The sequence below is a fragment of the Homalodisca vitripennis genome, chromosome X (genome assembly GCF_021130785.1).
Source record: "Homalodisca vitripennis isolate AUS2020 chromosome X, UT_GWSS_2.1, whole genome shotgun sequence".
Classification (NCBI taxonomy): domain Eukaryota; kingdom Metazoa; phylum Arthropoda; class Insecta; order Hemiptera; family Cicadellidae; genus Homalodisca; species Homalodisca vitripennis.
Window position 1 is genome coordinate 57645025 of NC_060215.1, and position 144179 is coordinate 57789203.

At 34.0% G+C, this 144179-nt stretch overlaps 2 protein-coding genes across 3 annotated transcripts; one reads left to right on the plus strand and one right to left on the minus strand.

Annotated features, from left to right (window-relative positions):
* Positions 1-14160: 14160 nt before the first annotated feature.
* Positions 14161-100587, minus strand: LOC124369033. Of its 2 annotated transcripts, none has more exons than XM_046826712.1 (18): positions 100463-100587; positions 93180-93292; positions 85877-86130; positions 83513-83608; positions 80455-80648; positions 71128-71349; positions 65768-66095; positions 58635-58796; positions 56138-56345; positions 53494-53691; positions 52955-53051; positions 50144-50303; positions 38372-38556; positions 37175-37328; positions 30275-30402; positions 25679-25941; positions 23117-23191; positions 14161-15319 (listed from the first exon to the last, which is right to left on the minus strand). In XM_046826712.1, the coding sequence occupies exons 3-18, from the start codon at positions 86037-86039 to the stop codon at positions 15181-15183; spliced, it is 2772 nt and encodes a 923-aa protein (XP_046682668.1). In that variant the 5' UTR covers positions 86040-86130; positions 93180-93292; positions 100463-100587; the 3' UTR covers positions 14161-15180. The 2 variants fall into 2 exon arrangements, with proteins under 2 accessions (XP_046682668.1, XP_046682669.1); XM_046826713.1 differs by having other exon boundaries at positions 93180-93286; positions 100463-100523.
* On the plus strand, positions 89372-89884 carry LOC124369455 (extensin-like). Its single transcript, XM_046827462.1, has one exon. It carries the CDS (start codon positions 89372-89374, stop codon positions 89882-89884), a length of 513 nt encoding a protein of 170 aa, XP_046683418.1.
* Positions 100588-144179: the final 43592 nt, after the last annotated feature.

Sequence of the window (144179 nt, forward strand, 5' to 3'; positions counted from 1 at the left end):
AGTAACGTTACGTATAGATGTAAAATCGATCAAAGATTGAGAGCGGTAATGAGATATCAAAATTGGTTTATATTTTTCATGGTTTATTTAAGTTCATGTTTACTAGTCCAGTCCAGCACATTTTTTGACGTGACAACGTCTTAAATTAGGTTGCGGCTCGGAGTCACTCATGAAAAAGTGTAACGCCCGGTAACGTTACGATGCCCGTCCAGTGGGTCCGCCGCACGGGATCGCCGCCGCATTTGAAAAGTGTGTGCTGATTCAATTAGTTGACTATTTTGAAAACAATAAACTACTTGACATTGATCAACATGGATACAGGAAAAATAGATCCACATTAACAGCATTAAGAAATTATATTGAACACATTTTAGAGAACTTAGATGAGGGATACAACATTGTTGGCGCCTTCCTAGATTTGACCAAAGCATTTGACAGTGTTGATCATAAAATATTACTAGAAAAATTAAAAAGCTATGGTATCATTGGTAAAGAACTTAGCTGGATTAAGTCGTACTTGGAAGGCCGTCAACAGTTTGTTAATGTTAAGTATTTAAATAAAAATAATCAGCATGATGTTAGGTCTCATACAAAAAATGTGACCTACTCTGTCCCACAGGGGTCAATATTAGGCCCTTTCCTGTTTTTGTGCTACTTGGGGGGTTTACCTAATTATCTGTATGATATAATTGATAATAGTAAAATTTGTTTGTATGCGGATGATATAAGCTTGTGCATTGCCGATATGGAATTAGGTACAACTAAAAAGAAATGTAACGAATCAGTTTCATTGTTAAAAAGTTATTTAAATAACAGAAATCTTTTACTCAATGATAATAATAAAACTACTTTTATACAGTTTACTTGCAAAAATGTTGAATCAAACAAAATTAATATGAAAAACCTGGATAAAGAAACTAAATTTTTAGAGCTACATTTAGATAGTACACTTAATTGGAACATTCATGTAGTACAAAGAATATGTAACAAATTAGGTTCAGGAATTTTTGCACTAAGAAGGCTAGCACCTTTTTGTAATAAACAAACCTTGAAATCAGTGTACTATGCCATGGTTCATTCACATATCGCATACGGGATTGAAGTGTATGGGGGAACAAGTGCTGTAAACCTGAATAAAATTTTACGTCTACAAAAGGAGGCAATTAGGGTGATTCTAAAACTCAAAAAAGATGAGTCATGTAAGTTACATTTTAAAGAGCTCGAGTTTATGACTGTATACAGCCTCTATATATATAGAACAGTATTATATGTTAAAAATAATGAGACTAAATTACCACGACAACTACATGTTCATGATTATAATACTAGGAACAAAAATAACTTTGTAATAAAACAACATAATAAAGAAAAATTTAAGCAAAGCCCAACTTATATGGGAATCAAGTTTATGGGGAACCTGCCAGGTAGCATCAGGAATGAAAACAATAGTGTTAGATTCAGAAATAAATTAAAACAGTTTTTAATTGATTTGTCATGTTATAACTTTGAAGAGTTTTACTCCCAGAGCCTTGTATTTTGATTTTGATTTCTGAAGTCTAGTGGAATTAATTATAATTTGGTAATAAAATTAATTTAAATAATATTAAACCTATTTTTAACTATGTTAAGATTTTTAAAATAATTGACATTAAAAGGATTGTATGTATGTACAACTAATATAACATCACCTTAAATATTTATTTATTAAGAATGACGCATTCATGTACATTTTATGTATGTCTTGAATAAAGATATTATTGATTGATTGATTGATTGATTGATCCGCACGGGATAAAGCAGATAACTGTGGGTCCGCCGCACGGGATAAAGCAGATAACAATGTTTATTCGTGAAAATGTGGAGTGCTTAGATTCGTCATTTACAACAACTACAACAATAAAGGTAAATAATTGTACACTGATATTTCATTATCGTAAACTATGATTGATTGATTGATTAATTGTTAGATTGACACAAAAGTTGAGAAACTGAGTTTATAGGTTATGTCATACTATTGACAAATGTTGATAGTGTTAAGTAAATTATTAGTTTAAATCACTCTGCAATCAATCGTAATTCAGTCGATTGAGAAGAAACAGCGCGTATTGCTAGTCAAACATTTAAAATAACAAATTATAACCTCTAACCTGTCATAACAGTGCGACCAAACAAACGAACTAAACCGACCAATCACCACGCGCGGAGTTAGAATTTAACTGTGTTTAGCAAGAATTTCAAATTCCAATTTTAGTAAATGTTTTATTCAACTTTACCATTTACAATAAAAAATTTTAATTAATTTCAAATTATGTACAATGTTTTAGTAAACAAAATATATTTCTATAGTTAAAATTTGTGCAATTCTTATTTTCATTCAATTCCTTGTTCCTATTGTGCAATTTAATAATATTCATATCAATAAATATTCTACCGAGAAAAAGACGTTGTCACGTAAAATCTTTGCCCGTAAAACCGACTTTACAGGCAACCATAATTTTTTTTATATCAGAGTTGATCATGGTAATGCCATTATCGATTATGTGTGTTTTAACATGGACATGTATCTGGAGGTCATCAGCATACATGTGGGACTTGCAGTGTACCAGTACCGTGCCCAAGTCATTAACTTACAACACAAACAAGAGAGGACCAAGTATGGAACCCTGATGAACACCACATTCAACACTCAGCCAGTCGTATGTTACGTCACCTCTGCCTGTACACACTGCCTTCTGTCAGACAGATAAGACCTCAGCCATTGCAGGACATTTTCTGAAAAAACCAATGATTCTCAATTTAGCCAATAGTAGTTTACACAATCAAAAGCCTTTGAGAAATCAAAAAGTGTCAGTAACGTGCTTAGTTTTTGGACCATTTTTTTTGCGAATCGTATATGATGAACGACTTTCAGTACTATGTCCTGTTCGACATCCTGATTGTAAATCATTTAGAATCTTATTTTGTGTTAAATAATCAGTAATCTGGTAGTGCACAATTTTTTCGAGACCTTTGGATAGAGCTGGCAGAATACTAATTGTTCTGAAGTCTTGGCAAGATGTGGGAACTGAGGTCTTGCTTAATGGGCGGACAATAGCAGACTTACAAAGTGAAGGAAAAATACACTGTCATAGTGATATGTTGAAAATGTATGTGATTAATGGGAGAGTTACAAAAACAATGTTTGTTATTAATTGAATTTTTATACCGTCAGACCCTTCAGCAATACGGCGAATGGCATTTAAAACATTTGATTGTATTACAGGTTTGAAAGTAAATTTTTCATATTCGTGCTGATTGATAGGCATATTTAGAAGTTCTTTAGCTTGGTTTGTATTGACAGTCTGACAACATGGAACAAAACTGTCATTAAGATCATTTAAGGGTAATTGGATCACAGGAAAAGCGCAGTTTTTGACTAAGTTTCCTAACATTGCTCCACAAATCGCTAGATATCTGTTTCTTTTCAAACAGTTTATGCGTGTATCTCAATCTGGAATTTCGTAGGGAATCATGTTGAGCCATCAAGCTAAGAATTTCACTTGTGATCTAAGGCACTGGGCGCCACTTGGTTATGCGTTTGGTAACAACTGGTGCGACCCAGCAGGGATCACTTCTGGCTGGTTTATACCTACCAGTTGAACCCACCACTGGGCACAGCAAAAACCGATGTGCCACTTCAATCTGGGCAACCTTATGGATGTCCAGTAGCGGCACATCACTAACCGCAAATATTGAGATTCTGGGGTTCATGGGTTGATAGGTCTAGTCTACTGTGGAAGATGACTGTTGGAGTTGGTGTGGTTTGTTCCCTTACCTCAGAGGTTCTTGTTATCCTCAACAAGGGTGTGCCACCCCCTGCCTACTTTGACTGGAGAGGCTGGTTCAGAGCTGGCCTCCCCTTCTTCCGGGATGACTTTGAGATGTAGTGCCCTAATTCTTCCTCATGGATCTTGATAGGAGGCGGCCCCTACTCCCTAACCTTACCCATCCTGAATATCCTATCACTCCGGAAGCAGCGCAAAGGCTCTTACAGGACTAAGAGCAATTTATAAGCTTCTTGTCCAAAGAGAGAGAGAGAGAAAAAAAACAACTGGTGCATGTTTATAGTATAGCCCTAGAATGGTGGTGTTAAATGATTCAACCATGTCATCGATCATCAACAGATTGCAATGTCTGTAGATTCTGCCATGGGGTTGAATACACATCATACATAAAACAGGCTTTGTCCATTTTTTTTTAAAACTTTGTATTTAATAAATGTTACTTTTAGCTTTGGAACTTTGACCTTGATAACACAGTACACAAGACTGTGATGTGAAACCGCTTGAATTGGAAGCTGCCATAGATGCGTCACGTCAGAGGGGTCAGTAACAACTAGAAGATCCAGAAAGGTATCTGACTCAGCAGTGTGATGTGTTGGGCTAGTGGCAGTCATGTTAGTGGAGTCGAACATTAGGATCAGTTGCCTAATATTATAATCTGTCATTTTCAGTAAGTTTGTGTTAAAGTCACCCATGATAAAGACTCAACTGTATCCCGGCAAGTGATGTAAGAGAGCATTTTCAAAGTCTATCAGATGACCTATTCTGGGAGGCTAATAGCACACATCGATCAATAGGACATCCGATACAGATAAACTAATTTCAATGAACATGAACTCAGGCCTGGCCGAGTATTCAGAGGGAGATGCAGCCAATAGCCTACACCTCAGACCCTCTGTGATATAAACTGCAACACCACCACCAATTTTTAGAATTCTGTCATTAGTGACTGTCTAGATCAACAAGCTTTATTTACTTAGCCTTACCATACCTGGTCTCACTGTACGTTTGTCATTTACACAAGTACTGTCAAGGAACATATCTTTGGGCTGAATGAGTTAACTGATTTGAATACTATTTTGGACTTTTTGTAAGGAGTTCAGTCATAACCTAGCCACCAATGTAGACGGAACTAATCAGTGAATGTGCTTGAAAAATTTCCTGCCTGAATACTTGCCCTTTACTGCAAGTAGTGTTTCTATTATATACTTAATTAATTATTTTTATTTCATATTTTTGTGAACAGTGTTTTGAGCATGCATTTAAAATGCTCGGTAAATGTGGGAAATGTGACACATGACACACCGACAAACACCAGCGGAACTCACGACAGTATCAAATGTGACAAGTGCGGCAAAGTACTGCACCTCCAGTGTTCTGACTTGCGATACATCCACCGAACTGTCAAGAAGAACCACTTTTCACTGTGGTAAGTGCAGGTTTACTGGAACTCCCTGTCACCAGTAACAGCGATTCCAAAAATATATTTGTCAGCAATAATGTATTGAAAGCAATCAGTAATATAAGAGAGGATTTTAATGAGAAACTAGACAGTAAATTAGGCAACTGGAATCGCAGATAAATGAGAAAATCAGTAGTATTCAAGGAACAATTAATAACTTGGGTTAGTCAAACGAGCTAGCGTTAGAATTAGTAAAAATTTTAAATGAAGAATTGAGGGAAAATGAGAAGTGCTTGACAACGGGTTGAAGTCTCTTAACAAGGTCGACACATTTAAATCCCAGATGTTTGATGTACAACAGTACAGTAGATTACATATCCTGGAAATAGCGGGTGTCCCCTAACATACAGTGAAGACGTTTAGAGTGTCCTGGAAGTTGTTTCCAGAGTGATATGCCATGGTGCCAAGAAGACATATCTGTCACACAACGTGTACTCCATAACAAGTAGGATCAACTCCCTTCTCCCTGTATAGTCATCCTACCAGAGCAGAGTGGATGGAGGTAGCCAAAAGTAAGAAAGCTCTGGATGCCATACATCTCAGCTCAAGATTCGAAACGTCACCGGTGTACGTTAATGACTCTGTACACCAATTCATTACGGTACTCAACCAGGCCAAGAAGATGGTGAGAGAGCAATTGGCGTACGCCTGGGTGAAGGAGGGCAAACAACTGGTTATGACAGAAACAGACGGACTGGTGAAAGTGTGAGGGATGTGGACGACCTGTTGTCAAGAACTCGACAATGCCCCAGCACAACAAGGAAAACCTGAAATCAGCACGAATACTAACTTCATTGTAATGTATAAAACAGCCTAAGTTATAATTTTCTTATATTTTTATGCTGTCCTATATATTATTTTTACGTATACCTAGGATGGTAAATCGAAAAAGTACTCCTTATTTGATTATGATTTAATTTACCATATAAGGATCATATTTTACTTTAATTAACGCACAGTAGAGCAGATTGAAATATGTTACTTAAAATTTACAGGATATGGTACATAAATCAATGTATTTTATAATCAATGTACAACATAGTAGGATGACTAATTTGTGGAAAAGAAGAAGGTTTTTTTCTAACATTACGTGTGCTTTTGTTATGTATTATCGTTTTTCATGTTGTCATCAATATTATAAAGATTTATTTAATTGCTACTCCCATTAGATGTTAAGCTAATATTATTTTTTTATATAATCTTATGTAAAGATCGTACTCATATATGCACACAAATATGGGAATGTACTTAAAAGAAGAGTGGATCTTAAATGAAAGAAAGTAAAAACAGATATATTTATGGCTAAAATTTGGAAAGTTGACTTTAATATTAGCAGAGTTCTGATACGAAACAACAATTATTATATGCTTATTCTTAATTTGGTCATATCCACATTACTTTCACTGTAACTCCATTATTTGTTAACGTATTTAAATACATGTGTAGATCTGCATGTCCCATGTTTGTAAGGGGTTTAAGCTGTCTGTGGATACACAGTGGCAAGCAGACAAACTTTTAGCTATATTTTTATTTAGATTTACCTTAGACACTAACACTAAGTTCACAACATATTTTCAGCATTGTATCAGTTCTATGCAGAGTTCATAACAAATAATATGAATAAATTAAAAATTTAATTTGAATTAGTTTGTTCTAAAGGAAAAACTGATCTACAGGGCCGCATTTACAAATTCGGCGCCCCTAGGCCTACAGACCAAAGAGCGCCCCCCCCCCCCAGAGGACTCTGATTACACTGACGTAGAAATCCAGTAAATTTCTTAATTACGTAATTTTGATGAAAGATAATTACAATAGTATATATATATATATATATATACTATTGTATATATATATATATTGTATATATATATATATATATATATATATATATATATAGGAGTGTTTTGAATAAATAAAAGCAATGAACCAATGAATGAGTCAACGTCGCACCCCGGACCTAGTTGACCTTGGCCACCCGCCCCGCCGAGCGCCAACACCACCCGCCGCCGCAACTTTTTTCTTTTGTGTACTTTAAAATTTATGCGCCCCCTAAAATTTTGCGCCCTAGGCCTGGGCCTAGTGGGCCTATAGGCAAATGCGGCACTGCTGATCTATTGAATTGGATATATTATTTTAATGCACAGAAAGAATTAGTCACAAGTATGAGAAAACACTGTTAAAGGGTTATTATATATAAAAATAAATTATACTTTGGACAATACTTTATTTTTTTTACTTTAGGCCAGAAACCATTCATCTTGTCCTTATAAAAATATAATCTGCAGTTGACTTTGTGAGGTTCAAAATTGCAACAGTACCAAAAGAACTAAAATCCACCCACCCTGTCAAAAATGGTGTCAATAGTAACTTCAAAAATAGAAATAAAATCATCATATTGTTCATACTACCTTTAATCCTTTATCACTGAATAAAATACTTTGGTAGCAATTTATACTTTAAAATATTTTGTGTGTGTTCAATCCTTAGAGTTTGGAGTTGAACTTGTGTGATTGTCCTCTAAGCTTGGAGGACCACTATGCATGGCCATACATGTTCTATCTGACAGAAGCTTTATGACCTTGTCCTTTCCCTAATCTCGCCCGGGCCATTCGGTCTTGGCTGTTTTGGCCATTGAGCTCCTAAGGCCACTACGTGTGGCCCACTGTATTCTCCAGTTCGATCCTCATCCAGTTGTGGCTGCAAAGTGCTGCAATCTCTCGGCCAAATAAATAACTAAATTTATATCTCTCTACTTGCAGCACATACCATATTAAATATCATATAGAATTGTGTTTTTATCCAAGTGTGTTTTTTTCACTGTAGATGCTATAATGTATCCAAACAATTAATTAAAATACTAATACAATTGGTGGAGATGAACGTCAAAACATGGAAACGAGTTTAAATTCTGTTGATACTAGAAACTGATTGTATTTTTACTCTGCAAATAAAAATCTTTTAAAACAGGTCAACCTCCAACTTAAATTATGTATTACTTGGTTCCTTTAAAAGCAAGTAATAAATAACCAATCAAAGTTTATCGAATTGTTTGAGAATTTTATTTAAATCTGTCATTTTAAAGAGCTGAAGGTCAAATATGCCATTTAAATCAGAGTCGAAGTGACATATGGTTACGCAAGTGCCAAGTGGTGATGCAGAACTCAACCGTGCCACTAGTAATGGCTTGCCAAGTTGAGAGGACAACCACCTGTAATTCCACTAGAGTTGAGTGATAGATAAGTATGGGCTACACTTAATGGCCTGCAGAGTGCAAAGTTTTAAATTGTTATTGGGAAGTGAGTGGTGTTATAAAAATGCAAATTATAAATCAAACTTGCAGAACTTAAATTAATTTTGGACAGACAAATCTATTTGTAATTCCACAGCCAAATTTAACCACGACTGGAACTTGCAACCAGAACATAGATCTCTTATCATACATAGATGGAACAAGAATTACTGGAGGATTATTAATACTAAACATCCAGTTTGAAAACATTAAAAACTGTTTTATTATACAAAATATAAATTACAATACTGAAAGTAGAAGTAACAGTCTTCATATTATTATTAGTATTGTACATGTTTGTTGTCTTAAGTATAACAAAACTAAAAATAAGGCAGAGCTGAAACTGGCACTAAGCGTAAGATACACTTGACATTTGTTCAGAGGTTCAATTTATTAAAACACAATTCAATTTAACACAGGTCAATAATAAAACAATAGAAACAAAGAAATTAAAAAACAATAAAACAAAGAATTTAACTTTTTGGCTCAAGATGGTGTTTTTGCTAGCTGCTTGACAGTAGTCTTACTTACTTTTGTGATCAGTGCTTGTAGAGACTCTTGTGGTTATTGCCTTACAGCTGATCGTGAGTCTTTTTATTTATCATTGTAACTCACCGTGAATCTCACATATAATCTGTATTAACTCACATAACCTTCCTCATCAATCCAACTTTCTGATCATTTTGTAGGCAGGTTTTCAAGTTTTGACTCGAAGGCCAGTTCTTGCTGAACTTCTTCCTGGCCACAGCCTTTGTGATATACTGTACGCAACCTGTATACTATATCTACTCAGCATGTCTGCGACCTGCCGTTTTTGTGGTAACTCTACTCTTACTTGGTTTTGTTTGTGAATTGACTGTCTAGCTCCCTCTAACCAGCCTCTCAATGTTCTCTCCTCGAAAATGGATGCTGTCCTCTCCAGACTTGATGAGCTTCTGGGAAAAATAAATGAAATCTATGCCATTTCCGCAGATGTGTCTGCTATAAAAAACGAGGTGTCGACTATTAAATCCGGGCTTTCTGCCCTTGAACCTAGAGTTGAAAAGGTCGAAGGCTGGCTATCATCCATGGAAAACCAGTTAGATTCGACTGCTCCAAATGACTCAACTGATCTTGAATCTATTATTGCTGAACTCAATGAGCGAACTCGCTGTTCAAAGTACGTAATGGTCTTCAATTTGGTGGAATCTGATTCTGGCGATACTAATTGCAAAAAAGGTCATGATCTTGATTTGGTTAATAGGCTATTTACTTCACTTCTTCCTTCTTATACTCCTTCGAAAGTTAAGACTTTCCGTGTAGGCAAGAAGCAGACTGGAAAGTTTAGACCACTTAAGGTTATTTTAACTAATCCTTCTGATGTCTCAAACATCATGAGTAATTTCTCATCTGATCATGCTTCTCAGATTGATCCAAAATTTTGACATTTAGTAATAAGACAATTTAGTAGGGAACCTTCAACTCGACTAGAATTGACAATTCGGGTCTACTAATGTCTCAAGACAGCCAGCCACTCGTACGACCTCACCTACCTACCTATTGCTCTTTTGTAAATTCATCTAGAATAGAGTTTTTTGAATTCTGGAATCTTGTCGCATGGTAATTTCTTCGTTTAAATTATTTAAATACTGCAAATAAATGTGAATTAAAACATTCACAAGGCCTGCAAGACAAAAATAAAAGAATTACGACAAACAAAAATTACTGTTGTGTGTAAAAGATATGGTATTTCTTCTAAAGCCACATAAAAATCTAACGTTTTTACATAAGACTGTCTTAAAACCCCTTCATCAAAAAGATATACTCAAATAAAGTATATTAAAATCCATTAACTGCGTTTGTAAATAATGCGACTAAACTTCCTGTACTAGTAATTATGGAACTGCTAGAACTAGTCGCTCGATATAATTATTTCAAACTAGAGGGTGAAATTTACCGTCAAGATGAGAGAATATAAATGGGTTCTCCAATGTCTCCTATTTTCACTATATATTTCTGGAACAAAAATCCTTTGCTTCAGCTTAGTTCAAACCGAGGATTTGGAGGAGGTATGTGGATAATACCATTGTTGTTTTTCGTCATGTAGAGACTAAATTAAATGATCACAGTAATTCACATCAATAGTGTTTCTCCTTCCATCCACCTCACAGTGGAAGTGGAAGTCCAAAACAAGCTTCCTATTTTGTGTGTGTGTATTAATCGATTGCGTGTAACATTTGTTACATAGGCAATTTAAAATTTATTTATTAAATATTTATGGGAGAAAATATATTAGAATTTAATCAGACATGTCAAAGTATAGGTAAATTAAATTATGTAATTTCTCAAGAAAGGGTCTTCGGATTAGCGGATGTAGGATAATACAGCGATATAGCAGGTTTTTCTGGTAGTCTATTTTGTTAACGTGATTACAATAGGGGTATTTTGAAGATTACTTTGTTCTCTCTGAACTTGTGATTGGATAGTAGGAGGCCAATCAAAGGCTTGGTATTTAGTTACCTGGTTTACTGGAAGGGGAGTGCGATTCTCGGCGTCTTTGGAGTTTTTTTTGCGGTAATTCAGTTGGTGGTTTTCGTCTGATTAGTACCTTTACACACCTGCGAGGGATTTTGAGTGTTGTATAAGTTTTTATACAAAAATGTAGATAAGAAGATTTGAATTCACTTTGTAATTAACGCAAGTTTTCAAAAGAGTATATGTCGTTGCAAGTTTATTTTCAACGGTCAACACCAATTTACATTTAACATACCCACTTACATCGTAACATATCATTCCAGATGGCAGAAGAAAAATGGAATACATTAAGTATTAACAGTGAGTGCAAACACATTATAAATTAAAAAATTCAAATTTGTAATAAATTATATAAACTAAATAACAATAATTACAACAATAAAAAAACTATGCAAATGATAACAAGAAACAAGAACTTAGAAAATTAAAATCTTGTGTTGGTGGGACAAGATGCTTATCTCCTACTTTAGTGAATTTCACTCTCACTTGCTATATGCTGCAATGCTCTGGGGAAATAGTAAGGGTGCTAGCCAGGTTTTCACATGGCAAAGAAAGGCAGTGAGAATTTTAGCCAATTTAGCTTTATCAGGATGATTGTAAGCAATGTTTTATTGATTTTAATATAATGACAGTTCCTTCCATTTTTATATTTCAAAATTCAATACATATAAAGAAAAACCAAAATGAATTTGTTTGTTTTAATGAGGTCCATGACTATTATACTCGAAGGGCACAGGATATTATTATACCTTCTTCCAGGCTACAGAAGACTATAGCTAGTCATAGACATTTGCAAATTAAGTGTTTTAACAAACTACCACAAGAGTTCAGAAGTTTAGAACTTCAACCAAATTCATGTAAATTGTCACGTTGGCTTATAAGTAAGGCTTTTTATTCACTTGAGGAATTTTTTACCACAAATATTAATCTACCCTAGAATAGGTGGATGTGTGGCAGTTTCTCTCTGAAGATGGCTTTTTCTGTTTGGACTGACCTGAATCTATTGTAGTATTCTTTTCATCTTTTGTATAAGCACTTAAATGTGTCTGGATGGTAGAGGCCTTTGGGCAGTGTGGACTGTACCTTAATCTTACACTTGATCATGTTTAGACTAATTATATTATGTATTTAAAATTAACATAATATATAGTATGTATGTTTTGTATAGTGTAATGTATTATACATTTTATTTCTTGACGTTGTCTATAGCAATGTAAAATTGACAAATGACAATAAATAAATAAAAATGAAAACCCTAAAAGTTCCTATTCATAGAAGCAGTTTTCTTGAATGACACCTCCTTATCATTGGCATTAAACTTTTTAATGTACTGCCCAAAACCCTCAAAATGGAAAGTAACCTGATATCCTATGAAAGGAGAGTTAAAAAATTCTTTTAAACAGCTACCCCTACAGTATAAAGGAGTTTTTAAGCAGTGTTAAGAATTAAAAGGTAAGGGCCATTTGCTACAAAATATGCTTCTTAAACAAAACAAAATTAGTTTACTTGTAAATTATTTTAAGGTTATATTTAATTTAACGTTATTATAGTTTTTTTTTTTATTGGATGTAAATAAAGATATTTGAGTTCTGCTCAATAATTGTAAATTTTTGCACTTTGGACATTTCACATATATAATAGCAAAATGTTAACAATGAACACGTTAAAACCCGGATCAGAAGACACTTGCAATATACACCAATAATTGAGAAGTATTAATGTTTTGGTTAATAGAACAAGCAAAACTGGTATTCAAGTTCGGTTTAATGTAACATTAAGTAAACTATGAAAAAATAAAAATTAAACTAATATCATTTCCTTATTAGTTTCCAAAGTTTTTTACCAGTATAAAAACCCTGATTCATTGTTAACTCCATCTGTGTTAACTATGATTCAACAAAATTCCTGTAGCAACTTACTAATTATGGGAAGCTAACATTTAATGGGTGGATTAAAAAACAATAAAACAAAGAACAAACTGGCTTTATTGTATGAAATACAGGACAGTTCCGAGACAAAACTTCCATAAAAGTACAAAATGCCTTATAAACTACTACATAGTAAGAAATTTGTTTTTTTTTTTACAGGGCAGTCTTTTACTTGTACCATAAAACTAACAGATGATTTTTAATAAGAGGATAAGTGATTACATACTTTTTAGTACACGCATATAATGAGAGGTATTTAACCCTCGATTTTGTCCTGATTTTCAATGTTTCAAACATTTTTAAAAATAACTTCTAAAACATACTTAATCTACATAGTGTACAAACTATTGTATATGTAATTACAGAAACAATTACTAAAATTCAGATACTTCTCTTTAAAGCACATTTCATGAAGTGACAAATAAAAATAGTTTTGCTACTTGGTAAAATAACAACAATGTATGAAATGTTATGTAGAGTAAAAATACGTTTCTTACTTTTTAAAAGTTGTATTTTCTGCAAAGTTATGTTTAAAAATAAGTAAAAGTGGGAACAAAATGCAAGAGTGTATATGTACAGTGTGAGTTAAAAGTATGGATACACTCTATTTAGTTTTTGATGGATAGAAATGGAGGGATGGAAATCGGTACACCTTTCTAGGAAATAGAAGTGAACTTTTTTTAGTTATTGTAACAACTTTGTACACTTCCCCAAAATTAAAAAAACAATTTTTATTGTGAATACACAGTACTATAAAAAAAATTATTACTTTACCAAACCACTATAACTATGGAATATGTTGTCAAATAAGTTTAAAAAAGGAAGAAACTGTCTGGGAAGAATTTTTAAGCTTGTTTTGTTTTTTTTTTACTGGCTTTCCTGTTGTCACATTGTTCTTGAAATTTATTATTAAAAATATTATTACATAATTTAGTTTAATAAAGTAATAATTTCTTAATAGTACTGTGTATTCACAATAAAAAATTGCTTAGATTTTGGTTAGTACTTTCAAAATTAAAATAATTACAGACCTTTCAAATGAGGTTTTACCTAATGGGTCTTTAAATTTAAACATTTTAAGCCCCCCCCCCCCCAAATCCCATTTTGGGGAAATGGGCAAAGTTGTAACAATGGCTAAAAAGTTCACTTCTATTTCCTAGAAAGGTGTCCCGAGTTCCATCCTTCCAAGCTTTACCCATAAAAAACTAAATAGAGTGTATCCACACTTTTAACTCACACTGTATATATACAACCTTTCATTTTGTTTTCCCTTTTACTTATTTTTAAACATAACTTTTCATACATTGTTGCTATTTTGTATAGAACTTTATGTTTCAAGGATTGGAATCGATCCTCTTCTTCAGATATAAAATATGTTGGTGTTTTGTTTTGACACCTGAAGAAGAGAACAGATTCAAATCATCGAAAAGTAGTGTTTAATTTTTGTAACAATCATGGTGAAAGTTTGATTCTGTTAACCTTTCAAAAAGCACAGAGTAAAAAGTTCACCAAAACATGAATATTTGGTGGTATGAAGTATTGTTTGTAGCCTTAATCGCTATTAGATGTTAATATAAAACTTTGTTGGCACATTGTTGTGTAACAGAACTATTACAATCTGACTTTTGTAAGTTGAGAACAAAACACTGTATATTGATAACAAACACTGTATATTGATAACATACATACAATATTTAATTATAACTAAAAGAGAAATTACTTATTGTAGAGGACATTTACCTCTATCAAAGCTTGTGTGAGAAGGCTTGGCTTCTTACAAGTATTTGTTTAATATTTTACATATTTATATTTCTATATACTGTATATGTTTGGTATACATTTAACAATGCGTGGTAACTAGGTTGCTGCCAAAGTTTTATTAACCCATTAGCATGCTATGATGAGTATTAACCGTGGGAAAAAAGAGGTACTGCACTCATGCTGTTACGGGGATGGTCATACAATTAAACTCTGATTACATAGTTGTGCTGTTGTTTGCTAAATAGCAGTGCTGAACAGGCTCTGAACTCTTTCTATTTATATCTGTATATAAATTTCATAACTATATTTCTTATAAAACTCAAGCTATTGCAATTTGTTTATAAAACAAACTAAACCAAGAAAAACATATTTCTATGTACAAATTAGCATGCCACTGGGTTAAAATTACAAACTTTCTGAATTTTGACTGGATAGTGAAAGATCTGGTTCTGAGGTCACTGCCTGTTGAAGATCCGGTTCTGATTTCACCTCCTGTTGAAAATCCGGTTCTGAAGTCACCTGCTGTTGATCAGAGCCACTCGGTCTAAAAAAAAATAAATTTTAATTTTAAGTTTTTGCAGTTTAATTTTAATTAGCTGGAAAGCTAAGTTAAATTTACTAAAACCTGTTGTCATAATGGTATTAAAAAGACCGAAGTGTTCAAACCACCCCACAGGCTGTACTAAAATATCTTGCCCATATGCATTACTGCTCCCACATACCAATGAAAATAATTTGTGTAACAAAAGAACACTTAAAATATTTTCTTCGTAATTGTTCCATAGCAATGGTGAATATTCTACTTTGTTAGAAGGCTTTATTATTATAAGAGCTAACAGTTTTATAACTGAATGATAATTTATTATTTTTATTCTTTCATAGAAAAAGTTATACCGATAGCTCACTTGTTAACCCTTGTAGTCATTTCCTTTATATATATATATATATATATATATATATATATATATACACACACGAAGGCAAATCAAATATAAACGGTAATTTTGCTGTTGACTGTACCAAACAAGTTCGGACGTGATGCGGCTGTGGGCGATTGTCGTTTTGCTTAATAGGAGTTAGGGGAACTGCTTGCTTCACACTAGCTTATTGAAGGTGATCGCCAGTTAACTGTTCAAGAAATCTCGTCGGAAATTGGTATCAGCTACGGGAGTGTTAAGTCTGCAATAACAGACCACCTCGACTTCAGAAAAATTAGTGCTCGGTGGGTTCCGAGGTTGTTGACCGGATATCAAAAACAGGTCAGGTTGGAGATTGCTGCGAGACTTCTGCAATGATTTCAAGAAGAAGGTGAAGATTTTTTGAGGCGCATCGTCACATGTGATGAGACGTGGGCCCACCATTACACTCCCGAATCGAAAATGGCAAGTAAGAAGTGGCGAAGGAAGGATGAAGGCTGCCCTGTGAAAGCCAAAACTCGTCTCTCAGCCGGAAAAGTTCTTGCAACAATTTTTGTTGACTCAAGGGGAGTTCTACTCATTGATTTTCTTCACGATCAACGAACAGTGAATGCGGCTTACTACTGCCAGGTGCTACAGTCAGCAAAAACCAGTTACCGGAACAAAAGACAAGGTGTGCCCATTAGAGATGTCATCCTTCTCCATGACAACGCAAGGCCTCACACCGCATTGTTGACAAGGGATAAATTGGAAGAAATGGGCTGGGAAACTCTCGAACACCCTCCTTACAGTCCAGACCTGTCCCCTTGTGACTATTTTTTGTTTGCGCCCCTGAAAGAATCACTTGGAGGAAAACGATTTGAAAACAATGAAGACGTTGAAAAGCTTGTGCGCGATTGGTTAACAACTCGCCCTCAATCTTTTTATGAACAGGGAATATTCAAGCTTCCAAATCGGTGGCAGAAGTGTGTAGATAATGCAGGAGACTACATTGAAAAATGTTGAAGGTATAGTTTCTGTATAATATTATTCAATAAATATAATTTTGAAAATTACTGTTTATATTTGATTTGCCTACGTATGTATATATATATTAATGGTTGGATAAACTTAACCTTAGATATATTGCATGCATAATATTTACTAATCTGTTTCTTAAGTATAAAATATAAATTAATTATTAGATTAGTTTGGTTTATACTTTAGTTTTTATTTCAAATACTCCATTAGCTGCCTGCACTGGCTGTAGAAAGGATGATGTAGAACCAGGTGACTGCTCCACATTAGCTGAGCCAATTTAAACAAACCTCTCTATATTGTAATGTGTCACTTGACATCACCTGATCGGTACAGTGTCCCTGATGCACTCCTAGCCTTCATTCCAAGATGTGGATATGCATGTGGTAAACCTCAACCTTATTGTTCATTGGTGCTGGCCATATATCTCTTAAAACTTTTAATTGTACTTGTCTTTAAATGCATTCTATGATGTAACTCTCATATAAGGGGTGGGCTGGTTCCCCTTCATCCGCTTTAGATTTTATGGAGTTCATCTTTTGTGACTCTGGACAAATGTGGTTTTCCGGTCTAACTACTTGTGCCCCCAAATGCCAGTGACTCTTAGTGTGAACTGTGTTTATACTCCATCTGTAAATGTGCTTATAGACAGTGTGTCGTCCGTGTGGCAATCTTTTGGGAGCTGATTCTTAAATATCTACATTATACAATATTTCTTGCCTGAGCCGGATTTAGTTCTTTAATCATATTCATTTAATTTCTAATATAGTCCATTAACTTTGCTCATCAACTTTTTCTCTGTAATTTGTATTGTAAAATTACGTAACTTCATTTGTAAGATAGGCTACCATTTTACTTTACATTGCAAATAAATTGATGAATTGTATCCACCATCTTGTGGTCATAGTTAATTTTGTCATTAGAGATAGTGCGGGTTTTACTCTGGAAGAATTAAGTCTGAAACTCCTTTACCCCTCACTGATTAGTAGATGCAGACGGTTAAGCTATTTTAAATTTGACCTGCCCCAGCACATTCCATTATCGGACTGGTTTGTTTATGTCTTCAAATGTCTCTCTTTGTGCATTGCAACTCACCTATTGAAAATATTCCGCAATAAATTGATATGTTGTTCCTTTTGCCTTAAAAATGTTAACTTTTAATATGGTCTCTTACATTTTAGGTATTAACAAGACTAACTCGAACCTCTATTAAAAGGTAGTGATTGCTTATTAATTCTCATTTTATTTCATTCCATTTTTGCACTAAATACTAATCATTTATCAAATGTAAACAACATCTCTATTTTGGTAGCATTTCAAAAGCAAATCAATTTAATTGAATACTTATCTGCATTAGTCATAATAAATATATTTAGGTTCAGTATTTACAGCTGACCGACTTAATTTCTAAAGGGTTAACTTGTATTGTTCTCCATTTGTTTATATTGTTCTATATTCAAACCAGTACTGCATTCTAATAGACTATAATATTTTCTTTTAAGCATAGATTTTGTTCTTTAACCCTGGATCCATCAAACGACTAGTGACTAATAACTTAAAAACGTTTCTGCAATATTAAGCAGCTAGTCACTAGTCATTTTACAAGTCATCTTTTTAATCAAACTTTTGCTATCGAAAATCAGATTTAAGTAGGACAAACTGTATATCAGATTACTTGGTATATTTCACAGTTTAATTTGATGTATTATTTTTTTGAATAATGTGTAATAAGTACGCACTGAAATTAAAAGTTGCAATACAAATGTTGGTTTGCCGTTTCTGCTCGCCCAATTGACGGAGTGCAAAATAACGGGATCTTATACTTTTGACATGGGAAATTTCGTTCAGGAAAAAAATTTAACTACTTCAGTGCAAGAGCATCTGCTTCAAACATCTGTTTATTACTCTCTGATCTGAAGAAAGAAATCTATCCAAAACACGGTTAGTGACCATTTATATAATGTCAAATGACTAGTTTTTTGTTATTTTTTATTTGATTATAGAGTTGTGATTGTATTAAATGGCATCAAGCTTTTCGTTGTGAAATTTGCCACTATGTGGTTTATAATAGTGAAGTTTCAAAATATAATAACCATATTTAAATATATATATATATATATATATATATATATATATATATATATATATGTGTGTATACCTTAATACCTGCCTCACCTGACGAAGAGGATAGATTCCAATCCTCGAAACATTGTGTTATACCTTTTATAACTTATAACAATGGTAAATGTCCGAAATCTTGTTATCCTTTCATATTGAAAATGTCTAAACATGTTTGAATGTAAATTTTTGTAAAAACACTAACGTTTAATATTGTAATAAAAATAAAATAGTTTGTAGAAAAATAGAATTTCTGTTATGTTTTGCATTAAAACTTTTGGGAGACATTTTGTATACTTTAAGAAACAAAACATTTTCTATTTTATTAAAGCTTTTCTAAGTTTGTTTAGTTTACTTTTCTTTTTTTTATTTGTAATGCCAAACAAATCCTAAGTTGAAACAAAGCACAACTAGCAAAATTGTGCCGGACATTACAGAAATTTCAAGTCAGATCCAGATTTAAAAGGTATAAATACATGTCACTGCTCTGTGATTATTATAAATCAAATAGATTATTGCAATATTTACATCTCTCCGGTTGGTTTCAAATATATGCAAACTGTATTCGATCTTTATAGTAAAGGGTTGCATTAGCTAATAAATACTAAACTAAAACTGTACTAATGTTTGTTGTTTATAATAACCTACCTCTTCTTGGAGATATTGTTACTTTAGATAGCTGATTTTATTTACTATTGTTTAAATTGTCTTGTTTACAATTATTCATGTGTGTAAAGGGTTAGTACATGACTGCAAGTGTTTTATTTCTCTAATAGTATTTAATTAACTCTGTATGCTTAACCACATACAAGATAAAAACTTGTTTATTTAAGCTGTACTTCTATATATAGTTTTGATTATTCAATATAAAACCGGTTTACTCTTTTGTACTCTAAAAGATTAAAGCCCACTTAACTAGTTCACGCTTATTAATATTGCAAGCGTAGTTGGTTCAATTATAAGAGTTGTCTCTTATTGTCACTGAAGTCTACTACTTAGGCCAATTAACTATTTGTTGTGTTGAGGCATACCTAATTATGCCAAACCCACATTGAAAATAATTTTTATCTTTATTAGCCTATTAATTAGGCATTTATTACTCTTTTTGGGATTTCACACCTGAACAGGTAGTGTTAAAGGAAAAAAAAAACAAATTATACTGGAAATTCAACAAACCTTTTTTTATTCAGTTAATCAAGAGATCTGTATAAATAAGTTCGAGACAAATAAACTTGTATTGTACTTTATGTAAGAATGGTTACTATCACAGAACTAAAGCATCTCACTAAAACTAGATTCTAGCCATTATTCTGTGCAAGGCAAAACTGAAAATCATTCTTCAAGTCTCTTTTCTAGACAAAACCTCAACTCATTCCTATACCTCGAGCGATCCTCTCGCAGGTTGATTGTACTAGACCATTAGAAATTTTAATCACCAATTGTTGAAAAAGCATGGAAACCCAAGCATCAAAAATTGAAACTAAACGGATTTTTACTCGCTGAGTTTGAGTAGTAAGCAGTGACAAATATAAAACAAAAATGTTTAACTACAAAAAAATGTTTAAAAAGAGCTTTAATATGCTTTAAAAGCTAAGGCTGATCACAAAACACAATTTTGTTAAAGCATTCATTACATAATCATTGTATAGATATTTTATTACAGGTTATGAGTTCATTTTCATATTTGACTATTCCTATAAATGGTTTGTCATACCTTAACTTATTAAAGAAAATATCTTTTGTTTTAATTTTCTGTTATTACACACTTGCTCCAGTTTTTACTGTATATTTAACACATTAGCATGCCATGGCAAACGGTCTCGCTATGAAACTGACTAAGTAGTTTACTGTAGTCTGCTTGATAGCAGTATTGAAAAGACTATAAACTTCTCATAATCCTATCCATCATATATTTTATGGTTTCAGGTAAAAAAAACTGCATAAAATATTATTTCTTATTTTATTGCAGCCAGTTGATGTTTGTTGTTTTTTTGACGACCATGAACAGAGAACTCTCACAGCTTCAGTCGGTATAGTGTATAATAGCATGTTTCCATACCAATTTACTGTATTTCTATAAAAACACTTTGGTTTTTATAAAATACTCATAATGGTTTTTTTAATTTTACCATATTGATTATAATTTTAAAATTATTTAAAATTTCACTTTAAAAATATGAATAAAGTATAAATACACACTTTGTTCGCCTCAACAAGACCTTTAAAATGATGTACAACATTATGCATGCTGCTATTTAACAATTTTGACTTATATGGATTTTGAATTTTTCAAACTTTGAGTTGGGGAGTCAACAACAAAATACTCTTAAAAGTTATCATGTGGCATAACAGAATGAAGCTGAGTTTCTTGTGAGCAAGAAATCCGAATCAAAATAAACAAAACTCAATGTAGTAACTCAATAAACTCATAATGTAATTCTGTCTTATTTTTTGTATGTGTTGATTTAATTAAGCATTAATTTTTTAAACTTTGTGTCTGTTTATTATTAACCTATTTTACATTATTTTCTTCGGAATTAAATCCTCTAAAAGTTTTGCTTAAAAAGTTTCTGTGTTTATATTACCCATTTAATGAAGTTAATATACTTGAAATCTAAACAAAAATGTTTTTCGAGACAGAATTTTGCATATTTTGTCTGATATTTCAGAAATGGGTGGTCTTACAGGTCTGGGATGTATTCTATTCAATTTTAAATAAATTGCAATAAATTTAACAACTTTCTATAAAACATCATTTCCGTCCTTTCCTTGAAAATCGGGAGAAATCTCTCGCTAGCCGTAGCTCGCTAACAAAGCATTACCAACATATGTTTATATGAACTTTTTTCATTATTTTGATGAGAGGAAACCACCCGAGAAGATTTTTGGGTTACTCGTGGGACACCCTGTATACCACACAATTGGAAAAATCAAACTAAAGTTTACATCAGATGAAATAAAAATTTAAATATATATTGAACATTATGATTTCACATTTCAAATTAATTATGCATAATAATAAAAGAAAGTTATACATTACTGATTTATCACAACGTCAACACACAAACTAAACAATACATAACTCAGACATACATGGTGTTCTTGCATCGGATGATGCAATAACCTACAAAATGATTACTTTCGTAACATCTTTTGTCATGATGACTGTTGACCAACGATGATTACAAAGCTAGTCAATCTAGAGTATATCTTAGACTTTTGTTTAGTATAAATAGCATTACTAAAAACTTACTTATATTGTATGTAAAAATAAAATAATATTTGTCTCATTCAGATTGCTAAAATGGGTCATTTATGTTTTATATACACAAAGGAAAGAAAGTTTAGAATCTTATATTTTCATTGATATATGGATAATGTTTGGATTCAATATAGTCTATAGTCAACATAAAGTCATGAGCTAAAGGAAAATAGTACTGGATAGTCTGAAATAAGATAACTGCCACCTCACAAACAAGGAAAATATGTTGGAAATCCGATGATTGCTACTTGATTGCCTGTTAATGAAATTACCAAAATTAAATAATTAAAATTTTACTAACGTGGAAAGAAACAAAAATGAGTTATGGCTACATTTTGAGATTTGTAATATGATCTCTAAGTAAGGTGAATACGCTATTAATCAGCTCCTCTCCACAGTCATTATCTAAATTTGAAGTAGACCGAAGACTTTACTACAAGTAAAATGAGCTTACTTGGTGCCTTTCTATGGAGAGAATACAGGTTATAATACCCATTAAAAGATCGTATAACACCTCTTCTTTTGAATATACCACCAAATTTTAATTTGTTAAAATGAACTAAAACAAGCCTTTTAGCGATGCCAATATACTGTTAAAACAAACTTTTATACACATATAAATATACATATATTTTAAATTGCTCATTAATTATTTGGTTAATGAAAGTTAATATTGAAAAGATCTTATCTCGTAAAAATATGGACAACCATCTAATGTGAGACAAAGGAAATAATTACAGAGTGGCATCTTGTGTATGATGCTGCAATCAAGTCTCTCTATCACACACACACTCACATGCATGCACACACACAAGCTGAAGGCGGGTCTTAGAAGCTATATTTAACACTTAAAGGAAATTTCCTGAACCACCACCCCCTGGCCGCATAGGCCGGCAGGTTGTCAGCAAGCTCAGTGGATGTTGAAAGTTTGGACTATGTTATTTTTAATTAAAAAGATGCAAGATCTATACATTTACATAAGTTTAAAAGAGGTAAAATTTAAATGATCACATATTCTTTTACTCACCTTATGACCAGTTCTTCCAGATTTAGTTCCGGTTGTATTGGATGTAATGACAGGGAAGGCACATTCAATTTCTTCCTAAAAAAAGAGTCCTTCATATAAGTGGCCTAGGAAATTATGTAGTTAGCGGTATATGTGAGCAATTTAGTGATGATTCATTGCTACCACCTATTTTTGAGCTACTTTGTTTATATCACAGTGTCTTTCAATGTGTCGACATAACAATGTGTATACATAATTTTCCTATCTATGGTATTTATAAAATACACGTATCCAATTCAGAAAAATAAAGAGAACAAAAAATTACTAACACATAGCGCTAATGTGGGGAAAACTGCAGTTTTTCATTGAGGGTCAGCGGTGTGTGCACTAACTTTTGGTAAGAGACGATTTTCTTGGTACACCATGTCTTTTTGGTACAACAACAAAAATAAACCAAAAAAAAAAACCACCTGAACCTTACTTTTTAACTTTGTTCAACCTTTTGGAGAAAAACAAGCCTTAGAACACCACGCTATTAACCCTTAGCACGCAGTAGACGGAATAATCCGCGATGTTGTTAGGTCTTATAACACCAAAGACGAAATAATCCGCCGATCGATAAAAATACATTTTATTACTGTTTTTGAAGTTTATAAGCTCAATATACTAAAATGATACTAAAATACTATTTTTCAACTTGGTCACCATACAAATTTAGGCACTTATCATAGTGGTAAACTAGTTTTTAAATTTCAGCGGTATAAGATTCTGCCACCTAAGACTTCAACCAGATAGTCACACCCTACCGCAGTTCCACGTCATCATCAAAGCAATGAGTCACAAGCCAGGTCTTCATTGCTGGAAACAGTTTATAGTCGCTGAGTGCAAGGCCCGGACTGTAAGGTGGATGTGGAAAGACCTCTCACTTAAAAATACTATATTTTCCATAAGTGTCAAAAAATGTCAATGAAGCAGCCATATGCCGATTTTTATGGGTTTTGTTATGATTTTCAGTAACCATATTGCACAAAATTTATGGTAACTTAACTTCTGCGTAACACATTTCTTGAAATTTGAGGAAAAATAAGTGAGAGTTTTGTTATTGTGAATTGAGGGTCTATTTTAATCTTCTCATCAACTTTAGAGACAATGCTTGGCTGTCCACTTTGTTTGTCATCATGCACAATAGTTCGGCCCTTATTAAACCTAATGCACGCCTGACGCACTCCACGTTCAGTAATCACATCGCTCCTATTAACTTGACAGAGGTGGCGATAAATCTCAATCGGTTTATTGGGGTTAGCCAACAAAAACAGTATAACCGACCGCACTTCACAACTTGCGAGATTTTCAATTGCATCACACATTTCACGATAGTTCAGCCCTAGCTGCTACAGAGCGAAATGTAATCTACTTTCTGGATAGTTCAGCCCTAGCTGCTACAGAGCGAAATGTAATCTACTTTCTGGATAGTCCACTGCCGACCAATATATGAAGAATGTATTAGAAAGTTATCTGCTGCCGAAGTGCAATTAATTTGCGATCTGTAGAATAAGCAGCAACAATAATTGCAAGGTCTGTTACAGCAAAAAATGTCAGGTCAGAAGTCTGTTAGATGTTAAATAGTGTGGGGTTGCCCTACATCTCAAGGGCTTTTTCGAAAACTACCACACAAAACTGGAATACTAGGTTTAGGAACAACTTTCTAAAACTATTTTGAAAACTATTCAGTGTATTTACAGTTCAAAATTGGCATTCGATAAAATAATCTTGATCCAATATCCCAAATATTTAGATTTAAACCACCAATAGGTTTCAGAACTACATATCTTCCAAAAAGCTTTCTCAATAAATGTCTTCAAATAAATTACATTCAAATTCACAACTTCTTGGCTCAAAATTAATAATCAAACTAAAATGTAACTTTCTTATATAATAAAAATACAATAAAACCTTTCTAAATGTAATTCAAAATAAATGGACTTTTTTCTTTTTTATAAACAAAGCTAAATAAAAATTAAATTACAACTTTGTTGAAAAATTCTTTGTGTCACTTGTTCTACTTCCTGTTACAGTTGGCACAGATTCAAAGTTAAAACTGTAACTAAACCATATTCCTTCAAAATTATTTACTTCAAACCTTGAAATCTTGATGTATTAATTTATTGTGTCAATTGAATATTAAATCTATATTTAAAAAAAAACCTTTAAATAATATTAACATTGAAAACTTTACTTTAACAAGATCTTTATTTAATTGTAATACCTTGCAATCTTCCATTAATAGTTTCATTAATTTTCAAATTTGTTCTATCCCAAGTGTATTTAAAATAATACAAGTTTCTCTGTAAAAAGAAAATCTAATTAGTTGACAATAATATCTCCTACAAAAGTTGTAATTCCAATATGAAATTTCTATTTATGCAAAGTGTCACACAATAGGTTTTGGACACAAAAAAACAACACGGAAAAGACTGAAAATGCCGCTAAATCGTGAGCCAGAGCCTTAACTGTAGACAGATTCTAAGGCACAGTGTTACAATAGTTACTTAAAACAATAGGTGAAAAATACTGGTAACTTACTTCATGCGAGATTTTGGGCCTCCTTTCTGAAGTATAAATTTCCGCTTGGAGGGTAATCCAATATCAAGAGGTGCCTCAAATGCACGCTTTGTTCTTGTGGAATGCCTCAATTCATCCACATCCATTTGCATATGTGAAGTGATTCCTTTGGGTGGATTAACATTTCCTTTTGCCTTTGAAGGGAAGCATTTCCTAACAGTAATTCCAAAATGTTTAAATTCATCGCCTTCTTTCACCTTATTGTACAAAACATTCGCATCTTCCTGCAACAAAACAGTCATAGAGTGAAAATCAGAGTGTTACAAATGTTAACCCTTATAGGACCAGCTGCCCTCAAAGTTTCTTAAGGAAGAGCGGCTTGATAGTGGGGAAGCTAATCCACTGGGGGTTAGACCAGAAGGACTGGGGTGGAATAATATTGCCGCCCTTAAGAAAATTATATGGGACATGGGTGGGAAGGGTGGTATTACGGTTGTCGAGCATAGCTCTAAGGACTGTAGAAAGAAAAAAAATATCTATTTAAATAAAACAGAATAGAAATATACTTGGACCTATTTGAATAGATAACAATATTATTGAGCAATTATGAAGTACCATATTTTTGGGTTTAAACCTCGATGTTAACCTTAGCTAGGATAAACATATTGATAAAATAATATGTAAAATTAGTTCTAGGCTGCACTATGCACTACCACACATGTCATGTTTTTGTGTATGTGGCACTACATCTTCTCAAAATCCTTAACAGAATTTTCATTTTGCAAAAAAAGCGCTGAGAATAATGTTAAATCATAACAGGGTGACTCTGTAAAACAGCATTTTTCAAACCTCCAAATTTTAACAATTTACGGCCTGTATGTTTCAGGAAGTATTCTGTATGTTAGTCCCTCCCAACAAAAGAAGAAGTACATAATAGACGAGAAGGCCCTCAAATACTGTAGCGATCCCTTGGATATTAAAGTTACTTCAATACAACCAGCTTTCGGAGGAACACAAAATGCAACTGTTATACTCCCAAAACAGTTGGCACTTGAAGCAAAGCTTAATCGCAACAAGATAAGGTGGATCTTAAGTCGAGTTCGACTCAGAGACGTTAAGAAGAGATACTATAGATGCTAGGAAGATGGACATATCGCACGAGAATGAAAGGGAGACGACAGGAGGTTGCTCTGGTTTAGATGCACGAGCATGACAATTGTCCGAAGAATAAAGGAAGAAACCATGAACAACCAAGTGCTAGCATTAAAATCCTGCAGTTAAATACATATTGAAGCAAAGCAGCTCATGACATGTTGCTAGCAAGATCTCAGGAATTATCCAGTGACCTACTATTGGTAAGTGAACCGATCTCAGATCAGTGGTGGCAAGAGGAAACTGAAAAACAGATATATATATATATATATATATATATATATATATATATATATATATATATATATTAGGAAATGCAGCTGTGCTCTTGAGATCAGCTAATTGGTCAATATCTTCATTTTATTTATTTATTTATATTTTACATGCTCCAAAACAGGTAACTACCCAATTACATTGGGGCAGTTTCTCTTATTACAATACAATATATTGTGGGTTAAAGTCCCCAACCACATGCAACAAGCAATAAATTTTAAAAGCAATAATAATTGAAACTACTACTTAATAATAATTATACCTACACCTTAATTTTAAGGAATACACACGCATATATATCCTTTATGCAAATAGACATAACTCACTCAAATAATATATAAATACAACAACAAATAAATAACAACAATAAGTAAATAACAACAATAAATAAATGGCCAGAATAAAAAAAAAAAAAATAACAATAACAATATATAAACAACAACAATATGTGAGTATAACATGCATTTGGAATTCACAAATAAATCAATTGTACTTTAGTTAATAATCAACAAACAAGCAACATATTTTAAGTTGTACATTTCAACATGCAGAAAAAAAGCAAAACAATATGTTGTGTAATATATCTATTCTAAAAATTTAACAATTTTCATAAATAAATTAACAAATAACAATGTTATACATAATTATTAAGATCTCAGTTTAAGAAGCATTAGACACTTGTTTTTAAAAGTAGAATCCGTTTCGAAAAATATATCTATATCACCTCCACCTGAAAGCATCATATTATGTGATCTCACCATCCGGAGCAGAGGCGAGGACGCGTGCGCCACCGTCCGCACGTGTGGCAGTTCAAACAGTAGCCTGCCTCTACTGTTAAAGCTAGGGACCCTAAAACTTATAACCCCCAGACCCTCAGCGCTGTCCACCCCCGTCCCTGAACCAGGCCCCTCAAAAACATCTGCTCCATCACATCCCTCCTCAGGCTCAGACTCTCAAACCCAAACAGACTCATCAGCTCTTCATAAGGAATCAAATATGTATAAATATTAAAACATTTATAATAGAGGTAGCGTAAAAATCTTTTTTGAACCCTTTCTATGGCATCTTTGTGTATAACATGAATGGGATTCCATATAATACAAGCCGCCTCCAACCTGGAGGCGAAAGCATTTGGATGAGAAGCAAGCTTTGTACGGGTAAAACCAGGTGGAATTTACGTGTTTAGCTGCTACTTCTCACCAAAAATGTAAATTGAAGACTTTAGGCAGCAGGACACACAGCTGCTATAATAGCAGGAGATTTTAATACCAAATCAGTAGACTGGAGGTCACCAGTCTCAGATAGGAGAGGTATTTATTAGTTTTAAGTCCAATAACGCAATCTATCCAGCTAGTCTGGTCAAAGATGCAGTATTCAAGTATTCAAGTAAGTAAGTATAAGAGGAAGAGAAGTGAAGGACTGGGCAGCAGCTTGTGGTCTCGTAGTCATCAATCAGGGAAACGTCCCAACCCTCAGCTTAAGAGGGTCTATGGCTTTTATTGACCTAACATTTACATCAGAGAATCTTGCACAAAATGTCAACCACAGGCGAGTCTTAGATGGTATATTAAGTGACCACAAGTTCATGGAGGAAGCCAGTCTTCTGCACGCACCATTTATGGCTGGAGACTCGGACCTAATTATGTGCAAAAGTTCAAGAAAGCTTAGAGAAAGTTATTAACAGAAGAATAGGTGTGGAACCTAGGGTCCAAAGAGCTAACAGAAAATGTATAACTTGCTTTTCAAGAAACTCTAAAACTGAGAGGCTGAGTAAATCAATGATCTGTTTATTGGTGGAATGACGAACTAGCTAACTTTGCCGGACATGTTTGAAAAAGCGACAATGCCACACAAGAGCTTGTAGGGGAGGCATGGTAGGGAAGCTATGGTTGTGGCAGAACTTAGTGATGGGTTGTGTGAGGCCAGGTTAGCACTTACAAGAGCAATAGCAAACTCAAAATAAGTGAAGACAATTGGCAGAAACACTCCAAAATTGGACCCTGCACTAAAAAGAGCATGTGCTGACGGACTTTTCTCAACTTACCAGCCTCCATATTATGAGGAAATTGAAGCTGTGGATATTTCCCCCTTCACACTGGAGGAGCTCCATACTGCTGGAGAAAAGCTAAGAAGAAAGAAGAGTCCGGGACCAGATGGCATACCAGTAGGAGCAGTGTAGGAGGTAATCTGAGTAGCTGGGGAAAAATTGTTAGTAGCTATGAACTTAGCAATCAAACAAGAATTGTTTCCAGATGAATGGAGGATGGTAAGAATGATTCTCTGAACTAAATAAGAAGAAAGCAAGGAAACAACTGGACAAGGTGCAAGAACAATAGCTCTGAGAGTAGCGAGTTGCTACAGGCTATGAGGCCTCTTTTGTCATAAAGGGAGTTCCGCCACTGAGCTACTGGCAAAGGAGAGAGTGGCAATTGACGAGGGGAGAGATGGGACTGAAGTCAGGAGAGAATTACTAAGTAGATGACAAGAAAGATGGAGGGTGGCGGAGGTAGGAGCATGAACCCGGAAGCTTACTCCAGACTAACGACCGTGGGTAGAACGATAAAATGGTGAGGTCAATTTCCATCCCACTCAATTCCTCAGTATCCATGGAAGCTTTTGTAGCTTCCTGTTTCAGAGAAGAAGTGATGATGCAGACTGGAAATACTGTGGTGAGGAGCAGGATACTGCAGAGCACACTAATTCGTCTGCAGTAGATAGTTGTTAGAGAGAGCAGAAATGGGAGCCGTAGTAGGAATATTAACTCCTAGAAACACAGTAGCCACAATGCTGGAAAGTGCCAGGAACTGGCATGTGATATCCACTTTGATTCAGAATATTATCAAAAGGAAAATGAAAGTAGTAAGAGGCCTTACGTTTTTGTTCTTAATCTCGTATGAGTTTGAATTATATTCGCTGAACTTTCTTTAATCTTTAGAATTGATTTAGTTTCCTCAGTTAATTCGCCCTGTAAAATTAGAAGTTCTTTGACTTTTTGATTAACTCTTTTGTTTTGAGCTTTAATATTTGACTATCAATATTAAAGCTCAACTTCAATGAAAGCTCCACTTTGGCTTAACTTCAACAGAAGACTGACTTTTTCTGCTATTTCTATGTGTGAAACCTCAACCAATTTTTTTTTGGAAAATTCGAAATAACTCAAACAGGAAACAATTAATACAATGAATTACTTACTGGCATAAAGAACTCCACTTTAGCTGTAATAGGCTCCTGCTTATCATTTACAGAGATACTTCTGATGTGACCGTATCGGATGAAAGCGTTTTCAATTGTCTTAGGATTTCGCCAACTGTCAGGTATTCCTGCAACAAAAGATATATTTTTATAGCCTCACGCATATAATCTATTACATACTAATTTATTATGTTCTAATTCCTTCCCCCATAACTTATGTGGAATGTCCAAGCTACAAAAAAAAAAAATAGTAATTCCAATCCAATTACTATATTGTATATGCTCCTTACTTATTGGATTTATTTCTTCATTAATTTTAAACTCAAATACTCCAATAATTAAATTTTATTTTCGTGAGGACTTTCGCTTTCAAGGAAAGCACTATCAAATCCACATAACCAAATACAGTTTTATTAAACTTGTTATTTCGATAGTACTGGAATCATTCCAGTATAAATGAAAAAAATGTTACGCGTTCACAAGTGAGTGTGGCATATATGTGACATTAGACCCACTGTAACTGACTACTGAAAAAAAACATTAGTTACAATTTGTGGAGAGTTGCCCCAATGAGTATAATTACAATTAATTGAGGTACTATCATGGTTTAACCCATTGTGGATCGTATTGTTTTGGTGCGCGGGCACGAATTAATTTACGGTCAGCGACTGCACGAACAGCAATGGTGCGCCACATCGTATAGCTCGCTATTGTATAATGTGAAGGTATTCGTTCAGATGGAACATGGGTCTGCTGGGGTATCCGTGATGTAGGAACGATAACATGTGAGCAAGGTTCCGGGGTGGCAGGGATGATGTCTGAATCATAGCCTAAATAAAGCGGCTCGGGCGAAGCGATTACAACATCCGGGCCATTGTCTAGACTAAACCCGCCAAAATGTACGTACGTCTGCGTCGTTTAGTATTATAACCTCAAAAGTATTATAATAACAACTGAGGAAAACACCCAATCAGAAGCGCTTAAAAGCAGAGAGTAAACTCATATAAATGATTTTTCAACTTCGACATACAACTGCGATCTGTAGGATATTTATAAAACTTTTGAAAACTCTAAACGTAGACCGTTGTTAAACACTCTTAGTTGACAAGTGAAGAGGATTGTCCGATCTATCAGACATTAATAGAAATATTTGACTTAAAAGCAGACCGCTTTTGCGACCTGAGCTCGTCATCATGCCGTTAGGCCCGGCCGCTGTGTGATGAGCCCAGCTCGTCAGTGATCCATAATGGGTTAAGCTGCGATCAAATTTTGTAAAACAAGCAGAGAAAATGAAACGCTGTTGAGAAAAGCTCTCACAAATTTGCGATGAAAGTGAGAAAGAACAACTAACCGCGTAAGGTAACAAATACAGTTTTGAAAATAAGTTTACAGCGAAAAAATATTGTTTTCCAATAATACTTCACATTTAATATCATGTACATAAAATGTTAGAGAATGTGCCACACTGCCGCCAAACTGTCTCATTGGAAAATGCCTGTCTACTCTCAGATCAAAAAGTATAGATTACTGAGTATGAACATTAACACGAGATTGGATTACATTAAAATTAAGCTCCTTTATTTCTGCGTTTAGACGTAAAGCAAATTATTTACAAACAATAAGAAAGTTTATGTGTCTGTAAGAATAAAAAAAATTGCCAGTTTTTGGCGCTTTACTACTAAACTGCAATTTTGAAAATTCATTATTCATTGTTAAACCTGCCATTGGAGGCCCAAGCACGTATGAGTAAAGATGATGAGAAATGGTCAAATATATTAAAACAATATTTAATTTATGATGGCTTCCTCTTGCAATTAAACCATGCACTATCGTGGCAACAACGCCCTCAGCAATCTGGTGATTTGTGTGTTTCAATGATAAATTAACAAAATCTGTTTAATTAAAGCGGTGTTCAATATTATAGTTTTAAATTGTGTTTACAATATTAACAGCATCAAAAAATTACTAAGTTTCCGTGCAAAGATGGAATAAATGAAATGATATGTATTGAATGTATGTATAATACGCTTTCATTATGATCCAACGTAATCAATGTTGAGTTTTTTTAAACAAGCCTGGTTATTAATCATTGACTTAAGGCATGTGAGATTATCATAGTTTTTCCCAAAAATTATTACTGTATCAGTGCATAGAGTCGTGAAGGCTGGCTGGCTATATTAAATGTAAATATTATTGTCATCTCATTGCATCATTCAACTTCAGGTGATTTATTCTGAAAGGCGGCATCAATTCCAATTTTGATGTTTTAAAAGCAGATAAAAATACAGTAAAACAATTTTGTAATATTTTAAGGCAGTTTAACTTTCTTATTTTAAATTATCAGCCCACAAGAAAAAACAATTATCTAGACAATATTTTTGTCAACATTCCCTCAACTGTGACAGGAAGGAGGGAATCCCAAGTGAAGTCTTTGTGTTTCCTTTCTCTGATACATTTACAACGTGCAACTTATAAAGGGCGAGCCACATAAATTATTCAAACTTTCCAAAACAAAAAGAGTGAAAGCAACTGGTATAGCTATAAAAAGAATCGAAAACGAAATGCGAGGAGCGAAAATTCTTATTTTGATAGTAAAATCTTAGTCTTTCAAAAATAACTCAAAAGTAACCTGGGAAACAATAAATAAAACCACCAACTTTACAAAAAAATATTAACGTCTTAGACCAAAAAAATCACGTAAATTGTGACCCAAGAACAGTTCCTGATGTTTTAATAATTTTGTTATTAATATTACACATACCTAAGTGTAGATGATTTTATTCACCAACGACCTGCCAATTACATTTGATAATATTCTTGGAAAAGTACATGAATTCCATCATGTATGTAGACGATACCGCACTACTCTCAGCCCGAAGGATGTTAACCCATTGAGGAAGCAATTAACATAGCCTGTCTAGGACTGAATGTTTGAATTGATTTTGGCCAAAAGGCATGTGTGTACTCAGATATTAATAGAATGAGTTTGGATACAGATAAATTAGTTAATTTTAGTCTATTTGGTTGATCTACGATAGTACAATAGTTGCTTTCTCTAAATAATTTTTAATTTAATTTTTTTAGTATATATGTACAAGTTCTTTTAGTAAAAAAACAAAAATTCAAAGCAACTGTCAATATTTTATTACTTGTTATATATATCTGTTTCAATAATTTTTTTATTCAAAACAGCGCAGTGTTTTTAGATGGAAAACCAGTTTTTTATTGGATTATTTACCTATAAAGCATAATAACAAAACAATCAAAAGTCACTTACATTTTTTCATATTTTTATGGTTTTATGACAAGCTCCTGAATTAGTTGTCTGGTTGATGAGATAAAACTGTTTGTTACATTCAATTTTTATTATTAAAATGACAATTAAAATAAACTATTTACATTAAATACAATAATCATTCATTTATTTTTTTTATAATTCACTTTTGTGTCAGTCTTTGAATATCTATGACATCTAAATATCATTGTCCAATTATCTTTCTACTTCTGAAGTACACAAATTGTTTTTTTTTTCAGGAGGTAGCTGAAGAACTAAAAACTCATTCAACAACTATAAACAGTTGAAAACTAAACATTGAGAACACAATAGGGAATGTAAGCTGAACATTTAAGTGATGAAAATTGAGCATATGGCAAAATGTAAACAATATCAAAACAAGCACTTAGTTGTGGTTCCAGTGTGCAAATATAAGAAATCGAAACAGAATAATTGCTTGTAAGAATGCACGAGGGCATAAAACTACAATCTAGTGGAAAAACAAACAAATGCTTGATCGTTAGCGTCTAGAAAGAGCACAAGTGTTGCTCAAGCAAGATTATTCAGTCCTGCTCTGCCGCAATGAGTGACGCTCGGGCAAGTTCCCCAATGGGTTAAACTGTTAGAAATAAACTCCCACATCTCATTAAATATGGCTCAACAATATTGCAAATACAATGATCTGGTTGTAAACAGCTAAAAAACTAAACAACTCACTCTAGGAACTAGTAAAACTATGTGTCCGAAATCTCTGATATTCAAGAAACAGAAGCCATGAATTATTTAGGAATAACACTTAATAATACATTGACATGGACAAATCACATTGACAACTTATGTCTTCAGCTAGATTCATCACTCTATGCTTTGCGAACCCATGCAACAAGCACTCTTGAATCCACCAAAATAGCGTACTATGCACTACTATTTGAAAGTCATCTCAGGTAAAAGACAGCAGCATGGAGAGGCACACCTCAATTTAACCTATTGAAAGTTCTCAAAATTCAGAAGAAAGCAACATGGTTAATGGGAAAGCTAGGAACTAGAGAAAGTTGTATAGCTACTTTTAAAGAATTGAATATACTGACAGTGACTTCTCTACATATTCTGGAAACAATATTGTATCAAAAGACCTTCCTCGAAATGGTGATCTCCATGAGCATAATACAAGACATGGTCAAGACTTCCCACTATCTCCTCACAGAACCGCTTTATTTAAGAAAAAACCAACCTATGCCAGTGGAAAAAAGAACCAGTGGAAGAATTCTACTTGTGGAGACAGACAAGTTGACCAAGACCAACATGAACTTTTATATTTTATAACTATGCAAATTTGAATTAATTGATGCTACTTGTAATCTTAGAGATTATCAATAAAGAATTTCTGATTATACCACACCTAGGCCATGTATTTTTAACATGTCTAACAATAGTCATCAGGTTCTAATTAAAACAACCTCTCAAAACTAAAACATGCTGGATGTGACGAGATTCTAGTGGCACAGTTTAAGAGTATTCAAATCAAATAGCAACACCTCTTACTCATATTGTTAATTGCTCCCTTCAGGAGGGAATCATGGCCCTTGTGACTAAAAATTGTACCTCTCTATAAGGGGGGGAATGGAAACCTTGAGCTTTTGTCCAATATCTCTTCTACCATCCTTTTCTAAAATTATAGAATGAGTTTAGACAACATTTTACATTTTTTAGAAATTAATAACAAATTAAATCCTTCACAATTTGGCTCCCAGGCCAAATAAATCAACAAAATCAGAACTAACTCAATTTCTTGAAATAGTAATTGACACAATACATGCAAAGAATAAGGTTACTGCATGTTTTTATTTATTAGCAAATGAATGCAATTAAACCTTGTTAACTTTGATTAACGAAAAAAAAAACTTTTAACATAGGAATTTGGATCAGTTGATTAAATTGGCTTACAAATTATATAGAAAATAGGTACCAACTTGTACAGATCAACCATAGAAAAAAAACAAAAAACAATACTACACCAACATTTTACTCTGATATGAAAGAAATTAAAGTTGGAGTCCCTCAGGGTTCTATCCTGGACACTCTCTTGTTTCTAGTTTTTGTCAATGACATAACTCCGGCTGTTCCTAGTAATAAGCTGATTACTACTGCTGATGATACCACTACAATAAATATTAATAATTCACCCTCACAACTATGAATTGACACACGTTTTAGTGAACCAAATTTTTGATATTTTGAAAACATACATATGAAAGTTAATCCTTCCAAGACAAAATTCATAAATTTCAAACCAAAAAATAACCAACTGTCTGATTATACAATCAGTATTTTTTTGGGGGAAAAGGAGGTAGAAGTCAACGAGAATATTTTTATAAGTGTGAAAGCGGATTCTTCCTTGAATTGGAAAGAGCACATTAATTATATCTCTCCTAAATTATATACTGGACTGTTTATCATTATAAAAATCGCTAGTTTTGGAAATAAACAACTTTCACTGAACTGCTACTATGCTTTTTTTCTATTCATATATTTAATTATCCTCTGGGGTTCTTCCTCAAAAGAAAATCAACGTATTTTTATTTTGGAAAAAATCACTCAGATAACCAATAACAATAACATGCTAAAAGTTCCATCTATATATATATATATATATATATATATATATATATATATATATATATATATATATATATATATATATATATATATGAAACAATAACTTATACTTTAGGCAATAATTTATTAGAAGCAAAAACTAGAAAACATAAGTACAACACTCACCATAAAAGTAACTTTTCAGAATCACACTTTACAACACTGTATGAAACTAAACAAAACTACATATGAAAAAACATTCTAAAAGCTTCCTCAGCCGTAAAGAAACATCATAGCTTGTACCTATTATAAATTGATGTTTTTTTAAAATAAAATATGCAGTTTTATTTATTTGAATATCAATTATGTTATGTGAAAATTTCATTTTAATATTATATAACCTTGATAATGTATACATTAATATTTAATTTCAACTAATTAATGTCTTAAGATACATCTGTATATTACATACTGTATACTGTTAATACCAACTTGATAACCTTTATATCCTAAAACAGGGATGGTGTAAGAGAAATAAAAACATTATCATGACATCCTACTCATTAAGTTACTTCCTGAATTAATTAACACTAGGCCAACTAAAAATCAAATGTCTAGGGTTAGGTCTGATGAAAACTTTTCAATAAAAATTGTATCCAACCCTTGTATATAGTTAGTGGGGTTAACAAATGATACCAACATTAGGAATTATTGTCTGTAATTCTTTTTGGAGTGTTGTAAGTTCTGTATTTTTAAGAATTTAAATATCTGCAAGAATATTATAATTTATGTAACCAAAACATTTTTATGTTGTCAACAAATTTGGCACTTATAGTAGTTAAAATAGAATAGATTTAATGTGTGACAATATATTACATTGTATTGCAATAGTCAATAATAATATATCCACTTAATCTGTAATTTCATTTGCTGTAATGCCAAACATATCACTACAAATACACTAACTTTGTTTTGTGTATTTGTTCTAGATAAATTTACATTAAAATTACCAACAGAATTGTTGTGATTACCAGAGAGATGGAGCACATTTGGTAGTTTATTCCTTGAGTTGGTGAAGGCCTGATATTGTGATCTTGGTTTGTTGCCTCGGTGCAATGACAAATACGCAGGGCGGCCTTGAATAATGATCCGGTCCAGTGTATCTATTGCTTGTTTAATTTGATCCTAAAACATTGAATGATAATGCAAGCTCAATAAATATTATAAAAAATATATATAAAACACACACAAAATAAATGTAAGACACTGATGCCATTGCTTTTCACCTCGCAAAGAGCCTTTATGATGCGCAGGGCCAGGAGGCCATTTCTCCCCCCCTCTGCGAAGGTGCATGCCATGGCAGGTGAAGAAACTCCGCCCGACTGAGTTGATATCTGGAACCTGCACGCCTTTGTAGCTGTTGCACAACTCCTCTATAAAATTGTAAAATAGTTCAATGGTATGATGAATGTGGCTGTCGGAAGGAAGGTCTTGTCTATGCGGCAGGGTGCACACGATGATCTTGGAGGATACTCTGCATTGCTTTATCGAGTCTTCGAGATGTTTGGAGATTGACTGTCACATTCATACATTCAGTGTTTACGTTCATGCATGGGAGTAAGTCTATTCGCGGACAACAGTTGATCAGAAGTAAGCAAATTACTGATCACTAAAGCACGTCTTTGTCATCCTTTGTAGTTGAAAAACCCATTGAATTATAAATAAAATCAAATTATAGTGGTTTTGTAAATGATATTGATTTGCAATTTATATTTTCTTTATTTATGTTCATGCCTTGTCAAGAGTCTACTGTGCTTGGTAGACAAGACAATTGCTAAAATTAATATATCATTATGGTTTTGTAAATAATATATTACATACAATTAATATATTTTTTTATATTTCTGTGCTTGCCTCACCACAAGTCTGCTACATATATGCACGGACAAAAGCTGATTGGCAGTAAACAAACTGATGATTACTAAAAAAATGTTTTTGCCGTTCTTTATTTATGAAAAAACTATATTTAGATAATCATTGTGATAGTGTAAATTATATATTTGAGATTTGGTTTTTAAGATTTATAGTTGGTTTTGAAAACTCTGAATTTGACCATTAACAATTTCTACCATAGCTCTTATGTAACAAATGACAACTGACTATGGTAAAACTATTGAACTTTAAACAATATCACTTCAATATGAATGTTCATAATTATGACTACTTACCTGGGATTCCAAATATAATGTTCCATAACCTAAATGTTGACGTTTGCCATGGAGCCTTTTCAATTCGATCCCATTCACAGATATACCCTTCTCGTTGAATGCCTTTTTTATATCATTTTCATCAGCTATGAATGATAAATTCGATATAAAAAGGGGGTGTCCTGTTTTGCTTGTATTATCCAAGTCTGGAACCAATTAAATTACAGATCTTTTATTGAAAATTGCATAAATATTTTAAAAATGTTATTTGAATGAACAGATTATAAATATATATATACAGCCGACTCTCGATAATTCAAACATTTCGATAATTCAAAACTCTTGGTAATTCGAACGAAAAGGCCGGTCCCTTGAAAAACTCTTGCTATTTCGAAAATTTTTCAATGCATTTTGATACACTCGGTATTTCGAACTTACCACAGAGGACAGACTAATTTTGAACACGCAGTAATTCGAAGTCTTCTCAGCGGAACTCTCTATAATTCGAAATGACGTAAACAAATTGAGGTTAGGCCGATACAGAACACGCAGTAATTCGAAGTTCACTCGACAGAACTCTTTGTAATTCGAATTGAGAGTCGGCCGGTGGGAAACACGCATTTCAACTTATTCCTGTCATAACAAGAAACTTTGCATCCTGTGTCCCAGAGCATACTCTTTGCAGTGTTGGTTATGTTTGCGCCGTGTTGTGTGGAAGTCGTGTTTGTTGTGTGTAAGAAGTGTTTGTCGTGATGGCTACTAAGCAAAAATATAAATGTCTTTCTCTTTCGGAAAAGAAAGAAGTGATCGCTGGCGGTAGAAAGTGGTAAAACGAAGTCGGAAGTTGCAAAAACATTTTCAAATCCCTGCGAGTACCTTGTCTACCATTCTAAAAAATAAACAAAAAATAGTTGAAGTGAGTTCCGTAGCAGGAAGAAAAAGAACGACAAAAGGTGAATATCCTAGATTAGAAGATGTTTAGTCACATGGCCTTAGACAGTGTAAGAGATAAAAATGTTCCTGTTGAGGTTCACTTTTAAAAGAAAAGGCAAAGGCATATGCTAAAGAGCTTGGCATCCCCAGCTTTGCAGCAAGCGAAGGCTGGTTGACTAATTTCAAAAAACGTAATAGTATATTTTTTAAAAAAGGTTTGTGTGGAAAGCGCTAGTGTTAGCGACAGTGTGTGTTCCGATTGGCGTGCAGAGTTGTCCAGCTTAACAGAAAGTTATGAACCACACAACATTTTTAACACCGACGAGACCGGCTTATTCTTTAAATGCATGCAGGACAACACATTTACATTTAAAGACGAGAAATGCCACGAGAGAAAAACGTAGTAAGGAAAAGTTAACTCTTCTGTTGACTGTTAACATGGATGGTTCCGAAAAATTGAAGCCCCTCCTCATCGGAAAGCAGCAAAACCTAGGTGTTTTAAAGGTATCCAGTCACTTCCCGTAACCTACCACTCGAACAAAAAGGCGTGGATGACAACGAGTTTGTTTAAACGAGTGGTTTAAATTCATTGAACAGCGACATGAAAAAAACAAAATCTTGAAATCCTCTTATTCCTTGATATAACTGTTCAGTTCATAACAAACCCTCCAAATCTCTCGAATGTGAAACTTCACTTTTTCCACCAAATACAACATCCAAGTTGCAGCCTCTAGACCAAGGCATAATTCAAAACTTCAAAGCATTTTACAGACATGAAATAGTCAAGATTGTACTGGATGGAATTGACAGTAATGAAACTCCAAACATCTCTATTCTCACACAGCCATGTTGATTGTTGAAAAAGCGTGGAAAAGTGTGAGTCAAACGACAATATTTAACTGTTTTCGTAAGTCTGGATTCTGTGTTAACACACCCCGATGAAGAACTTCAAGTTGTGCAGCCAACACCTTGGGAATCTCACCCTGTAATAGGAGATGTTCCATTTGAAGATTTTGTGCAAGTTGATGACGAAGTTGCAGTATGGGGAACCCTTACTGATGCTGACATCTTGGCCGCTAAAGATGAAGAACAACCTGAATGTTGATAACGATGAGGAAGACCAGGATTTCCCGCCTGTCACACTGAAGGAAGCCAGCACATCCTTATAAAAGCTGCGCCATTTTTCTCTCCAGGTAAAAGCATCGCAATAAACTACTGTAGTTAGCCTATCAATTTGTTTTAAACTGATTTAAAAATGCCATATTCTCCACACTGCAATTTATCCATCTTGTTTTTTATTGAATTTGATGTCCGAAAGTAGCGTAGACTTTTTTTAAACCTAAGGGTCTTAGGGCTGTAAAATCAGCTGTTTGTTTAGTTTAAAACTTCAATGTAAATACTGTATGTCATAAGTTATAATACAACCAACAACTTACGTAATTTTCGGCATTTGTTTACGAAATACGCTGTGACAGTTGTTTTTCTTTCTTTTCTTTGCAGACAGAAGTTGGGCCGGAAGTGTTCGAACGCACTATTTGTGTTAAACAAGGTCGTCGATGAAGCACGAATCAACAAGAAAAAGCAATCAAAGATAACAGATTTTTTTCAATTAATCATTAGAAATGAATGTTCTTTAAGTTTTGTTAGTTTGCCGTATGACACTGTGTGGTTTTTAATAAAAAAACTCTTGGTAATTTCGAATAGTTTTCTTTTCCTCTCAATAAATCGAAACTCTCTCTCTCGGTAATTCAAAACTCTCACCAACTCGAATATTTTTTGCATGTCCCGCCAATTTCGAATTATCGAGAGTCGACTGTATATATATATATATATATATATATATAATACCAGTGAAAGCATGTTATCTCAATTATTGAGAAAATTATAAACCATAATAATGGTTGTTTAATTTTTGAGAAAGTATTTAATGCTACTTTTTAAGCTAAAACCTTCTCCTGTGTAGATTTGAAGGAGTTTTTAGAAGCAATATGAAGAGAGGGGCTGAGAACAAAACTTCGATATAACTGAACACATAATGAATCTATCCTGGTGGTATGCTCCTTGAAAACATAACTATACAAAGAATATTATTCATTATTAAATTACAATTTTCAATACTAAAACAGTAGTGAACCCTTATCTAGGCAAATATTTTCAATTAGTAATATATGATAATATTAAACTTTTAAGTTTTAGTATTCATTCCAGTTGTGACAATTCATATTTACATTTTTGTTTTTGGGAGAGCCAATGGCTGCACGATCTAAGGCGTCATAATTTGATAATGAGTTAGAGATGGCACAGGTTAAAATTCTGCCCAAGCCGATGTACTCATCAGCAATATACACTCTCACCAACTCCCCCCCTCACTTTTGTACATTAAGTCCCCACCACAGATCTATAGTCTTTGGGCAGTGAGGCTAAAAGGAGATTGACATCTATATACCGGCACGAAGAGGTTTAAATGTTTGATTTTATATCATTTGTCCATTTATGCATCGAACATTTTTAAACTCTACACAATTCATTAAATAGGTTTTTAAAATATTCTGTGACATGTCAGCTCTCTGGCAATTGTTGAGACAAAATGGTGGCATTTTGAAAAACTATACTTTAAAATCAGTAATAACAAACGACAGTATTTTTGGTTTTGTAAAATTATTTATTGTCATATTCTAGAAAAATAAAGCATTTCAATCAGAAAATTAGAAGATAGCCTATTAAAAAATCTACAATTACAGTCCTCAATTATTCGAACTGTAATCCATCCACAGCGAAACACTTATAACAGCGTTTAACAAATGAATTGTAAGCTCTTACAAAGAAATTCTGCAGTAACCGGAGAAGGTCCTCTTCAATTGATTGTTTTACCTTATCATTATTGAAGCTATGAGTAATTGTTCCTTTAAGTAACCCCATAGAAAGAAATCACACACAGTTAAATCTGGGGATCAAGGAGGCCAATCTAAAATATCACTTCCACAACCAATCCAACGGCCATGAAGGTTGTCATTTAGTAATCGATTGACAGGATTTACGAAATGAGGAGGAGCACCATCTTGTTGGAAGATTGCTTGATCCATTTCTGGAACCGTAAAATGAGACAAGACTTGTTCATTTAAAACCTGTTCATACCTATTCCCTGTCATTGTACTGTCTGAAATGTCATAGGATAATACCCCATTACAACTGGCAGTGTGCCAAGAGTCTGTTCAAGAATGTGTGGATTACCGGTGTTGTAATAATTACAATTATGCCTATTTACAGCACCGTTGCGGTAGAAAGTGGATTCGTCTGAAAAAACAATTTGAGTATGCCAAGTAGGATCTAGCTCACGAAACTCAATGATACGAAAACAAAACTCCACTCTCCTGTCTGGATCATCTTCAAGAAGATTATGAACTAGGTGACTTGTGTAAAATTTAATTTTGTTTTTCTTAATTATTCTCCGTACTAAAGACTTTAGAACACCAGTTTCAAGTTCAACCCTCCTTGGTAATTTCGGTTTACCTGGAGAGCGGAGCATTGATTCACATACTAGTACTTCTTTTTCCTCATTTGATTCTCTAGAGCAGAGGTTCTCAAAGTGTAAGGCACGACCCTCAAGGGGGGTGCAATGAAGATTCAAGGGGAGCGCATGCTTGCTTGAAAAATTGATCTAATTTATTTACAAAATAATAAAGCAAACTTTTTATTCTTCAATTTACAATAAGTTTACGTATAACTTTTCAAGTCATCATCGTAATAGTGCAGAATATTTTATTTTTCTTAGTTTATCGGCAGTAAAATACTGTTAGTGTATACCGATATGTTTTCATTAGAGTGCTGGAGATGACTCGCTGTAGCGCCTGGTTGTTGCGGTTTTCCATTGACTCGTGAAGTACCACCGTGACTGATCTGCCCCGGACTTTCCTGGAACCCTCATTACTCCTACCCCAATCGCCAGTTTGAAACGTGTAGTGCAGTTTGTGCAGATCCATGTTTTGAACGTAGCACCTCTCCATGTTTTGTGGTTATTTTCATAGATACTTTGGTTTTGTGTAAGCTTTGGAGTACAAGTGTATATATTTACATCGAAAAGATTTCTTATAACTGTAACAAGCGGTGGAAGTGGATACGCATCAGTGAAGGCAAGTACGAGGAATGGCGTCAGTGACAGTCAAGGTCAAAATGAGGATCCGGGTGACATGGGAAGTGTAACCAACCAATCGTTCTCCAAGTCCAAGTGGACAACATAGCCAAAGTGAGCAAGTATGGCGACAGTTATTTATCACTAGATTCTACAAAAACAATCATAAATGGCCAAGAACGGCCCCATTGTGTAATCTGTCTAGCCGTCCTGGCCTCTAACAGCATGAAACTTTACAAACTAAAAATACATCTTGACACTAACTAAACAGGGAAATATCGCAAACGAACCTAGAGTTTTTATGAACAAAAACTTAAAAGTGTTAAATTTACAAAAAATGCTTTTTCTAACATCTCAAGTGTACCGCCAAAGGCTTTGTTGGCATCTTATCAGATTTCTCACAGAATCGCTCAGGAGAAAAAACTGCACAATATTGGATAAAACCTGATATTACCAGCAACAATTGATATGGTTTCAACTATGTTTGAAGAATCCATGGGTCAACAGTTGAAGGCCATACCGATGTCAAATGATACGGTATTAAGAAGTATCTTCACGCGCAATTGATGGAGAAGGTGAAATATTTTCATTTTGTGATACAAGTTGATGAAACTATCGATCTTCATAGAGTTTCTTATTTAATATGTTATTTAAGATTTGTTGATGGTGATGTGATGCGGGAAGAGTTGCTTTTTTGTGAGACATTTTCAGCCAATACCACTGGTAAAACCATTTTCCGAACGATTGATACATTTTTGCAGGATAATGACATATTTTGAATAAAATGTACAGGGCTTTGCACAGATGGAGCTTGGGCTGTGTAAGGAAAGTGCACTGGACTTCAAGGCTTGATTAAAAAAGGTTGCTCCAGAAGCTAGGTGGACACACTGCATAATTTAAAGAGAGGCTTTAGCAGCAAAAGGTATGACTCTGAAATTTGATGAAATTTTACACGTGGTTGTTAAAACAGTCAATGTCATTAAAGGGCAGCCTTTAAAGTCTCGAGTTTTTAAGATTATCCCTAAAGATATGGGCTCAGAACAAACAGATTTACTGTTTCATACTGAAGCTCGCTGGTTATTGAGAGGAGCGGCTTTGACCAGAACATTTGAGCTTAGGCATGTCCTTGCATTTTTCCTTCACAAAAATCACCAAAACCCAACGTCTTTTACTGACTCAGATTGTTTTGCTAGCGTACATGTCAGATATATTCGAGAAAATAAATGTACTACACAAGTCTTTACAGAAAAAAGGATGCAAACCTTTAGCAATGGACAGAAAAGGTGAACAGCTTTGTAAATAAGCTAAGTTTTTACAAGGATGGTCTGAAAAATGACAATATTGAGCTATTTCCTAATCTTAAAATTATGATTACAGAAATGGATTTAAAAATTATTCCAACGAATCCAAAGAAATACTTTCTTAAACACTTAGAAATCCTCAGATCTTGTTTAAAAAATATTTTGATGAGGACTTGGATGATTTGGCATAGATTCAAAACCAGTTCAAACCATCCGTAGATGAGTGCTCCCTCAAGATGATAGAAACAAACCTCATTGACCTCCAGGGTGACACTGAGCTTGAAAGTAAGTTTAAATAATCTTGTCTCATACCCTTAAGGAGTGGTGTACAAAAGGAACAACCAATTTTGACTAAAAAGGCATTGAAAATATTCACTCTATTCACCACTTCTTATTCTTGTGAAACTGGGGTTTCTGCTCTAGCTGCCATGAAGAGTAAATATTGCTTAAGACTGGATTTTACAAACGAACTGAGTAGCGTTATCAGAACTGACACCTACGGGCAAATAAAAAACAAGCACATACTTCACATTGAAGCTCTTTTTATTATTATTACTTTAATTTATAAATAAAATTCATGTACCTGTACAGGGTTCCCACTCAATCTAAATACTCAAATTCACGGCTAATTCACGGTTTTCACGGTTAAAAAAATTAAAATTCAAGGTCGGAAAGTTTTCATAAACAACGTTACCGGTACAAACAAAATCGTGTTGGAGAGGGGCGAAGTTGAGACGTAAACACTACAGACGCGGCAGAGCGGTAAAATACAATATAAAACTTCTTCCCATTTGACTAACGATGTCATTGGTCGTGTAGGAATTGACGGAAACATCTAAAAGAACGAAATAACAATAGGCTTCGGTTACGACGCAAGCAATGAGCGGCGAGCGCCCGATTTTATGTGCGATTTGCTACATAATGAATATAACAAGGCATATTATTTTTACAAAACATCATCATAACAGTCATCAAAGCAATGACAAAGACAAATTTCAATATAATTAGCATACACATAGCTCATAATTTTCTTTAATTTACAAGTTTGTTGAAATCTGAAGAGAACTTTGTTGACACAGGTTAGACAAGATGCAGGGTGACAGGATTCGTACGTTGGCTAAGGCTAACTCGTTTGAGTCCATGAAGTACACTTGCGTGATTATTAAATTATTTTCTTGTTTAACACATTATTATTATTATTTCGATCAATTTCTTCCACAGGAAAATTTTCACATAATCACAGGTTCACATTTTAATTAGTACATAAGAAAAGGCAATTTTATTGAAATTAAAATAACATATAAACGTTAAATGTATGAAAATTATATACAACTTGTTATAAGAAAAGTTATTTGGTACCAGTTTATACAAAAAAAAATTATATTTGTACACATAAATAAAGAAATTGATAAAAATGTCTAGAATAAAAGTGAATTACGATTTGCACTTTTTGCTAAGTTCCTGTATCTTATCGTCTAACTCAGCTGCCCTTTTCCTGGCGTCGGACAAAACCTGGAATTTTTGTGCTTCCAATTCTTTTTTTTCTATTGCAGCTTGCTTCCTCTCTTTCTCAGAATTAATTTTGTCTTTCATTTCTTCTCGTTGTTTTGCCAAGTGCTCCGAGTAGGTGGGCGTGGGGAATTTTTTGGCAGCATGAACTAATTCATTAGTGATTTCCATTGCCTCCAATCCTCCTGCTGCTGATACGCCGTCACAAACTTTTCTCAACGCGACTAAACTCTCCTCCTTCAAGTTTTCAACTATACACTGTTTGTTGACAGAGAAGCCTCTTTCAACAGAAGAATTTCCGTGAGAAAGTGTCAGAATGAGTTGAATGAAAAGCTTTAAATCTTTATATCAATTCTCACAATAAGAATAAGATTGGAGTGTCGAGCTGGGGAAACAAATCTTTCATGTTGAGACATGAAACCAGCTGTTGTCCGAGGATGGGGGAGTGGAGTACACGATATACCCCTCCCCTTCCACTCTCATTGACAGTAGACAACAAAGGTTATTTTTTACCATAACATCGCTGCACCACATTACAATAAATGAACCTTGTACGATATATTTTTCATCTGCATGAAATGATTAATAGCGTTAACTTAGTCGTATGGAACCCGACAAAATTATACTTGGACGACTTCCTCGATTTGTAGTTTTGTAGTAATAAAGCTTAACACTACAAAAGTTACTTGACGTTTGTTGTTTCCTGGTTAGAAAAAATGCAATGGTTTTTTTTTCTAACGTTTTTTATAACATGACGTTTCATTTGTAATATTTTACTAATACATTATACAATTTAAACACACATTCACCATAAAAGATTTAAACCGTGTACACTCGTAATATCCATGCAGCTTAGGAATCATAAAAAATATTATTGATAAGGGAAAACGCATATCTCACTACCGTTTAATATCTAAAGAGATGAAAAATAAAATTGTTTTCTCAAACGACCTTACTGGTAATTAAAAACAGTTTATATAGGCCTATAAAGTTATGGTCTCGCTGCGTTAATTGATATGTGTCGTGTAGGTTCTGCTTCGTCACATTATTATACTATTTATTTACGCAAGACCCTAAATTAATTCAATTTATTGTCCACCATAAATTAAAATTTTTTTATAATTATTACATTGTGTTAACAGTCATTACACACAACGATATAGATATCGTACTGAATAGCATTTTTCTCATTAATATTTAAATAAAATAAGGGATTTAATAGAATGAAATTAAGTTAAAATGTAATTTAAATTCCTTACATTAGATTAAGGATTTGTATACTTTTTTTATTTTATGAAAACAATAATAGACTATATCTGATACAATAAAACTCCAATACGAAAAGTGTTTACATTAAACGACAATCTATCAAGTAATTAAATTGTGTTATTAATCTCGCGTTCAATCAGAGAATGCCTTGTTTACAGCCGCGTAGCGTAGCCAAGGCCCGGAACCTGGCGACAGACAAAGACAGGGCCTCACGTGATTTGAGCCGGAAGCGTCATCTCCCACCGGCCCTTCCTTTTCCTCATTTGTTTATAAACCATATTATCAGTACAATCGCTCAGATAGCAGCACCTGTCAAACTTTGTGGTCTATCCCCTACATTGCGTGCTACTTTTTTACTTTGCAATAGCGAAGGTTCAACTTTCCCATATGATCGTCTGACGACGACCCGTGTTGATTTTATTTATTCAAAAGTTGTAGAGATTTTTCACGGTATGTAAACAAAATTCACGGCTTATTTAAGGTTTTTTCACGTGTGAACGAAATTCACGGCTTATTCCCGGTTTCACGGTTTTCACGGTCGGGTGGGGACCCTGCTGTACTATAGTAGCTGAAATAAATAAATAATAAATTGTAATTGTTTGTATAGAATTTGTTATTTGATTACAATTAAACCTATTGCCCCATTAGGCTCTAATGTAGTACCTATGCATAAAATGTGCAAAACTAAGCAAATAAAAGTTTACCGTAAAATTTCAAAAGCGATTTACTTATATAGTAAGCTTACATGTAGGGGGGCCCATCTACCATCTGGATTATACAGGGGGGCTCGAATTATAAAGTTTGAGAACCGCTGCTCTAGAGTACTTTTTTACAACACTTCCAGTTTCTAACAAAAGGTTTTTCCACTTAGTTATTGTTGGATTGCTAGGTGGTTCAACTCCTGGCTGGGCAACCTGAAATTGTCTAATTGCTTCTGTAATTTTACCAAAAGCAATAGCCCACTCACAACAATTCACTTTTCGTTCAACATTAAAAGCCATTTCTCGGAACTTCAATATTAGTAAAAACTGTAATGAAGGAGGTTAGGTTATGTTTTTATTGCACAAGCAATATTCTTCAAACAGCTGTTTTTAACAATGAGCGTTATTAAACAGCTGTTCTTTAAAACTGCAACGCAGTAATCAAATCAGGTAATTCAAAAAAATAAATTTTTATAGGAAGCAAAATGGTAAAATTTTCAATATGTCACCATTTTGTTTCTACAATTGTTATGGAGCTTTAATTTTCACAGAATATTTTAAAAAACCTACTTTATTAATTGTGTAGTTTGAAAATGCTCAGTGCATAAATGGGCAAGTATTATAAAATCAAACGTTTAAACCTCTTCGTGGGACATTCTGTATATATTTATTGCACTACTTGAATTGGAAAAATAAAATTTGAGGAATCATGAACTTTTTAAATTCATAAGTTTTTTATTTTACAAAACTAGACATATGGGTATGCTTAAAGTCTGGAGACAGTTTAATATTTTTATTACTAATTAGGTTACAGGATTACAAATTTCCAACTTCAATTGGGAGCTTATTCTTTAACATTCTTTCCAACTCTCTACCCGATGAGGGACAGCCTAAGAGGAGTGAAAAGATAATTTTAAATGTATACACAGGTTGGTGTGCTCATTTTAAAAGGCTGGTAAAGCAAAGAAGCATGCCAAAAACCGCACTTCAAAATGATCATTCATTTAAAATTGACACGTTTTTTAATAACCTGAAAAATTTGAAACTTGCAGTAATTTTTTACCCACTACACTTAGAATGTTTCTAAGTGATATGTAACCATATGAACATAAAATCACTTATCACAATACAGTCTCAGATCTTCCAAATCTTGCGGTTTTGTTTATAGATAACCCCAGAAATAATAGACAAGGGATAAATTTAGAGATTGTTTTATAATTACTTTCAATATTTTAAGAGCATTTAAAATTTTCTACTGACTTTTGGCCATTCCCCATCAGGGGTAGAGGTTTGGCAAGAATGTTACAAAATTAGTTTTTAGCCCTCAATTGTAATTGCTAAGTTTTAATCCTGTAGCCTAATTAATAATAAATATATTAAACCGTCTCCACTTTTCAGCACCCATATAGACAATATTCTTTATTCGCATGAACATTAAAAACAGCAGCAGAGTCAAAATACATTTTTTCAGGAAGTATTAGATATTAGGCATATTCGTCCATTGGTAGAAGTGTTTCAGCTAGAGTGTAGAAGGCGAGTTCCTGCAGCCAGCTTCGGAGTCTGCTCCCAAAGTGTTCTTTTCTGTCTTTTTTTTTTAGCTCTTCAGGTAGAGAATTCCACATTTTGGCTCCCACATAGCTAGGTTTTTTTCTCAGTTGCCATCAGATGATGCACAGGCAGAGAGTAATTTGATGTATGTATATCTGGTGTTGTAGTTGTGGTAATGAGTTCTGGTTCTTACTGCGTCAGGTGATTTTGTGTGCAGATGTGTGACAGCAGCTAGCTATATAGTTATAATGTGCTGCTATCCTCTGATATTAATTAGACTGTACAAGCAGTAGTTATGTTTGTACGAAAAAAAAATTAATTTAAAATTCCAGCCCAAAAATGTTTCTAGAATACAAATGTTAAAAAATAATGGTTTCCAATGAAACTCATAATTAACACATACCTTTAATATTGCTCGAATAACCAGTTGACATGTTCTTTGAAGTAACTGATGATGTTGACTGATCCTCTGAAGCATACTTAGACGATGTAGTTTGCGAGTCACAAGACTCTACATTTAATGACCTTAACTGTCTTGCGATTGGTTCCTCTGTTTGAGATGACTGTAAATATATAAATATAAATGTCAATAATACATTTTATTGCGTGAGAATACAATGTCATTCGTTTTACAGAGTGAGAAAGCACAATCCACACACATCAGCATGTACATAACATTTCATGTATTGTAACATTAAATAGCAGAGAGCAATGGAAAGTTTTATGTAATGCAACTTGGGATACCATAGGTACTACTGAAAGAAGGAATAGTTTTTGGTACCAAACAATTTTTTTAACTTGCCAGCTCCATCAAAGACAGTTATAAAATAGGTTCAAGGTAATAGGTAAAATAGGTTATATATAAGATAAGTTCAACAAAATATTATGTTAGAATCTTGCCAGTGTTATTATTGTGACAGAATGCTTAGGGTGGGTTCAACCTCACAACAGAAGCTTGTCTTTGGGGTGAATCTACCTAAATTTATCTGAAAAATAAGACAATAGTCTGCTGCTGGGGTTGATTTATAATTTAAATCACAGAAGCACAAATACTAAATCTAACTGTTATTATTCAAAATGGTTGAGTTTACATAACACTATTTATCTAAACCAAACACAACAATATTTCATTCATACAAACATTAACATATGTAAGATGAAATAGTCTTGTCTAAATTTGTAGGCTTGATTAGAGAAGCATTATAAAGTGTTCTTGTTTACATTTATTTCAAAGTAACACTATACTTCCTGCCTGCTTTATAAACCAACTACAGCTTACATTATGATCACACAAATTTGAGACTAAATACATCTAGAATACATAAATCTAAGTTTACTCATTTTGGTGTTTGCCCCTGAACACATTTAATACTTATAAAGGTTTTGACGCAGTGTTGCGCCATGGGCATATAGTAGTCAATGATTAAAAATAGATGAACTTATCGGTTGAATAAACATCATTATAGATTTTAAATAACACAAATCACACATCATACATAGATAAACATAGATGTCTGGATCAACATGTCATTACTACACGACTGAAAACTCCACCTGTTTCTAATGACACAGCCTATTACAAACCTCATTATATAGGGTGTTCATAAAGTCCAGCACCGGCTTAATATTTTCTGAACGATTAGAGATAAAGCAATAACACTTGGTACATCATTACTACACCTAAAAATCTACTTTTTGAAGTAATTATAAATTTTAACTAACAACTTTATTTTAATGATAGTTTTATTAACCAAGTGAATATATTTAAGTATTCAAATGCATTGTGTTATGTATTAATGTTATTTTAATGTTATAGCTTAGTTTAAAATTTATTTTTCCATTTGATTCCTGTAATTGTAAGTACAGTATATTCTCAGTCTCCAACTAACTTCAATCATGAAATTCCTGTACAATTCCTGCATTTTCAAGTATATATCTTTAAAATTTCAGGACTATCAAACCAAAAATGTTTAGTCCACACAAGTCTATCCAAAGGCTTGATAATGTTTAGTTACTACCTTAAAAATATATCATACATTCAAACTGTACTAAAAGAAATTATGTTCTACCTCATTTTGATTAAAATTTAAACATTTTGTGACAATGACATTATTTGTGTAAATTTAAATTTATTTTACATAAGTGAGGAATTTGAAGAAGTAAATTAACTGTCCTGTAACACTATTTATCAGCACAAAAGCAAAATAGCAAGTGTAATCAGAAATGTGCTCCAAATTAAAATAGAAGAGCTATTTATAGTAGTAAAAGAAACACATAAGTATATTTCTTTTAAAGCCAATAAATTATGGCCACTACTGATAGTCATAAACCACCACAAACTAAACTATATAGGTTGTTGGCTTGAAGAAATTCCCCGAATTTTGCATACAAACAAAATAATTTTCCATGTCCTATTGCCAATAAAATCAACGGTTTTAAACAAGTTCGTTTCATTTATAAATAATGTGAGTGTCAAAATATGGTCACAAACACTGATCAAAACACAATAGTAAGTTTAAAAATTAGTAAAAAGCTAACATTTACTAGGACAACGTTACAATTAGATCAGTCAAAGTAAAATTAATGGTAGATCGTATGAGCAGTATATTGCAGTTTTGCTATTTACAACTCAACCCCAGAAAATTCCCGAAGGTCTACAAAACTTGTCTTCCATCTTCTGAAAACTAGGAAGAAATATACATTTACAGAATACAGAATTACTAGCATTGTTTACTGGAAAAATGCAGCTCCAGCTAAGAACAAATAAATATGCAGTGAAATACCAATATGCTACACATAAACATATTATCTCCTGAACCAGAATGCTACCACTGTCATTGTCATGAGATATAAACACATAATTAATTATGAATATTTTACATTAGCAGTAAAACACATTTTATAAAATACATGCTTGATTATTAATGTGTAACACATACCACTTTTATATATGATGGCTATATCTAGTGGCAGTTAACTGAGTGTTAAAAAAAATTAAATTAAATTCTTTTTCACATATGTTTTATCTTGGAAATCAGTTTTTTTGTTGACAGACTTGATTATTCTTAATTGGGATTATTTTGCTTCATCACCAGAGTTCTTCCATTATATGAAAATATATTTGAACCACTTTCACATGTATAACAAAATTTTCAAGTTAATAAAATAGAATATAATTTAACATTTAAAAACTAAATAAGACTAAAACACTTACATTCACTCCTGAAATATTCAAAGTATCAAATGAAATCCCATTAACTCCAGAAGCTGTATCATACAATTCATTGTAGGTTTGTGTGAACAGCGATTGCCTAAAGAATAACAAAAACATGTACATAAATTACATTGTTTAACACTTTAGTCATTAATAAGCAATACACTTATATTCACAGTACTCTTTTGTTCAATTTAGAGCTAACAGAGCTATAATTTAGTTTGGTTTATAGAGTATGTAAACCTTCAGTACATTGTCAACTTCATTGTGGGTTATTAAATTCCAGCCAATGTCAAATGTATTTTAATCTTGTAATTATGTACATAAAAGGATTTTTTAAATAATTTCATTGTGTCTCATATATATTTAGAATATAAAATACAATGGCAATAAAAGTGTTCCCAATGATAAACAAATCAAAAACATACCATTTCCTTAAAAAAATAGAGGCTAAGGCAACAATACTACATGCACAAATAGATGGTGTCAAGTTTTAATTTTATTGAAAAACAATAAATAATTACTGTATATGAACTTACAACTTTGAAAGTTCTCGGCTTAGACTGGCCTGATTTGTTGCTGAACCATTGGTCATTTGAAGTTCTAAATAATTGGATAAAAGCTGCAGATGACATTTTCTAGTCAAGAAACTTGTATTTTCTGAATCATTTATTGTTTGTAATTCACCAAGTGCATATTTATATGCATCTTCTGCTTCTTCGTAAGTTCCATAACTCCTGAAACAATCACTATATATAGTACTATCCTGACAACATACACAAATCTATAAAACAACATTTGTACTTATTGTATGATGTATATAAATTATAGATTGTGTAGGATTGGGGGTCCTGGTAAGCATGAATCCATTGTAGAACTTTGTACAGCCATCGGGTAGAAAATTCAACCCTAACCGGTAAACCGAAAATGGCTGTTGTTACCATAATAGGCAGATGGGAAATAATGTGATAGTTAAGTTGGAATCTGTGAGTTTAGAAAGCCAACAGACTAACTATAGACAAAACCGATATCACCAGCTGAGTTTACAAAATGGCTTCCCTACTAACAATTCAATAGTTCTTTCAATGACGAAACACCCTTTACATTTAGCTGACCTGTACAAAGGACTGTCTTACTGGAGTAAGAGTTTTCAAAAATGGCACCTCCCAACTAACAAGTCAGGTAGCCAAAATCTAATCTAACAGTTATGAGCAATTCTCTTGTTGAAGCCATTTTCCCACTGGCTACTTCCACTAAACCAAGATAAAAAAGCAATCCTATTAGGTTAAAAGTTAATACCATGTTAAACCCTCCAAGAATTTGGAAGTAATCAAGGGTGTGAATAGGTGTTTACTCTGCAAACTACAAAGGATCACTGTTAATTGTATGTTAGATGATATTTCCATTTCTACATTAGTCATTGCAAACATGAGACTTAAGTCATCTGTATCAATGCATAATCAAATAAGTCTGCAAAATAAATATGTAACCATTATATTTTCCAAAGCAAATATTTGGATGGAACAATAATGCAAGCATCAATTGTAATTGTAAGGTTATTTGGTTCCCGAGTGAAGATAAAACTGGCAATATGACATTGCAAGTGCTAAGATATTTAGTGGTTCAAGCATGAAATAATGATTTATTCAAGCATTTTTTTACATATAAAAAAGAACAAAAACTCTTTATACGGAATAAGAACTGGCCACGTTTACAAGTATTGCGGCCAGATTGCCAAAAAAGAATAACAACAAAAAAGCTAGAGTCCAGATTTTCAATTGAATGACACAGAGCCGCTCACTGTGATGTCTGTTCTTTGTATCACACTATAAATACATTAAATTATACAGCCACCATTACACTGTTATATTTAATAAAGCAATACAATTAATAATTTTTTAAAAAATATCAAAACTATTTTAGCAATAATAAAGTTTTAAATTTTATTGTTCTAAATTACAATAATTTAAAATAATTACAAATTACTCAAAGAAAACAACCATATTTTTACCTTAAAGCTAAAAGTTCTTAGTCCTACCGATTCTTTTATTGACAAGGGTAGCTTATTAAAAAACGTAGGGCCACAGGTATAAAAAATGCATGAAAGGTATAAAAAAATGCATACTATACTATAATTTTTTTTTAGTTGTATCCATACAACTAAACATTAGGCTTCGTAAAAGTGGTTATGAGGATTTTGAAGTGAAAATAAAAAATTTTGTTTTTAGCTCTGTGACTTTGATAAAAATATTACCTTGTTTAGTAATTTTCCAAAATTATCAAAAATACTTTTGGAAGATTTTTTTGCAGTGTAGTGTGTTTTAACAGGTGATCCAATTTTATTTTTATAATGTATCGCAAGCACTTATCATGTTTATTTACAAGTTTTAGTCAAGGAGTAACTTTGCCCATTGCCATACTATTCAATTAAACATAGTTTTAAAATAAATACTTTAATTTTAAAACCTTTAGCAAAGAAAATTCTAAAAATTTAATTCTTTAGGGATTATAGAACTCTTATTACAGGTAGTTTTACAAAATTGACTTTCATTCTGCTTTTAAGGTTATTGATTTTTTGTAAAACATTGTTTCTGTTAAGAATCTTAAAATATAATACAGTATCTGCAAAGAAAAAAAAACATAAGGTGTCATTTTACTTTGTTCCTCAGATGAGTACAAGTTATTTAGTAATACCTAAACTTTTCACTAAATTTAGGGATGCAAATTGTTTTGAAGCCTCATAAAGAGAAAAAAACTATTTCACCTTTTAAAGTAACGTTAAAACGAAAACCAGTTGAGATTAAGAAATAAAACTCGGTATATTCACATATTAATAAGAAAAGAAAAAATACAGTTAAACAAAATAGTATACACAGAATGAAGAATGAAAAACTAAATAAAATTACAGTCACGTTAATTTTAATGAAAATATAAGTGAGTAGCATTCACCTTTATCATTTTTAAACAAACCCCGATTAATCATAATAATTTATACTATGAACATAACTATTAAAAAATCAGAATGTTAAAATGGTAGTAGTGGTAAAAAAAAACACAATATTAACCAACACACTAGTAAAAATACCATTAACAATGAGTCTACCTTTAGAGCATGAGAAAACTATTGAAATGTTACGCAATCTACTAAAATGATTTCCAGAAACGTAGATAACAATTACTAACCTGACGAGGTCCCCGTAAGCTAAAAGAACAAGTGGATTACTATCCAAGTATTCTCTCCATATGCCAAACATCAGAGGGTAAGATAGTTGCCTTATTGCCTTTTCTCCATGAATCCAGACCTTGAATAGTTCTAAAAGTATTTTATCGATACCAGATAAATATTTAGTTTCTTCAGGTAGTGTATTGTTCTTAAAAAATTCTAATGTCACTGTAAAAAAAAATAAATACATACAATGCATGATAATAAACAAAATAAGAGGAAGTTAAATTTTTAAGTGGCAAATTCGATCTAGTTTCATAAGAGCTGGAACTGGTAACCCTTGATTTTAGCCCAATAAGGGCAATGCTAATCCTTAAAACACTGCCATGCCCTTATATTTGGTTGTTGAATTATGGGGATGTGTTAATTTAAATCATCCAAATGCTTTTAATATTTTTCAATGTTGATTAGCTTATGGTGTTATTTGTTATTAAAAGTATGCTTTTAAATCAACACTACTATCGACTTTATTGTTTATTAACGACAAAAGCATTGGGATCCGTAAGACTTGTATATTAAAAATGAGACATCTCCCATGGTTCTGTAAAGATGAGACATAGAAGTAAAACATGAGATTCTTATAAAATAAAACTCAAGGTCAGTTTACTACAGCCAGCTCTAACCCTTGTCTGTCACATTACCACACACCAATCTAGGTGTTACCTAGTAAATAATAAATGAATAAGCATCTACGTTTATTTTAACAGATGCTATGATAAATTTACAATTAAGTAAAGGGGGTAACTAAAAATTTTCAAATACAAACCCCTATCGTGTCTGAAGTTTTTACACACGTCTAGCACACTGTCAAACAGCCGAAGGTGAACAGTTTGAACACCTGCTACATTAAAACTGGTAACTGTTTTTAGAATTTGCGTTAGTGTTGACTCATGTTACGATAAACAGGACGAGACAGTTACTGATTTTATTATTGTAAATTTGTCATAAAATCAGTTAAAATAAACATAGAGACTAAAGACTCATCTCTAGTTTGGATTATTGAATTTATTTTTTTATTCCCTTTAAAATGAGGGGTCACATGATAGGGGTTTGTATTTGAAAATGTTTAGTTGCCCCACCTTTACTCAATTGTAATTTTGTCATAAAATCTGTTAAAATAAACGTAGAGACCTCTAGTTTATATTATTGGATTCCTTTTTTTATTACCTTTTAAAATGAGGGGTCACATGATAGGGGTTTGTATTTGAAAATTTTTAGTTGCCCCCCTTTACCCCCCTTTAGAAAAGGGGGGGAAAATTTTCAACAACTTGAAAAATTAAAAAAATAGGTTATAATAGGTAGGGTCAAGGTTTCACATAGATATCTCGGGCCGTTTAAATTATATCCAGGTGTGCCGGGACATAAAACTCACTCTGTATATTGTTCCTGTTTTTTTGTTTCCTGCCGTAATATGGCGTAAGAAGTATTTCTATGACAACCGCACATCACACAAGTAGTTCTGGCATTTTCTACTTGATGTCAACACTTCCTTGGTCCTTTGTCATTAGTGTTTGCGCGTTGGTGAGTTCACTATAGTCGCACATTGCAGACAGCTACCACGTGTTGTTGCATGTCACCGTCCTGGAGTATTTTATGATTTTATTTGTAGTGTTTATTATACCATGGAAGTATCACACGCACAAAATAGATGATTGGCTTTGTTTGTGCGATGATGACACAGACACAAATAGTAAAAATGACTTAGTGGACAATATATTAAAAAGAATAAAAATTTGAAAAAAGACATTAAAATTAACTTACTTCCCATAAAAGTCTATATATAAACTCTACAAACCTCTGTAAAAACAGCAAAGAAAAATCAGTAAAACAACACAATTTTAGGTAAAAAAATAAAACCATTAGGGGTTAAGTTGCTTTTGTACTGAACTGGTTTTAATTTAATTTGTGCTGCTAACTTTTCACCCCAGTTATACTACACTATGTAGAGCTTGTTAATGTCATTATGCATGCATTTTACTGTGTGTGCAATTACAATGAACACTATAATAATAGGTATTGAATAACTTTTACTAATAGATACAACATTTTGTTAATAATCAACTAATTTCTAAAACAATAATAGTATTTTTAACTGCCAACAAATTTAAAAATGTAAAAATATTCCAGCAAAAATCTCAACTTCTATAAAATCTTCAAAACTTTATTCAGAAAAAGTATATCTACCAGTTTTCAGTTTTTTATCGGAACGAAACCATTTATTATCGAAACAGTTTAAAATGGCATAAATAAAATCTGCATAAAACTTAAGGAAGAAATTTTGTGTTTGTGCCATTTTTGAAACTTCTATATGTTTCATCTGAGTTCCCCATAAGGTATGATCTAGATATCTTGTCAGTGATGCTCATCCATGAAGTAGTTTTACTGAGAAAGGAAATATAGTTCACTAAAAAGTAAACTTAAAATAATAATATCACTAGAGATCTTTAGTCATCTTACTTGGTTCAATTGTTCTTTCAAAGACCTTCTTGAGCTCAGATACATCCCGACCTTCAGACAATATTTTGTTTTTTGTTGCGTTTATGATAGCTCTTCTACTGTAGAACCACGTACTTTGGCATGAAAACACTGAAACTGATCTCATTGTCCTATCCACAAGTTCTGAAAAATTAACATAATTGATATTATATGAAAATGTAAAATAGAATAAAAAATAAAAGTAATATACATTAGTGAAAATATAATATTTCACGTTTCATTGTATCAATCAACACAAAATTTTAATAGGCATATATTTTACAGTAGTACACACTTTCAAACTTACCTTATTACTTTGTGAACATAAATACTACAAGGTACATACAGGGTATCCATTTTATCTGTATCACCTTTGTTACCTCAAAGATGACTTTTTAATGATAATTAACACGTTACAGGTACAAGTGATTTTTCACAACAGCCGTTGTGTACCAGATTGGAATGATGGAAACATGGAATGATACTGCAATTCTTAAGAAGATACTGTTTCTTTAAACAACCGTAAACCAAATTCTTAAACCTTTAGAAAATCAAGATGTTATTAAAAAAGATTTTATAATGTGTTTTAAGCAGGATGATCATTATTCAAGAAAAATTTATAATATTTATGTTGGTTCTGATATGAGTTTTGATAGAATTAATGAGTTATATGATAAGATTTGGAAAGAAGATTAAGGATTTTAAGTATAAACTAAAAATCAAAGATATCTCAGCATAGACTCAAATATTACACTTGAAGCCACCCTGAGAGTCTTGTTTCAGGCAATTTCAAAAGCATTAATTAAATAAAAAAAAGAATACAATTATGTTCATTTGACTTAACGGTAGCCACTGATATTGAACAAATAAAGAAATGAAAAATGTGGAGATATTATTATGGAACCTAAATTGAGATGAACATATTGGTTGCAAGAAAGTAGTACATATTTTACGTTATGCAGTTTCCCAAATATTAAAACAAATTGAGTCATCAATATTGTCCTCTATCTATCAAGGGTAACATTTCAACTCTTCAGGATAAGGACAGCTTTATTAATATTAAAATCATATGAGAAAACACCCTGAGCGTTGGAAGATTTTAACAAACCAGTCAAGTAAGGGGATATCTCAAAAACATATTGGCTAGTGAGAAAGAAAAAACAGTTGTAATACTCAAGTTGATGCCTGTAATAGCCTGTCTAAAACTGTAACCAAAAAGAATATCTAATATGGCATTACAGTTTTTGTTATGACTAGTAGGATGAAATTAAAATCACCAACAAACAAAATTTATTTATTTTCCGTTGATTTATATTTGAATATTTTCATTAATTATTAGGATGGTTATTTACTGATCCCCATAATGTGTTTCTGTTACATTTTGTGTGTGAAACTCAAACTTAGACAACCAAAGTAACGAAATATCATGCTTTGTAAATAATATTTAACTTGAAGTTCAGACATTTTTGTTTATTTTTGTTCATCGCTGAGCGTCTGCCGCATCCATGCACAATGCACGCAGTGAATGTTAACAGCTCAGTGGCGGTAAACAACATACAATTACTAGTTTCATGCCTAAAAATTAGTGAAGTCGTATACAGAGTAAATATATACTTTATAAAATACATGTCGATTTATAGCCCAATATCAGAGATGGCATATTTTGAAATTAAAGAGCATTTCAATGTAAAATACATATTATTTAAGTAATATGATTGTACGCCCATATTTTCAGGTAAAAGATACATTCTGGAAGCCCATTTTAGAACATATAAATTCTAGGTAAAAGGTAAAGGATATGTCTTGTAATTCTAAAAAAAGCCATTTTTCCGAACCTCTGTCATTTTCTTTACTACAGCGTTATTTTTTGGAAATTTGTTATCGGGCAGTATGTAAAAGGTTAAATTTCCATTTATTCAATAGCCGTTTTTAATATTTTAGCATTTTGCATATACCTTGGGGAAGCATTTCTTACCCCAGCTTGACTGGGAGATACAGAAAATTTTTTAGTCATAACCCTCCCCCCCACCAATAGGTCATCCTACGCATATGCCCGAAGACATGATGAGATTATACATAAATAAATTAAATTGGTATAACACTACAAAATGTATTACCTAATAAAAAAAAAATGTATTATCAATTGAAATTATACGTCTGTTATTTACCTTTATTAACACTTGAGTCCAGAATTGATGGAAGAATTTAAAGATTCATTTGATTGGAATAATACTATAGATCATGGTGATTATCTTATGCAAACCGTATATAGCTGAAATTGAAAATTTTATAATTTTAACCCTTTTACTGCCGACGTCCGACATATCGGACGTCGGCATTTTTGCCGAAAACGCCAACGTCCGATATGTCGGACGTCTGTTTTTTTTATCGTTACTGGCTACTGTTATGTTCAAATGCCAAAATATTCGGTATTTTGGTTGTTTAGGAGCAAAGGATAATGAAAGAAGCCATTTGAAGAACTTTGGATTTCTATTTTTGTCGTCTTTGACTAGAATTGACGAACTACCTAGACAGCTGTCAAAACCAGATGATCGGATTATGTTACTGAAATCTTCGTTCATTGTTGTTGTTTACAATGTTATCGAAAGTTTTTTGAAGTGTTACTTTTGTTGATCAAGGATAAAATGAGTAAAAGAGTTACATCTAACTCTCCTGTGAGTGAGGGAACAATAAGTAAGTGCAAGACGAACTAAGTGACGATTTCCTTCAGAATTTGTCAGATTCAGATGCCGAGAACGAATCTGATATTATTGTTAGGGCTATTGATGACAATCAAAGTGATGTGGATGACACTGATGACGATCCTGACTGTATCTTACCATCAGATAATGAGGAGTTATTAGATAGTGAGGGGGATGTGGCACAGATAAGTTTACCTTCAAATTCCACTGGTAGGCCTAGAGGAGGCCTACCAGTTTTGGGAAAATCCTCATAGTGCAGTTATGTTTCAAGGTAGCACCTTCAAATTTGGTATATGTTCTAAGCAATTGCTCTAGTTTATAATGATATCATGCTCATAATTTTAGTATAATTTTAAAAATAAATTATCAGATGCCAAACACAATTTTTATTTTTTTATTTATTTTTTATTTATATCATTTTTAAAAATAAATAATGTGTTTGTTTCAAATTAAAATGTCTTTTTATTATTTAAAAAACAGCATTTAAATACGAGTAAATAAAATAAAAATTCATGCAAATCTAATGAAAAATAAAAAAGATACAGCATTTTTTGTAAATGAATGCACAACAGTGATTTTCCTCCTTGGCAATTTTGACTGGTACAATAAAAAAATGGCCGGCAGTAAAAGGGTTAAATACTTTGTATTATTTGATTAGAATTTATATCTTTTCTTATAAAAGACATTAAATTCATGTACATTTTAAAATAAAAAATGATACATTACCTAATGTTTGCTATATTGAGAGAGCAGAATTTATAAATTTCTATCCTCCTATTAATAAAAAAATATCTGAATGCACCAAATAAAAAATATATTACACAGAAAACATATATATTATATAGAGTGCTTCAAAAAGGACTTTACAACTTTGAAAATCCATATAAATTTATTCAAAAAAGATACAGTGCTTGTACTATTGTTGTTTTAGAGAAAAACACATGAAGTTTTGACCCACATAGTTCGTTATTCATATTCATAAATTCTTTATTCAAAAACACACACAAGATGTACATTGAATAAAGTCAAAAATATAATCAAATCAATCAATAAAATAAAAACTACGAAACATCAAGATATCTAGTCAGTGTACAATATTATTCAACATAACATAAAATTGCATTAAACCAAATATTTTTATGCACTTTATTTTAATATAAGAGGGCCATCCGGAAAGTAGTACCTGTTTGTGAAATAAAGACACAGAAGTAAATATTAACAAATATAAACATTTTTACTGAAAAGAGCATACCTTAAACTACTTCTCCACATAATCTCCAAGCAAATTTAAGCATTTGTCATAACGTGTGACGAGTTTTTTGTATTCCAGCGTCATATTCCTCCGCCGCCAGCCGATTGAAATATGTAGTAACGCCTTCTTTAAGTTCTTCATCGATGTCAAATCTTTTTCCCACCAAAAACTCTTTAAGTTTTGTAAAGAGATGAAAATCTGAAGGGGCCAAGTCCGGGCTATATGGTGGATGGTCGAAAATTTCCCAATTGATTTGCTGCAGAAGTTGTGTTATCCCCGCTGCATGAGGCATGGCATTGTCATGGAGGAGAATGACGCCATCAGACAATAGACCTCTCCGTCGATTTTGTATTGCCCGCCGTAATTTCTTCAATGTTTCACAATACGCATCAGTGTTAATAGTGTCTCCACGGGCCATAAAATCAATAAGCAGTACACCACGTCGATCCCAGAAAATGGTTGCCATAAGTTTCCTGGTAGACAGAAAAGTCTTGAATTTTTTTGGTTTCTTTGGTGAATGAGTATGATGCCACTCCATTGACTGTCGTTTACTCTCAGGTGAAGCATAACAAACCCAAGTTTCATCTCCAGTAACTATGTGATTCAAGAACGTGTCTGCTTCATCAGAATAACGTTCCAAAAATGTGAATACAGCAGCCATACGCTTGGTTTTGTGCTCATCTGTAAGCATGCGAGGGACCCACCTTGCACAAATTTTTGAATAATGCAGATGGTCTTTGACAATTTCATGAACATCTGCTTTAATGTTCGAGAAACATTAGGGAAATGTTCACAGATGTCATCAATTGTGACGCGCCTCACGAATTTGTCTACTGACCTCAGCAGTTGATGTGTAATGACAGATGGTCTCCCTGAACGCTCATCGTCGTGTGTGTTCCCCCTCCCCAAGTTGAAATTACGACACCAGCGCCGAACAGATGACTCTTCCATCACATTGTCTCCATACACTTCCTTTAATTGGCGATGAATATCACAAGGTCGAACGTTTCTTGCGTTGAGAAATTTTATTACAGCCCGCACTTCACAACTGGCGGCGTTTTAAATTTTTTTAAACATTATGAACTGCCACAGAAACAACACAGGCAATGCTAGCGTCACGGAACTTGTAACAGAGAAGGCAGACAAGCCACTGAAGCGATCTGACCTTGACCGGCGGCTACTCGCGTTGTCAGCGCCTCACGTGGCGGAAACGGGTACTACTTTCCGGATGGCCCTCGTAATTTATGTTTCACATGCAGATTTTGCAAGTTTGAAAAGAAATTTGATGTTCACAGTTCAAAGGTATCAGCTATTTGTTACTTGTTGCTCCCTACTTGTGCAAGCGTTTCTTGAAAGTGGTTGTGCTCGCTTATGCGTTGACGGAGTTCGTTTAAAAAAGTACTGTTGGAATTATTATACAAATTGCAAAATAGTTAGCATCTTGTAAATATTTTATGACTGATGCAACACAGCTGATACCTTTCAAGTGACTAAATCTTTGTTGCTCCTTGCTTGTGTAAACAATCCTCTATCGTGCAAACTTATAGATTGACAGATTTCGTTGAGAATAGTACCATTGGAATCGTTATAAAAATAACTAAATAGTTGGTATCTTGTACATAACTATACTGTTTTTTGTTATTTAACTCTAACAACAATTTCCAACAAGCACCATTTTGTTAACATTTTTCACTGCAGACGTCATTTGACGTTGTGCATAGAATTCTATACACTGCCGACATCTATTCACAGCGCCTACTTTTACAGTAATAAAAATGCATTTAAACGTATTTGGACTACGGTAGTGATAGTCACTCGCTATTTCCACGTTTTTATTTCATACTCTATGGATTATGATGTATGAAATGTTGTTGGCAGTCATCAGGAAAAAGTGGCTTGTTTACGAACTCATTGGTGCGGCAGCCGTTTGTTATCACCAATCTACTAAATCATCGTATGCATTATAATTGTTCTGCTTGCTATTTACTTTACAACGATTTTTTGTGAGTAAATACAATGAATCATGACAATATTGAGGACAATCAAGTGATAGAAGAGTTACTCAGATTTCCAAGTGACAGTGAAAGTGATGGACCATAGACTTCTTGGAGATGCAATTAATTTGTTGACACTGTTTTTTTTTTTTTTTTTTTTTTTTTTTTTTGCTAATCAAATGAGAAATATAAGCAAAATAGTAATAAAAACTCTTATTATGCTCTTTGATAACTAAAAAAATAATCAGGCAGGGTTGCAAGAAGAGACACAAGCAAGTGCTAAATTTCCATGTGTAAAGAACAATGTTTCAAGACTTTCCACACTAAAAATTATTTAAACATAAGTGAATTTCAATTGCAAATAAATGTAGCTATAGTTACAGTAATAACAATACTAAATACAGCAAATAATAATGAGAATTATATTTATATTATAAACTAGTACATGTCAATTTTTTTGTAAACTTTTTTTTTAAAAAAAACATTGTTTTTTAATTTTAAAACAAGACTTTTATTTAAAAATATTTATGCACGAGCATTGGTGTAAAAAGAGGAAGAACTCAGCATTAAATAAGGGTAAGTCCCATAGTTTTCTTATAAATGGTTAAAAATTATATTATTAAAAAAAACTTTAAAATGGGTGGCAGTTAAGAAAGTTGTCAAAAATATGAGGAGGCAGTGAAAGTGTTAATATTAATTGAGCATATTAATATTATATAAAGCAATATTAATAAAGCAAATCACACCTTTATTTTTTTTTATTCTCCTCTTATTTATTACTACTTATGTGTAAAGTTTGGTATATGTAGCTTGACTAGTGCTAGACATTTTTTAAATAAAAAAATAAAAAATGGTGGCTAGTGGCTAAATGAAATTTCTCAACCTATGTTTATGGGACATTTTTTGTTTGGAAGTACACGTGATGAGTGCTATCAGCCACAGAAGGTTGTGATACCCTTTTGTGAACACCCTGTATATACCAACCAGTCTAGAAAAATATATGAGAATTATGTTTAGCTTTCTAAAAATACAAAAATGAAATATAATAGAATAATATAGAAATAAAATACAAATTAATTCATAAACCAAATAAATAAGAATATAATGTTTATGGCTTAAAACAGGCTGTTATTACATTAACACAGATAAAATATTAAAACTACTCACCTGAAAACATTTCATAATTTAAAATATCAGCACTAACAATAAGTGCATGCTCAATGAATCTACCATTTGCATTGGAACATCCACTTCTGCCATAAGTTAATGCTCTTTTAACTATAGAAAACAATTTATGCTCTCTATTTGGATCCACAGAGAAAGCTTCTGAAGCAAGTACTTTCACATATACATGATAGAAACAAAAACTATCTGGATCATTGAAAATTGATTCTTCGCATAGGATGTCTACTAAATCCACGCTTGGCGGACTCTTGTTAAGCAAATTGTCCACCCAGAATTCAAATTTTAAATGGTGCAATCTTTCATTCTCTTCCTGAAACACAAATATTTGAGATACAATAAAAAATTAATCATATTAATATATCAATTATATTGAAATCCTAAAACGTTATTGGTAAAAAAACAAGGGGAGATGTACACCAATTTTCGGTAAGAAATTCATTTGTATAAAAACAATGTTTTTATTTATAGTGTATTTAATTGTGAGTGATGTGACATACATGAATGTTCAACTTTGTACTGAATGTGTAATTAATTATTTTTAACATGCCTGTACAGAAATAGAAAACTACTCCTAGAATGACACTTTTAGTTACACCGACATGCTTACAAGGATTACTTTCCAGCAAACTTATATTTTCTCTGCTGCCTATATCAGCTGGAATTGTATTCTGTTTTATTCACAAACAACTTTAATTGTTAAAGTGCTGTGGAATAATATAAAGACTATAAAACCAATATTCAAAGACCTAGCTCAGCCAGAAATTATAAAAAATGCTTACAAGTACATACGCAAAATGACAATGAAAGTTTCAATTCTGTATTGTGGTTCAGGATACCAAAAATAAATTTTATTGGCATTCAAACCTTGTAATGTGGTAGATATTGTAATGTGATTGGTTTTAATGAGGGTAAATTAAGTGTTGAAAGATCTCGGAATCAAAGCCGGAAAAACTTTGTGCAAACTCAAAGTTAAGCTTTAATTTTCAGTTGGCCTAGATTTTTTTTTTTAACTTGTTCTTTTGCTCATGTATTCCCATTTTTCTCAAAGACCACAAAACCGAATTTAAACAAATTTTTACCACTTATAATGTACGCCTGCCTTCTGAATCTGTACTAAGGATTTTTGTAATTGGTTGAAAAATACAAAAAATTAAAACTAATTTAGCATTTAAAATTTATAACATTTTTTTTTTAATTCATACATTTACTTTATAATAAAAAAATATAACAGGTAGGGATCCTTTCTAATACAGTACACTGTGGTAAAAATTTTATTATTGTAACTTTAATACTTTCCAAGAAAAACGGGATTAAAAATTGAGAGATAGAGAGATAGAATTTCCTTTATTCCAAAATATATATTGTGATACATTAAATGTAAACATCAACCGTATGAAAATAGCATCAATATCTATAAAAACCTAAAACTAATATTTACAGTTAGTTTTTAAGCAGTTTTCTGCTAATTGTTTGAGAATAATTCTCTAATTGAGTATAGAGCTTTATTTGTGATACATTTTTTTAAACTTCACTATCAAAATTTTTGCTACTTTAATTTTTATTTCTTTGGATAAACAGCTAAAACATCCCCCCCCATTTATTCTGTTTTCATTTCATTGAATGTCAAGTTATGTTTGCAAGTGCTGGTTTTATTACATGTATTGTAGTCATGCGTTACTGTTGTTAATTCTATAGAATTACATTCAACATACTAACTTAATAATCTCCGTAACACAAAGACTATAAATTGTTGAGATTTTGAGCTCACTAAACAGGCGTTTTTCTGAATCTTGTCTGTTTAGGTTTTATACGAGGGTCGTCCACAAAGTAACCTCCGTTTTGAAATAAAAAATAAACCAGTTGAGATACAAAAAGTTTATTATATAAATGTTAAAACTACAGCTTTTCTCTACTTTTCTACATATTCACCATACAAATTCAAGCACTTATCATATCTTTTAACAGTTTTTGAAATTCCGTCTTTAAAAGAATCTGCCGCCTGAGAACGTAGCCAACCTGTCACGGCGTTTTGAAGCTCTTCATCACTCGCAAACCTCTGAGATGCAAGCCACCGCTTCATGTACGGGAAAAGATAGAAATCACTGGGAGCCATGTCCGGGCTGTAGGGGGAGGGGGGGGGGCTCAAAAACGTCCCATTTGAACTTTTCCAAAAGTTCTGTTTTTCTTTGAGCTGTATGAAGGCGGGTGTTGTCATGGACAAACACAACACCAGATGTCAGAAGACCATGACACTTGTTTTGAATTGCTCGTCGTAGCCATTTTAAGGTTTCACAGTAAAAGGTTTCAGGAAAATGATCCGAAAGTTCCGAGATTGTGAAGCGACGGTTCTTGTGAATTTTCTCATCCACTTTGTTCACCAAGTCATCACTGACGAGAGATGGCTTACCACCCCGGTCTTCATCGTGAACGTTCGTTTTTCCATTAAAAAAAAAAAAAAAAAACGAACCCATTGACGGACTACACCTTCCCTCATAATGTTTGGGCCATACACCGCACTCAATTCACGATGAATTTCAGCTGCTGTGCAACTTTTCGACCACAGAAATCTTATTACACCACGTACTTCACACTTGGCGGGATTTTCTATCATGGCGCTCATGTTTTTACGTTGTAACAAAAGAACGCGCGATCGCACGATGCTCTCACTTGCACAGCTAGAAGCGTACTGAACGGCTGCGCAAACCGATGTGAGAATGGCGGTGCTACCCCCACTACTTATCGCGCCACGCCCAAAGGCAGTTACTTTATGGACGACCCTCGTATTATTCGAATTGTTTTCTTTTGTGCAGTTTTGGTGTCTTGTCAAGATTTTGTTTGGATGTTGCCTCATAGATACTTATCCCATATGTTCTGTGAACGAATGTGTGCATAATACATTTTTAGAGCACTTTGGTCACATAACTTTGACATGTGCCATAAGGCTTAGATTTCAGATAACATTTTATTTAATACACATTCAACACATTTATTCAAAGAAAGATGTTTATCTGTGATTATATCTAAAAGTTTTGTAAAATTGTCTTGTGTTATGAGATCATTGCCAATTATAAGTTATGGCTCAATTTTGTGCAGATATTGTTTTGTCGAGAACTTTATAAAATTTAATTTTTTGAATTCAGTCATGATTTTTTAAGAATCCTTCGATGGCTGCTAACTCAATATAGGTAGAAATTTCTGTCTCTTCCTTTGTATTGCCTGTTACTACCATATTAAAATCATCTGCATATATACACATTTTACTTAAATTAATATTTTTGGTTATCCCTCCAAGGTAGCAAATAAAAAGTAGAGGGGTCCCAATATTAAGCCTTGGGGAACTCCGTACTTGATTGTTTGCTGAGCTGAGAAAGCCTTCCTTGAATAAGTGCTGCCTTTGATATTTTCTGTGAATTGTGTTTTCACATACTGTTGCCTATTGTTAAGATAGGAAATAAACCAATTTAGTTCTTTTTGGAGTACCATTTCCTGCACTTCAGGGATCAAGACAATTTAGCTAGTAATATTTTTGTGGGCTAAAATTATAACCCAACTACCAAGAGCATCTTTACGAGAAAAAAAACAACCTCACTGTGTAATTTTCTGTGTTGAGATATACTTAGTCTGCTGTGGTCATTTTATGTTCTGATAATGCCAATTTATCAGGTTTAATTTCCTCTAAATTTAATTGTTAATCTAGGCGAGATTGTAGGTGTTGAATATTTTGGTGTAAAATTAAAATATTTTTATCATTTTAAAATTCGTTCTTACTATTTTTGTAATAATCTTTTGTTACCCAGTTTTGTTTTCATATGTGACCTCTGATCTTGTGATCCTGTAGTGCAAGAAATAGTATCAAGTAACAAGAGTTTTTTTTTACATCCAACTCTACCTAAGAATTCTTTACCTGCTCAGCTAACTGACTAAAATGATATTATTAGACTTATGGCTATTAACAATTTAATACGTGGGCCTTATGGGTGTATATTTCCCTTAAGAACTTGATGCCATCATTCATCTATCTCTCACTTAAGTGACTGAGTTTCACGGTTTACATCACCTTCCTCTAACATCCTGTCTTATCACTAACTTGTTAAGTGACTAGCCTTGGCTTGTTACATAGGCCCAACATAATCCAGTGGTTAATGATTAAATCAAGCACATAACTAACCACCTCTTAACATAAACAACACTTTATAACAAAAAGATGTGTTATTTTAAAATCACTTTGTTTAATTTAATAAAAAAAATGATTTAGTGCTTCATTCACATTATTTATCGCTTCAGACTCTACTTACTAGAGTTGAAGGTACATTATACAGGGTGGTTTATGACGTTCTCCTCCTACTTCTACAGTGCATTGTAAATGTAATGAAAAATTGTAATATGAACATAGGCCCACAAAAGCTTTGTTAGTAAAAGATTTCATCATGATTCCTAGATAAAAAGTAAAACAAAGCCCGTATTTGAAGAACGTATGGTAAATTTTCTAATTACTTTGGAATTTTGTCCTGGATAATCAATAAAATACGTTTCAGAGCTGATGAGTATAATAGGTTATAGTAGTTTCTGAAAAATTTAGAGTTAAAGAATTATGCTAGATATTGGGGCACAAAATATTGTTTATTTTTTTTCTTTCTTTTGATGTAAAATAACTTTGTTAAGTGGCTAATAAATAGATAAAGTATACATATTAAAGGGTACATGTTTACCTTCCCTAAATTATAAACACTGATAAATTTTGTTTAATTATCCAGGATTAAGTTTTTATTACATTCTGATTTTTGGTAATCATAATTCTGTTTATTTGAAAAGAACAATATGATATTTAAACACAAACATTACAGACTGCTCCCTATTTCCATTTCTCAGACATTGATGTCACCTCAAAAATACACAAAATAAGACAGTTTGGCTCTCAAAATGTACAGCTGCACAATTAATTGAGCAAGTTACAATAGAAACTACTGAACCAAATGTTGTGCAACTGAAATGTAAATGTCCATGTAAAACTTTTCATAGACATTCACATTACCTCATATGCAAGCTTTATTGGGATAGGGGAGGGTAAGATGTCTGCAAAGAAAGGCACAAGTAACAGCCGTTTACACAATAAAAGACAAGTAGGCAAGAAGGATCAATAACTACAATAAAGAAAGGATAAAAAACTACAATAACTTAATACAATGTTTAGCTTAAAATTTATTAAATTTTGCATTTTAAAATCTCAAAGTTATCTCTTACAAAACATTCATATTTAAAGATGAGAATTTAACACATAAAAAATTAGTTATAAAAGATTCAACCAAGCAAGACAAAGCAAATATTGAATAAATTAAACTTACCAAATTGTCGGGATACTCTGTTAAAATTTGTTCTGCTTCTTCAGAATTAGCATAAAATAATTCTTGTATCTCTATTTTCTGGTCAGAAGTAAAATTGAATTTTTTGATAATTCCCTTGAACTTTTCCCATTCTTCTTGCATGCCTTGATATGGCCTTGAAAATTGTTTATTGTAAATTTCAATTATTTTTCTGTTAGTATCTTCTTGGGAATAATTATTTTTCTAAAAAACAAAAAATAGTATAATAATTGACAAATATAAATAATAATCTGCATTTAATGTGCCATAACACAATTTTACACATTTATTTATTAACTAATAACAGTAAAAGTTGTAATTTGTAACATACTGTGATTACATGTATATTTATTAGAATATTAATTATAGTTATTTGTTTTTAATACTTTCCAATTCTCCTCTTTTAGTGGTGGGACGAAGCAATGCTTCAATAAATAAAAAATGAGGTAGAGAGTTTATTTGTAAATATATGGCAGTACATCAAATAAATAAATACTCTTGATCACTTACAGTGATGAGCATTTTACACACAACACATATACGGCATGCTAGAAATGCACAACTACTCTCCTTAAACTTCAAAAAGTCCTGCTTGACATTTAGTGAAGTGATTTGGTGACAGCATTGCTTGGGAGCTCCAAGCACACAGTACAGTACTGTAGATGTGGGGAGTGAGGGCCTAGGGGAAACCACACAGAGAAATGTATGGGGGTATGATAGCTTCTGTTAACTACCGATCTTAACTGAGTGAGCTGATCTTTAGCCCCAGCCTGGTCCTGAGTTTGCTATAGCAATCAGTATGTTTAATGTAAGTAAACAGACGTATTAAATTAATTTGTTCTTTCTTTGCGTTTGAATCAAGTACGTTTTAAAAACATAATCCTTTAATATTTATAGAAATACACTTTATATCTGTTTAGTATTGGTCTTCTATTATTTCAACCATAAAAGTAATAATAAACAGAACCTACAGGGACAAAAATAAAATGTAAAACTGTTTGTATATTTTATTGTTTGTATCTTATTTTCTTTCCTGATACATAAAACAAACTTTGGAAAATCCAAAGAAGTGCCTTCTATTCTAAATTCAAGAATTGGCACTCAGTAAAAATTGAAATAAATAATTATTTATGTAGCAAAATCCCGGTTATCCGAAATAAAGAGAGGCAGCCATTTTAGATAACTAATTTTTCGGTTAATCCAATTACATCTAAAAATATCCTATTAGAATGGGTATGAAGGGAAAATTAACTATGTACAAATGTGTTGTATAAGTTATACTCTGGGAATGGTGGCAGAAGTGTGGGAGATGATTAACAGCTGCAATGTGAGTCGGCCAGTGTGGCACAGGACTATGGCGGTTGCTGAAGGAGAGGGAGTGTGAATCATCTCAAGGACACATTATTTGCTCAGACTAGAGGTGTGCCAGGCCGTTCCGAAACTGGAACTGTTCCGACCGGAACGTTCCAGGCTCAGAACTAGTTCCACAAAATAGTTCCAGTTCCATGGCGTTCCATTCTGATAGTATACTTATTAAGTTTTTGGCCGATTTCATTCCGGTACATTATAATATTACGTTCCGATATTTGAATTTTAAACACAAAGTTCTATCTGCTCAAGTTGTTTTCGTGTGTAATAGATGAACAGTACCATAAAAATTAAACTTTGTGAATGCTTATATTCACAAATAATTTAAATTCTAAATCCACTCATCCACCTATACTGTCAGTATAGTTGATCAAAGTAATCTAAGCAATTTTATTAAAAACAATTTTATCCAAACAAAAACACAATAAGAAATATTTTTGAAATGAATATTCACATATTTTAAAATAACAATATCAAATACAATGAATTAAATTGAAACATAATTATATATTTAGAAGGTTACCTTTAAACAGTAATATATATACATATACATATATTACTGTATATATATATATATATATATATATTACTGTATATATATATATATATATATATATATATATATATATATATGTATATGTAGATATATATGTTAAAGGAAATTCTATTATTTAAATACTAAAACTTTACTACTGTTGATCCCAAGTTAAAACGGTTATTTTAAAATTAAAGAACTATTTTTCTTGCTAGAGAGAGCCTTAAACTATAGCGTTGTGAAAATGTAATTTGGTAAAGTTCATTCGTTAAGTCTACGGACACTTAAAGTATATTGAATTATTAGTTGTTAACGTATAATTTAATAATGATTTGAATAAATCAGTAAAAATAATTAAGTACAGGTTACTACATGAAAATATTGTGGTTGCCTGGAATCCAGAGCGGAACTGGAACATTTACCAGCCTGGTCCTTCCGCCTAATAGATCCAGAACGTCTGGAACCATTTTGGCACGTCTAGTAAACCGTTCCGACGGAACATGGAGTTCCGAAGAAGTGAACCGTTTCAGGTCCGTTTCGGTTCCGGCAGTGTATCACGCATGTACCCACTCTTATGCCTAGAGGCAGAGGGTTGACGCAGTGTCCTGGTGAACTATTTTGCTCAGTTATTTTTATACAAGACATCATTCATGAAACTGTTGACGAGTTCGGAAATTAGAATTTTATTGGAATACAATTTTTAGGATAAACAAAATTATAAGTGGGTAAGGAATTAAAGAACTGTTTAATGGAAGATATTCCACAATCTCCAGATCCCCGGCATTTTATCTCCCCTCTACTTTTATTGACTACAAAGACATTATTATTCATCAAGCAACATTGCTGCTTCACCAAATATTTTACCCACCGCACACCATTATATTCTATTGAATAATACACTCTAGGAAGATGAAGACGAATAATTGTATATATCATTATTGACATTGATGAGTATTACAGACATATTCATACTCATAGACCATACTTAAATTAATTGAAAAGAACATGATAACGAACAAAACAACATAAACATAAATAGCTTATTGACAACTCAACTTAAAATAATACTATTGTACGTAAGATCAGTATCAGGGTGGCCACTCAAAATATCTTTTCAAATTCCCGGTTTTTTCCCGGTCAAAAATTTCCGATTCTCTAGGCTATTTTCAAACCAAATAGACAACTGTAATACTGTATTTAACCCTTGTGCCAAGTGCAATGATGACAGTTTATAGTAACTAGCAGTATTTGCAAGAAATGCCACAAAGCTGCGGTGCTCTAGCATTTTGTCACTGACGATATGCGAGAAATTCAGTGATGGTTTATCACTACCACCTATTTTAGGCTCCTTAGTTTTTATCTCTGTGTCTTTCGATGTGTCGACATAACATCTTGTATACCTAATAACTTGCCTTTCTATAATGTTTGGAAAATGCATATATCAATTCGGAAAAATAAAGGGAACAAACAATTACCAACACGGCGCTACCAAGGGCAGACTGCAGTCCAGCATTGCTGGCCAAAGGTCTGCGCTGCATTAACTTTAGGTACGAGACCACGAATTTGCTGTTACACAAGGTCAGTGTGACGTAAAAGCAAAATAATCATCTGTTTACCACCTAACACCTGACATCCGTGCATAAAACCATAAGACATACTGAGATGACAAATATCAACCTAGAAAATATGAACTTCAATTAAAATATTTAAAAATCACACTATTTTGTTATTATATGTTTCTAAATAGTTTCTATATACAAAGAACTACATAAACACATTTTAGAAATCAGTAATTAAGTACTGCCGCTCAGAACACAGTAGACTAATCGATGTGCCAAAATCAATACATAAATTAAGAATTATACTTAAATATTATTTGTTAAACTACAGTAATTTGTTAATTTGGTTATCTATCTACATTGTTTCATACAGAAAGTACAAAAATGTGGCAGTTATCAGTAATTTTGCGTACTGCCGATCATCTGTCGTTTACAATTCGAGATTCCACACATTACTAGTTGTTATACTTTGAAATGGCGATTTTTCAAGCGTATTTTAAGCACTGCTTCAATTGGAACCGTGGTGTCGAGTATTGAAACCGATCAATCCCTAATAAAAATTCCAGATTCATAAAAATTCACATATATCAAAACATTTTCCCGGAACACGAAACATCTGCAAAATCCAAGTTTTTCCAGTTTCTCATCATTGGTGGCAGCCCTGGTCACAGTCATGCGAAAGTATCGTGGCTCCTAATTTATCTCACTGCCGGCCAATAATGAAGAATGCATCAGAAAGTCATCTGCTACGGAAGTTACCTAAGTGGGGTTGGTTCGCAATCTGTAGAATAAGTAAACACCAGTACAGAATAATAGTGGATAACTTTCATAGCCCCCAGAGTATAAGCACAGTTTATGTAATCAATTACTAATTTTTATGCATTTTGTGTTTGCCTATTCCAAGAATAGAATCAACCCATCGCGACAACACAACTTACAAATTAAATAAACAGGGTGACGTCCATTTTCCTCTTCTGTGGAACCTAGTTGTGTATGACTTGCTCCTATCTTTGGAAAGCAGCGATGTCTTTGCACAGAGGTATGCAGATGACATTGTGATTCTTGTGAGCGGGAAGTTCAACACAACAGTCATGGAACTGACCAATGCTGCACTTAACATGGTGGGAAAATGGTGCGATGGGATGGGCCTTAGTGTCAACCTCACGAAGGCTGCCGTAGTTGGCTTTACAAGAAGGCGTTAGTTGGAGGGTATTCGTTCATCCTTATTGAGAGGCTCCTTCATTGAGTTAAAGTCCCATCTGGAAAGGGTTATCGCCAGGAGGAAAAATGGCCTTTGATGCAATGGAAACGTGTGATGGGTGGGTCTTGGAGACTTAAGCAGAGGCTTTTGTATTGGTTTTATGTCTGTGATTGGACCTGCACTAATTTTTGGGACTGTTATCTGGTGGCCAAAAACAGAGGCCGCGATGGCAGTACTTACTCTGACTAGCATCCAAAGGCCTTGCTATCACTTTTCTATGTGCGCCAGGCACAGCTCTAAACTGTTACCTCAACCTCACCCTCTTGGAAATTGTCATTCCAGCTTTGACCAGGAGTGCTTACTGTCTTCAGCAGATGGGACTTTGGTCGGCCTCAAACTGTAACAGGGGGCACTGCAGAATTAGCATCCTGATTCACAATTCTGATCCTGATTCTGATCCTCTGATCAGATACCACAAAGATTTTCCTTTGACAAACCCTTTAGAATTGTTATACCTTCTAGGGAGGCTTGGTCGGAGAGAAGAAACTTCTTCCACCAGCGAAGCTTGAATGGTTTACGAACAACTCTAAAAGAAGTGACACAGGCACCTGAATTGTGGTGAGACCATGTAGGCAGCTGGTGATGCTTTGGTTCCTTATCCCAGTCTTTCAGGTAGAAGTCACAGCCATTATAGAGTGTGTTTCTGAGAATATTTGTTTGTGGTATAGAAGGTTAGAATTTTCACAGATAACCAAGACATTAGCAGCAAGCAGCAAGACATTAGATTCTTGTGTGTTCATCTCCAAACTTTTCTGGGATTGCTATCAAGTCGTTTCTCCACTTGCCAGAATCAACAATGTGACTGTTTACTGGGTTCCTGGTCATTAGGTGATCTCTGGGAACAAGGAGCTGATGCCCTGGCCAATTTGAGCTCAGCGTCTGACATGACAGGACTTCAACCATTCTGTGATATTTCAAGGTGTGAATCCTTTGAGGCTGGGTTCACGTTGAACATGAGAGAAGGTGGAGGTTGCATCCGGGTATGAAAATGAGCAGAATGGTAATGCAGTCACCTTACTCCAGGGTGGCATCTGAGCTTCTTTTACTAAGGAGATTGATGACTTCTTGGGTTATTGGTCTGATTACGGGACATGGTCACCTGAGGAAGCATCTTCACAGAATCAGCATTCTTCGCAAGGATCCGCTCTGTAGAATGTGTGATGAGCAGTAGGAAAATGCTGAACACCTGCTCTTTGACTGTCCTGCAATAGCAAGAGAGCACTACTCCATCTTTGGTAGTCTGGACAAGCATGGTGAATTTCCCCAAGGGGATCTCATCGGTTGTTTTCTGCGATTTGTAGAACTGCTGAAACCATAGATTGGTTGGCCTCATAGTATACTACTGAGGTGCGCAAAAGGCACTTGAGAGGCCTTGAGACTTAAGTGCAAGGCAATGGCAATAAGACATATGAAACACATGAAAGGCTGTGGTTCAATCCACAACGTGTTTTTAAGATAATAGTAATGGACTAGGAAACAAAGTGACCCTGGATTATTTGGTTCGAACAGTTTGAATTGTCAAACCGATCATTACGTGTGCGGGGAAGTTGTTCAGATGATTAGGTGACCGGAGAATTGGTAGGATTTCCACCAGCTGCCATCCAGCCAATGCCACTCTGACAACGAAAACCGATATGCATGGTGGATTCAGCCAGATGGCTGTCTTCAGACTGGCAACAATATGAAGCTGCGTTTACGCTGGTAAGTAAACTCACTGATTATTGCGGGAGCCAGTACAAAGTCTGTTCCAGTACAAAGTCTGTTCACACACAAACAGCAGTGATGTCATGGCAATGTTAATAATTGAAATTTTAATGACCAATTCTTGTAAACAACTATCCGACTCTGGTTGCACAGCATTTACGAGAGTTCTTGCGCCTATTTTAGACTAGAGATTTTTACTGTCGAACATAACACAAAACTTGTACAGCATTCTTCCAGTGTAAATGCAACTAGTTCAGCCAAGTTTTTGGTGTGGCATTGATATTAAACTTCACTTTTTTTGTTTTAACCTATGTAATCTGACGGCCAATTGGGACGTGTGTGTGAGGAACAACAGTATAAACCAAACTGTGGCCTCAGTATACAAGTAGTAAGCATGGGCGGTGAGCATTAGAGCAGGGACTAAAAGTTTAATGATTATATCGAAAATACGTAGAACGCTCGATGCTGGCCACAATTGATGTGAGCAGCAGGACAGTACCACATGGTGCCTCTGATCCACCGCCAGCTCCAGAATTAAAATTGTTCTCCTGTTGCTCGGTTCCCAGGTCATTCTGTCATTGCTTTGCATCATGTCAGACCTAAAAGCCCCCTTCCCGGCTTTACTTGTAGTCACAAATCCACTAATTTCTTCTCCAAAAGGTGCCTTGTCGAGTCTGGAAGAAATTACAACTGACATTCTGATCTACTCTGAAAACCAGGTTGCATGTCAAACGGATGGTAATATTCACCCGAACTGAATTCTGTACCTGTTTATAAGTTGAACACATACATTTAGGCATGTGCAATCCATCAAATACATGTTAAATACAAAATCACCGCTTGTATAGTGGGTGAGGTCTGAGATTAATTGTCCAATGGATTGTTACGTGTTTGGGGGGAGGGGGGTCTCGTGACACTGGGGTACAACTAACCAAGATAAACTCCACTACACTGGCAAACTTTGTTTTTTGAGATTTTCTCGGTAACAGGAAGATTCCCGGCTATTGAGGTACCACTCTTGTTATTGGCTTTATAAAGGAAGCATTTGTGTGCAAAAAAACACAAGTAATCTCAGAATTACTATCCTTAGAGATTGAAACCTGTATCTTACGAATTTTTGGAGCAACCATTACCTTGTTGGATTTGTAAATGAACTTTTAGAAACATGATCAGAGTTTCCATTCAATCAACACTATTTCTGAAACAGTTTTATCCCAGGAGAGTTCAATTCTGGCTAGTTTATACTGCCATTAGAACTTACACTGGATACAGTAAAAACTTATGTGTCACTTAAATCTGGGCCACATAACTGATTTCCAGGAGTGATGTGTGACACATCATTAAATGGAAATATCAAGATATTGGGATAAAGTAATAGCTTGATCTATAGGTTTAGACTAATGAGAAAGATGATGGTTGAAGGGGTGAGGCTCTATTATAGTTGCCTAAACACTAGGAACACATTTCCCTTGCCCACTGGTAGAGGCTAAAACAGAGCAAGTCTCAACTGCTTACAAGGTGGCATGGCTTAGATAGTACCATGTGCCACCAGTTTTGTGGCCTTTTCAACCAAATTGCAATTTTGAACATTCATAACCAGGAAAATTTAAGACCAAAGTTTTAAACAATATATTTATAAGTGTACTTATTTAGATTATCTCATTTTAAAATTGAACTAAATGGATAAAAATTGCTGTAAATTAACCATTTTAACTTTTATTCTTAACCGGTTATGGCACTGATCATGTTATTGAGATTACAGTTATTATTTTTATTTTAAAGGTCATTTATTTGTGTAAACACAATTTAAAACTATAGTTTTTATCACCACTATAATTAAACAGATTTTATTAATTTACCACGGCTGGCGCCTGCTCGTTGGAACGTGCGAACCATCACACTGTTGTTGGCAGTGTTTGTTGCGACGATCGTGCGTGGTTTACTTGCGCCCTTAACTGCAAGAGAAGGCTGTGTAATAAATTAAATATTGTTTTAATATATTTTACCATTTCCCATCAGCTTTTTTCATATAGGCTTTGACTTCCAACGGCAGGTTTAACAATGAATAATTAAGTTTCAAAACTGTAGTTTAGTAGTAAAGCGCCACAAACAGGTTTTTTTTTTCTTATAGATACAATACTTGGTTATTGTTTGTAAATAATTTGCTTTATACAATCTAAACGCAGAAATAAACAAGCTAAATTTTAATTTAACTCTTGTAAATGTATAACTGTATTAGTTACTGTGTTGTTAACTCGGAGTATCTATAATTTTTAATCCGAGAGTAGGCAAGCGTCTTCCAACCAGAAAGTTTGTCATCCAGCAGCACGAAATGGTGTATAAAATTTTATATAATTGAAATTAAATATGATGACAGAATACATAATCTTATAGTATCATTGAAAACATGTGTTAATGCTGTAAAATGCTATGTACTTTTCGCTGTTAGTTGTTCTTCTCACTTTTGTTACAATTTTGCAAGAGCTTTTCCCAACTGTGTCGCATTTTATTGGCTTGTTTCGCAAAATGCGATCACAGCTTAAACTCTGGTCTCCCATCATAGAGTACCATTGATGGGATCTTGGCAGGAAGCAGATTTATCTCCCACTCTTACACATTCATATCTTATCATTCCACAAGCTGTGCAGAAGATGTTTCAGTTTTAACCACAGTACAGGTTTTTTCAGCTTCTTATCAATGTCCATTGCTCACAAGGCTTAAAGACAATAAATATATTCTATTCTATTCTATCCTACTGTATTGTATAGGAACATAAAGGCCCATTTTATATATATTGTATGTCAGGTATGTGTCATAATTAATTAAACAATTTTGAATCTTATTAACAATTTTATTCACAAAAGCAAAAATTATTAGCTTACCTCAGCAAACTTCTGTTCAAAACTCCTTACTGAACTCCAAAAATAGGGAGCTTTGAAATAACTGAGACCAAATTTTTTTTCTGCAACTTGAAAGAACGGTTGTGCTTCTTCATAGCTTATTTCTTCTTTCAATACTTTTTCATGCAGCATTTGAAGGATATTCATCCACTGCATTCTGGGTTCTTTGAAAATTACTAAAATAAAAAAAAAAAAAACATTTTCTCAAACAGATATTATAAATTCAAGGAAAATGATTCCAGCTTGAAAACATCTGATTACCCAGGTAAGCTTAGTAATTAAGGGTTCTTAAATTAGAGTAAGATGGTTTTTTATTGCCAAAACGTGGTGTTATAGCGTCAAATTGGATTAGTAACAAATATTATAACTCGCAGTAATGAGTCAGGTGCAGCAGCACATGAATGTGTGCCACACTGCTCAGTGGACATATGTGTTAAGTATCTATCCATTATTTAGTTATCCTGCTTGCAGGTGCATTAGTTTAGTGCTATTTATATTAGTTTTTTTGTAATCTAGTGATAGTACTTAAACACAAAGGAAAACTGTGGTAAGTGTTTGTAAGCTTTTTTCAAGACTGATATGAGAGCTAATATAGTTTGTGGTGATTTTAAGTTTTCTTTTCATGGCAAATGCATTAATATGACATCTGAGAATATTCTGTACTATCAAGGAAATTACCTGCTCCTATCACAGCCTGACAAGGCTGCCCCCAGGGAGGGGTTTTGCCTACCCTCCTGTGGGTGATGGCCGACGACCTCCCAACTAAAGCAGTAAAGAGGGGGATAAGACTACAATGCTACACTGACGACCTGGTGATTATGGTCAAAGGGAAAAATAAAGGCACGCTGGAACGCCTCACTCAACACGCCATACACGGATACTTAACAAGAACAATTAGCCTATTAGGATTATTTTTGATTATTTTGGAAATTTTAGCGGAAGGAGAGGAAGTAGTGGAATGCAGACAGCAGAGACAAGTTTTCTCATAATTTATATTCCAAATTGCGCTAATGACAAATCAAAAACATATAAAGCATTGGAAATACTATTACAACTTTGTTTATAAAACCAACCTTAATAAAAAAAGTTGTGAATGTTTGCACATAAGGTAATAAAACCTTGTTGGCTTCCTTGAAATTGTGATATGATGATTTTACAGTGGCTTAAAGAAAAGCAATGGAATAAACACTAACATGCCTCAACGAGCCATTCTTCCCCAGAACCATAAGTCCGAAAAATAGCAAGACTTATATAACACAAAATCTATTGTTACAATTGTTTTAAAATGTTGCATGAACTTAGTAAGGATTTCCACCTTATATCGGGGTATATGTTTTTTGACAGTATAGTAGGCTTCACAGTCCTAAGTATGTATGTACGTATTCATCATGACAATAAGGCAAACTAAACTATGGTACTACAAATATTTTAGACTGAAAGAAGATTGCAGGATCTGGAAATATACCAATTTTGACCGAAGTAGGTTTCTGATACATGCTAACTAATATTATAAATGCGAAAATGGGTTTGTTAGTGAAGCTTTCATGTGTAAACTATTGAACGGATTGTACTAAAATTTTACATGGAGATTCTTAGGGTCTCTGATTAATATATGGGCCTATTCTTATTTAGAAAATCCCTCCGGGCTATGCCTCACTGGATTCTAAAGTTGCGAAAACTCCTATCTTATTCTATAAAGTTGCATTAAACCAAACAAATAATGCCTGCTAAATGTAATCAACTGTCCTGTGTAAACATTATTTTATGACAGCACAACAATATGTTGAATTGATAACTACTATTTTCAATTTGTTTACAATTATAGTCTTCAAAGTAAGCTTGACAGTAATATCACTTCTTAATTCAACCTTTTCTGCAACCGCTGTTCAACACAGAGTACGAAAATATCCACACAAAAAATTTAAAGTTATAGTACAAACATACTTTTAACTGTACATTTTAGTAAATGTTAAGCATGCATTGGCTAGGTTCAGCACTGTAATGCAGATATAAAAGACAAAGTTATTATTTAACTCTTACTCTAAACTTAAAGACTTATAAAACTCATCTTAGTTGTCTTTTGATAGAAATAGGCTTCTCAGACCTGTGTACGTATTTTTTCTTGATTGGGAAATCAAGGCAAAATCAACTGTGGAAAAAAATTTTTAAGACCAGAATAAACTACAATGGTCATATTTATACATTTTAAGACATTGTGGCAACAAGGCAAACTCAACATTGGCATTGGAAATATAATTCACTTCAACCAGAAGTGCTCATACATGTGCAAAGCCTATGAAAATGTGTGCGAACGTGTGGGTAACTATTTGTTGATTAATAAAAAAGTGTTATTTATACAATAAATTACTGTATTACATTCCCTTACATAAATTATAAATCATAAAACATATTACTACTTGCCAAAACACTGAACAAATCTTGCTACAAGTCCTCATGTCTTTTCATCACAATACTGAAGTAACAATTCATTGTGACCTGTGTCTATCCTTGTTTTTTTATTTAACCTATAGTTCCTTCAACCCATCAGAATTAAAAATTTTAAGATCGATATCATCTGTATCGCTTTCTAAATTCCGGTCGTTATTGAGTCAATCTTGGGTACTTCATTGGACTGTAAGTATACCTAACTGTGACCAATACGCACATTCTAAACCTCATAGAATGGCTAGTTAGTTCTAATCCTATCAAAATAACAATGGCCAGCAGAGCCATGGAAACTGTATGGTATGCAGCCACAGTGTTCCATGCTCCCGCAAATAACAAACCTGGTATGTTCAGTGTTATTTAGTACACATATCCTAAAAGGTTAGAAAATAAAATCTGGCCTGGGTTAACTCGGCAACAGTGGTAATCAGACTTGTAATAAGTCATACGACTTTTTAGATCTAGGCTTGTAAATCTTTAAGAATCAAATATATAAATTAAACGCTGAATATAGTATGATTTTTCTTGGAACATTTGAAGTTTTTGTATCTTAACTTTCAAGCATAAAATAGAAGAACAGAATGATAATACTTACATGGCATGGTAATAACGGCCAATTTCCAGCAACCCAAGAATAATTCAGATAAACTACTCCATTCAGCTATTTTAGACAATATGGAGAGCCAGTTATCTGGAAAAAATACAACTTTATAAGAAACTTAACAGGGTGTACTTTAATTGGGTTTACACAAATAAAGCAATGGTGCCTACAAGTGTTTGAGTAGACTTACTCTGGTACGTACTAAATGAGCAGTGTCCAATATATGTATTTATTTTTTAGTAAAGATGAAAATAAGGATCATGCTAATGTGCAGTTGCTGCTTTCCTTGTTTTTGATGTATTTATTCTTTTGACAAAAAATAAAGGCGTTAATGTGACATGTACTCGTTTTTCGATGATGAAAAATTAATATACAAATGTAGTACACTTGTAAAGACCATAATATGAAAAGCAAAAAAGTAAAACTAAATGTTATGATAAATTTTACCTAGAATTAATTTAATATCTTTGATTTAAAATAACAATCAATAATAATAATAATAATTTAACTTATAATAAATCAATTAAAACTCAAAAATTAACTAGAATATAAATTAGTTAAAATTTACTAGAGAGGTCTCTTTAAGAAAAGAAAGAAGCCTCTGTATTATAGACTTATCATCAGATAGGACATCTTAGAACGAAGCTGGCAAATTCAAATTGCATCTATACCGCGAGTAACCAGGACAGTCGACAAGCACATGCTGCACTATGACAGTAGTGTCACATCTGGAGCAGATCGGCTGGGTGTCTTAACTCATGGAGTAGACGTGAGTCAGTAACATGTGCCCTAATAAAAAATGACACAACACCATCTCCTCATGACGGCTCCACAAGGATGCTCTGTCCCATGGTATATATGTCCCCTTGGACCTCCACCTAGCTTTTCATTTCACCCTCACCACAGGGACAAGTCTAAGATTCAGGCAGAGAAAAGCTGGAGTTCAACAGCTTCTTTATCTGCCAGATATTCCTAAATGGCCTGGCACTCAAACAAAGGTCACAGCTACACCTTTGAACTGAAGACAGTGAAATAAGCTTCAAATATTCTGAACAAGAATGCTCTTCAAGATGTCACATGTAGCACAAACCATAAGTGAATACAGAAGAAAATATGTGCTTGTGGGCAAAGCTGTAGTTAGTGACGACAGCATCAGAGAGGACTAGTGTCACTAGGCCTAACTCAATGCGCTGTTTTACAGCAGACACTTCACCACTCCTGATCTCAGTGTTTCCATTGCGTATGTAGCAATATAACCCTGTAAATAGGTCAAGAAAATCATCTTTTATGGGTGTAAAAAACAAAACAATCATGTTTTGTTCCTACCTTTGTGCAAATTTCAAATTACATTAACCAACAGAAATTTATTAAAATAGTTCATTAAAATTTTATGTACATGATCATAAGTACTTAAATAATATTCTTTACTTTATAATTAATACAATAACACAAATTTAGGAACTAAGTGTAGGTAACTCTCATCAAAGAAAGCCGTGGAATTGAAGTAAAAGTTTCACTTAATTTTAAATGTCAATTTCTGGTCATATATGTCAGATATCAAAACGCATCAGTACATTTCTAATGTACTTTACAATTGACTGACTGTAGCCTACACAATATAACTGTTTTTAAGATTTTTCATATTTTTATTTCATGTCAAACAAGTGGATTTTAACATTATTTAATTTTTTATATATTTACGGTTTTTTACATTTGTTACATATTAGTTCCACATTAAAGGGCACCAAGCGATTGCCCATGTTTTACTGCTAACATAAAATAGTCACTTGTCTTTTATAAACTATAATATTTTGAACATGCGTTTAATCATTTACTTGAAGATTTAATAGACCACTTGATTGATATTATTGTTGTAAAGAAGAATTAAATGCCTTCCAATAGTTAAAATGGATTTGTTAGCAAAAAAGTGTATCCACTAGAGTTTTAGATTAAAAACATCAGAAGGATTTATGCAATCAAAAGGTTAAATTACGTATAGTTCATTATTTAGTAATTTTAACATTTTCTTTTTTACTATAAACATATTTACAAGTATCAAAGAAATGTGTAAAAGTAAATTCAAATTATCAGTTAGTATCTGATATTGTTACTGCCTACAAATCAATGTGCTCCATCAGGGGAGACTTCAAGCATAAAGGTTTGAGTCAAAGTCCATTTCTTCTTCTTCTATGGGGAGGCCTATTGCCATGCACTTAACGGGACAACCTGTATATATATATAAAGGGTGTTTAAAACTCTCCAGAAATATTTTGGGGATCTGTTCTTCGTGTCAAGACACAAAAATATAACAAAAACTTATGTTAGAAAATCTTAGTACGGATACAAAGAATAACTTACCTGAGTGATCAATGTATGAATATTCATAATTGACTGATTTGCCAATTACTCTACGAACTTGTCCTTTCCATCCATTAGTAAAATTTTCACTGTCAAGTTCGTATATCTCATTTATAAGATGATTAGTGTAGTCAGCAGTTAAAATCATATTTGTAAATTCCATTATTTCCTAGTTTGTAAATATTTCCTTATTTTCTTTGTGTAGGTTAATTTTGGCCATCATAATCTATTTTATATTATTCATGATTTCTTCTCTGAAACAAAAATTATGTATTAATCAATTACCCCAAATGTTGCCAATGGACTAAAAATTTGTGATCATAAAAGTGGTTGGTTCATTCAGCAAAAGAATTTTACTTTAATCAACTTGCCTGTTGTACTTAGAAATTTAAGTCAAGGAGACATACAGAAAATGCTGTGTTTTAAGACATATGGATCATATGAATGTAAACATGAGATATAATTAGCGATTGCACATAAACAGCTAATAAAATTCATTAACTTACAAAAACTACTCGGACCATAACACTAGTGTGTCATAGTGTACATTTAAATTACATTTTATTCACAAATTAAAAAATTAAAGCAACTGTTTTTCATACAAAATAAACCATTGGAAATTTGTATTCTAATAAACTAAAAACATAACAAAAATTTATAATACAATCTATTTGTACAATTGTACACAACTAGATCTCAAAAGGTTTGCAGAAAGTGTATCATTGACACACACAATCTGCTGGTATAAATTGGTATCATTATGAAATAGTACATTTTAAATCCAAAATAGCACCGAGATGATCTTGAGTCTAGGTCTGGTCCTTACTATGACCACATGAGTAATGGTTGTGATTCCAGACCAATGGGTTAATTGCCTGTGTGTTTGAGATACAAATACACATTTAAATGAACACAGAAATAAACTGTCTCAATTATATATCTCAATTATAACACCAAGTTTTACTGTTTTCCAAGTTTATTTGAAACAAACTTAAAAGTTCTAATTGCTTCAATATATATTGTATACTAGTTTGCAAGAATTCAAGTACAGTTGTTTTTTAAGCCTCTGAATTTTTTTATGATTTAATATTAAAATATTAATTATTGCTATATTAAATGTTTATTTAGATGTATAAGAATACCAAATCAACTTTCATTTCCTTACATCAGTCATCAAAATATTTATTAATTATATTGTTATTATTATACTTATATTATTTTCTTTCATGTTTACAACTTGAGTTTTGGCTGATATGTAGTCAGCTGTTCCAATTGCTGACTCTATTCACACCAGCCTCTCACATGTTTCTATTACTATTAGCTAAAGTTTTACTATTATTATTTGGGAGATGAGTGAGTTTCAGGTTACGGTAGGTCAACACCACTAGTACCGATGATGTTACAGTGGCGTCTCAGTATTTATATATATATATATATATATATATATATATATATATATATATATATATATATATATATATATATATATATATATATATATCATATAGCATCATACATCTTTGTCAATTAAACATATATATATATATATATATAGGGAGTTCAACTTCAAAAGTCCATTGACACTGCTGCTGATTGTCATGTTAACACAAACACAAATTAAGTTACATAAGTCTACAACAAAAGCTATTTCTATAGGGTGGTCGGGGTTAAAATGGGTACAAAACATGCTCTTTTTAACTTTTTGACTTTTGAAAAGTTTCTTGTAAATAATTACAAAATAATTACAGGTTCCAGCTTTCTATTGTGACTCTTAGAATAGTTTATATGTACTAAACATGTTAATAAACTATTTAGTTAAAAAGTAATATTTTTTTTGTATAGTTATACTTATTTTTTACCCATGGTTTGGGGGAAAACGGGTAATGGTATAGTAATGTTTTATAGTTAAACACACATTAATTTACAGTGGTTTACTTATGTTACCCCCGTTATTTGTGTAAGTAGGCACGAGTTAAAAATAACTAATGAACTATTGGTCACAAAAAATTTAATTATTACTAAAAATATCAGTTAGATCAAGTAATTTATTTTAAAAAATCTAAACTTAGACAACAGTTCGGATGAGAGGGGCACTTCACACAAACTTGAAAAATCTTCCATTATAATCTGGTCAGAAAACAACATTAGAAATTTGTCTAAATCAACCCAACTCAATGTCTTCTTTATCAGGAAAAAGGTATAGCTCTCCTTCAACCTTTGCATTTTGTCAAAAACACTTTAGGATATCGTCCTTGTTGGCGTAGCATTTGTGCTGTAATTTGTCCCCGTTGTACTCCTTCACAAAACACTGTGCCACATTCACTTTGGTAGTTTATACCTACCATTGATCTTACAGTGGGATTCAGAAGTTTTTTACGTTTTTAGGTAGGTCTGCTTTCATCGTCACTTTCTGCCGTATCAAAATAAGCGTTTAGTAGTAGCTCTAGGTTTTTTTGCGGCTTTTGCTTGGACCCAATCCAGGCTTTGTTTTATTGTTTTTCCCTAAGGCTGTAATGGGTTTAAGGCTCTATATAGTTTTATTTTTATTTTCTTTTTTTGGCATCTTCTTCTTCTTTCAGTCTGTCCGATTACTTCATTTGTTGTCATTACCTTCACCACAACTTCCTTGAACTCAGTCGCTTTTTGTCTTAGATTTTTCAATGCGCTTTTTTACCACTTGATTGACTGATCAGGTGACAATGTACTTAAATTGCTTCTCTCTAGTTTCTCATTGGTGAGGAGAACTTTCCAGGTTGGGCCTGCTCAGAATTGATGGGCGGGTAATTCTTGTACCAGGATTAGCTAACTTTAATCAGTGGGTTCTGGGTCGGCCCATGGGTGCCTTCTGCGATAGTCTTTGGGTGTTTCGATGGAGTTTTGCTTAGGTTGTGCTTTTGCTCCATTTGTAAGTCCATTGGCCTAGTTGGTTGTATGAAACAATATTTATTCTAAAAACAGACCTTATACACAGGATAGATCCAGAGCCCTTAAAACCACCAATAATGTGCTCAGATTTGAATGAAGTCGATACCAGTTTATTAGAAGACTTGGAAAAACAGCCTTGTCAACAATTTTAAAGCCGCGAGTCCGATACCTGTTCTCACTTCACAATTTATTCCAGCACTTTTATAGGAGAAATACCAACATCCATGGCTGAAGTGCTGGGATGTATTTGGGGGCAAACACAGAAGAATAATGTCATGTCTTCTTGCCACTCGGGTTTTTGTTTTGTTCTGGTTTACGTTATAGGTCTCATCATAAGTGCTGGCACACCCCTCCAATGTGCAATCCAAGCAGGAACAAGTGTAGGAAGTCACACTCCATTCAATCATCTACAAACCAAGCCAATGTGACAAGTGTTCCCCACAAAGTCCAACCATCCACCCCTCAATGCACCTAATGCGGGTACGAGCGTGTTCCAACCACAAGTTGGTCCCGCAACACAAGTGGCAATCAATGCATTAGAGTGTCAAGCCAAGTTTGCAGACTCCCCACATGTACAAGTTCCGCAGGCATGCATTCACTACCAGCCAAAGCACTCATACAATTCAATTCACAAGTGTCCAACCATCCATTTTACCCCCACCAACCTTTTCATGCCAAGTTCACACAAGCCATCCCATCAACTCCCCCAACCACCACGGCAAGATCAGTGGCCCCAGCAAAGTACGTCCACCTCAAGACATGTCTCACCACATAACACGGGCTCAACTCAAAGTCTCATACCCAATGGGTTCCAAGTCCAAGTGTCTCCAACCATTTCCACCTCCCACACATCAAAATATCATACCCAAAGTGTCGTCCAAGTCTCCCCCCAAGCCCATGAGCCCTCAAATGTCCATGATTGCACCCCCCAATTGTCAGCCCATCACCAAGTCACTCCCTCCTCCAAGTGACCCCACTCAACAAGCCATTCCCCCCCACTCTCTCTCGACACCAACTCATCAGCAAGGCAAGTCCACACTCAAGCAAGTCCAGTTCATTTCAACCAACAATCAACCCACATAAGTCTCTCAAGGCAGCAAGATTCCACCCAGACAAGTTCAGTCAATCAGAGGTCAGACCATCAAGTTCTCATCCACAAACAAGCCAATCAAGTCAAGTCAAACATCATCCCAAATCAAACGCCAACCAAGTCAAGATCCCTTCCATGGCCAGTCAAACAAGTTCACTCCAAGCCAAGTCATTCTTCTCATATGTGATTCAATGTCCGGCAAAAACAAGACAAGAAATTGGTTTTTTTCAAGACATTTTTTGGTTGATTTGCATAAATAATGATCCATTCTCAAAACATGAAATCTGCATCCTGCCAGACTGTGTGACTCCCATAGAGTGCCTGCCTGGCCGGTCTCCTTGCCAACCCAAGTACTTTTGCAAATCTCCCTGTCCTTTAAAACAACACAAGTGTGGGTAGCGTTCACCGATGCATGGCTACAAAAAAGAACACTCGTATTGCAGTCTGCCAGCTCTCCTGATCTTAGAATAGGATCAATTTTGAACTTTTAGGGGACAAAAGACCTTACCTAGTGGGATCTGTGTAGGCTCGAGATTCGTTTCCTCCAAGTTGAAAAATACGTTCTGGGTGATTTTCTAACCATTTTCCACAAGAACTGGCTCATAAAAATTTTAAAAAAATCATCTACTCCAAATGAGGTCAGTCCTTCCAGCCCTTGCTTTGGTTAATATTTCGGGTTTCGTTTTGATAGTTCAAGTGCCCACTTTTTTCAAACCCTCATTAAAAAGTAGATCCTGGCATATAGTCTTGAATGGCGTCTTTCTACCCATGATATTACATAGCTACACACCCATATTATTTGCAAGTCTTTTCTATTCTAGTGGATAAACCACATTTTGCTGCATAAATAAAGCCTCCACACTATGTTTCCTCTTTTTTGATAGCACTGTAGCCACTTTCCAGAACGGATATAGTTTTGGAGGATTTTACTCCCCGCGAAGGGTTTCATAAGGTAGATGTTATATTTTCTTGCGCAGCATATACTGAGCTTCCATTTTCAACTTCCTTTAATGCTTCCTTCAAAGAATCTTCATCATATTTTTGGGGTTTTTTTTCTTTATGTATGTGCGTGGATGATCTAAACAAAAAAAGTGAGGTTAGTTTTCAGTTGTTTTAAATATTATACCTTATTTTACCCTGTTAACAAATTATGCATTAGCATAAAACTATTTTAACTTTAAAAACATTAAAACAAGTTAACAAGTTAAAGTATATTATGTGTATGTATAATACTGAGATTTGAAACTTCTAGATTTGATTACGGTTAACTTTTAAAATGTCTAATCACGTCTAGGGTTGTCTTGGTTACACTGACTCTGTGAAACATACTGTTTTTTCATTTTAAGAAGCTACCAGCAGTTTTGCAAATCACTTTCAGTATAATATCACCTTAAGATGATGTAATACCTTTATGGTAATTTTTTCTGATCCAAACATCAATAAACTAATTTTTATAATATAAATAAGGTTTATACCCGTTTACCCATATACCCATTTTACCCGACCGACCCTATTTATCTTAAAACTGTTTAGCTGACTTCTATAATATATTTAAAGCACACTAAAATTAAACATATTACACATACAAACTGAAAAGTTTTGAAATTAGCATACATACAATTTTTCTCCTTTCCTACTGCCATCTGTCATTGACTCATGAAATTAGTAATCATCATCGATGGCCATTTAACATTCAAACTCATTCATTTATCCTAAGCTGTTTTAGGTATGGAACAAAATAATCAAGAAGGTTAGTACTTCTTTTTTCATATAGCTTCAAAGGCCACATAATAGCATCATACATCTTTGTCAATTAAACATTTATGTTAGTTTTGGCATAATAAATGTGTAACTCTTTTATATACAGATTTACTTATATAAGTGTACTTAAAGTTAATCATAAAAATTTAAACTTTCTTTTACATATGGCCATAAACCTAACATTGTTGGGACAAAGAATCCTCAACACTGTATTGGCAAACACTGCAAAAACAACTCTTTCACTGCCTCTCAAACACATGCAAACTAACAATCTTCAACGAATTTGGCAGAGAGTTGAAGAGCCTAGAACCATTACGCACTAAATGACTCATAGAAAGTGGATTTATTTTTTTGGAATTGAAATATTATTACTTGTGCGGAGATTGAAGGTACAACTAGTTTGGAGACCCATAGGTGCATGTTTTTCTGCTGATCTATGTATATAGATTGAAGGGAATGTCATTAAGCTGTTTTCTTAGAAATATGACTTACAAGAGTGCCTGCACGGATGATGAAAAATTGCTTAAACACTCCATTTTTGAATTTTAAAGACTAAGTCTGTTCACCTATTTTTGTATCCCCAGATTTTTACATCATAGCTACATACAGGAAAATTAGACCACAATACACTTCCAACTTTGTGTCCAGAGTTAAAGATCGTGTTTTCAAAAACAAAACCACGGAACTTAGCTTTTTATATATTGCTTCAATGTGTTCAGTTAAGATTAAATTACCTTAAAAACCTAAAGTAAATTTTTGTCAATGTGAATTCTAAGAAATTTCATAAAATGAGACGGGTTGATAAATAATTACCAACAAAACAAGAAAAGGGAAGAGCACGATCTACATTATTTATATTAAATCCAATTAAACCTGTCTTGTAATTGTTTACAGTAGGGCAGTTTTGAAAAAAACCACTGAAATTAGATATTTGATTGTATATGAGCTTTTATTTCAAGTTCTGGCCAATCATCTGGTGTTAATGACAGATAGGTATCATCCGCCAACAAAAAAAACTCACTCCCCTCATCTGACCCTTGTGGAAGTTCGACAGCAGATAATACAAGCCCCCATAATAAAATCGTTCTTATTTACAAAAATTACTTTAACGGACTTGCTTCTTCCGCTGTCACACTTGACTAGCAATAATTCGTGATCCACAAAATCAACGGCTTTCTTTAAATAGAAAAACCCAACTCCCGATTTTACTTTGTCACGTTCACTTGCTATAGAAGAGACGACAAAATTGATAGAATCAGATGTTGATTTCCATTTTGTAAAGCTAAAATGGCTGCTAGATATGACACTATTTTTATCCATGAAGGACAGGAGTCTTTTCATGAATATACTTCAAAAACCTTAGATATTATCAGGATGAGAGCGATTTGTCTACAATTGTCACAATCCTTTATACCTTTTTTAAATAGGTTCGAATTGTTGAATATACAAGACCATTTTGGAATTTGCCAGTTTTAAATGACAAGTTAAAAAGATATGCAAGGTTTTGACACTAAATCACAGACTTACCCCAGTACTTAAGACGAAATTCCATCTGAACCACAAGAATGCTTGGGTTTCAAAGACCAGATCTCTTGCAACTTCTTTGTTTAACGTTTCGCATAGGAACATAGAACCTGCAACTAAAGGATGATCAAATCAAATGAAATCATTCTTTAATCACATATATATTGAGTACAGTGTTGAGTTAAGATAACAAGTTTTAAATAATCTATGCAACAATAAATAATCAAAACACTTTTTGATTTGATGTAGGTTTTCTTCAAATTAGTTTGTGGTCAATACAGTCAAATGCTTTACACTGAAATCAAGCTGAATGCTATGTAGCCCTGTTCAAGTTTTTCAATTATGCCAGTTGGACCACCGCTGTTCTCGTTGACCTGTTATTTATGAAACCATGCTGTCTGGGGGTAAAGAGATTGTGTTCTTGTATGTGTTCTATAAGCCCGTTTAGTTCTATACACTCTATAAGTTTTGATGATTTCATTTTTACAGTATTTAATTATTTTTGAGCTAATCTGATCTTCTCCTGCAGATGTTTTAGGTTTCATCTCTTCAATAATTTTCATAACTTGCTCTTCAGTAATACTATAAAATTTTAGCTTTTCGTAACATTGAGTCTGCAGAGTGTTTATCAAATTAGATTGGTTTGAAGTAATATTTTGGTTGTGTTGTTGTAATGTTTTCTCTGCTATTGTTGAAAAGAACATGTTTAACGAGTCGGCAATATTCTCAGGCATGTTAAAAGTCTCACCGTCCACACTCTCATGCTCTCGGGAAGTGCAGTAGTTGGTTTAACTTTCCTCTCTACACAGCCTTTGATTAATTTTCGGCTTGTGGAATAAAATCAGAATTTTGTTTTTTTCTTGAGCGATTTGAGTTTGAGGTCATAGTTTTTCTTCTTGATTGCAGTTTCCCTTTTGTCTCTTTCATTTCTTGTGAGGATTTCTTCGTTAAGCGCCTCTAAGTAAGCTTTTTTTTAGAGTCATACATTTAGAGTCCCAAATATTTTTTGAACTACTCCGGTTTGTTTTAATTTGTTTAAATGGACATGCTGTCTCATATGCAAATCTTAGAGCAGCATTGAATGCTTCAAAACCAGTTTCTGTGTTTGCTTCTATGACCTGAGCCCAGTCTTGGGCTGTGTTCCTTAGTTGCTCCATTGTGCGTTGGTTAACTAGCATCTGTTTGACCCTTACTTCAGGGAATTTAAAGTCAACCCTCACAGAGCACAGCTGCGCAGTGTGGGCAGATAGTCCAGTCATGAACACACTTTGCGAAAGTTGGACTTCACAGAGGTTAGTACAGATGATATCAATGGACATCTGACTGTTATGAGTGACACGTGTGGCGGGTAGTTAGACATGTGTTATTGTTGTTACTTGTTAGCTTATCCACATTTATGTCTCCCATTATGATAGTTGGGCTGCTTACACTGGGTATTTTGTCTAGTTCTTCTGACAAAATCTCTAACGCGTTTTCTAGTCTGCTTTGGGGTGAAAAGTCTTATGAAGTGTTTTGATCCATGTTCTGGTTCTCACCGAGAACCATGTCTTTTAGTCTCTCTAAAGACCTCTCTGTACTGTACAATTAACTTAATCATCAACTAACTTTTGCTAATAGGGTTTCACGGGCATGTCCATGGTAACTCACGTTACATTTCAACGTGGGTCCTAAGTTAATTGTTGAAATATTTTTAATTTTTAAAGCATAATATTAAGCAAAAAATATCTTGCAGTATTAAGCAAGAATTATAATACACACTGGTCAGATTTCAACTTCCTGAGACTAATAATTTAAGGTAATAATAATTCTCTAGTTTTGGTAACTCATGTTACACAAAAAGGACGTCATAATTTGAAAGCAAACTTTAACATGAAACAACTTTTGTCCTAAATGTTTAATTTTCTTATAATCTAAATACTTAAGATTGGCTCAAGAGTTTGTAGTTTAACTGTGACAACTACAACAATAAAAACTGAAAAAACATAATTTTAATAATATACTATTGACCTAATTGACAGTAACTCACGTTACAGTAACTCATGTTACATTGTGTCTCTTTCCTAAGGACATTTGTTATTTGTAGAAATAAAAATTTTGTTATGTAATTTTATATATTGAATTGTGTTTAATAACTAATACTTTAGTATCAGTACACTTAATTATTTTAGTTTGGTATGATTAAATAGTTGTTTTAATTGTAAAAATAATACAACTTTTTACAAGTGTAAAAACAAGTTTTAACTTATTATTTCTAAAAAACAACATATTTTTTTTTAGCCCTGTTCTATAAAACTTCTAGTTTGTATTTTTCTCATACACAACTATGAAAGAAATAAAAAGATAAGATCAAATAACTTTATGGTAATTACAGACTACATTTTTACATGGTTTGTATATATAGAGAATATTCACTAACGCTTAAAACAATTAGACAGTCTGTGTAGCTAACATTTTACATTTCTCTGATATTTATTTTGTTTTTAAAATAATAATAATATCTACCACCTTTCATTTTAATTTCTGGAAGAGGCATGACACTCAAAATTTGTTCAAGTTTGACGAAAGTAACATAATTTTCGATCGTTTTGAATGTATAACAGTTTTTATCACTTTTTCAAACACATTACTTGGGTCTACAAACTTGTCAATACCACTTTGGCAAAATAGCAACATAATTAAATGTAACCAAAAGAACCTTTTTCACTAGGTTGAAGTGGTAACTCACGTTACAACATATTGGTGTGTACTTGAAGTGGGCCTAATAAATCAAATAATTAATTTCCTGAATAAAAAGATTTATATAAGCTTATAATGTAAGGTTATCTCAGTTAAATGCAAGTTTTATATTTATTAAAAAATCATAAGATCAAACCCAAAATATTGGAACAAATTTCGGTAACTCATGTTACACTTATATTTAGAAGTATGTTTTGAACAATTAAAAACAGGCATTATATTCTGACCAATACAAATATAAATATTACCATAACTATTTAATCGTTTTGAGGTTAACTATGTTAAGAGCTTGTTTTGTATTAGTATTAACTCCAATATATAAACAATGTTTAAAGTGCTATGAATAAACATCTTTACAGTAACTCACGTTACAGAAAAACTTATATGAAATTCCTGCAAATGAAACAAATTAAAAAATTTAAAAAAATAGTTACCATACTTGTAATAGTTTTCTTAAATAGAATCTGTTTTTATTATTGTTATTGGTTGTGTATTACATGAGTAAACTTGAAAAAATCTGTAATTTTGGTAACTCACGTTACATGAAGTAAGGTTTAAAAGATAACCTAATAGAAAGAACAATTCTTAACCTAAATTTAAAAAAAGCATAATTTTAGTTAGCTTTTTGTTCCAAAGATGGCTTCTTGGTAACTGGCCACCTTCTAGATTAATGTATAAATCAGTTATAAAATTGAGATGTGAGACTTTAACAAACAGCCATCAATGAACTCTGCTAACAGGTGTTAACTAAACACAAAATACCAACAAAAAATAAAATTTTTTCCTCTAAAAAGCTAATGCTGTCAACATTGCTCAGAATAATCTTTATCTGAAAACATTCAAAACCTAGGTTATTTCATAAAAATATTTTTTTAATATTTTTGTCCTGTTTTACATGGACATACCCTCACTAGGACTTATGGAAAGCAGCCGACTGTATGTTATTTTCTATCATTATCCCTTAAAAACATAAAAAATTTTGTTCAGGAGAATATGATAACAGCGTGGTTCCCAGCAAAATTTCCAACATTCAGGAATTTCCACCTTTGAAGAATATTTTAAGTTGTTTGGAGCTTTCCTCCCTTTTGATTAAGCAGCCTAACCCAGTCAGGACTGAAAAAGACCCTGTTCATTGAACTACAAAAGTAGATATTTTTATAAGGTTTAAAATTTTTTTAAACAAGTGAACTTTGCAAAAATGTATTTTATAAAATACATGCAATAGAATTCTTGTTGGTAAATAAAAACAAAGTGTTCTTTAAAACAAAGTTGACATAATACATGTTAAAGTGAAATGTAATTTGTATACTAACAATCAGCTGTTGTCAGCAAAAAGACGTAGCTGACTCGCAGCAATTAATTTAAATATAATATAGATAAACTGCAAGTAAAATATTATTTACAAAACTACCATAATTTGTTGATTAGGATAACTATTTCTATAGTTTTTAAACCATAAAGTATGACAACATCAATATGTTTTACCAATAAGTAATTTGCGTATTGCTGATCAGCTTTTATCCTCGAACAGATATTTCAATACATAAACATAAACATAGAATATATGAATTTTAAGTCAAATATTGAATTATTTATCACAAAATTTCCTTCCTGTGTTTAACTGAATTTTTCTATCTACTGTTATAATTAGCCAAAAAATAATGGTCAAACAACACTCGCCTCGACTTAGGCAATTCCGCTTCACTTTGAGATTTTCTACCAGTATTGATTAACCTTGACATCAGAAACACGACACACCATTTTTCTACAAAAAGTTATTCTTTATTTACCAACCTTGTTTGATGAATTACACATGTATTAGTGACATGGCAAATATCGGCAGATTTGAAATCCGGCCTAGACAAATCACTATCACCTGCAATCTATCAAACATTTAAAATACATTGTGGTTGTGATTTCAAGTTGGTCACACTTCGTCTATAGTCTATGCGCAATATAAATTCTAGTTTAGGCTGTATCTGTCTTTAGTCTCAAATGTGTTGATATTACAAGGTATATCCTACTCACTTCTACATTTTTTAAATTTATCATAAAATTACAATACCGTAGTTTAAAAAAAAGTCTCAGGGCATTTATATTGATTTGTCTTAAAGATACACTACTATTGACTACATAACACTATTTTAATATATCTATTTGATTTAAATAGGCCTACACACACACACACACACACACACACACGCACACGCACACACGCACGCACGCACGCACACACACACACATATATTTCTAAATGTCTGAAAATTTGAACATTCTTCCAACATCTGCATTGTCAGAGCGGAAAGGTTAACTCTCAAAGTGCTATTGTTAAATTGTGATATCTTTTCGTTTTGCAATGTTACAAACAATGGTTTATTCCATAACTTATTTGCAAAGATTCCTATATGCACTGACAGAACTGAACACACTAATCCAGAAGAATATGAGAAATACAAGTCAGCTGAATCAGTCAGTGTTGCGCATGCCAGCTGACTTAACACATTTGTTTAATGCTTTAGTGTAAAAGTTATCTTATTTCTAATACAATTGAAATTTGAAACAATTTTTATATTTTACAAATATTTATTAGTAGACGATATAAAATATATATATATATATATATATATATATATATATATATATATATATATATCACATCTTATCAATTAAACATTTGTTTTCTTACTCTGCCAGTCAACAAACCCATCCATGTTTCTAAAGCAATAAAATATTTTAAATTTTCTTTGCCTTACCAAGCATATTTTTTTTTTTTTTTTTATGTATATAAAACATGATATTTGAATACATTTTTGTATTTTAACCATGCAATATGATTAAAAATTGCACTTAAAAGTGATTTAGATAGCACATGGAGGGTTAATAAGTAAAGAATGTTTACAACTCTCTTACTCAAAATTTTATAACTACTTACGGAATGTTATTCTTTGTGTTGAGTATGTTCTATTACAAAGCTTTGTTTGTCCAATGACAATAAAAATGTTTAATTTTATTTAGCCTAATCCTTTGATTAGTAACTAAGCACATTACTTAAGAACATGTCTTGTGCCCTCAGCAGTAACTTCAATCGCTCTGTCGCTCTGTGATACCAGCTAAGTCATGATACAATTTTTTTATTTTTGGAGTTATATTGTTCAACTAAACACATATGTTACCTAGCGGAGAGTGGTAGAAACACCTTAATGTAATTTCTATTTTGCTTAATAGAAAGCAGTGAGATATCTTCTTTTTAGTCACAATTACTCGTCAATTGACTGTCGCCAGTCATTTTTTTCAGAATATTAAATATTCTAGTAAAAACAATCACCTGATTCTATTTCATATTTGTTTAATTTTGTTGCTATATTTTCTAAACACGTTGAGTACTAAAAATGCAGAACATTGCGTACCTAAATCGCTGATATATTATTGATTACTCATCAAAATGTCAATGTTGCTAACGTCATCAGGAGAATAATGACCAATTAAAAAAGAAAATTAATTTCCTAATATTTGAAATAATCACGTAATCCGCAATAAACATGTAGATAACTTTCAAAACTAATTAACTGTATTAGAGTGAACACACCATGTTTGAGTAATACGATTAGACGCCATTATTAAAGAGACTGTATAAACAAATAATGAATTTTTTACTGATGTACTAACTCGAGGGATGTTTTTCATATGCTGCAATCAGCGCGGGACAGCACCAAAGTGCTGCCACAGTCTGCAAATCCAAAGATGGCATAGCCTACCGACTGACGTCGATTTGGCATAAGCAGCAAACAATAAGAGGTTGACTACCGATCATAACAAAACCAAGTGATACTAGTAGAACAATGAAATATTACTCCGGGTGAGAAAATTAGTTCCACTTTAAACGAGTATGTTAATATTGGTTGTATGTTATTTGTATAACTCATTGAAACCTTATATTGTTTTGTTCAGGATTACAATAGCAATAGGTTAATAATGCGGAACTTGTAATGTGACGGGTCGGCCATTAACTTCACAATTACCAATTTATGTTTTTTACTGCAAGAACCTCCTATAAGTGACAAATTTTGCAATTGCTACTTATAGTAACAAGCACTGTCCATTCAAAATAAACCATGCAGAGCAGGTCTTGTAAAAAAATCATGATATTACAAGTAAAATCTAAGCTATTTCTAAACTTTTCAGAACACAAAATCACTCTATTATATATAGGATGCTGAAGTCATATTTGCAGGTCTATTTGTAGACCTAATTTTAAGTTGGCTGAGACTTATTGTGCAAATTAGCTCATACATAATATTAAATGGTATGGTGTTAAATTGAATGTTCTAGACCTATCAACCGAAATAAGACATGTGGAAATTTTAGAAGTGTAAACAGAAAATTGATTATGCCTACCATATATACTTATTCCACATACATGAGACTGCTGTTTAACCCATCGCTCCAGTCTACAAAATTCTAATTCTACGAATTAAAGATATTATTATAACTGTATTTATGTATCCAACCTAAGTATGAAACACAACTTTCACAAAATCACCGGTACTTACCTTAAAAACTTCAGTTTAGGCGAGCTACATAACACAACACAACTAGCAATAGTAAATAGTCCAACGCTCACTAAACTAACCGTTGGCGCTAAAACCCTCCACCACCACTAAAAATTAAAATCCAAATCGAGTGTCGCCAACTGTGCGTTATCATAAAAGAAATATCTTATGTTAAAAAATACTATATCACGCAACGATCGTCACGCCAGGCTGAAAACACTTTGTACATGTCCGAACAAAGCCAGACCAAACTAGTTACTACATTAAAAATTATAATTTTCGGCATATTAATTAATTTGGTGAGCTGTGTAGTATTAAACTATTTTAGAGCAATTGGACTTAATTATTAATAATTTATTACAGGTAACATGCTACATATAGAGGAAATCACAATTGTAAGTATCAGCAGTTTAGCTATCGTATTCATTTGATTTGAATGAGTTATACAAGATCATTAATAATATTTGTTAAGAAACTTTATGTACAGCTAAGAAATTTAAAATGTTGTAAATTTATTATTTGATACATTACTTTTGTTATGTTTTATACTATTTCAAAATACACTCAACTTATTAATTTTGGTCTACTTATTTCTTGGTGATGTATGAACTATATTCTTGTAGTATAGTTTAGTCTTCACACAGTTTAGCTTGCATGTGTTTGTTAGTCCTACTGTTAGGTTGCATGTGGTACTAACATGTTGTTTGTGGAAATTGTATGCTCCAAATTGCTTGCATGAAACCTTTCTACTACATTTTTGAATTGAACCCTGAGGCCTTATTGTTGAGCTGATTGGCATTTTGCTGCGATGTTGTGCGTCTTAAATACTCTTCCGGCCTATCTAACATGGCGTATCCATTAACATGTCCATATTGTTTCAAACACTTTCTAAACTTTCTAACTTATCATCGAAGGACGAGATTAAAACCGTCTCTAATAGTATTAAGCATATAAATGACAGTTTACAGGACATAGCTACAAAAATTGCTGATTTCAAGCCCCGCATCGCAGCTTCTAAAGAGAGGATAGCCAGGTTGGAGGAGAATTTCACTACTTTGTCAGAAACTGGGGTTTAGTTACACAAAATTACTAAAGATATTTTTGCCAAAATAATTTATCGTAACCGCCGTGCTCGGAATGTCATTCTATACAACTCCGACATCACTAACTAGAAGGAACATAAAATAAATGTAGTCACTAAAATATTTTTGTCCATTGAGCAAGCCCTTCTGATTCCTAGGTTATCTTTGGGTTGAGGGACAAGGAAAAGAATGCCCGACCACTGAAAATGACATTGAACAGTGAGCATGATGCACGTTTGTTTCTAAAGGACTTTAGTCCTGAAAGGCTCTCACTACTCGACGGCTCGTTCTCAGAAATCACTGTTTATTGTGATAGAGCCAAGAAGGAAAGGGACCACTTAAATTCACTGAGGAAATCACTTCAGGAGCGGATAGATGATGGTAAGCGGGACCTCACAATTAAAGTCGTTGATGGTGTCCCGAGAATCGCCAATTAGTCAGTAAAAAAACTCAAAAACCACAACTGGAGATCGGCATTAAACATATACTATCAGAATGTAAATGTCTTGAGATCTAAGCTAAACAATTTGAATGTCGAACTTGCCGCGTTCACGATGTGTTGATACTCACTGAAACCAATCTACTACCGGAGATTCAACATACATAACTAGGATATAGTAATTATACGGTATACAGGAAAGACAGGTCTAATTTAACTAGTTCGAAACTGAGCGGTGGAAGTGTATTGGTTGTTGTGGATAGAGAGATACCATCTTCTTTGATGCGATTTAATACACAGGGCATTGAATGTGTCGTTGTTGGCCTCTCCATTGGTCATGGTTTAAATATAGTTCTGTCTAGAGTGTATATTCCTCCTGCACAACCCCTCCAGGTACATTCGTCGTAGCGTGCTGATAGAGTTAACAGTGTTTCGTTGTAAACTTTCTAGTTTCGTTGCAGCCTCGTGTTTTTTCAAATTTTATTTTCCTGGCAAATGTGGTAAACTTGTCATTATGTAAATAACAATTAACCTTTTTTCATACTTGTTACATTAGATTTACTTGGATACCCTAACATTAATTATTAATTAACTGTGAACAAATTAATATTGTAACTTTTGTCCATTACCTGTACATGTTTCGGCTGGACCTGACATGGCTTCAGGTCTAGCCAACCCTGAAAGCATGGAGAGTAGGCCTACTCAACATCAAACTGATGAAACTGTGACTGCAGTTTCCTCTATATTAGATCATTCCTATGCGGATAATAACATGGAAACTAATGAAATCAGACATAAACGCAATAGAGAGGAAATGGAATCTCTCACTGATCCTAGTAATAATACCCTAGATGAGATAGAAAAATTACAATACCCATCTGAACATAAGAAACCACACATAGTTAGATTATATAGTGAATGGAATGAAGGACCCTTTGAAGTCATTGTTCAGGATAAAAATAAACAAAAAAAAAATCCTTTTAGGGTTGGTAAACTGTTACACAGTCACCACACTGATGTAGACTTCATCACTAGAGCAGGTAAGAACCTAGTAGTAAACTGTAAATCTTACACAGCAGCTTATAACCTAGTTACTTCATCCCATTTAACTCAATACAATGTCTTTTTGCCAACCATCAGAATACACTCAGTAGGCGTAGCCTATGTAGAAAGTGAGATTTCCCAAGAAGAGATCCTGGCGGAAGCGTCATGTGAGTATCCAATATTAGAGGTAAATAGAATTAAAAATATGGTAAAAAACACTCTAGTAGACACTCAATTTGTAAAGATGACTTTTGAGTCAGACAAGTTACCTAAAGTAGTCTATTTGAATTATGTAAGATTGCCAATAGAACCATACATGATCCCGGTGAAGCAGTGTTTCAGCTGTTTTTCATTCGGGCATGTCATGAATTCTCCGTGTAACAAAACCCGGATATGTAGAGACTGTGGAGAAAATTATCACTCTGAGGAGTGTTCTAAACCTAAAAAATGTGTCCATTGTTACGCGTCACATAGCAGTAACTCCAGACAGTGTCCTGAATACCTCAGACAAAAATCAATTAAAGAACGCATGAGCCTAATGAGGGCAGATTACTTTACAGCATGTAAATACTTCCCCATTACTTACAAAAAACAAAAGTTCTCTAAAATTCAAACATACACTGAGGTAGCTAAAACCAATTTAAATTTAAGTAATGAAACCATTTATCCGAGTTTGCAAACTCCCGAAAAGAGACATTCATATAGTAAGTACAATACTATAACTAATAATAAATTTAGTATCTTGAGGGAAATGGCCGATCTTGAGGACAACACTTCATATAGAAGTTCCCCAGAATATTCCGGCCCTAAACAGGTCACAGGTACTGGTAGTTTCAGATCCACTAAAGTCAACACCAATGGAACATCTGCTTATAAACAATTACAAGGTAAGTCTAGTAATTCTGGAAATAGACAAGCACATACCCCCTTCTCATCTAATCGGGATCTTGCGCCCAGGTTAAATTTGCAAGAACAAACTAAGCTAAAAGCAGCAGTACGTGAAAAAATACTTGAAATCAGGAAAAAAATTCAAAGTGTAGAGATAAAAACAAAGGGGCAAATAGACGAGGTCCTGATGTCATTTCTAAGTGATGATGTGTCCTCCAAAACAAAAATTAAATCTAACACACCTACAGATAAACAAGGAAAACCTCACAACCCAAGTAGTGTTATTAAAAAATCTAGCAGTACATAACAAGTAAACAGATAGGCCACACATTATAATGTCCATAGAAGTAATTGGTAATGAGTTAAAAATAATACAATTCAACGTTAGATATCTGAAGCCTAAATGGCCAGAGATCATGCATTATTTTAATAATAAAAAAATCCATATAGGTATTTTACAGGAAACTTAGTTACAGGATAATGATACAGTAATGGACAAGAACTATAACATTATTAGAGTTGACAGACATGATGGCTATGGAGGTGTCGCTTTTGTCCTCCACAAGTCTATACTATTCAAAGAAGTGGTTAGATATAACAGTAGTAGCACTCAGGTACATGCAATAATTATAAATAATTTTAATGTTCCCATAACTATATACAATATTTATTGTACAAAAACTAAAATTGACAAAATGTTTTGGCAAAACATATTCTCAAATGAACCTGGATTGTTCCTAATGTGTGGCGACTGGAATGCACACCACCCTTACTGGGGAGCTACCAATGCCGACACCAGAGGTAACGATATTTTTAAGGCCTACTCTGATTCCGAATATATCTTATTAAATGACAATACAGCTGCTACCGTCCCGACACTTTTTCACCAGCCATCCACTATAGACTTATCTTTTGCAACACCAAGTCTCCATAATCTGCTTACATCTTGGGAGGTAAGTGAAGATTGTATGGGTAGTGACCACTTACCTATTTCTATAACATTTGACACCAGTAGTATTAACAAAGAATCTTATCTAGGTATCAATTTTAATCAGGATAGTTTTATTGGAAGAAATTATAAAAAAGCAAATTGGTCACAATATACTTCTTTAATAGAGAAAAAATTAAACTCAACACAGTTATTAACAACAGAAAGTAAAATTAAAGTATTATATAATGCCATAGGTTTAGCAATAGATGGTGCAATACCTAAGTATAAGTTACCAGGTAAGAATGTAACAGGCTTTACTCCCAAAACCTGGTGGTCTGAAAAATGTTCAAGAGCTATAGCTTATCGTCGACTGGCTTTTACTAAATTTAAACACCATATGACTGCTGAAAATTATCATGCTTTTCAACAGGCCCAGTTTAAAGCTAGAAATGTAATTCTTTTAGCTAAAAAACAAGGTTGGGAATCTTTGTGTAATGAAATAGACAATAAGAACAATACTAGTTTTGCATGGAGAGTTATAAAAAAAATGCGTAATAATAATTGTTTGACAGAAAAAAATGAGATACAAAATAATAATGAACTCTGTGAGAAATTTATGAAACAAATAGTTCCTGATTATGTGCCTCACACGAATGAAATACTTAGACCTTCCATACCATTGACAAATAGTCCACTAGAAAAAAGATTTCTCCATGAAAGAACTCAAATTAGTAATAAAATCCAAAACAAAAAATACATCTCCTGGTTTGGACGGTATAACATATAATATGATTAAATATTTACCAGAATGTGCATTAGAACTTATGTTAAGCATTTACAATGACATTTGGAATGGAGTCTCAGATATTCCGGACGAGTGGAAAAATGTTAAGGTAATTGCTCTGCTTAAGCCAAATAAGGATAAAGAAAACGAAACATCATATAGGCCTATCTCTCTAATTAGTTGCATTGTTAAGGTTATGAATTCCATGATCAAAAATAGGTTGGAATGGATTATTGAAAGCCAGCAGTTAATTCCAGCAACACAGTACGGATTTAGGAGTAAGCGTGGATGCAATGATTATTTAGTAAATTTCTTATTTGATATTTTTACAGCTATCTCCTACAATGAAACGGCTATGGTTGCATCACTCGATATTACAGGTGCTTATGATAATGTGTATATTCCTGAACTGTGCAAAAAAATGGTTAATCTTAAAATTCCCAGTAAATTTATTATTTACCTTCACAGGTGGCTCACTAATAGGCACCTTACTATGTCAAATAGGCAAATATCTATAACAAGAACCACAACAAGAGGTATTCCGCAAGGAAGTGTTTAATCGCCACTATTATTTGCTATTTACATATCACAAATAAATTTAACTTTGCCTTTGCAAATTAAATCCTTGCAATATGCAGATGATATTGTAGTATATCATTCTGATAAAAATCTTAATGTATTAAGTCATAAATTACAGGCAGCACTAAACAATCTCATAACAACATTTGATATTCTCCAGTTACAGCTAAATGAAACCAAATGCAATACAATTATCTTTTCAAGAAAAAGACAAGTAAACATGAATCCGTTATCAATCAGTGGACAGGTACTCTCTCTCAAAGATAATATAAAGATTTTTAGGGGTAATACTAGATAATAAGCTAACATTTAAGACACACATCAATAACCTGGTAAGTAGATGTACTAAAGATCTCAATATTATCAAATCAATCACTTGTGGGAGTAAAGGTTGTAACCCACAATTTGCCATACAAATTTACAAAAACTTAATAAGATATAAGTTGGATTACTGCTGTGCAATCTATGGCCATGTCTCAAAAAATGATTTGGGTAAATTGGATTTAATCCAAAATCAGGCGTTAAGGTTAGCCTTGGGTTCCTTTTGTAGTACACCAGTGATAGCCCTACAAGCCGAAGCTGCAGTACTGTCACTGGGGGTTAGGAGAAGTATTCTAACAAACAACCTAGTCTACAAGATATTGTTAGAAAATAATCACCCTGCTTTTAAAAATCTTAGCTATTTTAGTTTTGTTTGTGAAAATATTACATACTGGCAAAATAGGAAGTTACCATTATTTGTTAAGGCATTCAATAATATAATTGAAGTGATGCCTAACCTGTTGGAAAACAATGGTTATAAAAGCCATTGGGATTTTGACCTACCCGTGTTTATTAAAGACACTGGTATTAAATGTACTACACATCTCACAAATTACCCATTTACAAAAAAGAATACAAATAATAGTATTCTAAGACAACTATGGCTAAACAATCTGTCACAAACATACTCAGGTTATGTTTATGTTTACACTGACGGATCGAAAACAAACCAAGGGTGTGGCGCTGCCTTCTTGATTCCTCAGACTAACACAGCTGGCCATTTCTCTCTTAGTAAGTATTTCTCTAGTTATAGTGCAGAACTTATAGCCATATACAAAGCAGTTAAGTACGTAAATAATACTAATTTAAACAATGTACTCATATGCACGGACTCCCAAGCGGCTGTGAAGGCAATATACAATTTTGACACCGGTAAAAAAGCACACCAGTTAATAGTAAGTATAGTCTATGAAATCTTAGCTTCAAATAAGAATATTGCATTTACTTGGATTCCAGGACATATTTCACTTCAACACAATGAAACAGTCGACAAAATGGCGAGAGATGCCATTCTTTCTGGTGTAAGTACAGCTGATATAAATATTCCTCTAGAAGATTTTAAAATAGCCCAAAAAAGAAAGGGTCTCAAAGAGTTTCAGGATGTTTTTCAATCAACCCCCAAAGCTCAGTGGTATAAGCAAATCGTAGATAAGGTATCAACAATTCCTTGGTTTCAGAATTCTAATTTAAAACGAAAAGAAATTATGACGATCTCACGGATGAGAGTGGGACATGCAAAGGTAAACAGCAAGCTATTCATGATCAAACGATTTTTCACACCACTATGTCTTAATTGCACATTAGGTGTGAATGAAAGTATAAATTACAGTGCCCGAATTATGAATATGCTAGATGTCAGTGTTTTAAAGAAATTACAGGTAAGTTCAAGAACGGAGATTATGATATAAGAGACATTTTGAAGACAACAGATTTAACATTGTATAAAGAACTTCTCACTTTTCTCTCTACAATTAAGAAAGACTTATAAACAAAAACAAACTATTTCTTCCCACTCTATCAACATTAATGTTACCTTTCTTGGGAGTGTTAACAAAATAAATCCGTGGCCCATACCTTTTCGGGTTAGGAAGTTGGCCTGACGGGTCCCTGGCCATGAAGACAGTAAACCCTACCTTGATCCTATTCGCATCCTGCCATTATTTTACAATCCTAATCCTCTTTAATTTAACAATACACAATCATATTTGTTTCCCCCGATTCCACTAACAAAATAGGGAAAATTTTTATAGAATATTGAACAACGAGGCTGCATGTTATACGAAGCCTGCTTTAAAAAGCTAAACTAGAAGGAAAAAAACCCCTCCAGGTATATAGGAACTATTGTGAGGTCGTAGAAAAAGTTATAGCTACAAGAAATAATATGACTGAATCTGTGCTGGTGGGTAACTTTAACCTTCCTAATGTGGATTGGTCAATTCTTGTTAATACCATTGACTCGTCCTCGGTGCGTCTGCGAAAGGAACTTGCATCACTGCTTCGTGGCAACCAGTGCAATGGTGTGAAGAATAACCACTTGGTATTACTGGACTTGGTTTTTTCTTCCATTCCAGATACCGATGTCGTTGAGGATTGTCAACTACTGGTGAATATTGATCATCAACATCCGGCCCTGAATGTGAGGGTACCCGTACCTCAGTTAAATTACCCCTCTGCGTCATTACTACCCAATTTGAGAAGATGTGAAATGGCAAACACATTTCTCGATCTTCAGTCGTTGGGATTTCATGAGATGGATTATCGAAAGAGTACGGTCGAACTTTCCATTGAGAGTGATAGCGGCAAAATCTTGGCCCACACTCCTATGAAAAAAATTGGTACTTCCAAATTTCCATGCTGTTTTACGAAATAACTAAAGCACTTAACCTTGAGAAGAAATCTCTCCTCAATAAATATAAAACAAATTTCTATTCCAGTGATTACAACAAATTTCCCTACATCCGTAATCAATGCAAGCTGCTATCTGACAAATTACATCGCCTTTACTGAAGATAAGCTAAAATATAACCCTAAAGCTTTCTAGGGTTACATTGGAAAAGACAACAAATCACATGCTGCACCCTCGCTCATGAGGTTTAGAGATCTTACAACTACTGAACCAGAATTAATGAACTCTTACTTTGCTCAGTTCTTCTCTTCGTCGTTTTCCAAATCCAAGTCCAATCAAAGCAACTTGGTCTTGCCCATCACAATAGACTCGGAAGACTTAATGGCTGACCGATATCACATTTGAAGAAGTCGAAAAAGCTCTTGTCAAACTTGACATTTATAAAGGTTGTAGACCGGGCATGATTGAAATCACGAATGTATTGAAATACCGCAGTCCAGTTCTAACTGGTCTAATCCATAAACTTTTCAGCAAATCACTGCAGAGTGTCGTCTTCCTTGAGGCGCTCAAGCAAAGTTACATTGTGCCAATTCACAAGGGGGGGGGGTGCTGTTGATAATGTTTGTGACTATCGACCAATTACTATACAGCCGACTTTGGCCAATGTCTTCAAGAATCTAGTGTTGAAGAAGGTCGATCAAATTCTGACTAAAAGAATTGTTCCTCAGCAGCATGGCCTTTTCATGGCAGATCGCCCGCCACCAACCTAATTGTTCTGCAAAATTACATAGTGGAAGAGTTCAAAGATGTGAACAGGTGGACGCTTTATACTTAGACTGTTCTAAAGCGTTCGATAAGGTTAGTCGTCCCCTCCTTATTAAGAAGCTCGAGGCTAGTGAAATCACTGGTACTCTTTTGAAATGGATCACTAACTATTTGTCTGATCGCCAATTGTCAGTGAGGTTTGCTTCGTCAGTCTCGGAACCCTTCGCAGCTCAAAGTCAAAGCCAAAGTCAACATATTTTTATTGTACATTCATCAAGAATTACAATATTGTCAATAAACAGAAATCATTTCAGCTTTAGTCAGATTGTAGGGGTTCTCCGTTGTTTCGGAAGAATTCGCTTATGCTGTAGAATAACAAAAAACCGCATATGGCATATGGTCTTCTCACTAGCCATGTCTTCAATTCTCGTCTTAGCCGATCTCCAGTGAAGTCCTTCATGAATGCAGGTAGATGGTTTTGAAATCTGCAGCCGGCATAAGATGTTTTTTTCTCTGATAGGGTGGTGCGGTGGACTTTCAAGTTATATCTTGAGCCATGACGAGCGTGGTAGGAGTGGAAGTCTCTGTTTTATGGTGGTGAAAGTTTGTCCACATAGAGGATACTTTCTTGTATGTAAAGAGATACAACTGTCATGATCTCTAGGTCTTGGAATGCCTGACGACAGGTTTGACGTGGTTGAAGATTCGCCAATGCTCTGACAGCCTTCTTCTGTAGAAGGAGAATCCGATTGATATTGTGTGTTGAGGTTCCTCCTCAGACTAGTAGACCGTAACGGAGATAAGATTCTACTAATGAAAAATAAGCTGTTTTGGCTGCTGCTAGTCCTGCAATCCATTTTATTCTTTGGACGACATATATGCTTGTACTGATTTTTCTAGACAAGTGGTCGATGTGGTCCGTCCAAGTGAACTTGCTATCGAGCAATACACCAAGGCATTTTGTTTGTTTTGATTCTGTTATGCCTACTGCGTTGGGAACTTGGGTTTTTTTGTGGTGAAGTGTATTTGGGTTGTCTTGGTGGGATTTATTGCAAGGTCGTTTATATTGCAGTAGTGTATTGCTGTATTCATGGCTGTGTTTATGTGGTTGGATTGTTCAATAGCTGTGTTGTTGCTAATTAGTAGTGTGGTGTCGTCAGCATACATAACTGTATTTGTGTTTTGGTTTGCATTAATATGGGGAAGTCATTTGTTACTAATAGAAAGAGTATTGGTCCCAGGACTGAGCCTTGGGGCACTCCTCTTGTCATCTGTTGTGGTTTGGATTGATAGGTGGAGACTTGACCTTTCCGTGAGTGTTGTAATTCCACGATTTGCGAGCGATCCTCTAGGTAGCTTTTAAACCATTTATTGGCCAAGCCTCTCACTCCTAGGTCTTCCAATTTGTTGCACAGTAATTCGTGCCCCAAGCAGTCAAATGCTTTACTGTAGTCCAAAAATACAGCTGACACGTACTGCTCATTGTCTATTTGGTCAATGATGAATTCAGTTAAGTCAATCAGAGCTGTGGTTGTAGATTTGTTTTTTAGGAAGCCATGCTGTTTATCAGTCAGTAAGTTGTTTTGGATCATGTGTTGCATTAGTCTGGCTAGAGCAATTTTTACTGTTATTTTGGAGAAAGTGGAGACAAGGGAAATTGGTCGGTAGTTCTGGAGACCTGTAGTTGGGCCCTTTTTGTGTTTGGGATAAACTTTGCTTATTTTTAGAGCAGAGGGAAACTGTCCACATTCAAATGATTTATTAATAATGCTCACAATAGGGGCAGTGAGTTTTTTTTTTGCAGTTTTTGACCATTTTTGAAGAGAACTCATCAATGACAGCAGATGACTTAGGTTTTAAACTGTTTATGACATGTTCAACTTCTACATAATTTGTCGGAGCTAAGGTTAAGGTTGCTGGGCAAAAAGTTGTTGATGGGTGAATAGTTGCTTGATTGTCTTCTGTCAATTCTTTGCTTTGTAATAGGGTAGTGTCAGCTATTTCTGAAAATATTTATTTAAAAGGTCAGTTATTTTGACTGGGTCATTAATTGTCGTATCTCCAACTTTAATTTTAATTTCTGACGTGTTTCCCGGATTAGCTCTTCGTCCATTGTTGATAACTTGCCATAGGGCTTTAGGTTTATTTTCTGATTGTTCAATGAAATTAGATGTGGAAACTTGCCTGAGTCTTCGTAACTTAAGATCATAGCTTCTATTTTTGTCAACCATGTCTCTTTTGTCATCAATGTTTCCTGTCGCTTCATATTTATAGAGGGCTCTAAGATATACACTTTTAAGAGCTCTGGCTTCTTCATCATGATACTTCAACTGTTTTTTCTTGCTAATATTTTTAATTTTTCTTAGAGGGCATGTGGTGTCGAGTGCTAGTTGTAGGATGTGTTTGAAGTTATTGAAAGCACCTTCCGCATCAGGGGCATTGTGTGTCCTTTCCCAATTTTGTTCTGAGAGGAAGAATTTTAAATTTTGAAGACTTTGGTCATTTATGATTCTTTTTGTGGTTATTTGAGAATGTGTTGACTCATGAATTGTGTTTAATCTACAGAGTTGGACAGTATGATCTGATAATCCTGTATGTATTGTGTATGCACTAATATCTTCTTCAGGAGTGTTATAACATACACAGTCAATGGATGTGGCAGTATTTTGGGTTATTCGGGTAGCTGGTAGAGGATACCTTGTAAGGTTATGTGTTGACAATTCTTCTTCTAACGTTTTGTTTCTGTGATTTGGTTTCAACCTGTCAATATTAATGTCCCCGATGATGGGCTGGTGTGCCCCAGTGATCACATCTGGGTCCAAAACTATTTAATATATTTATCAACATTGTCTATAAACTGGAAGCTAATACTTTAGAGTTTGCCGTTGACATCAAGATTTTTAAGGCGGATCAACACCCTGACGATTGTAAGGTTCTTCAAGACGACTTGACGGATGGTGCGAGCAGAACAATATGGCGCTAAATAGCCACAAGTGCTTAGCAATTACATTTCACAGGGTCAAATTTCGTATACATTTCAATTACAGTATTGGTGGTAATGTTATACGAAGGTCTCCCTCGGTTTGTAATCTGGCTGTAGTATAGACTTCGATATTGAATGGTGACGCTCATATTGCTAAGAAGTGCCTACAAGCAACCCGAGGCCTTAGATTTTTGATGCGATCTGCTAAGCCATTTATGATCCTGTTGCACTAAGAACGTTGTATTGTTCAATGGTAAGGTCGATTGTCGAATATGCCTCTGTCGTGTGGTCCACGCACCAGGCAACCATGATAAGCGAACTCCAAAGGATTCAAACTAAGTTTTTACGTTTTTATCTGGGCGTCCGAACTGGTTTCCTGTATAGAGAGGTACTTGTAGATCGTTTGGCTGAAGCGCTGTGTCTTCCACTGTACCAATTGTATTAAATTGTAATTCTGGGATATCTGGATTACCGGTGGAAGGAGTAGGCCCAGAAGAATGATAAGGACTGGACAGTACAAAGGAGGCTTCTATCAGCGAGGCGCGCATCGCAGATGGGAGTGTTTGATAACGAAATTGAGAGGTGGGGTGAGGTAGACGTGCCGTACCTCCCGTCTTAGTTGATCGGAAGTAGTAGTAACGAGTAAAGTCTTTGAAAGTGCTTAGAGTTATTCTTGCTAATCGTCATCGAACCTGCGGATGCTTGCAGCAATATAAAAATTCACACTGAAAAGAAGTAATATTTAAAGTAAAGTAAAGAAAATTAGTAACTAAATAAAATTGAATTTTGAAGATAAATTAAAGTGAAGAATTGCCAGATAAGATTAGAGTGTGAAAGTTTTGAATTTTTAAAATTGAATAAAAGACAAGCTGTAAGAACTTTGTACATTTTTGAGTAACGAATATATTACAAGTTTGAATTTAAAAGTCATCAAGAAGTTTTTATTTTAATTTTAAATCCAGTAATTATTTTCAAGATTTAACTTAACTTTTAACTTAAGTTTTATTTTAGTTTGAACTTTATTTATTTCAGAAGATTTTATTTTCCTTTTTGAACCTCCACAAAAGTTTAAATTTCAAAGCTGACCCCTCATGTGCCATTAAGGTACATTACCATTGGTAGCTAGAAGAAATGTCTTAATTAAGTACTAATGTTTCTTTATAAAATCATCAATGGTCTGCTTCATTGCCCTGAGTTGCTGAAACGTTTGTTTTATCGAGTGCCTTCTCGTACATGATCCAGACTTTTTGGTAGATTCCATCATGTGACTATAATTATGAAATACACAGCGCCATAGTCAGGGTGCAACGTCTTGGAAACTCATTGCCTGAAAACGTGGACTTCTTCATGTCGGATGCTACCTTCCTAAGATCAACGAAGGCCTTCCATTTCTCTGATGATCATTAGCAGTAGTGCTGTTTGTGTAGATGTAAAATTGGAGATTCCTTTAAAGGGTCACAGAAACAATTGTTATCAGTATACCTACTGATGTCTCACTGTGATCAGTGCCAGTATTGCGAATGATGGTGCACTTACAGTAGAGGGCCACATAGGTATTTTAGAGTGACAGTGATTGTTAATGAATTATTGTTGCAGAGTAGTTATTCGATATTATTGCTGTGTAATGACTTGTTATTGTATGTTGCATTTTTTGTTCTTGTTAATGCTTACCGATAATTTACGTTGGTTGTTGTTATGGTTTTTATTATATTTTTGTATTAGTATGGCTATTGTTATTGTTATCGTAATGATATTATTTCTTGCATTGATATTGGTTTTTAATAAGCTGGATTTAGTTTGGTTTAGTTTGGACATAGATGTGATTTGTGCACGGTTGCTGGCTATTATGCACGATTAATGTTATTGATCATTTCTGAATGTAATACAGTCTCTTTTGTTAATGCTTATAGATATATTTACGTCGATATATATATTTGACTTGGATGCCCCTCATGCATGATGGATTTAATTAATGTTGTTGCTGCTGCCATCTGTGTAATATATAGCTATTGTGTAGTTTTTTCAAACATTGAATGCATATCGTAATGTACTTGCATGTAATGGTTTTCCGTTAATAAAATTAATTAAATAAGGGCCTTCGATTAGTTGTACTCCTTCTAAAAAGGCTGATAATCTACGCGAGGAAGAATATGATACCAACGAACTGCAAAAGATCAAATTGTGGAATTTTCTTTGATTTATTGTACATTTTTATTACACTCACAACAAATTATACAAAAGCCGAAAAGTCAGATTTACTAACCCAAGTCTGAGGTGTTAGCTAAACTAATCCGAGGTCGCATACCAAATTTTTTTGCGAAACGGAACGTACGTAACTACTAAATACCTACCGAGGCTGTCAGGCCGAGTTTATTACATGAAATAGCGTACTGTGCACGCGGCCGAAGTTGTACTAGCTATCCACGAAATATTGAGCTCACATTTGTGCTGTAATTTGTACTGTAAATGATTTTTAAAAGGCGGAACTACTGAGACAACTTTTAGTTTAATATAAATTTACTTGTGATCAGACTCCGATATTAATATTGTTTTTCAAAGCCCGATATTCTTGGAAAAGACGCCCCTCTTCCCAGCCCACCAACCAGGCGGCTAGCCGGCTTGCGTGCGCGGTCCATCTGTACGTGAATACCCCATTATATAATATTCGTGTTGGATTATGCTATAATTTTACACCTGGGCGTCGTTGGATTGGCCTCGGGTTGCTTTACCTGACTTCTTGGAATGCGAGCGTGGCTTTCGTTATCAAATCTCCAATGCATTTGTTTGACGTAGGTTTCTTGTACTGAACAATATATGAAAGGTATTTTGAAGGTATTATAGAATTGTTCATAATAGTTTACATAAGAAATTTATTTAATAGAATACATGTATGTTTCAGGTTTCAAATGGTAAAGTTCTCACCACAATAGAACTACGAGTATTGGTGTGGAATGAATGGCGTCATTGCAAGTCAGATACAAAAGGTGTTGTCATTGCAAGGAAACGAGGTAAATAAATTATTTATTTCCATATATAGAGTTTGAAAAATAAAATTATTACAACGCACTATGGATTATAATTTATGAGTATAATAAACGTTTTATTAATAATATTTTTAAGAGACCACATACAATTTCACAACTTGATCTCCTGCAGTTCTTTAATTGATATCATATTTTTTCTCAAGTAGACTATCTGATATTTTAGAAGAAATAAATCTGATGAAGGCTCTTAAATCAGATTTTTTTACTGAGGGAAAGAGAAGAATGGCCCCCGCACTTAGTCCTAAAAGGACCTTTGCACCTCCCTAACTTATATTTGTATCCACAGAAAATGAGACTTTTACAGTAACCGATCAGATTTGAGGGCTCATGTTCTCTGATGTTCTTGGGGCTGAGGAGATATGTCCCTGGGAATTTTTCCGAATTTTAGATATGGCAGGGCAGTTTAGCCAAATATGCTCCGCTGATTCCTCCTCTTCTCCGCAGAGTTTACATTCATCAGTCTGGCTATGGCCCTCCTTCATGATATGTTTTCTAAGGGGGCCATGTCCTGTCAGCATCTCTATTATCATTCTTATATCCTCCTTACTCTGATTTAGAAGAGATGCCCACCTTATAGCATAAGGAGATATAAATATTTTCGATTATCTTAATCCTGAGACTCTACTCAAATTAAAGTTTCTTGTCCTCTTTTCCCAATATTTTACAAGAGCTTTGCTGTAGGAGAAAGCTATCCCACAACCCGGCTCTGGCCCCACCATAAAGGACTCCGCTCCCTTTTTGGCGAGGTTATCTGCATTTTCATTTCCATGAATGTACTCATGGCTCGGCACCTAACCGAGTGAATCTCTCTTCTTTTTTGCCAGTTCTGCTAGAACATTCTTACATTCCCATACTGCTTTCGAATCAAACGAACAGGTATCAAGTGCCTTCAGTGCAGCCTGGTTGTCAGAAAGTTTTAAGTATATTTTTCTTTTTGTCCTCATTTGTATGAGTCTTCTGACGCATGATTCTATTGCCATGATGTCCGCTTGGAAGACTTTGGCATGTTTTCTAAAGGGCACATCTAGGTTAACTCCTAGTCCGTATATTCTGAATCCCGTCCTAGAGTCAAGGCGTGAACCATCTGTATAAAATTTCTATACTCCTTTTGTATGGCAGGCTACCTTTAATAAATTTCTCCCTTTCTTCAATTGAGACTGTATATGGGTTTTCAAAGGAGTGTTTCTTAACCATTGCTTCTGACACATTATTTAGTATTTCAGCGTCAAGAAATTGTGTTATTTTCATGTGACATTCTGAGGAGGTAGTTTTTATTAACTTTACCTAGAAGCTTCATTGCGCTTAGAGCGGCTGTCCTCATCACCTCTTGCCCCAGAGGAGTGTATCCCATGACCGATTCAAGTGCCAGGGTTGGACAGGTGTTCATCGCTCCTGTGATAGTTACGCAAGCTAGCCTTTGAAGACTCTGAAGCCTCTTGGCGGGTGTTTTTGTTCTACTTTCGGCCACCACACTAATGCAGGTTTTATAATGGTAACATAAATCCAATAAATCATTTTGCGTTTCACACACATTTAAATCCAGAGTCTCTTGCAGGTCCCAAGGGCCATTGTCGCTTTAGACATTGCTGTGTTCTCAATATGTGGGTTCCAAGTCAGCCTCTCATCCAGGACTATACCCAGACTTCTTTTGATTATTTATCCTGATTCCTTCCGCGACAGGTTGTACAAGCTAGAACTTTCTTTTCCTGGTAAAGGTTATTATATTTGTTTTTGATGGGTTAATCCGAAGACCTTCTCCATGACAACAGTTGCTTATGAAATTTAATTCTTCTTGAATTAAGCGTTCCAGCATGCCTTTGTTTTCCCTTTGACCATAAGCACTAGGTCGTCAGAATAGCATAGTAGACTTATTCCCCTCATCTTTGCTTTAGTTAGGAGGTCATCAACCACCATCGCCCACAGGAAGGGAGACAGGACCCCTCCCTGGGGGCAGCCTTTTCGGGCCGTGATAATGACTGATTCGATCCCGATCTTTGCTTTAACTTCTCTGCTTTTTATGAGGTCTATTATCTACTTAACAGAATCCGAGGGAACTCTAAACCGTTCCATAGCTGCCTCCATGGATTCGTATGCTACTCAGTCGAAAGCTCCTTCAATGTTCATAAAGTCGATGAGTAGGGCTTCCTCTTCATTGAAGGTGTTCTCCACCGCTTCCACTAAGTTGAGGAGAGCGGTGGTAGTTGATTTACCTTCTACGTACGCATGTTGAGTTTGACTGACTGAGTTTGGGTGTACTAGTAAGGTTTCATCACTAATATGTCTATTGATAATTGTTTCCATATTTTCACCATGAAGGAGGTTACGCTTATGGGTCGAACGAGTTGGGATGAGTCGGATCTCTATCTTTTTTCCGCACGAACACCACAAGTGCCGTCCTCCAGTTCTTTGGAACTAATACTAGGGCGTAAATGCTTCTTAATAGAATAATCAGTGTATTTAATAAGATGTCCAACCCTTCTTGGAAAAGGGCCGGAAAAAATCCATCCGTCCCAGGAGATTTAAATGGCTTAAAGGACCTTATTGCCCATTTAATTCTTTCAGATGTGAATATTCTTTTTCGCCGCTGTCTGTACTTAGATACTTCCCGACCAGACCCCTCCCTTGCTAGAGAATAAAATTCCTCATTTCGAGTCAAGTATCCTCCCGGAAAGTGCGCTTCCAACAGCATCTCTAAAGTCTTCTTCCTGTTCACTGTAAGGTCACCATTGGCCTTTACTAAGGACCCTATTGGGTAAGAGTGATTAGATTGGAGATTTTTTGAAGCCTGGCAGCCTCCGGTAGACTATTAATGTTTTTGCAAAAAATCCTCCAGGTTCTTCTTTTACTTTTCCTAATTTCTTTTTTATATTAATTTAGGGCATGAAGATAAGGGATCCAGTCATTCCTCAGATGTGACTTCTGTTGATCAAAGGTTCCTGAATTAGGGCGATATTTACTGGCTGTGCGTGCTCCCATTTTCTTCCCCTTGCCGAAACAGAATGTCCTTTCAGAGAGGGACCCTTCTTCAGGAAGAGGGAACAAGTGGATTTTTCTTTTTGAACCGCCGCACTTGGCTTCGGGAGTAGACCTCACAGGTAAGGTATATTCAGATTGCTCTGATACCTTTTCGGGGTCTTCCACTTTCATCTCTTCAGCTGTGTTCTTTTCTTTGGTGATGTTCTCAGAATTGTCTCCCTTCTTGGTTCCTCAGTGCCCCCCTGGTGTTTCTTTTTTCAATCTTAAATGAATTTTCCCAAACCTGTAGCTGAGCCATTGGCCCTCTTTTTCAAGCTTGCTTACTGTAGCGCAGTCTAATTTCTGGGTAAGAAGCACTGACTTTCCCTCGTCGCTTCTATGCAGGACATTCCATTCATCAACCGATAGTTCTTTATTATGTGCTTTCAAGAATTTCATTATCTTATCGGTGGATTAATTTATGCTATTCAGAAAATAGGCAGTCGCGATTCTTGCACCTGGAATTTCTCCCTCTGATGCAATCTTTAGACTAGCCCCTTCCAAGATTTCCCTTAAGGAAATCTTGCTTTCCTTTCAGCATTCTGCTGTGTTATTATTTTCACAAGTGACAATCAGGACTCCTTGTCTCATGTTGATCCCGTAGAAGCTTGGAGAGTTAGGGCTGTCCTGTTTCTCCACGATCGCTTCCAGGATGAAGTTCTGAATATCTTCCTAGACAAGAGTAGGGTTTCGGGAAAATCAGAGTGTAATATTCCCACCCTATGCCCTCTGCAGCTTGTTTATAATAAAGTTTTTCGGGAAGTGCAGATTGCTCCTTTCGTAACCCCTGTCTCACTTCATTCCTTGTTTTCTTTCTCTTATGAGCTTCCGGAGTGAAGCCATCAGAGTGAGGTCTTTTGGTTTTCATTCTCTTTGTCTTTTAAGGTATCTGTTTTGATTTTCTGGGATTGGTTTTAAGGCCAAATCCATGGATTCCTCTTAAGAGTACTCTCTTTTTCGAATCTTACCATTCATTTCCTCGCGGCTCCACTCAATTTAGGCAATTCTGAGAACGGCCTTTAGGCTTTTGCTCTCTCTACATTTCGGTGGCCATCCTCTAGTATGGCATCTTCTTTAGATGTATCGACTCTGGCTGCTTCGGCGGTTTCAGGTTTTCTGCTAGGAAGTCCGCCTGTCTTTGATTGTTTAGGACAGCTAGAGTCAGCACCAATTTCGAGTCCCTCTATTTTTTATGGGTTTTCGTCCACTTTTTGAATGCTGCTAGAGCTCTTTGGTTTGGTTTGATTTATATTGTTTTAATTAGTACTCGTGTTCTTACCAGTAGCGGAGATCTAAAGGTCATCCCAAGCATTGTCCCGCTCTACTTGGGGAAGGCTATGTTTAAACTGGAGGTCGTCAGGTATCCAGAGTTCGCATGTTAACGATCAAGCACTCCCTTGACCACGCTGCTCACGGCTTATGCACTATGCAGTTCCCCTTTGGTTTGGATGCTATAGAAATTATGTTTAGCTATAGTGAGGTATAGTAGAAGTTAGATTTGTTGGGAAGTTTGCCCGATAGGTGAGGGTAGAATGGAAAGGAAAATGAGCGTGGTAAAGGATAGCCAAAATAAGCCCGCCAGTTCAGCTCAGCCTGATCGGATTTTTCATAGAAGACACGATTTGGATCAGACAGTTCCCAGGTGCGCGCGCACGAGAATACAGAACGAAGAGAGAAGATGGCTGTGCGTGCGCTTCATGGACGTTCTTGCAGGGTACATATGTTGGGGGTATGAAGACCCCACCACTTCGCACTCCTAAAATCAGCTTAATTGAAATACAACTTGGTCAAAATATGCTTAACAAAGCTTTACAATGCCTGGCAGCACGAGTGGGAGGCTTCGAGGAAGAGCGAAGGCCAATACCAAATAGGCTCATACCAAATATACCGAGTACGATCATGGAGGATTCTTGGAGAGGTCAACTATCACATGATGATGACACAAAACCTCTCAGGACATGGCTGTTTCTGCTGATGCCTGGAAAAGAGTATGAAGAGCGTTCTGGGCACCTGCTGTCATTGCCAGGAGGAAAACACTGCGGAACAAACCTTTTTCTTCTGCAAGAGATGGGCGAAGAAAAGGGCTAACTGCTAGAATACCAATGCACAGGTGGCGCTGGGCCATTGTCCTGAGGTGAAGGTATTGCTCTCCCCTTGAAGTGTGGGGTCCAGTCCTTCACATCCCATGGCGACCCTATCATAAAATTGGGGGTGACATCCCTTAGTCCGTGGATGGCCTAATTCTTGTTTGGGTGTAAAAGCTCTGTCGAAACCTTGTAAAAGCTCATTTTATAATAAACCTTCCAAATAAGCTAATGGTGAGGTCACCAAAAGAGACAAACACTATTAGGACTATATGGTAGGCCTTTATTTAACTAATATTTAACTGTTGCATACATATTTTATGATTTTTAACACTAATTGTGATTTTAAAAATAAATTCAAAAATCATTATTTTTATTTTGATACTTTTAAATACTTTTTAATTTTGTTATTTGTAGGCATTCAAGCACAACAGTCATACCGAGACCTCTAGTATGTGGATACAAAATTAAGAATTTCAGTGCACTTCCTTAACCAACCGGAATATAATGCATTTTCATGCAACATTCTACAGTGTACCAAAGAAGATCAGTATAGCTTGATCCTGAAATAAACAACTCCTTTTTTCCTTCTAGAGCAAGATCCAGGAAAGGAAATGTTGATGAACCAAGGAGAGGTTGTTCAATAAAGTATTTTATTTAAAGATCAGTTATCAACCCAGGTAAGAAATTGAATACTGTTGTTCCAGTGTACAGAGCAACTTTCTTGACCATTTTAAACCTTTCAAAGAATAGAGTTCAGTAAGTGTGCAAAACACATTTACTTACGGGAAATGCTCCTAAAGAAAACCGAGGAGGTAATCGCATAGAGAAACAAAAACCAAATCATGAAGCAATTTATAGAGAATCTAAATGCAACATAAACACATTGCTGTCGAATTTGTGCTCCAGGTAGAATTAACTTCGCATCTGATTTAAATGTTGTTGCAAAATCGTGGAGAATTTATAATAGCACAGTTGCTGCAAATGTTCAAAAACTGACGATATATAAGAGGTAGGATTCTAACAATTTTAAAAGTTGAAGGAATGCTTTACAGTGAATAATCTTATTTTAAGGATTATTTTAACAGTAATTTTCATGTTTTAATCTAGAACCTTCACAAACATATAAAGGGGTAATATTTGGCACCCCTTCTACCGATTCTTGTTCGACATGTATGATGTTAAGAGAAAAACTTAAAAGGGCTACAAATTATCAAGAGAAAACAGCCACCATAACAGAACTACGAACCCATGAATTCAAAGCAATTTCTTTCTATGACATGGTAAACATTTATGATGATACACATGTTATGTTCTCATATGATCAGGCCCTTACTTAGACCGAATTTTGGGACAATTTAACCGGAGACCATACCCTCAGGGGGCCAGGACAGGGCCTCGCCACACGTTTATTTGAAGTGACCATGTCGACGGACGGCGGACATGCCGGGGCTCAGCCGTATATCTTTTCCGGGCCCGCCAAAGCTGAATACGACGCTGCACATGATTATAAAAAAATATCTTGTCCTGCCCAAGACAGCATATTAATCATGCTATTTACATCATTACAATATTTCACTGTGTGTAAAGGATGCTCACAAAATCCTCTGTCAAAAGAAAATTATGTTTATTTATGTTTGGAAAGAAAATGAAAGGCTCCTGCTAAAGGCTCGAATGAAATCGCATCCGCAATGTATCACCGTCCTTATCATACAGAGTTTACCAATGATTATGAACATTAGGCTGATATCAGACGAGTGTGGTGGCCAGGGACGGATTTCCCACTATGCAAACTAGGCCAGTGTCTAAGGGCGGCACGGCCTGACGGGTTCTAGTCAAGGAGCGCTCGCATCGCAATATTGAACGTAAACCAAAAGCATAACTACAGTAATGCAGTTAATTTCCTAACCTTTCTGTTCAAACGTGCAGATTATTATTACAAAACTACTGTATGTTTTTTAAAACTGTTGATAAACCTAGTGGAAGTGGAGAAGGCTGCTCATCATGGCAACAACACATCGGGTCAGATAGAGCTCCAGACAGTGGAAATGGCTATCAAGAAACAAGTGTCGATGAACCGGAACGTTTTGAAGTGAGAAGCGATAACGAACTAAACAACGTTGACGCCGTTTTACAAGTAAGCGATGTTATAGTTTTACAACAAACTGGACAAATACTTACCGTAAGTTACGACCCCACTGAATGGAAGATAAATGATGCTGCAATTGATATATTATCAAAACGAGGGATAAACCAGAACAAAGATTGTGATGATGACTTTCAAAACACAAAAAGGGAATTTGGTAATAAGATATATATACAAAAATGTTTTTACTAGGAAACTAATAAATGGAGAAACTATACCAAGAGATTGGTGTATTCGAAAAGCACAGGTTCATTATTTTTCGCTTCCTACAGATTACTTGGTTCTCATCTAGAAGGTTCCAAATTAGCCAGTAAAGGTGTTTCAGACTGGAAAAATATCGGAGCAATTTTGTCCGCCCATGAAAATTCACAAAAACACATAAACTCCGAATTAGCGTTGTTAACCCGTAAAAGAGGAGTTGGAAAATTTGATTCTTACGTAAAAACTGAACGGAAATATTGGATACATATTTTGGAAAGAGTGTTTGCTGTCGTGGAAAAGCTAGCAAGCAGGGTACGTCCATTTCGAGGGGGATGAGATATTTGGGTTGATACACAACGGCGAGTACATGATGTCCTTATAATTATTAGCCGAATTCGACCTTTCCTTGCTGAGTATATACGAAAATTTGGTAATCCAGGTTCAGGGAGAACATCTTATCTTCCATAATTTATTTGTTATGAAGTCATTGAACTGTTATCTTCTAAAGTAAAAGATTTCATAATTAACGAAGGGAAAACAGGCCAAGTATTACTCCGTAATAGTGGACTCAACGCCGGACATAAGCTACACTGACCAATCGTCATTTGTTTTGAGGTTTGATAAAGAAAATGGCATTCCTGTTGAACATTTTCTCTTATTTTTACCGAATACGGGACACAAATCCTAGAAGTTAGCCAAATCTGTAATGTCTGTGTTCACTTCAAACTCCATTGATTTAGCAAAATGCAGAGGGCAGTCATACGATAACGCAAGCATGGTGTCAGGCGTATACAGCGGCTTGCAAGCTAGGATAAAAACTCTACTAAAAAGTTACTTGTCCCTTGCTCGGCTCATTCATTACATCTTGTGGGCACATGTGCTGCAAGATGCTGTCCAGAAGCATACACTTTCTTAACCTAATTCAGAACATCTACACATTTTCGTAGCGTTTACTAAGAGATGGGGATATCTACTCAGCTTTACTCAAAATAAAAGTAAAACTCTCAAGAGTTTGTCACAAACAAGGTGGAGTGCTCATGAAAGTGCATTTGTTTTATGTGAAAACCTAAAAAGTGTAATTCTGATTTTGGAGACATATGAATAGGACACTATCGAGGTTAGGAGTGAAGCAAAGGGACTCCTGAAATGCCTGAACAGATTGGAATCCATGATTATGATGGAACTTTGGACTGAAATATTAGACAGATTTGGACAAGTTAGTCAAACTTTACAAAAATTGGACAAGTCCCTAGAGAGAGTAGTTAAATTATGTGACTCATTGGTCATTTTAGTCGACTCTTTTAGAAACAGTTTTCATGTGTATAAAGAAAGGGCTAAGAAACGGTGTGATGTTGAGTATGAAGCAAGCTACAAACGTCAGAAAATGGAAAAATACACGCAGACGAAACCAATGGAAACGAAATCATCCTTACAGGCCGTGACAAATTTGGAGTAGAAACATACTATGTTGTTCTTGACGAACTCAAGTTAGATTTACTAAAGCACAAAAACGCTTATGCTGTTATTGCGGATAAGTTCTCAGTTTTTAACAATCTATCGTCGTCTTCAGCTGAAACTATTATTGAGCATGCTGAAAAACTTGTATCTTTTTATGAAAATGATCTATAAAAATCATTTTAAACGAATGTATACACTTCTTTGGCCTTCTGAAGAGTGGCGGTGTTAAGGACAACCCTTTATCGATGGTAAAGCTCATAAGAGAACAAAATCTCCAACTGACATTTCCAATATAGATATAGCTCTTCGTATGTATTTGTGCACAGCTGTTTCAAACTGCTCGGCAGAGCGTTCATTTTCTGTATTAAAAAGAATAAAATATTGCCTTAGATCCAGAATGCATGGAAAAAAACTGAACTCGTTGGTTCTTCTACACATCGAGGCTGAACTTTTGAACGGCGATAAAATAAAAGGTAAAGACTTAATAGAGGAGTTCACAGTGATTAAAGATATGAGGAAACCAGTGTAAAGAAACATAAGAAAGACTTCCTTAAGTAAGAATCATTGAAACGTTGGTTTATTTTTGTTATTTTTATTAAATTTTTTAAGAATACATTTTTAATTTGTAATAGTATACACCTTCTTAAATGTAATTGCAGTATAAATAAAGTAAATCTTGGTGTTTTTATGAACACTCGTTTATGAACTCGTTAGATTTGTTTTTTTATTTAAATAATGACTTTGTGACACATGTGGTATGTTTCAAGGGGCGACAGTTATAAAAGTGCCCAGGGGCAAAACTTTATAAATCCGTCCCTGGTGGTAACCAGATCAAAAAGACTTCTGTTGTTAGCGATGTTGCCCTATTAGCTTACACAAGGATGCTCCAAATCATATTTAAAGCGTTCAGGTGATATTTCCAGTAATTGGCCATTCATACAGTTCTGTAGATCGTGTTTTTGATGGATTGAGAAGGTTTTAAGAAAAAACGACATGATATTACGTCCAGTGCACTATTTGCCAGTTTTTGAAGATCATGGAACCTCAATCGAACATGGTAAGGACAGTGAAATTTGTGATTGGAAGCTGAGCAAGGATGAAGCGCTTAAGCACACAACGAATTGGCAGTTCCTGTAAGGATAAAAGGATTTTTATTAGGTTTAGAATATTTTAGAGGTTAGGAAACGGTAGTGTTGTTCTTAAAGGCGAAGATCATAGGAGCGATTTTGGGAAGTACCAGGGTGTTTGTTAAAAAGCAAAATCCATTAATTTTATGTTTTTTCCAATGTGAAAGTAAAACCTGAAAAGCTCAATAATGTGAACGATTTATTAAAAAAACAATTTGTTGAAGATTGCAGGATGAATCTTCACTATTATACTACAAACAAGTTTTGACACCAGCTGATCCTGTTGTAAATATTTAATACTAGTGACAATGATAATGATGAGCGGTTTGAACCAAGAGAATTAATTACGGAAGCTACTTTGCAGTTTCATGTTTAGGTATATTTCTGGTTTTATTTTTTTTAATTAAATTAAATTACTTTTTTTTCTAAACAATTTGTTCATAATTTTTTAACTACACTGTATAGTTTAGTAAAAGTAAAAGTGCGTTCTTTGTCAAACCTGTAACTGGTTTACTATTATTATTACTGACAACAAAACCAACAGTTTCCCCTCTTCCTCAGCAACATAATTTGCCATATTTAAGATAAAAAAAAACAAAGCTGGTTATGTTCAATAGTTTGTAACAAAACTTAATATTTCCAAAATATGTTATGGTATAAGGTCCTTTTATTCAATATTTTAAGGACGAAATAGGTTTTATTAGATATTGCGTTCATACTTTAACCCATCAAGTTACATAAAAATTGTGTTGCAAAAGAAAAAATATTCAAAACAGATTTTGTGGATTTCTGAAAATGTATTCATGTTGGACATGGCAAGTTTTGATTTTAGTTCCCTCATGTAGCTCATGAATATAATTTATATATATGTATAGACTATTCAAATTGTGTTTAACAGCATTATTTTTATTTTGATGCTCGTTATATTGATGTAGTTGATAAGTGGAAGAGAAGTATATATTGCCCAAACTTCGTTAAACATGTTTTTCATCACACGTACAGTATAAAAAAACCTTCATTGTACATATGAAAAAATACTCCATGCTTGTTTAATTTTTTTTATAAAAGTGGGAATAATATAAGGATTTATGAAAACACCTTCATAGTAGATAATATGCTATAGGTTATTAATTAATTCAATTTCTTATTTTTCTTTCTTGCTGAATCAAACATGAACAGTTAAAAATGTCCATTGTTAAGTACATAAATAAAAAACAGGTCTTAAGTTTCAGCCTGGATAATTTCCAAATTTAATCATGTATTATGTCATTTTGTAAGTTTTTCCATCTTAAATATTACTATAAAAATAATTATTTCATATATTTCTGTTTAAAATGTATGACCGATACTCTAAAATACAGCTCTTATTACTAATTTTCACACAAAAACTGTATCTTGAGTTTGAGAAAAAGTTTTTAAAATTGACATTTTAGTCACAATTACAAGTGGTTGTATTTAAAAACAAGTCCTAATACTGTACGGACGTGAATTTCTAGCTGTAAGCTGTTATTAAAAAAATATATTTGATAAAATAAATAATATGATTCTGGGACCTTAAGCGTAGTAGTGGGAGTAATTTTATTATACAAATATTATAACGTGTTATTTTTGGGAATATATGTGAAGTATTCATTCTGTTTAAGTTAACATGAAACCCATAATCTTAACACACACACACAAACACACACACACACACACACACACCACACACACACACACACACACACACACACACACACACACACATTGTGAACAATTTTTTAAGAGTGATTTGAACTAAATTTATTAAATTTGGAAAATAATAAAAAAAGAGTTTATGATCTAAGATGCTACTATTTGTATATACTGTTTGAGTAAGTTATATCTGCGAAGTAAAATAAAATACTTCTATTAGATAAAATAAATTATTTCATTAATTTGTTACCTAAAATAAAAAATTACAGTTTAAATAGCTTAGTTATAATTTGACAGAATGATTGAATTTGTTATAACAAACAGTTAATTTAAATTAATTGTAAATATTATACTCTACTTGATGGTTTTTTTAAGACTTTGAACTAAAATGTTAATATTAAATTAATCTGTATTGGTTTCATTAAAAATGTCTTGTTTTTCCTTTTATAAAAAAATCCACAATATAAGGTGCGTAAGATCTTGAAAATTTCAAATCGTTCTAACAACTGTTTAAATATTAACAAGAAAATTATGTTTACATTTAGACTAGACCATATATACCACTATTTAATTTGACAATAAAATTTAGAGTTTAATTTTAGAACTTCCTTAAAGAAAGACAAGCTTGGAATAATTATTTAAACTACATTTGAAAGAATTAAATAATTGGCAATATTGTATTGATTGAAATGATCAATTTGCTGATGTATCACAGTTTAATATATTACAAACATATTAATCACTAGGTATTAAATTCCTAGAGGTTTGGTTTAATTTATAATAAAATAAATTGTGTGTAAGGTGTCAATTGTTACCTACATCATTTTGTAACAAAATATTTAATATAATAATAGTTTGGTTACTAAAATATTACTAATTACTTAAATACTGAATTATTACTATTTTAGCCCAATTAACATGAAAGAATGATTGGTTAATAACAAGATATGTGTGGAGGTAGCTATGGCTGGGAAATTCCAATAATCCTAAATGCTTTGTAAGAATCATATATGTAGAGCTTAATTTAGGACCATTACTGTAGGCAGATAAATTCATACACCTTTAAAAATTAAATTTTATATGTAAATCTGTAATGAAAACTTGTTTTTTAGCCCTTTAATTAAAAAAACTTTTGTGAATGGACTTTAAGAACTAACTGTCTCTGTTATCGGGAAGAGTTTAAGGTACGCAACTTCATATTACGCTTACAAATCTTCTGATCATGCACTTCTGTTAGTCATCAGATCATCTTCAATCCTGAACCTCCATGTGGAGGGGACGATCCTCACAATGCTTTATAAAATTATTGGAACTTCTCGCACCTTCTATAGAAACCACCAATCATATTCATCAGATTTGTCCTTTGTGTTACACCATGTATGTTGGATTCTGGCGATGGAGTTGTGGCCAATGAGTCCACTATACGATACGGGAGGATGGAGAAAAGGGCAGCCTACTGGGAATTCTAACATTGCGGGGCAACAACCTCTCCCCCAAATTTTCGGGATGAAGCCGTCTCTAGTCTCGGCTGGGATCCTGAGCCTGTGCAGATTTTCGATGATAACCTCGGTCCCCGGGGGAGTCGTGGCACTTCGCAGGTGTCGGAAAACTAGCAGAGCTGGGGGGTAAAGGGCGTCTCAGGATCGCGCATCTGAATATGAGATCTCTTAACACAGGTTTTGATGAGATGAGCTCTCTCGTGCGCGATTTTGATTTCGTGTCTTTGGGGTTTCTGAGACTTGGCTTCATCCTGAAACTTCATCTGCTGACTGACTACATGATACCGGGGTACACTCTGATGCGTTGTGACCATGGAGGACTGTTCCATTGAAACCACAGGTGGAGGGGTGGCCCTGTATGTTAAGGAGGGTATTGCCTACCAGCAGTACACTCTGGCAGATGATGTGGACCCTGGTATTGAAACTCTGTGTGTTGTGGTCAAAGTGGAGGGGGTTAGGTTTGGCATATGTGTGGTTTACAGGCCGCCACACGTGAGGTACACTTCGATGTCAGCTCTTTTACACTCTCTCTTTGTTGGCTTTGCAATGGAAGTAAACACTGTTATGTGTTTAGGAGATTTAAATATTGATTTACTGTCAAAGACTTGCAATGAAGCTAGATTTTTACGCCGACTCTTGAAGGAATCAAATGCAGTTCAACTTATAAATGAGCCAACAAGAGTGACTGCAACATCAGCCACCTTGTTAGACCACATAATAGTGGACAGGTCGGCTGAGGTCGAGAGGACTGGCGTCATCGATGCACCAAGTATATTGGACTATTGAGGAGTAAAGATAACAGACCATAGATTGATTTACTGCATCGTTAAATTTGCTAAGAAAATGGAAAGGGCTCCTAAAATGATTACTTATAGATACTTTTCAAAGTTTAACCCTAGAACTGGCGGTCATTTTATCCTGTAATGTCGGGCTGTTTTAGAGATTCTTTAGAGCTTTGCACAAGGGTTTTTTTAATTATTAAAAATATAAAAAAGCAATACATATATATATATATATATATATATATATATATATATATATATATAAAAGTATATATTTTTGTGTTCAGGATGTAACATAGCATTACACTATATTGTAAAATTGACCATACAACATTTTTTTACTAAAAACATTTTTTAATCAAATATAAAATTTACGAAAGATATTTCTTAAATTTGGTGGGAACCATACCTAGCAAATGAAGTTATAGTGAGAAATATTTAAAAGTGAGATAGCCATTCTGTGTTAAATTTTATCTAGTTTCAGAACAAAAACAAAAAGCAGCGATAATGCACATAAATTCTGAAAATCGGGTACATACATAAGACTGTGGTAAAACAAGTTTTGCTAATACAATTGTTCATGAATACATGTTATATTGGATATTGTCTTACTCAGAATGAAATAAACTGTACAGCACCAATGAAATAAATTCCATAAATTATTTTTTGAAAAGTAAAAATAGTTACATTTTGCCATTATTCAAAACTTTTGCAAAAAAGTTTTATTCAGCAAAATACGAAAATGGTTTTGAAAGCTTGTACTAAATAAAAATTTATAAATTTATGGTTTATAAGTAATGGGAAATATTATGTAGTTTTAGAAAACCATAAATATAACTGAATATATAAAAAACCAAGTTTATAAAATAAAGTGTAATAAAGCGCACCAGTCAGAAAAAAATGCAAATCTACAATAAAATACACAGTGTTACTAAATTACATTATCTTTCTTTTAATACCATAAAACTTATCTGTTCCCTAGCATTTTCTTCCCAAATGCAGTGGTGCATGAATTAAATCGATACGTTGCAGGAGCATATTGTAAAAAGTAATTATATGAGGGAATGTTTGAACAACAAAATTTTGTGGGTTAACACTACAGAAGCGGCAATGACCAACAACATTTTGTGGATTAACAGCTGGAGGGTTAATGAAGAGCGTGCTGTAGCCGATATTGCTGGTATTGATTGGGACAGTGCAATGAATATAGTGGGAGTCGATAATATTGAGCAATTCATCACAATAAATATTCGAAAGGTGTGTGATGAGCAGGCAAGAGAGTGTTGTAGTTTGCAAGAGAGTGACAAAGGAAAAGGCAGCCTGGAGAAATGATGCTATAATTAAAAAGACTAAGAGTAAAAATAAATTGCATAGAAAATATTAGAAAACCAGGGCATACAAAGATTGGGAATTGTATAAGACAGCACGTAATGAACTTAATCGAATGGTGTGGAAAGCAAAGAAAACATTTTTTACAGAAAAGCTGTCATCCTCAAGTAACTCCAAAGATTTCTGGACTTGCCTTAAGAAATGTAATTTTGTTGGATAATCTACTAATAAGAATATACCGCACAACTTGGATTTGAACGAGTTAAATATATATTTTAATGGAATGGAATTTTACTTCAATGTGAATAAGATGAATGGTGCGACAGCTGTCTTTAACTTTTATGCAGTCACTCTTGATGATGTAAAATCAGCAATGAACGAAATAAATTCAAGAGCAGCAGGCAGCAGGAATTGATGAAATATCCATACAAATGATTAAAGCAGTGAGCCCTTATGCTTTAGGTGCCATTACGCATCTGATAAATGAGTCTTTGACTGAAGGGTTGTTTCCTCAGAGATGGAAAGAAAGTATAGTTTACCCCCTACCTAAGGTACCCACCCCTCATAGTGTTAATCAATTTAGACCAATTTAAATTTTGCCTGCAATGTCAAAAATTTGAGAGAAAATAGCAACTCGACAACTGATGAAACATATGTATGATGATAATATTTTACCAAAAACTCAATCTGGTTTCAGACACAACCACGGCACTTGCACTGCATTGATAAATCTGTTTTGTGATTTGATTGATGCTAAAGACAGCGGAAAGTATAGTTCAGTTGTCATGCTGGATTATTCGCAGGCTTTCGACTCAATAAGTCATAGGATGTTGCTGGCTAAAATGCCCTTTTATGGTTTTGGTGTAAATGCTATTGAGTGGGTGAAGTCTTATATTGGAGGAAGGAGCCAGGTAACAAAGATTGAGAATGAGACATCTGCCTCTCTAGTCAGAAGGCGAGGTGTACCTCAGGGAAGTTGTCTTGGTCCTGTACTGTTTAATCTGTACACTTATGACTTCCCTACGTGTATCAAACATTGTACGCGCACATTTGTACGCCGATGACTGCCAGTTGCACTTGGCCTAGGATCCTAGTTCAGTGCCTGAGGCCTTTACCCATATAAACTCAGACCTTGAGTCAACAAACAAATTATTATTAAAATAGAAACATATACATACTGTTAATAACTGTAAATTTACAATGCACACCCTTTGTCTCTCTTTGATACTAATACCTAAGTTGCGTAATTAATAAAATTTGAAAAATAGTTGAAATATGAATCAGATGGAGGGAATTTTAATAGTAAGAGCAAATGATAGAATTGTGTCTTAACAGTTCACCTTTGCAACTAGAATGTCTTCACTGTATCACATCGTTATGGAGCCTATACTTATAGTTTCTTCAAATAAAAATAAGACTAGAATTTAGTTTATCTAAATTTTAAATAGTTTTCAGTAATTTTAAGTGTTATGCTAAGCAATTACGTGTATTTTTATTATCATAATTATTCTATAATAGAATCGAAATATTATCATCTTGTTGTATGTGATGTTTTTAATAGTTGTGACATAATATACTACAGTATTTTAGATGAATATACTTTTTATTATATGATTGTTACAATGTAAAAGTGTTTCTATGCTATATTACAGACCGTATTTATTTAGATTCCTTTTCTTAGCTTTTTATATAAATGTGAATTGTAAGTTTTAGATTTATATACTGATGTATTATACATGAAGCATTTTATTTTTTAAGAGGTTTTAATTGTAGTATAAGTTCTTGTTATACTAACCCTGATAGATTATTCCTGTTTTAAAGCATGGTAATCTAACTGAAGCACCTGACTACCAGCCAATGTCTTTCATTTCAAAATTTCCCAAAAGATTTGAAAAATTATGCTTTCTTATCTTATTGACTTTCTTAAAATGAAATGAAATGAAAATTCCTTTATTTAAACAGGCAAAGTTAGGGCCTCATGGCCCTTTCTTACACTTAACCTGTCTGATCAATAATTATTAACAAATATTAACCAAATTAATACTAACACTAATCTACCTTACTAAATACATTAAATTGAACATTAATCTAAACACTAAAAAAATTATAAATATGACACTTCTAAATAAAAATAAATAAAAATATAATTATACAATTATAACACAAAATAATATTACAACTTCCATTTTTAATAAGAACCAAAAACTATAATTAATACCTAATAACAATAATTTATAAATATATACGTACTAAGAATATTTTTGAAATAAATAATATATATATATGCAGTTTTGACTCACTCACACTCCTCACACACAATGCCAGCACCACACCCACAGACCCCTAGGACGGACCCGCCCCGACCAACCGTTCATGGTATAAACGTCTCAGTGCAGCCACGAACCGCCGATCTCTCTCAATGGAAGTGATTTCTGGGGAGGAGGGAGTTCCACAGACGACAACCTATCACTTGAAAAGATCTATCAAATACTACAGTCCTGTGTTGGGGCATTCTTAAGGTACGAGAACCAGAGCGAGTGCTTCTTACACTATCATGAGATATAAATTGGAAATAGTTTGAAACAATATTTTGGAAATCCAGATTGTAAAATTGAATGAACTAAATTTAGTATTTTGATTGATCGTTGTTCTTTTAATTTCAAAATATTTCGCTGAATATAGTACGGTGTAATGTGTTGGTCTCGTCTCACATCATAAACGTAACGTAAACAGTAGTTTTCAGTCCTTTGCAGCTTCTCACTAAGTGCTACCGTCATGTCATTCATCACAGAGTTGCAGTAATTGAAGTGTGGAAGTACTAGTGATTTTGTCAACAGTAGTTTGATCCGTTCAGGTAGAAATCTTTGTAAGCGTTTCAGTGAGTGGACAGATGCAAAGACTTTTTTACATATATCCCTCACCGCTTCAGTCCAAGTCAAATTCGAGTTAAATGTCAAACCAAGATTTTTCACTGTTTCGTAGTATGGTAGAGTAGTTCCGTCAATAATTAAGGATTCAATAGTGTTCGGGTCCAGAAAGTTCCGTAAACGTGTGTGGCATATAAGTATTGGTTTGGTTTTTGCATGGTTCAGTGTAAGCCCATGGTTTCTACACCATAAAACAATATTTTTAATGTCGTCATTGATCCTGTTGATGCAGTCATTAATGGAGTTAATGTCAAAGTGCAAGTAGATTTGTAGGTCATCAGCGTACATGTGATACCTGCAGTATTTGAGAACTCTGTGAATGTCATTTACATACAGTACAAAGAGTAGGGGACCCAGGATAGAACCCTGAGGCACACCACAAGTAACACACCCCCAGTCCGAAGTCATGTCAGCAACCTTGACACACTGCCTTCTTTCTGACAGATATGATTTCAGCCAATTAAGAACATGATCAGAAAACCCTACTACCCTTAATTTAGCTAACAGTAACTTGTGGTTTACGCTGTCGAAAGCTTTAGAAAAATCAAAGATAGTAAGAATTGTGCCCTGTCTATGGTCCATGGCGAGTCGTATGTCATCAGTTACCTTTAGCAGTGCAGTTTCAGTACTGTGGTTTGTGCGAAAACCAGATTGGTAGTCACTTAATGTTATAGTTAGTCAGATATTCAGTAATTTGACAGTGCACAATTCTCTCAAGGCCTTTAGATAGTGCAGGTAGAATACTTATCGGCCTGTAATCCGAGCATGACACTGGAGCTGAGATCTTGTTGAGGGCGAGGACAAGGGCAGACTTCCATTGAAAAGGGAAAACACAGCTTCTTAATGACGTGTTGAAGATTAAAGTAATAATAGGAAGGACAGCAAAGAGAATATTTTTAATGAGGCGTATAGAATACCGTCATACCCCACAGCATTGCTGCGGATACGGCGTATAGCCCTCAAAACGTCACCCTGTATCACTGGCTTTAAAGTAAACTCAGGATAATTTCGCCTGTGATCAGGTAAGTTATGAAGATAGGTTAAGTAGTCATTCACTTGACCTTGGTTGATAGTTGGACTACAAGAAGTGAAAAAGGTATTTAATTCATTCAATGGGATATGGACCTGATGTGATTCACGTTGCTTTCCCACCCCAAGGCTTTTAACCTTTCGTCATAAGTCGCTTGACGACTGTTTTCTATTCTCAAAAAGACTTCGCGTGTATCTCAGTCTGGAATTGCGTAGAAGCTGCTTAACCCTATTCCTAAGTTCACGGTACTGGTCCATAAGTATAAGATCTTGGGAGCGCCTCGCTCTCCTGTACAGACTGTCGCGATGTGCCATCAGACTGAGAATTTCGTTTGTCATCCAGGGCACTGGACGCCGTTTACTAATACGCTTTGTCACTATAGGTGCATGTTTGTCATAAACACCCATGAAGGTTTTATTAAAATCATCCACAATATCATCTACAGATTCAAGGTTTTCAAGGTTTTGCCATGAAATCATCAAAATATCAGACATAAACGCAGCCTCATCCATATTTTTAAAGTCTCTTTATTTTATGAATCTAACTTGAGCCTTAGGTATATTTACAAAATAAACACAATAGATTAGATCATGCTTTGATATGGCAGGGACTGGAAGTTGCCCATGGAGGACGATATGATGTGGTTCTGAAACAACCATAAGGTCAAGGAGAGTGTCAGATCCGGCAGTGTGGTGTGTCGGTTCCAGTGGCAGAATTTCTTATATGTAATAATCTTCTAACTGGCTAACAACATGGATTCACCAAGAACAAGTCAACATTAACTGCTCTGATAAGCTTCATTGGAAACATCATTAATCAATTGGAAGGAAAAAATATAGCTACAGCAATACTACTGGACTTAAGAAAAGCCTTTGACACCCTTGACCTTGAACAACCTTTGATAAAACTATCCTCCTTGGACGTGCAAGACACTTCAGCCAGATGGTTTAGGAACTACTTGACCAAAGACAACCGTATTTAATAACAATAACTTTTTAATTTCGTAAATAGAGTAGTTTTAGTTAAGATTACCAGGAATAGTTATATTGTAACTACTGTTGTTTCAGTGCATCTTCAGAGAAATTCTTACAATCCCATAAGGTACATCTACACATCTGTTTTGATGTTATTAATGTGTGACGACTGCTGTGATATAATTATTCTCGCTTTCGGCTCTCTGGTGGCTACGCTCCCAGGCCCCTATACGAGTATTAGCGAATTCGGGGATAAGAGGAATTAGGTATTGATTGAATTCGGAGATAAGGCTCCTAAATTTCATGTGCACAGTTGTATACGTTTTTGAGAATCATGTGGGTTGTAATGCTTCGCTAACGATGTGTGATATATAAAAATAATCAATGGATTTCGTAAAAAAAATAAACTTAAACTCGAATCCGAATCTAATTCAATGAAATGTAGAAATATAATAAAGCAAAAGAAAAATTTAAGCCATGAACTTGATAAGACTTTACTAAAGTTTTGAATTGGATGGCTATTTTCGGGAGACAAATAGAGATACGATTAAATACCAAATAACTTTTTGTTAAGAATCGCTTAATTTACAATAATGATATTGCGTTAGATTTGAGTTCCAATCTCTAGATTGATAAAATTAGCCTTTCAACACAAATAAATACGGCAAATTTCTGTATTACTTCTTTAACTAAAGTTTTTGACTTTAATCGCGTGTTGTGGCTTTACTGTTAGAAATATGAAAGAAATGACACAGTTATTTGTAGGAATTTAAAACTCTTAAACGATCTTGCCCTAAGATTTGAGCTAAGTCAATAGACAATAGACAATTATATTTATTTCCATTAGGCATATTAACAATGCAATAGGACACGTAATTTCTATGTTATAATATAAAACTGTTACGGTAACATCATAACTTTATACACAAAGAGTATTTAAAAATTGTACATTGTATGGTATGAGTAAAATTAGTAAAAAGTTTAGGATTAAAATATAGGAAGTTGCTTTAAGCAGTTTTGTGAAACAGAATAAAATGCAAAATGAAAGAGTTTGCAAAAGTCCTCTGGTTTGCCTATTCCAGAGCTTAGGAGAAAAGACTGCAACGGTCAGGGCATTGTGAATTTTTAGAGCAATTTAAATGAAGAAATTGCTGACTTTCAGACGTGTTCTAGTGTTTACACGGTCTAATCTAGAATTGTGCACAATTTAAAGTCTTTGGTATATCAGGAAGTGAGCTTGACTAAGTAAGTCAGTACAACAGGGGCTTTAAAGTTAAAGGTGTTTTGGTTACCTGAAGAATACTTAACCAAAGACGGTAATCTTCATCAGCCAAATACGTTGATCAGGTTGTTTTATGTCACCCAGAAAGTATTCTCTGGGAGGGCAAGGTTACCGGTGGTTAAAAAAGAGGAGTTTCTTTCCTTCAGGGAGTTGAGTCAATTATAAGAATAAGCAAACCAGTCGAATTGGCTCATAAAAGGGTTGAGTTTAATAGGCATCATTTCCTAAATCAGTAAAAATTAAGGTTTGTGCTACAACTTACGGTTCGGCTGCTACTGGGCCGAAAACCCAATAATCAGGTAAAAACTATAAAAGTTTTGCAGCCAAAACAATAAAGATAGGCCAAATAAGTTTTTCTGTAGCTTTTTTTGGATTACGTAATTTCTTAATTTTAATGGCAAATTTGATTTGGGTTACGAGCAACGGTTTGGCCGTTAACGGGCTCGGAATCTAAATTCCAATGTGATAGTCAAAAATATTGCTCGTAATCGCATTTTGCGGCCAAACCAAGGGTCACTTGACCTTTTCTATAGATCACGTCATAGTCTAGTTGTAAAAAGTTTTAGATTTAAGCTAAAACCAACGGTTTGTTCACTATTAAACCCAGACCAACGTTCTCACGTTAGAATATTTACATTTGAACGAGTTTTGCAGCCAAAGAGATTAAGGTAGAACAAAAACTTTTTATATAGCGATTTTTTAATTTACCGAACATTTCTTATTTTAGATACGATAACCGGTTGATCTGCAGCTGGTTCTCATGTAAAAATTACAAAATATTTGAATTTAAACGAGTTTTGCGGCCAAACCAATGGAGATAGAGGAAAAGTCACTAGTCCTATTTTGTAGACACACGTAATTGTTTATATAACAAACAATTTTGACTTTAGCTGTAATACACGGTTCGGCTGCAATCGAGCCCAGAATCAAAATTCTCACGTAAAAATTGCAAAAGTGCATTTAAACGCGTGTGCTTAACGGAGTAAAAAGTCAACGAAACCATTTTGTAGATTACTTCACTTCACACTAACATTTTTTAGTCAGATCCGAGCTAAGATCTACGGTTTAGACGCTACAGGTTCTCAAATAAAAGTCTAAAAGTAAAAATTAACTAAAATTAAATTAGGTAGAGATTCGGGAAGAACTAATCTGCCTATTATTAAGATCAGACAGTTTGCTAAAACCCTTCAAAATAGATGTAGCTCAACCAACGGTTGAGCTACAACTACCGGTTTTGTTGCTAGAAAGCAAAAATATAAACAATTTTCTTAACCAACTTAAACAAGTTTTTAATTTTTTGTCAGGGTTGAAAAATAAAACTTTCCAGATTTTAGACTTTTCCGGGAGTTTTAAGGTAAAAGCAGAGTGGGTGCCAAATTTCGTGTTTCCAGCACTTCTAGAAGTATGTTAGAATTTGTATATCCTATCAGTCACAGTCATGCGGTTGTATATTGTATATCCTAGTTTTTTAAATGGATTTATTTTATAAAGGCAGTTAGTACTTAAATATTGCTTGTGAACCATCTCTATAGACGAATGGAATGTTTTTAGAACGGCTCGTGTCTGGCAATGTGGGAGGAATATGGGAAGTTCAGTGAAATAATTCCATTTATTATGATTTGAAGACTGCAGAAACACAGGGCATCACAATATAATCAGAGACACAGATTCCCGTTTCTTTCCTGCATTTTCAGACAAACAATATGGCACCCTCAACTATGAGATACCATAAGAAAGTCCGCTCCAAAAATGGCTGATACGATTTCTTTAGCTGATAAAGTTATTATAGCGAGTGTTTTAGAAAGTGCCTAAGATATTATATTTTCGAATATTTGAAAAATATCAAAATGATTATAGGTGTATGTAACTTAATGTTTAGTCATTGGACTGATTGAAAAAAATACAAGAAAAATGTCGATTTCTTGCGCAAAAAGATCCCACGGACGTTTGGATGGCGGTGATTTCTAGCATCTATTATGTATCCCATAATCTCCGAAGAAGGCTCCTATTCTGAAAAGTCCTAAGTAGCCTATTATGAAAAATTGCTAGTCTACAACATTTTCAGACAAGGATGACACAAAGGTCTATTTTCTAGTTATCAAATCTTTCGTTCAAGTAGCTATAAAATAAAACAAAGTTTAACATTTAAAAGGAGTCCACGATAAAACATAATTATATTTCAAAATGTTTTCCCATTTTTGCACATCAACACCGCTCTCGTAAGCAATGCGTGTGCCTTATTGTGTGCTTGTGCGTGGTCCATCATTATTTATATTGTCACATAGTACATTTAGCCGGTATAGTTAGTTCAGTACATGATTGTAGTAACCAAGTAAAATGCTATGGAGTGCTGTATTATTATAATAAATAATTACAGGACTCATCTTCAAACAGCATTTCTTTAGCAATTCAATTAATAAAACATTTAATTTTTTACAGGTGAAATTTAAAGTTGGGTTCCTCGCAAACAATAGAACAGTAAACCTTTCTATTGTTAGAAGGTATCAAGCAAAACAAAAGCATGAATGAGAGAAGAACAATGTTCTTTTGAAAAGATACTTGTAAGAGGTTTGTAAGTACCTTACCTGTAGATATCCTACTTCAATAATATTTTTGAGAGATGTGCCCCTTGCGAGTAAGTAGGCAACCTCTATTTTCCACCTATATCTAACTATGATTGTAAAATTTAAAGGCTTATAAATTTAATTTAACTTAATAGATTTCATCAGTGGTAAGTTATTCACTTGTTACATCTCAAGTCTCGGGGGGTACTTCCCGTTATATCGGTATATTTAGTGATTAAATTAACCAAATAATATTTTATACAAAAATAAAGTTATAAGCGTGATTTGAGGCTGGACTGTAAAACATTATTCTAATGTCCATAATATTAACACTCCGCTTTTAGCATTGCAGAATTTTATTAAATTGTTTTGAAATCCACGGTTTTTGGGTAAGGACAGCTTCCTTAATTCCATTTTCATATGCTCCTCTGGCTAAAAACGTTCTAAACGTTCTTTTTCACTGGGATTTTAGTGTAATTTTTTGTAAGAAAACGTAAGGTAATCTCAAGAAATTCTTTCACTAAACAAATTAAACTGCACATCCTAGTTGGTCATTGTAAATTAATTTTCCTAACTAGTATCAATATGCAGAGTAAATTAACCCCGTTATCTAATAATTTCCTTTTAATATAATTTATTCTTCTTATTTCTTATCTTTTATTTTATTTGATTTGTGTATCGATTCTTTGATATTTAGCTTCTAAAATACTTAGAACAGTAAAAACCTGCTTGAGTAGTAGAACTTTATACGTAGAACTTACATGATTGCTTTAATAATTAATATTTAAATTGTACTCACAATACCGATTTATTTACTTTCAGATTCAAAATGAGTGTATGTATGTGTATACGTATGGATATGTATGTTACACTTCATCAAATTGTTATATTATTTAGCACAGGCACTGAAACGATGTTCTTTCATGACAAAGATAACATTGTCTTACAGTTGTAAACAGATTGTGTGTGTGTGTGTGTGTGTGTGTGTGTGTGTGTGTGTGTGTGTGTGTGTGTGTGTGTGTGTGTGTGTGTGTGTGTGTGTGTGTGTGTGTGTGTGTGTGTGTGTGTGTGTGTGTGTGTGTGTGTGTGTGTGTGTGTGTGTGTGTGTGTGTGTGTGTGTGTGTGTGTGTGTGTGTGTGTGTGTGTGTGTGTGTGTGTGTGCGCGTGTGTGTGGACCAGTATGACTGGCCCTTACGGCGATGGTTGTAATATCGGGACACTCTCTGTCTCCACTGCAGACATTCTCTCCGCCTGCTTTTTCCGTATCCAATACGTCTCAAATTCCTTACATAGATTCATAACTCCTTATGTGTCATATTGATTTGGAGAAGTCAATATTCCAGTATTATAACTTTGACTCAACAAGTATGTTAGAGGCTTGGTTTAATTTGTCTCAGTTTTGTCTCGTGAAGTTGCGCCCTCTGGATTATCACTCTTGAGGAATGATAGGATAAATAAAAAATCGGGGGTGTTGCGTTTTATGTGCGGGTCGGTTTTAAATATAAACTTTTATATTCTTCGCCTTTTGGGTATTCTGCTAAGCCTGAGTTTATGCTAGTTGAAATTTTATTTCCAGGTTATGAGCACCTCCTGTTAGGGATCTGCTACCGGCCTCCGAAGCTAGGTTTCATGATCGATTTCGAAAATGCTCTCTTGCGCTAGATGCCGACCTACACTCGTGTCTTGGTGATGGGGGACCTGAACACAGACCTTCTAATGACTAGACACAAAAATGACTACAGTCAACTGACCACTATGTTTGACTTGTGCAATTATACTTTATTGCCACTAAATGCTACACATCACACTACCACTTCCTATATCCTGCTCGACCGGCAGCTTCCAGTCCCTGGTATCCCACATCATGACCATATGATAATATATTGTAATATGTTCTAAAAAATACAACTCTTGGTGCTAAGTCTGTGTTTATAACCTAAAATATGTTTTAAAATATTGACAATTTTTTTGCTCGTGACGTTGAACATACTTCTTGGGAATCCATCATCCACAGTCGATAAAATGGTTGACAAAGTTTAATTCCTTTGTTCTGATTCCACGATATTCTCAATCGCTCAGCGTTACGCCTTGTACCGCAGAACTAGTAGAACTAATGACCCAGATATTCTCGCTCAGTATCATCAGCTCCTCAGTATAGTTAAACAAAACCTTCGTAACTTTCGGCTGCGGTATATGCACAGTTTACTTCCTGAAAGAAGTCTTCACCCATCAATATGTAGAGGAATGATAAATAGACATAGGTATGGGCAAGCAGAAAATTTATATTCATTGGTATATCCCACTAAACGATCTTATTAACGTTTTTTATTACTGTTTCTACAAGCAACTCCGAAAGCTTACGAATTGTTTAGAAAAGGACTAAAAAACAGCCTCCAGCAGTCTTGCCACTTGAGCAAATCGCTATTAATTATATATTTTAAGTCGTAAGAGCAGTAATATTTATGGCTAAGAGTAGTACCACGGGAACTAATAAAATATCAATTAAGATGCTGAAAAAGATTCTTTATGCTGTGCTTTCTGTAGCGACTGCTGTATATATAACATATTTTTAATCACTGGCGTTTTCCTTGAACATTTGAAGTCTGCCCTTATACGTCGAATAAACAAATTTTTCCTGCCACTAAAGTCAAAGAGTTCAGTCTTGGAAAGAATAGTGCACTGTCAAATTTCAATATTCCTGAAAGAACTAAATATTTTTTATAAATTTAAATCAGGGTTTTATCACATCATAGTACTGAACCGAAGCTTCTCAGTGTTACTGATAACATTCGCCAGGCGATGGATAGAAGTTTGTGCACTATTTTGGCATTGTATGATTTCTCTAAGGCATTTGAATGCATTATATTTGCTTTGTTGTTAAGAAATCTACGAACAGTGTTAATTTTCTGACGTTAGTATTACCTGGATTAAATCTTCTCTTTCGAATTGGTGGCAGTGTGTTAGTGTGACTGATATATTGTAGTGTGCCGCGGAGTTTTAGAGCCTCTGCTATGTTTACTGTACCTACGTAATTGACATTAATACAGTAACTGCATTACTAGAATATGTATTCATGTACTCTAAAGATTTACAAACTTACGCTCACTGTGGGTTTTGTGATCTACACATGAAAATTTAAGGAATTGACAACAAAACACGGACTAAAGCCAAGCGAAAACAAAATGTAAACGATTATAACCTCCTATTCTCTACTTTAGAACGTTGTAGATGCAAATAACCCACAATCACTGTGAACAACGTGTCTTTACAATACTGCGACAAAGTAAGAAATTTGGGTCCAACTATCAACTCTTGGATGGAATGATGCTGTCGTGGGCACACTACTAGAGCATTTGATAAAAAAACAGAATTATGTAATAAGAGTTTCTTTTAAATTTTAATATGAATGACTCTTTAATCACACACATTCATTTTTTGCCAGTTGAGAAACTTTTACTGGTAAAACGCTGATTTTTATCATTTTTCATATTATTAATCTGCCATTAATGATGACTGTAGATCTCGGTAAAAATTATAGCGGTTCCAAAATTACTGTAACTCAGGAGATTAGAAGTGAAGTAAAATGAAATGAAATGAAATATGCCTTTATTTAAGAGGCGGAGTTAGGGCTATTTAGCCCTCTCTACCACTCAACCTCAAAAAAAAAAAAAAAAAAAAGATCTATCTATATATGAAATCTATATAAGAAGTATATATCTAGCTGATAAAGTAATATTTGTCTCTGAAGCAAGCACAAGAGAGGCGAGAATGGCTTTATCAATGCTTCTTATTCCTCGTCACCGAATCTCAACTTGGAATAAATTATTTGTTGTTACTTCTTGCTAAGCATGAAATACCCTTCATAATCATGTTAAGGCAGTTGCGAATAAAATCGGTTTGCAGCCTACCTGAAAGCGCAATTGCTAGAAAAGATGTCAGCGATGGGTTACTTGGGGTAGGTTTTGGAGGACGGATGGAATGGCAATGAAGGCGTGTATTAATGAGTTATTCCTATCAATTTTTCAAATAGACCCTTATTACATAATTTGGTTTTTCCAAATGCTGCAGTAGTGTTACTTGACTTAAGAAATGTTATCATTGTTTTAATAAAGTCATTTGTCATTGTAAAATGAGATCGACGATTAGTCTACTTAGTTCAGTCTAAAATGTTTCACTGTTGAAGACTTTAGCAATAACCGAATTATTAAAAGAATCTATATTCATATCCGATTGCTTTAGTATAAATATTCATTTCTACTTGTACGTTTGCATATAAATTGGTCTCGGACATGTTATTGTTTCATAAATTCTCCGATAGAACAAATAAATATTCATATGCCAATGAAAGATTGACACAATACAAAATATTTTGCAATAAAAAAACAAAAAAGTAACCAATTTTTTCAATTGGAAAATAT

What these genes read in the sequence shown, in the direction of transcription:
- LOC124369455 (XM_046827462.1), top strand. Translation starts at nt 89,372, where the DNA reads ATGTACAAGTTCCGCAGGCATGCATTCACTACCAGCCAAAGCACTCAT.
- LOC124369033 (XM_046826712.1), bottom strand. Translation starts at nt 86,039, where the DNA reads ATGGAATTTACAAATATGATTTTAACTGCTGACTACACTAATCATCTT. An exon ending in TTATTCGAGCAATATTAAAG is followed by an intron (nt 38,557 to 50,143) that starts GTATGTGTTAAT and finishes AATTGGTTCCAG; the next exon opens with ACTTGGATAATACAAGCAAA. An exon ending in GGCCCAAAATCTCGCATGAA is followed by an intron (nt 23,192 to 25,678) that starts GTAAGTTACCAG and finishes CTCTTTTTTTAG; the next exon opens with GAAGAAATTGAATGTGCCTT.